The sequence below is a fragment of the Eupeodes corollae genome, chromosome 3, assembly GCF_945859685.1.
Source record: "Eupeodes corollae chromosome 3, idEupCoro1.1, whole genome shotgun sequence".
Classification (NCBI taxonomy): Eukaryota; Metazoa; Arthropoda; class Insecta; order Diptera; family Syrphidae; genus Eupeodes; species Eupeodes corollae.
In genome coordinates this window covers 46,131,936-46,276,114 of record NC_079149.1, presented here as the reverse complement: position 1 = coordinate 46,276,114, position 144,179 = coordinate 46,131,936, and the positions used below count along the sequence as shown (strand labels likewise).

At 33.2% G+C, this 144,179-nt stretch overlaps 1 protein-coding gene across 1 annotated transcript; it reads left to right on the top strand.

Moving 5' to 3' along the window:
- Positions 1-74,129: 74,129 nt before the first annotated feature.
- Positions 74,130-135,690, top strand: LOC129950938 (protein espinas). The gene is made up of 6 exons (XM_056062901.1): positions 74,130-75,576; positions 116,946-117,396; positions 123,995-124,108; positions 124,328-124,456; positions 133,546-133,749; positions 133,857-135,690. The coding sequence occupies exons 1-6, from the start codon at positions 74,399-74,401 to the stop codon at positions 135,177-135,179; spliced, it is 3,399 nt and encodes a 1,132-aa protein (XP_055918876.1). The 5' UTR covers positions 74,130-74,398; the 3' UTR covers positions 135,180-135,690.
- Positions 135,691-144,179: the final 8,489 nt, after the last annotated feature.

Here is a 144,179-nt window from a genome sequence, read left to right as displayed (position 1 = left end):
GTCGTTAACCAATTTTTACCAACTTAAGTATCATTTCTTAAAAGTTTTTATTTCTTATATAAACAAACAAAAATTGGATGAATGTAATTAATTTGAAGTCAATACCGAATTTTCGAATTTTCAAATGTCGAAAACAATACTTTATGTGAGATAAAATAAGTTTGAAACCAATATTTTTAATTTTAAAAAAGGATTTGAGTCGAAAATCAATTTTTACCAACTTTTAGAAATGCTTTTTTAGGTTTTTATTTTTTGTTAAGAAAACTTTCAATTCGATTTTTTCAAAAAATGTTATGAAATGTTCAAAACAATATTTTTTATAAGATAAAATTATATTTAAGCCAAAATGTAAAAGTTTTGAAAAGATACTTGAGTCGAAAATCCTACTTTTGTTAATTATTTTTTAGGTTTGTAATTTTTTGTAAGAAACTGTCTATTCGATTTTTCTCAAAATATTACTCAATTTTGACATGAATTTAAAAAATAAAATAAAATTAGTTTAAAGAAAATGTCTCAAAGTTTTGAAAAGTTATTTAAGTTGAAAATCAATGTTTACTAACTTTTATTAATTTTTTTTAGGTTTTGAGTTTTTGTAAAACAAACTGTCAATTCGATCTTTCTCAAAATTTTACCCAATGATGAAAACTATATTTTTTATAAGATAAAATAAGTTTGAAGCCAAAATTTCAAATTTTTAAGAAAGATATTTGAGTTGAAATTCAATTTTTACCAACTTTTAGTAATGTTTTTATTAACTTCCCATAGGAAGTTATTGTAATGGGTCGTACGGCCGTACGTCCGTACGTTCGCGACGTACGTGATAAAATCTTGAGAAAAATCGAATTGACAGTTTTTTTTTATAAAAAATAAAAATCTAAAAAAACATTACTCAAAGTTGGTAAAAATTGATTTTCGACTCAAATATCTTTTCAAAACTTTGAGATATTGACTTTAATTTACTTTAATCTTTCAAAAACATTGGTGTCAACATTCAGTAAAATTTTGAAGAAAATCGAATTGACAGTTTTTTTACCAAAAATAAAAACCTAAAAAAAAATTAACAAAAGTTGGTAAAAATGAATTTTCGACTCAAATATCTTTTCAAAAATTTGAAATATTGGCTTCAAATTTATTTAATTTTACAGAAAATATTTTTTTCGATATTCAGTAATTTTTATATAAAAATTAAACAGTCCGTTTTTTCATAAAAAATAAAATCTACAAAAAATAGTACGCATATTTCGTAAAAATTGATACGAGTACATATAGACAAACTTTTAAGCAAGACAAATCAATAGACGGGATTGGAAGTTATCAGTGTGGGTCGCATCCCAGCCTCTTTTTTTTATAAAAATAACTGTCAATTCGATTTTTTTTATTCAAAATTTCCAATCGTTTTTAGTAACATGTTTGATTCTTGTACTTTTACGAGATGTTAAAAACGTTATTTTTTGTTGCACAAAATTGTTTTGGAGATAAAATCATTTTTTATTCGTAAAATCTTCGAATTGACAATTTTTTTTCCGTTTTTTTTATTTATAAAAAAAGCGTTTATTTTTTTTAAAAATATACTTATTTTGTATCATGATACAATATATTATATAAATTTTAATTCAAGGCTTTAGTGTTTTTGGTTCGTGAGATATTTAGGGCTAACCAAAAGGTTCACCTTTTTTTAAACTGCTATGGTAAAAAAACACCCACTCAATTTTGTTGAAAGCCCATTCTGCATCTTTCTGCATTATTATCTGTAAAACCAAATTTATTTGAAGTCGTTATGTGTTCTAGTTCTTGAGTTATGAACGACGAAAAAAAAACGTCACGAACTTACGGACGTATACGTAAATACAAGCATTTATATTCATGTAGAAATATATTTTAAATAAACATATGTTACTTATCACATTCTTAACAATTTCAAACACAAATTTTCAATTTTAAACGTTATTTATATATTTTTTTAAAGTACTTGAGAAATATAAAATATTGAGTCAACTTTTGATTAAATCTGAATAAAATATATTGAATAATCGTTAAAAGAATAAAAAACAAAATACTGCTTCATAATTTTAATTTAATTTTTTTAATACTTAAATCTTACGATTATATTATATTATTATTGATTATAGACATCACTGAATATCCTGTATTTTAAACCCTCATACTTAACATTTTATGTAGCCCATACACTCCCCATTTTATTTGAAAAGACCCGTGACATTTCCTTTGAACGTCTTTGTCAATGCCATCATCATCGTCATCAAGGAGTGGTGATGGTGGTGGTGGTAGCAATGAATAGGTACCGATTTTCCGAGTAATTAGTGTCAAGTGCAAATACTTCTGCTTCATTCCCATTATTGTTGTTGTTTATGGTAACTGAGTTGATTATGCTGCTCTAGCACTTCATTGCAAATCCAATGTACCCAACAACGCAACGGTTCGTTAAGATTTCTGGCTTCTTCAAAGGTTGGGTTTGGCTTACCTTTAAAAACAACACCAGCAACAGCAACAACAGAAAACCCCATGTTGTTACAAGTAAAAGACTTCCTTTTAGCTCATCAGCAACCTTTAAGAGCGAGACTGAGACCAAGACCAAGACCGGGACCAGTGGCGGCAGGCAGGTAACTCCTAGTTGCTCATCCTGTATATATTATTATGGTGCACGGAAAGATGTGAAAAAGCCTGTGGGCACTCTTTACAAGACCCAGAGGATAAACTGGTTGGTATTATTTTCAAGAAGAGTGTGTTCTTCTAATGTGCGATTCCTTCGTTCCACAAATACCCTTCCTCTTTTCATCAGCTCTCTGTCTCAACTTCATCAGTAAAAGGGTCTAAGAGCGAGAGAGAGAGAACTTACAAATGTTTCCTTTTTGCGCGGACTAGTTGTGTGATGTTTTATCTTTAGGAGTGTATTTTAATTGCAATTAAATGGAATCAAAATGAAAATTACGAGTACCTACACCTGCACCACCGAGACCAAGAAACAAGCCAAGAAGAATAAGAAGAAGAAGAAGCATATGGGTAGAGGGTATTGTATGTAACATATCTCAAGGATGGTGAATGGCGTCAGATTAAGGCTCATATGGCGAGATTGTCGAGATGTTCTTCTTTTATAAAATCTGAAATGGTAAAACGTGGGTGTGATTTCCGCAAATGTAGGTATAGGTATCTATGGGGATTAAAGGCTCATTAAATATGAACATCAGAAGCAATTCTATTTTATCTTTTTAAGAAGTCACAATATTAAAGAAGTTAATGGGTAATTTTTTAAAATAATGTACGTAATGAATATCTTGTCTCCTAGTCCAGGTATAATAGTGACACCGAGATCTATACAAGTTATTAATTCATGAAATTTTATGAATGGTATCGGTTCTGAATTTCACCCTTCATAGTTCATTAAAAGTCTTCTTAGACAATAATTTTAAGGCACATTTGAGAAAATCAATAAGGCTTTCAAAAAATCATAGCCCGACTAAACGACTTGATGTTTTTAAGTGCAATTGTATTGGATGTTCTTCAGGATCAGTAAGCTGTCAATAAATTTGACGTTTACTTCTTACTATAAAAAGAAATCACTATACTGATTTCAAGTAAGAGGTGATATATTGAATAACCTGCTATTGAGAAAGTTGTCGCTTTCAAAGCAGTCATGTTTTGAAAGCGCAGCAAAATAGACACTGGTGATAAATACTACACTAAAGCCTTGTGAGTCGCATGAAAACAATAATGCTGATATAGCTCGTAAAATTGAAGGAAACCCAGGTTTGTCTATTCTTGAAGAAGTCATTCAGCAAAAGAAATTAAAGACTTAGGTCCAAATGCATATAAAATTCAACTAACACCAAGAAGTCAAGCCGGATAATCACCAGCAACTTCGTTAATTGGGTCACTTTGGAGACCAAGTTAATAAATTGAATTGTTAAATTTTGGATTCGGAAAATCTAAGAAAGATTCTTGAAAAAACCTTTTTATTTTAAAAGCTTAAGTATTTGGTGCTCGTGATGTAATTCGAAAAATGAGGCTGATAGTGGTGCAACTTTTACGGTGAATAGATTGCACTACCGAACTTAGCTTAATGTTCTTTTCTGGTAAGAATTGGAACATTTTGGTAAGGGCAACTGTAATTTGTTATATTCGTATCGTGATCGTAAGGGCGTATAACTGGCTGTGTTCAATCCTTACCTGTATTTGTACCAACTGGACTGTTTTTGTACAATAAACGATTCCAGGTCGCGATATTTATTAAAGGAGTGAACAAAATTGGTCACCGAAATTTTCTGATTAAAACAGCATTAGACTTTTTTCTTTGAGTCCATGTCAAAGATAAAGCCAATCAAATACTCTAAAATCGATGAAAGATGAAATTAGCTAAATTTAGGATGATATAACAGCCACAAATACCTGAGTTTGTCATACAGAATTTTGGGAAAAGCATATGGTCCTACAAACGTATAAATAATGGCTGCCGATTTTCTGATACCATTTTCTATTGTTAATGGCATGTCCTATATTTTGCGGGATGCTAACATAATACACAGGTCCAAAGTCTCCAAAAATAAACTCCTTAGGATTCAAATCCTCATGCACATAATACGATAACGGAAATCTCAAATCTAAAATTTTCAAACGCCTCGCCGTCAATGCATCAGGATTTAAGTAATTTTGGTTTTGGGGTTTTGGGTTTGGGAGATTTTTAATTTGGGTATTTTGTTTTGGGCATTTCGAGTTGAATATTGTGTTTTGAGAATTTTTGCTTGAAAACTAGGATAATTAGCCCAATTTTTGCAAGGAAATAAACATAATTCATTCTTTTAAAAATAAATTCTGTTTAATATCAAAATGAAACCTCTTAGTCGAAAAATCTGTACGTTATATAACTTTTATTCATATTACTTTACAACAATGTTAAATATCAATTTTACACTAAATGCGAGAAAAAATTTGGTTAACTTTATTAGATCATGTTAAATGTTGGTCACTATTTTAGAAACAGCAAGGTTTTATTTATATCCTTTCTTGAGTTTGTGATTTGTTTAATAAATAAACGATCCTCAACTATAACTACCAACGTTCTTATAAAAGGTTTTACAATTGGTGCGGATGGATTTTGGCACCCCGTGCCGGCCATTTTATTTTGATGACATCTCTCAAATCATTATATTTCCAAATATAAAACTTTATTATCAAAATTAGTTTTCGTTAACGCAAAAGGTTGCGAGCATTGCGATAGGATTAGGGTAGACGTGGTGGCCCTTCACAGTCGACTCTTCAACGTTTGGTGGCCAATTTGAGACGACTGGTTCAGTAAACAATCAGCCAACACCTGTACGTTCAAGGAACGCAAGATCGGCCGAAAACATCGCCGCGATCAGTGTAAGTGTACATCAGAATGCAAGGAGTTCTATTCAAGAACTCGGCCTGGCACAGGAAACTTGGCGAATTTTTCGTCTTGACTTGGGCCTACACTTAAACTTATTATTAATGATAATGATTAAACTTAGCCTGGAGCTCAAAGTTTATGAGTTTATGACAATGCGCGCCGGCCGTTTGTTCGCTGACTGGGCTTCGAATCGTTTACATGACGACCCTTATTTGGTCTCAAAAAACATCTTAAATGACGATGCGAATTTTTGGATGAATGCCTGTGCTAACAAGCAAAATTGCTGTTTAAAGATGAAAATTATTGAACTTTTATGTCAGTTTTATATTAATCTTAAAAGCTGTAAGTTCTAAAAAATGGATTTATTTTCATATTTAAAATATGTGTATATAATTTTGTAAATGTAAATATGGATAGTAAGAACTGAAATTCCAACAATATTGAATCTATTTATTTAACTTCATCATTATAGGTCAACTCACAAATCTCTTTCTAAACAAAAAAGGTTTCAATGTTAACATTTCATTTAAAATGCTATTTACAATGATTGATGCAAGTGTTTGTAATGTATTATCAAACACAAATTCTTCAACAAAATTGTATATTTGCGGCGCAACTCCTAAAGAGATGAATACGGTACAAAAACCAGGAGCCCACAAAAGAAGAAAACTATCGTTTTGGTTTATACACCCTACACTCTTGGATAAAATCTTTTGAATGTTTGTTGCACATTTCTTACAGGCTTCCTTTCTAAACCTGGCAAGTGCGAAAAAATAAAATTGTATTTGCCCAAAAAAAAAGATATCCAAGAATCATTCAAATCTAGAATGGGTCTTATCGTAAGCCAAGCCAGGATTTGGATCAACAAAAATGAAAAGATTCAGAGACTATCGCACAAATCAATGAACTTGATGAAGGACTTATAAAAAAGCTTCTGGGCTTAGTATTGACGTATTTTCTGCATTGCTCGATGAAACAGGAGATCTTTATCTTCAACTTTATTGTTGGTCTTATATGCCAATCAGTGTTCATAAGCTTTTAATTTATGACCCGGACATAATTTCATTTTTTGATATACACATTAGTCAACTTTCGGAAGAAGCCCTAGAAGCAAGCCCTAAAGAATTTCGAAAGCACCGCCTAGCTCACACTAGAAAATCATCCGGAAAGTTTGCAAACGAAGACTTAATGACTGTATTACTGCTTCGATCTGATCCTAGTCTATCACAATATAGAAAAACACATTCAAAACTTTCGAAAGAAGATGACAAAGAGATACATGAATACACACTGATTCCGCATAATTCAAATTCACTATCGCAAATTCAAAACAACACAGATAGTTACGACTCGGATGGTTTTTCCTTCTAAATAAAGTTCACTACTTTATTATACTCGTATGTTAGTTATTAATTTATTATATAATGTTATTTAATTTAAACATCAAACAAAACTTTTAAACTAAAATAAATTAGGCATAGCAAAATTATTGTTTATATGATCAACTCTATTTTTCTGTTTGGAACTTTACGGTCAACTTGTAAGTATAACATGACCTTCAAATTGTCGTTTTTCATTAAATTTGCCTTTTTTTGAATTTTCAAGACTTATTTTACAATCAAAAAAAATATGTTTCGAAAAACAGATTTTTGTCCACCATCTCCATACATTGGACGCACTGTGCGGCGGCTTAATTGGTCCGTATTTTTTAGAAAACGACTTTAGTGAGGCTTTTACCGCCAACTGCAAGGGCTACATGTGGTTCCAGCAGGACGGCCGGCGCGGCGCTATGTGCCAAACAGCAAACGCCACGATTGACATTTTGCATGAGCGATTTGTGGGTAAGGTTATTTCTTGCAGTGGCAATGTAAATTGGCCACCAAGGTCATGCGATTTGACTCCGCTAGACTTTTTCTGTGGGGTGTCTTGAAGTCGCAGGTCTATGCCCTAAAGGTGAACATAATACATGCCATCGCTCAAATTCAGTCCGATCCACGCGGAAAAATAATTGAAAATTGAATAACTCGAATCCGTGAAACCGTAAGAAGCCGAGGCGGCATTTGAATGATTTCAAATTCAACACTTAATGGCATACATGCGCCATTCAAATAAACATATAATATTGGTAATGCCTCACACACAGCTTATTGGAAAACCCTTTTTTACCTTAACCAAAGAATCACTCTGAATGTGCGTTCAGAGTCCAGTGGCATACAAGGAAATTATAATTCAGTACTCTTGTGGCCAATTTTTTAACAAAGTTCTAAAATAATTTTATTCTTCGAACTAGTAACTTTCGGTTTATTTTTGTAACTTTATTAATAAATAAATAATAAATATATAATAAATAATAATTATAAATAAATAATAAATTAATAAAATTATTCAAAAAAGATTTTGAAATTTTATTAATTGATTCGATTTGGTTTCTTAACTTAATTCAAGTAAATTGTATAAGCAATTCTATGCAAAGATATCTGGGTTAACCCTTTTTGTATAATAACCTAGCTTATGAAGTTAAAGAATCTTTATTTCCAATTGTAAAAAATACAATTCATCATAAAGCGATATGCTTAAGTTCAAGAATGTATAATAATGCTGTTTCTAGTTGAATTAAACAATTCCGTTGTAATGATTTCAATTTTTTAAAAGGAGAATATGTTAACTTGAATGATTACTTTTTATCAATAGTTCATTATATCTTTTTGAAACCAATTTGTATGCTATTTATAAAAAAATTTTAGAATGTCTATTTGATTGATTTAGTCGTTTAGTTTAGTTTAGAGAGATAGATTTTTTATTTTCGTATTTGAATTACATTTGGTAAGCTATCGCATATTTCACATATACAGAGATTTGATATAAGATAGATACATTACATCTTTCTATTGAATCAGTATTTATATTATTAAAATTAAGAATTGTATGGTTTAGTTTAGTTATTCCAAAACATAGGTGTAATTCAAAATTGCCTTGGAGTAACAAAAAATTCAATAGTGTTAAAAACATAAAAAATAAAGCTATTAAAAAGTTTAAGAAAACCAAGTCTGATATCGATAGAGATCGATACTGTCAGATGCGACGACGTGTGACTACGATTTCTTAGATACATTTTTATACAGACAATATATCTTAAATACTCATTTTTTGAGAATGTTTGTGTGGATCATTCACCTGTAATTATTCCAGACAGTTTAAATTATCCTTTATCCGTTTCCAACTTGGATTTAGGGCACCTTTTTTTGTCATTAGAAGATGTTAAGGAAGGGATAATATTAATTCAAGTCTAACTCCAGGTCCGGATTGTATTCCATCCTATTTAATTACACATTTTTTTCTTTAGTTAAACCTCTTCAAATCATTTCCATTTTTTCTCTTTCAAATTGAGTTTTTTTCAAAAACATAAAATTGAGAATTGTCATGCAATCACCAAACTTTCTACGACTGTCAAGTTAGCACTACATTTTACGAAATTTAAAAAACTAAGTAGCAGTTAATTGTACCTTTTTTGCTTTAAATTAGTTGTAAAACAAAAAATTGTAGCTCGACGATTTAAAAAAAAAGCGGTATGTAGGGCTTACTTGACGCCGCCGTCAGTTCAGGCATAAAACAAGGATATTTGAAAATGTAACGATGCAATTAATTGTAGCTTTTTTGTTTAAAATTAGTCGTGGAAGCTACAGTTAATTGCATCGTTACATTTTAGAATATCCTTGTTTCATGCCTGGACTCACGGTGTCAAGTTAGCACTACATACCCCCTTTTAAAAAAAATTAAAGTAAAACAAATTTTAGGATTTTTTTTTCACAACTCTTTGCAACAAATAATTGTCAACTCATTGCGTACTTAATTTTAACAAAATCCAAAAGTGTAGTGCTAACTTGACATCAACCTAGCACTACATACCACTTTTTTTTAAATCGTCGATCTACAATTTTTTTCCCACAACTAATTAACAACAAAAAAGCTACAACTAATTGCACACTCAGTTTTTAGAATTTCGAAAAATGTAGTGCTAACTTAATAGTCGTAAAATTTCTGCTGTACCGAGCCTTTGAGTTGATTGTAAAAAACAAAATTTATTTTAATTTTAAAGAATTTATATCTCAATGACAACATGGATTCGTAAGTTGTAAATCTACTACAACTAATTTGTCGCTTTTTACTCAAAATTTGTCAAATGCCATGAAATCTGGTTTTCCGGTTGATGTAATTTATACTGATTTTCGGAAAGCGTTTGATAGTATTTGCATACCACTTCTTGTTCAAAAACTCAATAGATTTGGTTTTCATTCAACTTTTCTCAAGTGGATTTCAAGCTAATTTGTTAATAGAAAACAAGTTGCGAAAATGTTTAACTAGCTGTCAACAAAAACAATACACATACCATCTGGTATTCCACAAGGGAGCCATCTTGGTCCATTGTTGTTTTTGATTTTCATAAAAGCATTACCATTATACTTGAATTTTACAAGTGGTCTATCAATGATTGTGTATTAATACTGAATGATATTGATACTATAAACGATTGGTGTGAAAGTAACAATCTTTCGCTTAACTTCAATAAATGTAGTTGCATGTCTCTTTATCGATGTCATACTATTATTAATTATAATTAATAATAATAGTATGAAATCGGTGTAATATTCAATGACAAATTAATTTACTTTGGGCAAATGGATTATGTTATTGCTAAAGAGAATTCAATGTTGGGTTTCTTAAAAGTAATTTTGCCGTGTTTTCGAATCTATATGCAATAAAAACAGTCTATATGTCTCTTGTATGTCCTCATTTGGAATATGCCTCAGTTGTATGGGATCCTCATTAAACGTTTCAAAAAATCGTATTGAAAAAGTTCAAAAGTCTTTTACAAAATTTATAGTTCGACAACTTAGATTAAATTTATATTCAATGCCTTGTTATTCTACAAGATGTGCTTTAATTGGTCTGAACTCTTTAGAAAATCAGCGAATTGTAAATTGTGTAATCTTTATTCATGATATATTGTCTTACCACATAAAATGCTCCGATTTACTTAATCAATTAAATTTGTATGTTTATTTACTATAAATTAATTAATTAGAATGTAGTTAAAATCAATCTGCAAGAGTTAACTCGTGGGATGAAGTAAATAAATAAATAAATAAATAAATAAATAAGAACTTGATAATGAAATAACTCAATGCAATTCTGATTTTTTGATAAACAAAGTTTTAGAGATTTGAACTTTTGTCAACAAATTCGGCATTAATTAACGTTTTTAAGGCCAGGCCTTTCAAAAATTATCAACTTTTGTTTCCTATAAAAAAACATCAGAATCTTGTTTTTATATATCTCAATTGGATTTTCATTAAAACCTTAGCGTGTATTTAATATAAATCTTCAGAATAATTTAAAATACCAAGAACTACATTTTTAATATGTGATCAACTTAAAAAAAAAACAATTGTTAGTATTTGTCAAACAAAATCCTTCAATATCTACAAAATTGATCAAAAGTTTCTAATGTTTCAAAAGAAAACAGCTTTAAAGCATCACAACCTTCTTGTTAAGTTCGATTAACATAAAAAAAGTAGTTGCACATGTATGGGAGACATAGCTATTAACAATTTTTTAAAGCCAATTAAAAAAGAGCACTGCAATGTTTCATTAAAAGCATAAGAAAAGTAGGTCAACGCCCATTTCTTTCACCTAAGGGGCAAGAGTAAAACCGGCCCCTTTCAAATTCTGCATTCCTTTTAAACTTACTCTGGACCGTTGCTAAACGATGTCCAAACTTAAGTTTTTACTTCCTTGACTTGGAATAGCAATCGTCTTTAGCTGTAAAGGGTATCATGTTCCCTGTTACTGGTGCACTATGAGAGTTTAATGCTTTAATGGTTTAATGTTTCAACACAACATACTGCTATTAAAATGTATCCAATCCAAACCAACCTTCCGCGACCCTCAAACCTCAGAGCAGACATTCGTTCGGTACAAGCTTGGCTGAAGCCTGGTGTTGTAAGTTTATAACTTGTAAGCTGCTGCGTTATGATTTACTCGTATTACTTGGCCATCAGAGAACACAATTATTATTATATTCGTGAAGTTCACCGATACCGCAAAGAGTGCATTTTCAATTTTTGAAATTGCTATTTAGGTAGAGTGTCAGTCTCAGGTCTTTTCAAATTGAAAAACTCAACGAATTGATTAAGTGCTATCCGGTTGAACAGAAACAATTTTTATTTCAATGGAAGCAGAAGGAAAATTGAGATATACGAGAGTATTGTAGATTTATTTTATTTGTCTGAAGGATATCTCATCGTGGAATGAGATATATTTCATGTCATGACTTTTGAAAGTGATATATTGCAGCAGAAGGTAAAGGGTTATATTTATGTAGAACAAAACAAGTTCGGTCTTTTATTTTTCAAGAAAATTCCGTTGATTTAATTGATATAGGATTGCATTTTCAATTTGGGATAAGGTTTCTTTTGCTGAAGGAAATTCAATTGTAAATTTGTTTCTAGTTTGAAGTTTTAATGGATGATGGTTATATGCCAGCTAAGATAAAAACGGTTATGACAGGTTGTTAAAAGCACAACAGGGTCATGTTCTGTTCGAGCTGAAGAGGATAAATTACACGTTGAAACAAATGAATTGTAAAAATATGAAGTATGTTTCTTAATTGCAACGAGTGTATGTTTTATAGCTTTTGCCACAGTCTCAAGAAAACCTCTGGTGTCTGAGGTCATGTTAAAAACTAATTAAGTAATTTTATCGTTTTCGAGTTATAAGGGGATTTTTATGTTTTTTGCTGACTTTAAATTTATCAAATGGAAACCCATTTTAGGTTTGGTCGTTTTTAAGCTAAGTAGTAGTTCTTTTTAGTAAAGCTAAAATTTTTCTTTGACATGAAATGATTTTCTATAGTTATGGAATCCTTAAGGATGTTTTTCGTACTTCTTTGTAATTTTTTTGTTTTCTGAAAAACATGTTATTAAATATTAATTAAAGTAGCTTTTCCTTCCTTTTTTTAAAGTTAAAAATAATTAAAATTAATAAAGGAACACATGCTTTTTACTTAAATAAGAACTATATTTCAAGTTTTGCAGTCATGCAAAATTTCGAACTCGAGATTTTAATCAAACATGATATTACGATGGTAGAGGAGTCGAAAAAAGTGAGTCCCGCGATTCCGTCGGGTCTGTCCTGTATGTGTCCACGCTCCTACAGCCTAAACTATTATGTCGATTGAGTTCAAACTTGGAAGTTAAGGTTTTAAGCAGATTCGCGTTATGCGTTTTTTTCATTTTTTAAAGATCAAAACTAACAATTTTTTTGGTCAAAAATGAAAATTCGAGTTTTTTCAAAAACTAACCGATAGATTTTTTTAAACTTTCTCTTGTTTTTCTGAACAAGCTCTTATATTGCTTTAACAATATTTGATTCTCAAAAGTGAAATTATTTTTGTTTGGATTTTTATTAATTTTTTTTTCAAAATTCTTATCTCAAAAACGGTTCAACATTTCTTTACGTAGAGCGTATATTTACAATCACTAAACAACTGCATAACAAAAATATTTTTAGAACAAAATTGAATAATTTTGTGTATACAAAATTAATTTAAAAAAAACCGCTCTAACGATTTTCAAAAAAAAAATAAAAATCAAGGTTTTTTGATTTATAAAAAGGCATTTAAATTTTTGAAGAAAAATTTATTTTTCAGGTAAAATTTTGGATCTTAAATTAGTTTTTTTTTTTTAAATTATTTTACTTGTATTAAATGTAACCCCTTACCATCACACTGTGTGTGCCCGAAAGAGCGCATTATTTTGAAAACATTTTAATTACGTTCCTATCTTTTATCGCGTAGTACCCGTGGCATGATGGTAAGTACGTTGGACTATTTCTCAATTAAAAATGGTCTTCAACAGGGAGCGGTGAATTCGCCGATTCTCTTCAGCATTTACACCAGCGATCTGATAGGTAGTCTTACAAAGGCAATTGCGTACGCCGACGATCTAATTGCGTACAGAACGGCCCGAAAGGTTGAGGTTATTAGAATTCTCTTGCAGCGTGATTTCGACAAGATTCAGCGATATTGCGACGACTGGAAACTGAAAATAAATGTCCAGAAGTCAGAGACAATTCTGTTCCGGACTCCGTTGGCTAGGGCCACTAGGGATACGTGCAAGCAGTCGGCTTGACCCCAGAGTGAAGGTAATTTGCTACATGGCCCTCATACGGCCGATGATCGTTTATGGTTGTCCTGTGTGGTTCACCGTTGCCCCTTCCCAGATGGAGAAGTTTCGGGTGTTCGAGCGGCAGTGTTTACGACGCTGGCTGTACCGGCTTATTATTATACTATTACATTACTATTCCAACGAGGTCCTATACAACGGGGCTCGAATCAACAGAATTGACAATTTCGTGATAAAACTCGTTCGAGATCACATTGCAAGAGCTATGTCTTCGACCAAAAATTTAATTTTCGGGGCGTTCTATCCGAACGACGAGTATTTTGAAAGTGCACGCTTGAGCGGGTTCATTCCACCAGAGGCATTCCTCTTTTTAGAAAAATGCGGTCTGATACAGGATAGATTGGCAGTTCCGTTAATCTACCACGTCAGACGAAGAACCGTGGATAGACGACTCCCGTACAGTCGGGACGTCATGGAACAAGGCGGAGCAGAGCTCCTTCGGCTCAGTAGGGCTGTGTTCGAACGGGACCGAACTTATAGGGTGAAGCAAGAGAACCAGTTTTGGTGGCTTCAAACGGCACTTGATAGTGGGTAGCCGGGATGGGGTTTTAAGCCTTGGCCGGCTTACATACTTGTTTAATAGTATTAGGGTTTAGTTTTAAGTAGAATAGGCATGGTGGCACGAAAAAAAACAAATTAAAAAAAAAAAAAAAAACAAGAAATAAAAAAAAAAAAAACATTAGAAAACATTAATAAAAAAAAAAATAAAAAAAAAAAAAAAAAAAGACAACGAAATATAAAAAAACAAAAATGTTAGATAGTTAGATTTGCTGCTGTGGTTGTTCTAGTTTTAAGTAGTTTATAGGTAGAATAGGTAGTTTAAGTTAGTTTTAAGTTTTATTTTAGGACCTAATTTTAAGTAGTTTATAAGTAAAAATAAAAAAGGATATTGATATTAGTTTTTTTTCAACTTTTCTAATAAATACAAAATAAATAAAATTTAAATAAAGTAAAATAGATCTTAGGGCCGAAAGGCATTAGTTTTAAGTGTTATAGTTTAACTTAGAGTGTCCGTATGGGACCATTAAGTTAGTTGTAAGTTATGGATAATTAGGCTAGTTTTATGAATTTTTGTCTAGCTTTAAGATAGGTTTAAGAATGAATTAATAAAAATGAATTTAAAAAAAAAAAAAAAAAAAAGTACGTTGGACTATCGTCCGAGAGGTCTTGGGTTCGATCCCTGCCTGTGCCACCTTAAGTTTGTATTCACGGGTACTGCTTCTTGCCAGGAATTGACAAATCCTCCAAGAGTAATTCTTGTCATGAAAAAGTGCTTTCTCAAATTAGCCGTTCGGATTCTGTAGGTCCCCTCCATCCCTGCAATTACTAGAACACAGGAATGGTTGAGAGTTGTAAGTCACTAGGTCCTAATTCAGCACGGACTGTTGCGCCACCTAATTTATTTATTTATTTATTTATCTTTTATCTAAATGATTGCATTTGGTGCATATTTATGTATTTTTATAACTATAACTATTGTAAATACCAACGATGGCCATGGAGCGCCACGGCATCGGATTAACAATTATGAAACGGGCCAGAAAGAGTATATGTATTTTTTATAAGAAATACTTTTTCAGCGAATACACATTTTAACTACATAAGTATAACGTACAAACTCTGAAACCACTGCTTAAGTGTCACTTCATAACTAAAATCCAAAACGCACAAAAGCCTGACTGTAAAACACATGAATAGCAATTTCTTTTACCTGTTCATATGCTTGCTTTTTTAAACTTTAACGAAAAAAATTAACGTAATAACTCGATGTTTGCGCTGAAAACTTGTAGGAAAGAAGGAATGTGATTGCATTATAGTAAACACCTTCTACCACAGATAATAAATTTATACAGATGTCTCATCCCAGCACGAAAAAATGAAACATTTTTTTCTCTTAACAGACAAGCCTTAACAGACAAGAGCTTTTAAAAATAAAGCTGAGAAAGCTCTTTTTGCCTTGCTATTTTTTTTCGTTTTAGTAACTTTTCTCTTCTCATTTGTCATTTTGTTTGCCAACGAATACAAAAACAAAGTTTGGTCCGTTGCAAACAATAATGTATGTATATCTTTTTTATGCGCGTTTTGGTGCGTAAAAGAATAAAGGGGTGATAATGTTGGATCTTTTTTTTGTTTATTTTTTTGTGAATGTCGATTGTTAGGTGTCCGGTAAGGAGAATAGAAGAAGTTGCTTGTGTATTGCTATATGAAAATATTGTGTGGGCAAGAAGGGGCAAGTGAATGTGCAGATGATTTGGTTTCTGTGTTTTACCTTAGTACGATCGTACGTTCGCGACGTTTTTCTCGTCGTCCATAGCTCAAAATCAGAAGAGATATAGACTTCAAATTAGTTTTGTTATACAGATAAAAATATATTTTTTGAAAAAAATCCAATTAAAGGTTTTTTTTATAAATCAAAAAAAAACTAAACAAAAATTTGTCACTTCGAAAATTTTACGAATACAAAATTATTTTATCTTCAAACCAATTTTGTGCAACGAAAAATAAAGTTTTTAACATCTGGTAAAATTTTGAGAAAAATCTAATTGACATTTTTTTTATAAATAATAATTATCTAAAAAAAACATTACTCAAAATTGGTAAAAATTGAATATCGATTCAAATATCTTTTCAAAAACTTGAAATTTGGGCTTCAATCTTATTTTATCTTATAAGGAATATTGTTTTCAACATTCTGAAAATTGTTGGGAAAAATCGAATTGACGATGTTTGTACCCACAAAAAATTATAAAAACCTAAAAAAATTAACAAAAATTGGTAAAAATCGATTTTCGACTCAAATAACTTTTCAAAACTTTTAGATATTTGCTTTAAACTACTTTTTAATTTAAAAAAAATATTGTTGTCAACATTCAGTAAAATTTTGAGAAAAATCGAATTGACAGTTTTTTTTACAAAAATAAAAAATTAAAAAACAACTCAATAAAAGTTGGTAAAATTAATTTTCGACTCAAATATATTTTCAAAAATTTGAGATCATGGTTTCCAACCAATTTTAATTTATAAGGAATATTGTTTTCAACATTCTGAAAAATTTTGAGAGAAATCAAATTGACAGGTTTTTTTTACAAAAAAAATAAAAACGTAAACAAGAAAATTAATAAAATTTGGTAAAATTTGATTTTCGACTCAATACAATTTTGAGAAAAATAGAAATGAAAGTTTAAAAAAAATGTTAAAACCTAACAAAAAAACAATTTTAAAACTTCGTAAATATTTACTTTCGACTCAAATAGCTTTTCAAAATTAAAAATATTGTCTTCAACTCTTTCTTATTTCAACGAAAATATTATTTTCGATAATTAGCAGTTTTTTTTATTAAAATCTAACAGTCCGTTTTTCATTAAAAAAAATCTGCAAGAAATAGTACGCAAATTTGGTAAAAATGGTGTTCGTTTCTTGATATCTCTCAAATTAATTTCATTCATCCAATTTGTAAAAATTTAAGATATGCTACTAAAATTGATATAAATTTGTTTTCGACTAAAAATCTATTTAACAAAACTAGATTTTCAAACTAAACTATTTCCTTATATTAAATATTGTTGGTTATTTTAAAATTTGTAAAAATAAATAAACTAACGGGATGGGAAGTCTGATTCAAGAATGTCAAGATACTTGAAAAAAAAACTTTGAAAAAACTGGACGAAAAGCAAAACAATTGAAATGCACGACTGGATCGCACGAACCTGCTCATGTATCCAAAGAGTCTGTTTAAATATAAAAAGTAATGAATTTGTTGATCATTAAATATTATTAAGAAAGTATAAAGTCTTGTGCAGAAAAAAAAATCGGTTCATTAGTTCTAGAGAAAACTTAAAAACAAAATAACGGTTCTCTTCTGGAGAAATACAAAAATATGACAAATCAAAAATCTAAAATAATCATGTTATAGAAAATTAGTCGACTTAAAAAGAGTAAAAAAAGGCTTTGGTCTGATGAAAAGAATTCTCTCGAAAGAGAAATCGATTTAATGAAAGGTATAAATCAAAACACCAAGACTTTTGCGAAACTTATTTTATCGCAAACGTTCGTCCTGCGGTTTCAACTTTCTCAGAGATCTACCAGGATTACACTTGCGCCATCCATCTTCCTTATATAGACGTTACAATATATAATACCTATGCAATTTAATTGAAGTCTCTAGCGTTATTGGTTCGTGAGATATTTAGGGTTAACCAAAATTTTCGCCTTTTGTTTTAACTGCTATTGTAAAAAAAAAACACCCACGCAATTTTCTTGAGATTCATTTCAGCATCTTTCTACACTATTATCTGTATAACAAAATTTGCAGTCGATATCTCTTCTGGTTCTTGAGCTATGGACAGCAAAAAAAAAGTCGCGAACGTACGCACAGACATTTTCCCAAAATGCTTTTATTTCCACTATATGGACCTTAAAACGTCGAGAAATGTCAACATTTTCAATTCGACAAATCAGACCCATTACAATAATCAAATAGGAACACGTTTTTTTTATACAGTTATGCCGAGGAAACATACAAATCAGACAATACAAATCTACAGGAAGACCCTTATTTGAACAGAAAACAGTACATATTTTATTTTTTGCTGCACAAAATCTACTTGTCCATTTTTGAAGAAGTTATCTCTTTGAATAAAAAAAAATAAGATCAGTTCTTTTTAAACTAGAAAAAAAATATTATTTTAATTGTTGACACATTATGTACAATGAGGTACATACATGTACATTGGACATATGTAGGTACCTCATCATCCAATTGACACCAGTCAACAACACTTCATTACGTTTAAAAACATATAAAACAGAAAAATGTATTTATGGAGATTTTACAAAACTGAAGAAAAAGAAGAATTTATAAAAAAAAATCCACATGAATGCACGCAACTAGCATTTACAATATATCCGATTATAAGAACTCGAGCTATAAAGACAACCTTATCCTAGCTTTGTTTCTATTTCCAAAGACAACTGTAAATATTTTTTTTCTCGTCGTCGACAAGCGATCAACTCTCCTGCACCTATTTTCAACGCATCACCACCAGCCACACCACAAAAAATCAAAATAAAACAGTTTTGTTTTCATTTGTGAAGAATGATCTTGGTGTATTATGTGTTACCGTGCATTAGGATTATGAGAGGTAAAGAACATACAAAAATGATTTCAGATTTTTCTTTGCCTTAGTTTTCATTCATAGGAAAGAAGACGAGCAACATAGCTTTCGTGTATTCATTTAGTGAATGTGTTGAACTTTTTGAAAAAGCTCTTTTTTTGGTTGATTTCAGTTTCATATATCATTTCTCGCCATAAGGGTGAGACATCTGTATATTTATTATCTGTGCTTCTACCTTATCTATCAATAACATTCCTTCATTACCATCATAATTATATCTTTATCTATCTATCTTCATAAAGCTGAGCACGTCAATGAACTATTCCTTATTCGTTTTAGACACCTACCTACCTACACAACCAATAAGTGATCGCTTTACAATTTAAACATACATGTTCTGCCTCTTTCTTATCTTCAGATAGTTTATTTTCCATCCTGGTTCATCTAATATGAAATTAAAATAAAGCTATCCAAAGGAAAAAGCTTTGAACGAACTAGTTAAATACATAAACAATTGTTTTCGTTAAGTATGCTTTCAAGTATTTTTCATTTCCGGGAAGAGTTGTCCTAAGATGAGTTGTGTCTTGGGATGAAACTAGCTCGCCGAAAAAAAAATGGTGTGTATTCGATAAGTTCGTTCAAGTACACAAACCATTTCCTTAAAAATAACATTTTTCGAGTATTTCATATTTTTATTTTAATACAAAGTTAAGTTTTTTCAACAAATTATAATTAAATATTTAATAAATTTGCATTTCGCATAGTCTACGAAAATTCTCTTTGTTTTGACACCTTATTTGTTAAAATTAGTTGCGTATGAGCGCCGAAAAAGGGAGACATGCTAACGAAAGCTATTTTCAGCCATTTACCAAGCTTAAAATATTTTGTATCTAATTTGAAACCTTACTATCTCTTAACTTTTTGCTAAAGTTAAAATCACAGCCAATGTCTTCTTAAGGCTATTTTTAACAATTTGGTTTATGTATGTTCTGTTTTGTTTCGTTTAAAATAATGTACTTTCTGCATAAAGGTATTCCCAACGCAGATATATTTTCAAAACATTTAAGTGATTATAATAACTTTTATTGAGACCAATAAAACTAGAGTTCCCAACATTTTTGCGGCTGATTATAGATTTTTTAAAATAAGCTGTAAAAAAGTATAATATTTTATAAAAGGAAAAAAACGAATAACTTATTTTCGCTGAACATTATTTTTTTATTAAATCTATATTCTTTTGTATTTCTTGCATTATTTAACAATTGTTTGTTGACAAGGAAAGTTTCAAAGGCCTTATTACATTAAATTTTTAAATAAATTGTAACCAAAAGTTCATTTTTAATTAATGAAAGAGTCGCGCGGTTTCTTTTTTCCCGTCATTTCCAGTTCATGATTGAAAAAATTCTTTTTTTAAACGACGAAGTGGCAGGAATGGAGAGTAGGAGTGAAATTAGCTTAAAAATATTGAATTAATAGTTTTCGGTAGTTTGAAAAATATGCAGCCAGTTTTGGTCTGTAGTTCTGTGGGTGAAATCTCTTGATTCCTTATATTGTCCATGCCGAACGTGACGTTTCAGCTCATGCCATTCACCTTCGACTGCTGTAACAAACTTTTGCAGTTTTGGACGGATTCAAGTCTAAAACTCATAAAATAATTGCTAGGGCTCCTTTTTGTGTCCGACCCTATTCCTCATTTTTATAAATGATCTACTGTCTGCTACTTCTAGTTCAATACATTGTTTCTCTGACTCACTCTTAGCTTTTCTTATTCGTTTCCAGACTCACAACCCTCCTCTTCGGATGTGGAACTGAAACGGAAAAATATGATTAGCTTAATAAATTGCGACCTCCACAGCATTATACAATTGGGAATAAAAAATCGTGTATAATTTAAAACTTGGAAAACGTAATGCTGTCTTGTATCATTAAATCGAGATAAACCCTCTTTGCCACTATCTATGAGTGGCACTTGCATCAACGAAACGAAAAATCTCGACATCCTCAGAATGTGCATCAGCAACCACCTTTTGTGATGTTGCCAAAAATGCCGCAAGATGTCTAGGTTTCTGGTGCTCCAGTAACTTAAGCCTCTCAGACAGTATTCAAAGAAGAACTTTTAAAATGATTGCTGACATTAACGTCATCAATTCGATTTCGTCAATCGAACATCGACGAAAGGTTTCTAATATCACTCTTTTTTCCGATATTTTCAACTTCGGCCATACTCTTAAGTACATAGATTCATTTTTTAGCCGTACTACGCGAATGTCGTCTTGCCACGCTCTATCTTTCCCTATCATTACAATGCCCAGCAATTTAAAATCAATGTACACCGACACCTCCTATCCAACCCTTCCCTCTTTTCCTAATGCTCAAACTGTGTCTTTGGCATATTAAAGGTATACAAAACACTTTTAGAGTTCGCTTATTATTGCGTGACAATTACCCTTCCCCAAATTAGGAACTAGATGGTCTATTTTTTCAAAGAGAGAATGATGAACCCCTAAGCTTGCATTGCAATTGCCGGCGCTCAGAACAGGCACTCTTTTGATTTTGAAAGATTGCCAAAAAGCAAACAACAAGTAATCAAAGTTTAAGGCAACATTTGAAATTCGATTATGAACACGAACAGTTGTAAATAAATTATATTCTCATTACTGTCAGTTTATGACACTGACATAAAGAGTTAGGTGTGTTCAGATTCATGCATGATTAAATAAAACCTTAAGGTGCAATCAAAATGGGGGATATGTTCGCTATTCATTCAACCCATTGAAATATAGTATTTTTGCCTATTGTATATTTCTTCAACAGAATATATATTATAGTACGGTTCGGAACCTTAAATAAAACCTCTTTTCAATAACAATTTCAAGTAAAAATGATTGCATTTAATTTAGATTAAATTAATATTTGACAAAGTAAAAAAACATTATTTTTCGTAACTTTTCGGTTGGGCATTAATAATTATGAAAGAAATGAAAAGTCTTGTTTCTTAGTTGAACTGTTTGACAAAGATGAAAACTGTGAGAAATTTAAAAGTACACTTAAATATTAAGTATGTAGTTTTTAAGGACCAAATACTTTTGAAAGTAAAACCAAAAAATATTTTCTTCATTTCATTTTCTTGTGATTTAAGAAATGTAATTGTCTTTAATGGTTATATTTTCAGTTTACTTATAGTTCTAAAATCTATAAACAAGTCGGACCATACAAATTAGGACAATTTACAATGAATATTTATGGAATGAATTTTCCAGAAATTTTTGAAAACTTGTATTTTGTATGCTTTTTAAGTGCTTTTAGTAAGTAAACGTCCTGAGTTTTTAAATGTTTCGATTTTTGCCCAACATTTTTAAAAATATGTATTTAAAAGTCATGTTTACAGGTTCTTAAAGGTCAACTTATTATATTTCGATTAACATCTTCTACATTTAATAATATATTAAACAACATTCGAAGTTTGAAAGAATCAAGTAAAAAAATACTTGCAGGATTGGATTGAACTCAAAGCCTTTCTATTTAACTCTTAAGAGTGTGATGAATATTTAAAAACAACAAACAGTTATAAGTAATTATAAAAACCATTCTCTAGAAGGTGCTTTAAAATTGACAATTCCTTGGAAGAATTTTCCAAAAAAATTAATTAATTGAACATTTAAGTTCGTTTTTTAAGGTTTTTATTTTTTCAGAATAAAATAATTTTGATGATGGTAATTTTTATTTATTCTTGATATTCGGAAAGAAAATCAATTTTCACAAACTTTAAGAACTATTTAATTGAGGTTTTAATGTTCTTTTAAATAAACTACCATAAGCTTTATTATTTCAAGAGATATTTAGTGTTGTTCATTCTATTACAACAATAATTTAAAGTCCAGATCTCTGTCCGTTCTTGAGATATATCTAACGAAACAAAATATCCCGAATTTTTTTTTATAAAAATCCTTGATTAAGATTTTAGAGACCTTGAAAACGTCGAGAAATATCAACTTTTCAATTCGACAAATCGGACCGATTAAATAAATTTCTATGAAAGGAAATAAAGTTTTTACATTTACTTTTAAACTTTACATGATTCCAAGTTAAATTCTGGAACCTGCAAACAATGTATTCAACTATAATAAAATGAGAAACAGCACAGCAGTAGATTCTTAATTTAATATTATCCATTAGTCTTTAAAGGTGTGGATATTTAATTTGTTGTTTGTTTGTTGTTGTATTAATTACTCTAATTTATGTTCCATTAGGGAACGTCCTGTGTTATTAGAAGCGAACCATTAAATTATTTTATAACAAGCTTCCTAGTGCTGATCTCTTGCAAAAGATTCCAGTTATTGGTTCTATAGGTACAAAGTTCTTAAGGATAGAAAGCATCATCATCCTACTCTGATATTGGTGCAGTTTTTTTTAGTCTAACCAACCAATTTATTTCTGCCGTCAGCTTGTTTTATGCAAATGAATATTTCTGGTTCCATTTAAAATGGTAAAAGTTGTTCTTGGTTTTATAGGAACATTTTTGATTAGAAGCATCTGCACACCGACTGCTCTAAAAATGGGATATGAAGGAAGCCACAATCGAGTATATTTTTGTTTTGTTTTACTCCTTTTAACATTTGTAAATGTTCTCTTAATTATTTTATTACATACGTTAAAAGTCAGAGTCCAGAAATTTCATCTCAAATCAAACTTGTGTCCACTCCCGTCGTCGTCATCGTCTTCGTTAGCCTATGGAATGATATATGTAACTACCTACATTCTATACTATATAAAAGTCCCAGCCCAATGAGGTGGTCTTCTGATGGCTAAAATCGATAAATTTAAATGCAATCACGCTAAACGGAAGAAACGATTTTCCTTCTGTGATGAAGATGATGCTTGCATTCCTGTAACAATATTCAAGTTCTCTGCACCATCATCATCGTCGTCAGACTGCTGTGTTAATCCCGATATGGCGATCATAAAAACGAAGACTGGGCTGATGGTGTCTTCCCATACCTCTGGAATCGGGATCGGAAGAAAACCTGAACAAAATTCATTGCATATATTGCAGGTGATGAACACATTTGAGAAGCAAAGAATATTGCTTTAGGCCACGCGCACTAACCCTGCAAGACATAAAAATGAAGGAAGGAATAGCGAGGAACTTTTATATAAATAAAAATATTACACAACGAACTGAAGTTTGGGAAGATCTTGGGAGGAGAAAGAGTTGATTAGCAAACAAGAAAACCAACAGCCGTTTTAGCCATTAATTTTCATAGTTGTTTCCGATATAAGTTATCTAATTTAATTTAATCTTTGTGTTGGACGATGGGATATGGGAGTTTATATAGGGATCAAGCCGAGTACCGAGGTACCATCATCATGCATTGGCACCTGAAGTTCAGAGATTTAACTGGTTTTAATATTTGGCCAAGACTTTGTCCAATGTCCAATCGAAATCCACGTCCAGTCCAGGTCCAGTGCACTGGATGGATGACTTATAGACGAAGAAGTCTGGAATAATTTATTTCAAGTTTCCTTATGGGATTGTTTTCTTTTTTCCTTCATCTAAGATATAGCGAAACAGGCTAGTTAACAGTAACACAAGATGTTCACACATCACGCTGTGACTTTTAACTGGTTTTAGTTGATCAAATTATGTTTTTATGGGTATGTAACGTGAAGGTAGTTTTGTAGGTGCGAATTGAGGAAGATATGTCTAAAGTTTTGGTGTGAGCCTTGAGCATTAAGCCACAGCTGGTATTAGAAGTTCAAAAGTAATTTATGATCTATTTAAGGTGCTTAATTGAACTTACCAAGTCTTCCTGCTAAAGTTTCGTGTTTAAAACGATTGCAGGTAAATAATATCACTTGTTTGTGTCAACATAAGATCCAATAAAATGTCATACCACAGTAGGCTCAGAACGACTCCCGCCGACGACGACGCATAGCGACTTATGAATAATGGTTTGATATAATGGGAAGGTCTTTGGTCAAAGAATTGTGGTCACTATGAGTTCTTGTTTAAGGTTAAGTTCAAAGATTCTGTCGTAAATAAGTTGTTTGAATTAAGCATTCTCTACGACAAATTGAAAATTCTTATTGCATCAATAAATTTGTATGTTATTGGACCCAACGTCAAAAAATTCTGAAACACTAAAGTTAACTTATACTACTCTTAAGAAACTATCGTACTATCCTATTTTGGAAGCAGGAGCTTATCCGATTATTTTGAATTGGACTGATTCGAGTTGGAACTCAGTTTTTGTTGTGTTCAGCTAGTTTAACTATTTTTACTTCCGACAAATAGGAATTATTTGGGAAGCTTTGCATTCGTCATAAATTTCAAACTCGAGATTGCAATCATTACGATGGCAGAAATGCGTTCGTTTAAATTTGATATCTCATAAAATTATCAACATTTATCAATGAAATAGAAATGAGTTAAGAACATAGGAATATTTTGAGTACAGTAAGTTTAATTTTCTGTATTTTTTGTCCAATAACAATAATGTCCGACAAGTAAATTTTATAGGATCAAAATCTATGACAAGGTTTGTACAACTTGTTGATAGTTTTTAAGTAACATACGAAACACTAAGAAATCTTAAACTCCAACGATCATCTTACATTTATATTCTGTTTTGAATCCTGACATTTTTCAACGAAATTTAAATGAGTTAGAAACATTGAGTGGGGTTAAGAATTATACGTTCATGTTGTGCGGCTAGATAAAAGTTCTCTTTACAATACTCCTGAAATTCGGAGAAATACGGCTTAATTGTTTTAGGAGAATAATTATACTGTATTTTTAAAAAAATGTTAAAATAGAAATGTTTTAGTTAGGAAACGGTCACCTATTATTTCAGGAACTCTCTTTGTATTTTGTCCAAGAAACTAAAGTGGGGTTTTGGGGAACCTATACTCTTATCCAAATATAATAATTGTACTTTATGTTTTAGATCCAGGAAAGTAAAACATCTTTTGAACACTTGGCAGGGTGGTTGGTGAGGTCAAATATATGATCATTCAGCGAAAAATAGTCTGAGATGCACATACCTAGAACTGAAAGATACCCTGTCTGCACGATGCAAGTGCCACCCACAGTATTCATGGGTAATAAGTGCGGAATACGAATTTAATCAGCTTTTCAAATTCTGTTAGAAGTCACAATTCAAAAGAACAAGCATTTGAATCTTAAAACTAATAGTAGAAACAATTTAGTGCATTAGAAGCTTAGGACAAAAGATCATTTGTGAACATATAGCATAGTGTGACAGAAAAAATGAGGTCTTGTGGCCCACAAGCATTTCATTTGGGGATGTCAAAGTGAGACTACTTGCATTGGGAAAACGGGTAATTTCTAAACCGAAGAAGATATGATTCACTGATACCGAATGTATTAATTTTCGACAAGAGAACTTGATGCCAAAAGATTTTAACTGCCTTTAATTTAGATTAAATTAGATAGATTTTATTTACTTGCAATTATTTGTACAATTTTAGTAACAATCTTTAAAGCATGGTTTTGCCGTCTGCTTGATTAACTAAAAATTTTCATTTCTAATTCTGCTTCTATAAATAAGTGCTGTTTTGCAATATATGCCTGTTCTGTGAACACATTTCTAAAATTTTCATCCAGACGCCTTATTATCTGGTACAGTGACGATTTCCATGTAATCTGTTCACTGAGATCTAAATTTACACCTGTATCTTCTGCTAGCCAATCCACTCTTTAAACCATCATGTTTTGTTTTGTATCGATTGTTAAGATGCTTTTTTTGGTTGGGCATATTCTGTACTTTCAGACTGTAATCGACTTGCAGCTTCAACGATTTTAAGAAGAGTGGGTATAAGCCTGTTTCTAACATTATTATGTAGTTTGGTCAGCATGAAGGAAGGAGGGATGTTCGTTTTAAATAAAATCTCAGGAGTTTTTCCACAGTCTCAAATTTCTTTGCTTTGGATTAATTGGGATACAAAATAAATTGAGTGGCGCAACAGTCCGTTGTGAACCAGGGCCTAGTGACTTACAACTCTCAACCATTCCTGTGTGCGAGTACTATTGTCAGGAATGGAAGGGACCTACAAATCCGAACTACTAATTTTGAGAAAGCACTTTTTCATGACAAGATTTACTCTTGAAGGATTTGTCACTTCCTCGCAAGAGGCAGTACCCGCGCAAATTATTATTATTTTTATTTAATTAAGGTGGCACAGGCTGAATTTGAACCCAAGACCCCTTGCAGTCCAACGCAAGTCCAACGCACTAACCATCATGCCAAGGGTACTACAGATTGATTGAGATACTGCTTCGAAAACTTTATATTTACTGCTATGCGCAATGTTTTTGTTGTTGTCATATTCTTTCCATGAAACGTTAATCGCGAATTTAGCTTTAAAAAGTTTTTCGTTGAGGTGTTTTTTAATACTTAAGTTTTGGGTAAAATATACTCCTAAGTATTTGTATTCTTTGTATGTATATTCTCATTTTTGAAGTACCATTGTTCACTTAAGCTTTACCTTCCTCCACCTTTCTTGATAACCATCACTTTCGACTTGTTCAGGATTACAACCAAGCTCCATCGTCTACAGTATTCCGAAAGTCGATTTATCATAAGCTGTAAGGATTGCTGTGTGTTTGCCAGCAAGACTATATCATCTGCGAAGAGTAAGGCTTTAATGACCTCTCCAGCAAATCTAACACCTCCTGGTAATGCGTCAGTGATGTCATTTATAAATAGTGCAATGCCTGTCTTACACCCTATTGCGTCTGAAACCATTCAGATACCTGCTATCCATTCCATACCGCTGCTCTCGTGCCTGCGTACAATTTCTTAATAACTCTTCCAACTGCCATTAAAATATCAAGGTCAATAACATTACTTTCTCCAAAATGAGGTAAAGTCTGGTTTCTATGTTCGCTCAAATCACATTCGGACCCTATTTCTATGAAATGCAGTCTACCGGTCATTAAGAATATTTCGTTCTTTAAGATGTTTCTTCAGCTCATTGTTTTTATGACCTTGGAAAGAAAAGAAGAGATGAAGGAGAGTGGATTGCTCCCTATTTAAGGGACAGACCAGAAAAATGCTATCCCAACTTAGAAAGAGACGCTTATAAAGTTTTGACAGCCTTTAAAAAAAAGAGGGATACTATCCGAGTGTTTTGGTGGATATCAAGATCTTTTTTACTTTAATTTGCACGATTGGGAAAGCAGATTTGTTCTATAAAATGTTTGCGTCAAGAATAGAAGGCTCAATTAGCAGCAAACTGTTAAGCAAATCGACTTTATTTTTCGTACTCCATACAGAAGTTAAATTCAAGACAATCGTTGGTACTGAAGATATCCAAGTGTTTCGTAATTTTCTCAAAAACAAATATCACAAGTTTTTTGATTTTGTAGTTGTTTTAGCCTTAGTTTCTGTTTATGTAAATTTAACTCGTCGGATATTATTCATAAGATATTTTCCATTTTATTTTCACTTGTTCCGAATTTTCACAGTCTAACTTCTAGAGAAGACTAAAACTACAGATGCTAACTTCTCTTACTAAACTCTATTCAAAGTGTTTTTAATTTTTTGTTTCACATTTAATTAGATCTTCAATTTAATAATTTCACATTTTTATTTTTAAGACATGCCCTGATGCTATTTTTATGTTATGAAACTTTATTTCGAAACCAACATCGGAAATTTCATAAACATTTTTTATTTATTGAATCAATATAATAATAAATCTCTCTGAAGTCTCATAAACTTAATATGACATTGTTTTCTGTTTCGTTTCCCCACACAATATAACCAACCAACTAACTCTTCTTATATTCAGTGAATCCGTGTAACATGTGTGTCCTTACATTAAAGAACAATAAACAATAGTCGAGTTAACGTCCTTTTCAGTTGGGAGCATATAAACAACAAAGTTTCATTTATTTTACGACAACAACGACGACAATTGTAATAAAAAAAAAAGACTTTCATGTATAGCTTCTGTCCTGATGGTGTTCGGAGGAAAACTTCCAAGGATGTGTCATTAAATAATTCTTCACAAAGTTGTGTGGTAGTAAAGTTGTTCGTTTTTCGTACAAGTGCAAATCCAACATCAGCGATGCCAATATGGTTTCTGGCTATTTCAATTGATGTCCCTTTCCGCGGCGTAAAACTACAACACAAATCAAACTTTCAATCATCACATATACACAAAGCTTAGTATTTCTCCAACCCCATCGATTCACATCGCATCCCCCCATCGAACATGTGGTGGGAAATCCTTACTCTTGCAACAAAGGATGTTTTCTTGCTACTTTTGCTTTTGCTTGGGTCACCAAAAAAGAAATAGGATGGATTTACCTTTGGATTTTCTTCTTCCCTTAAATACCCTCATTTCCCTCAATCAGTGTGCAGTAAAGTATGACCAATATCCTCTCTCTCTGTAGACGAGGGCACACATTCGTACATACACTTATACAGAGATACATATAACATATCCTTGCATCGTAAAAGTTTTCATCGCCCATAAAGGACGTCGTAAAGTGTCGGCAATGATCGTTTATGGCCGACGAAAATGTGGTATTAAACCGTTTCTTTGACTTAAATGGGGGTTTTTAAAGAATAAAGTTTTTTTTTTCATCTTCAACGTCATTGCAAATTTTTCAGGGGTTGGGTTTTAAAAAGGGGGTGGCTTTGGCTATAGGGAATAAAATAAGTGAGAGTTGATGGGTGCTGGTTTCTTCGTCCTGTGTGTGTCATAGACAATAAAAATCCCTTTGCCAAAAATTTCAATTTGATTTGACAAAGTGCTTACAAAGATGCTAAAGTGGAAGTGCACTGCACTGAACTGACGAAGACGAAGGATTTTGCCTTCGTTCGAGGAGAGTTTCATGGACGATTCATTACTTATGTCGTTCATGAAAATTTATGAGGTTGGTGAGGGAGACTTATACTCGTATAGTACTTATGCTTACAGAAAGGATGGGCAACCATTTATAGATTCATATTAATGAAGCAGACATTATTGGGTAAAGTGGAGTGCAAGTGGCCAACTGGTAGTGGTAGTGGCCAAGTGGGGATGGAGAATTTAATTTTAAGTAATTTATATTGACGTTGTTTAATATAAGTGTTTGTGTTTATATTGAACATGTGTCAGTGCATCATGCAGAAAGATGGTTGAGGAGAATTATGGAAACTTAAATCTACAACTTCAATGCTTATGGAATACATTAAGAGTGATTAAATTATAATTTTTTTTTAGAGTGCAATTCAAACTAAAATGGTTGATTAAGTTTACAGAATTTACTAAAAAGTTTTACACTTAAGGTGTAATGGTGTAATTGCATAAGATTGTGAGTAGTAGTCTAGGATATATCACGGCCTATAATAGGATACCTAAACAAAATTCAGTCACTAGAGTGGATGCCTTATAATATTCTTTGTTTAGTGAATTTTTAAGTTCACGACACTTTTTTAATAACAAAGTAAATTTGATAATTTTTAAATAGAGTTAAGAAATAAAGATTCTCTTTGAAAACATTTTGTAAAATTTCTTATTTTCGCATGACTTTTTATGAAAAGCTTACGCTTTTTTATTGCCAAAAATTTTAATTTCTTGAGGTCGACCAAATAGAAGAAGACTCAATCAATAAAGTCCAACATTGTTTTAAAGGAAACAAATGCAAAACAGTCAAACGTCAGTTTTTGAACATTTTGAAATTTTTAGTATATTTTAAGAAAGGGAGCGCAGTGTTGATTTAACGTAATTTTCACTTTTTTTTAGGGAAAATAACGATTCGGGTGATTTTATCCACTTATGAAATACTATTCGATTAGTTCTGTTTTAAACATGACTACTAAAAGGAAAATTAAAACTTCAATTTTAACAAAAAATTAATTTTTATAATATGAAAACATACACACATATGTATGTGTAACCTCGAATACTTTGAGAGCAACACACACAGTTCGTAAAAACTGATGATGATGATGATGATTCGAGTCGAATAAATTAGGGCAGTGTTTTTCAACGTATCGGTCACGACCCCCTAGGGGGTCACATATTCAATTCCTCCATATAAAATTTTTTTATCAAATTAACAAACAAAAAATTCTTAATGCGAGGGTTGCGTTTGTTTTTCAGAAATAAATTTCTCCCATCGTGGATCCGTTTTTGCTACATTGAGAATCAAATCGTTTTCCAAATTTAAGCGATTTCTTTTCTAACTTTTAATTTGGGCCATTGATGAAAATGTCAACTCACACAGGTACGAGGTGGTAAAACATCAAACACTTCAAATCCTGTAATGCTAATTCAGGGTATTCTAATTTCTTTTTTAACCAAAAGGTATCTAATTTGCAGCATCCCATCGGAAGACAGATCCAGCAGACTTTGCTTGAGCTTGATTGCCAAATTTGCCTCATTTACAGCTGCATTTTAAAACGGATTTAAAATCCACCTTTGCCCAATATTCTTCGATATCTTTTCTATTGAGAAGTAATGACACATTTCGTCTTTCAACTTTTATAACACCAATTTCATATCAGGTATAAATTTCTTGATATTTATCTCACATCCGACTCAATACAAAATTGTGAAGAGGAAAATGAATCAAAACGGTTTTGATTAAAAGACGATGACCAAAATTTAATTTTGTTTGTAAAGCCATGGATTTTGTATTTACCAGCGATGACATTTTCATCCCACCCTTCAAAACTTTTATTCAAGATATTTAAATGCTCAAATAAGTCAGAAAGAAAAGGAATTTACAAATAAGTTTAGAGTTTAGAGACTTGACCTGCTGCAAACATATTGAAAGTTCAGCGGGAAGTTCCAACACTCTGTCTAGTACTTTGCCTCTCGACAAACCACCTTACCTCAGTATGGTAAAGTAAATTTTGGTGGAGCGGTCCTACAGTTTTCGAAACAATCGTGTCTGCAACGCTTTGCCTTTAATACAATTTAGAACTTGAATATATTCATGCGGCAAGGTTTTGACCACAAGAGCTTGGCGATGGAGAAAACAATCACTTCAATAAGCGTTTGGCGTTTCTTCCATTCATTTTTCATTGGATTCAAATCGCACAAAAGCCACAAACTGCGCTCAATCCGTCAAATTGCAAGGACACAAAAATACTTTCTTTTATTTTATCTATGACTTGATTACGAACATCATGCGCCAAATCGATTATCCTGCGTTGAATGGTATTGTCAGAGAGAGGTATAGCTTTGAGTTTTTTTACCTCTCCTTTGCCAAACGCAATCTCCGCAATATCTAAAGCCGCTGCGCTGGCAGAATCAAATTTTCAGCAATAGTTTGAGGTTTTCCTGCCTAAGCCACTCAAGAGCTACTCAATAACTATAGCTAGCAATGCTTTCTCATTTACGTTGGACATCTGTACTATCGTAGTTTTTTTAGGTTAAAGAGCTTTTAATTTTTTCAAAAAATTCCACGGCTTTATTTATTTCATGTGTATGGTTTTGTATTGAGGTGGCGTAATAACTTCGATGGCTTCATGCTTTCTCTTGATATAGTAAATAAAACACTGTGGTTTATTCCCAATCAGAGTAAATCAGAATTTCAAATAACTGTCGTCAAACAGGCATTTTCTTTATTTTTGTTCCATCACTTCCGCTAGAAGTTGACGGTTTAGAAGTTCGAGATGCTAAAATGTATGAAAGAAAAGCTCTTAAGGCTGTTGCCACATTATTTAAACTAAACAAAATTCGAAATATCGAAGTTCGAGCTATCGAGGTTCAAAGGTCCGTGTCATGGAAAAGGTTGAAAAACACTGAATTAGGGTATTGACTTCAAAATTATATCATTTTACTCAAAACTTTATTATCTACATACACAAATTTTCTATGAAAAATCAAATCCGTATTTTATTTAAAAAAAAATTAAAACTTTCAAATAATTCTTCCAAAAATGATTCAATAAATAAAAATTTCGTTAATAAGAAAAGATTTTGAAACCAAACTTATTTAATCATATGCTAAATATTGTTTTCAACTTTAAGTTATTTTTTTTAAAGAAAAATCCAACTAGCACCTTTTTTTACAAAACACGGAAACCTTTAAAAACTAAATATAAAACGAATGTTTTAAGAAATGATTTTTGAGTTAAGTAATAGAAAACAAAGAAAGATATTGACTTTAAACTTTTTATATCTTTTTCAAAATATTGTTACCTACTTACGTATCAATATTTTATTAAGCTTTGAGAAATATCGACAAACGTAGGTTGCATTTTAGTCTCTTTTTTAATATTTTTAATACAATTTGATTTTAGTGGCTTTTCCAAAATTTAAGTGTTGCAGCAACACTCGTGGAAAGTGTCTTTTATACTATTTAAATCCTTAATAAAAACTACCTCTAAATTTGGAGAAAATTTTTTAAAGCGGGGTATGAGCTGTGAAATCCTTATTTAAATTAGTCAACATTTTAAAACCAACATTTAGATCGGTAGGTACTGGGAGCAAAATGAACAGCATCCTTAAATTACCTTAAACAGACTCATTCTTGTAAGGTTGTTTGGTATCTTCCCAGAGGTATATTAACTTCCCATAGAAAGTTATTGTAATGGGTCCGATTTGTCAAATTGGAAATTTTGATACTTCTCGACGTTTCAAGGTTCCTAGAGTCGAATTAAAAGATTTTCTGTGCGTGCGTGTGTACGTCCGTTCGTTCGTCCGTATGTCCGTATGTCCGTACGTTACTACTTCCGTACGTTCCCGACGTTTTTTTCGTCATCCATAGCTCAAGAACCAGAAGAGATATCGACTTTAAATAAATTTTGTTATACAGAAAAAAGGCAAAAAATCCTATTAATGGTTTTTTTATAAATAAAAAAAACGAAGAAAATAAATTTGTCAGCTTGAAAATTTAACGAATGCAAAATGATTTTATCTTCAAAACAATTCTCTTTTTTTATAAAAATAAATAAAAGCATTACTCAAAGTTGGTAATAATTGAATTTCGACTCAAAAAATTTAATAAAAGTTGGTAAAAATTGATTTTTGACTCAGATACATTTTCAAAACTTTGAGATATTGGCTTTGAACTACTTTTATCTTTTAAAAAATATTGTTGTCAACACTCAGTAACATTTTGAGGAAAATCGAGTTGTCAGTTTTTTTTTATAAAAAATAAAAACCTAACAAAAAACCAAAACTAAAACTTGGTAAAAATTTACTTACAACTCGAAAAGCTTTTAAAATTAAAAATATTGTCTACCAACTCTTTTTATTTTACAGAAAATATTGTTTTCGATATTCAGTAGTTTTTTGTTATAAAGATCAAACAGTCCGTTTTTCATAAAAAAATTAAATCTACAAGAAATAGAAGAAACTTTTAAGCAAGACAAATCTACAGACGGGATGGGAAGTTATCAGTGTTGGTCGCATCCCAGCCTCTTTTTCTTTTTCAAATTATCTTGTAACACGTTTGCGAAAGTTTAACCATCTACGAAATATGAAGTTTTTTAATAAAAGGTTCAAATTAAAAATATTAATTTTGACACTTAAAATAAAATTAATTTAGGTGGCGCAAGTATCCGGATACCTGGCGACCTCCGGATTAACTAGCCTTATCTGTACATGCGAATCTCTGTGCAGATGGACATCTTTTCTTCGCATCTCGTGGGACCAAAATGAACAAAACCAACAACAAAAACAAAAACACATGTGAGACCGGTATCACTTCAGGACCGGGCGGCAGCTTGGTGTCAAAGCCTGCTGTCGTATCTCTTGCCTCCTCTGCTGTTGGTAGCAACGAGAATAAAAAGGTAGCGATACCTAATTTCAGTAGTGGCAGGGTTGTGAAAAATGGCCCTACCGCTACTACTGAGAACACTTCCAGAAATGGAAAAATCTCTAAAGGTCTTTATAGACAAAGGCGGCATGCGGCGAGAATCTTGAAGGCCTCTGGTGCATCATCGGGGGCTGAAAAGACACCGCAGCAAACCGCTAGCGTCGAATGGGCCAAAAGCATAATTGCTACAACTAGATCCAATAAGGACTCTACGTCCAAAAGAGAAAGATCTCTTGAGGGGGCCGCACCGACACCAAAACGGCCTCGGGTGCATAACACGAGCACCCCCCTCAATCCCATCAGGAAACAATCTAGTTTCAGTGACGTCGCGAAGGGCAAAGTCGTGGTTGCGGTCATTGACAGGAGCGATGATGATGGCACAATATCGGCTGATCGTTGGCAGTTGGTCAAGGTTAAGCTCTCGGGTGGCTTTTTGAGCATTTTGAGAGAGCTTCCAGGACCACTTCCTTCCATAAGCGATGGGGGTTGGCATCAAGGCCATGTCAAACTCATGGTTTGTGGCGACCAGAGATCTTGTGACCTTTACAAGCTTGCTGTCAGCCGGTTAGGTGAAGTTTGGCCAGGTGCGAAGCTCGAGGTTGTCGCTGTGGAAGACATTCCCAGCAGACCTAGAGCCCGTATCTGGATACCGATTGAACCTGCTGGTATCGAGGACATTCTCGAGATGGTCAAAGTGTGTAACCCGTCCCTTCCGACGCATAACTGGAAAATAGCCAAGCTAGAGGAGGTGAAGGGTCTTTATAGGAGCGCCATTGTGGTACTCAATAAAGAATCCTTGGCTCCTCTAGCCCTAAACGAGGGCTCCATAAACTATGGTTTCGAAACCATTAAAATTCGAATATATAAAAAAGATGAGGTTAACGCGGAAAGCGGGCCTCCAAAAACTACCGAAGGTGAACTAGCGGTTGGTGAACCTGGGACGTCGTCTTCTCTCCTAACAGAGGGTGACGATGCACTCTTGTCCTCTCCAATCGCGAATGCACCCTCTACAAAAGTCGTGGACAGTCCATCCTTAATGGAGACTGAGGACGACCTTAACATGATCCTTCTGAGCGAGGACGAACTCTTGGGTTCATCCTCAGACACAGAGGATCAAAACAAAACCGTGGTGGAGGTTGATCTGCCTAATTGTAGCCAAAATGCTGCAGTTAGTACAGATTAATCTCCAACACTCCATAAAGGCCTCGGCCTCACTTCTTCTCCGTCTGGCGACTAACGGGGAAGATATTGTCCTGATCCAAGAGCCATGGGTTGCAGGATCCGTTGTTCGAGGACTCAGGACTCCTGGATACTACACACTTTGTGTGACAGATAAAGGTGAACCTAGATCTTGCATACTAGTGAAACGTAGCATTAATGTATTTTTACTCCATCGTTTCAGTGACAAAGATACCACCGTAGCTAGGCTAGAAACAACCAAAGGAAGTTTCTGGCTGGTATCGGCGTATCTTGGGCATGACCACCTTGGCCCTCTCCCTGGAAAAACCCTGGAGAAAGTCGTCGCTGAAGCGGAAAGGCAAAGGATCCGCCTAATTATTGGGAGCGATGCTAACGCTCATCATACTGTATGGGGCAGTACGAATATCAACGACAGAGGTGAGTCTCTTTTTGATTATATTCTTGGTACTAACCTCTTAGTAAGTAATGTTGGTAATGAACCAACCTTCATAACTAAAACTCGACAAGAAGTCTTAGACATAACTCTTGTCTCAGATAGTATACACCATATGATCTTGGACTGGAAAGTATCCAAAGAACACTCGTTCTCTGATCATAGATATATCCAGTTCAATATAAATGTGGATGATAACCCGAGTCCATTGACTTTTCGAAACTATCGGAAAACTGACTGGGCTTTATACAGGAACTTATTACAGAGTTTACTAGAACCTGGACTATCTAGTCCTTCCTCTAACGCTAACGAACTTGACAACAAAGTCAATGACCTTACCTCAGCTATGAACAGATCGCTAGAAATTTCTTGTCCACTTATACACATAAGAGGAAAGAGGAAACCACAATGGTGGGCCTCAGACCTTGACTCGCTCAGGAAGGAATGCAGGAAACTTTTCAACCGAGCCAAAGCTGCAAGACTAGCCTCTCATTGGGACTCCTACAAAGAATCCCTAAGAATCTACAAGAAGGCACTAAGGAAATCCAAGCGATCTTCTTGGCGATCCTTCTGTGGCATGATAGAAGAAACTTCTGAAGCCTCTAGGTTACGGAAAATTCTTTCAACTAATCCAGCTATGCCAAGCTGCTTGAAAAATGCAGACGGCTCCTGGACTAATTCAAGTAATGAATCACTGAACCTACTATTGGACACTCACTTTCCTGGTAGTTCTCTTACCGAAACTTGCAACAGCTTTGCACGTTCAAGTTCAAATACAACATATCCACAAGGTCTGATCACAAAGGATAAGGTACAATGGGCTCTCAACAGCTTCAAACCATTTAAAGCTGCAGGACCAGATGGAATAATACCAGCAGAATTACAAAAAACCTCTGATATAATTGCACCAATCCTTGAGGCAATTTTTACCAGCTGTCTTTACCTGGTCCAAGTTCCCTCGGCATGGAGAGAAGTTAAAGTTGTCTTTATACCTAAAGCAGGTAAATGCTCCCAAGTTAATCCTAAAGATTTACGACCTATAAGTCTATCATCATTCCTTCTTAAGACCCTGGAAAGATTGATCGATATCCATTTAAGGGCACGTATCGATACAAGACTTCTGTCTTCGTCTCAACATGCCTACTGTAAGGGTAAATCGGTGGAAACAGCGTTACACACTTTAGTACGCACCATCGAATATTCCCTCCATCATAAAGAGTTCACTATGGTTGTTTTCCTTGACATCGAAGGTGCCTTTAACAACGTGGACACATCTGCAATCACTTCTGCACTGACATCTCTAAATGTAGAGAGTTCGCTTCGGGAGTTAATTCATTTAATGCTTACTAGCAGAATAATTAATTCAAAACTGGGCAACTCTTCTAGTAGACGATTCGTTAGTAGAGGGACACCGCAAGGTGGTGTTCTATCCCCTCTCCTCTGGAACCTAGTGGTGAATGAAATCCTAACTAGTCTGGATGCGGAGGGTTTCAGAGTGATAGCCTATGCGGACGACGTTGCTATAGCAGTTTCAGGAAAGCATCTTAATATCCTAAAAGAACTCTTACAAAATGCCTTGGACAGACTAATACTCTGGGCTGATCGGTGTGGACTGGGTGTTAACCCACACAAAACCGATCTGGTCTTATTTTCGAGGAGATACAAAATTCCATTTGTCAACCCTCCTTACATGAAAGGAATCCAATTAAAATTCTCAGACGAGGCCAAATACCTAGGTCTTGTCTTAGACAAAAAACTAAATTGGAAACGCAACATACAGGAAAGAGTCAAAAAAGCTACTGTAGCTCTCTTTTCTTGCAAAAAAGCTATTGGTAATAAATGGGGTTTACAACCCAGAATCACGCATTGGCTATACACATCGGTAATCAGACCGATTTTAACGTACGGTGTGGCAGTATGGTGGACTGCTTTAGAGAAAGGTATAAACAGGGATAAGTTGAATAAAGTTCAACGTTCAGCCTGCCTATGTATAAGCGGATCGCTTCGCACGACCCCGTCTGCGGCACTGGACACCTTGCTCTACCTTACACCTCTTGACATATTTAGTAAACAAATAGCTGCAAGCTCTGCTATCCGCCTCAATGCTTCGTCGCAGTGGACTAACAACAACATTGGCCACTCCGTAATTCTAAGGTACTTAGAATCAATTCCAAAGCACACAGACTACACCATCCCCCAACTACAATTCGATAGGAATTTCCAGATTTCTATACCTACCAGATCTTTTTGGGAGGATAGGACATTCTTAGAGGATGAGTCAATCCACTTTTACACAGATGGCTCAAAGACCAAAGAAGGGGTTGGTGGTGGTGTGTACTCTGAACGACTGAAATTAAGTCTCTCATTCCGCCTTCCCAATCATTGTAGCGTGTTCCAGGCGGAACTTTTGGCGATTAAGGAAGTCTTGTCTTGGCTCAAAGAAAACGTGATATCAACATCTGATATCCGTATTTTCTCCGACAGCCAGGCCGCTATCAAATCTCTGGACTCAGTCTCTACAAACTCTATAACAGTCCATAACTGTCGATCATCTCTAATGGAGATGGCGCAACAGTTTAATATTCACCTTTGCTGGGTGCCGGGCCATAGAGACATTCCAGGTAACTGTAAGGCAGATGAACTCGCCAGGAACGGTACAGTACAACCCATCCTACCACGTTTGGCAAGTACTGGCATACCAATCGCTACTTGTAAACTGCTACTAATGCAAGACGCTGTGAGGAGGGCAGGCACCAGGTGGACCAACATCACCACGTGTCAAGCCACAAAAAACATCTGGCCAACACTGGATTTAAAACGTTCAAGGTGCTTGCTCTCTCTAAGCAGATCGCATATAAGCTCGATAATAGGTGTCATAACTGGACACTGTCTATTAGGAAAGCACGCCTTGAGACTAGGCGTATTCTCAAATGACTTTTGCAGAAGCTGTATGGACGAGGAAGAGGAAGAAACGGTTCTTCATCTTCTCTGCACATGCCCTGCTCTAGCTCGAAAACGCAAGAATTACCTAGGAGAATTCTTCTTTAACGATCTAAACGATCTAAATCATATCGGGATAATCAGCCTCTCACGTTTCGTAAGAGACTCTAACTGGTTCCATTGAGCTTAGGAGGAAGCCTCAAGATTCATGTGGTATCACAATGGGCCATTAAACTGGCCTAAGTGTGTCCGTTCCATCTTGGACAGCCACTATAACCTAACCTAACCTAGGTGGCGCAACAGTCCGTTGAGAACTAGGGCCTAGTGACTTACCACCATTCCTGTGTGCGTGGACTGATATAAGGCTAACTTGAGAAAGCACTTTTCATGACAAGAATTACTCTTGGAGGATTTGTCAATTCCTCGCAAGAGGCACTACCCGCGAAAAAAAATGTATATGGCACAGGCAGGTTATTAAACCCAAGACCTCTGGAATGACAGTCCAATGCACTAGCCATTATGCCACGGGCACTACATTTTGACACTTGTTAAGTAAAATACCACGCCATTACAAAATACTAGCAATGGATAGGATTCAAAATGGATTCAAATTGTCAATTCAAAATAGATACCATTTTGAGGTCACAGTTCGCAAATCTATGACTCAATTCAAAATATTCTTCAAGAAAAAATTTAACGATATTAGGTTTCATCCAAAACAGCAATGGAAGATCATTAACAAGCTTTTAGGGAAACAAAATGGCGGCAATGAACATAAACTCATAGAGTTATCAGAAAATACGGTTTAAGAGAGCGTTGCTGTTTTTTAAAGATGTATTTAAAAATCATTCACCAATTTAGTCAAACATCGAAAATATTTATAAATCTGGTGCTCTGTTTCTAGATCTCACGAAAGCATTTGACTAAGTCGATCATAAATTTCTTTTAAATAAACTTTACAGATATGGATTCAGAAGTAACATTTTAAATTGGTTCTCATCCTATCTTCAAAAGAGGTCCCAGCATGTGCATGGGTAGGCGTCCCCTAAGGGTCAGTGCTTGGGCCTTTACTTTTTATTATTTATATAAATTCAATTTTTTAGTTGCCTTTGAAAGGAAATGTGATTGCTTTTATACTGATGACTTAACCATTTCGTATGCTCCTCCTTCTGTTGATAGAATAAAAACCTAAAGGAATAACAATCTATCTATTTTGGCAAACTGCTTTAAGTATCATCAGATGGTGCTGAGTAGGAAATCCAAGATTATGTACTTTTCCTCGTCAAATGAAATTTCTTTTAAAAATATTGGTGTTTATGACGCAAGCGGTAATCATTCTAGTTGTAAAGTTTATTGCATGCCACTTGAATGTGTAACAGAATTTAAATACCTTTGCATAATAGAAGACTCAAAACTGAACTGGAAGTCACACATCATGAGTGTTTTGAACAAAATCTTTCTCTTGGGAAAATAGTACCAGCAAACCTACTAACATCTATCTATTATGTATTAGCTAACTTTGGCTTAGAATAAGGTCTAGTGCATTTGTCAGCATTCTACAGCTTTCAATCACAGCCCATCTTTATGTTTATAAGGTACTGAGACTGTTCTATCTGCGGGGTGGTCACAATACAGTAAGAAGAAATGCCATAAATCGCTCGTTGAGATCTTCAGCGTCTACTGTGACTATCCAAAGAACTAGAACAGAGCATCGTAGACGCTTCTGTACTATCATAACTCCATTTATATATAATAAACTTCCAGCAGATATATGCAATGGCCAATACCACAGCTTCTTAAAAAATCTTTTTTAATGCCTTCGTAATCGAATTCATTGTATTTTTTTGAGTTATTATTTTCATTTTGTAACAAATCTAAACTACACCGAAGCTTTATTACTTCAATTTGCTTAGTCATCAATAGAAATTAATAGCAGACGATACCTACTTGGCTATCGTGTAAACGCTATCACTTTGACGATTATCGTCTTACGTGAAGTGAGACTATCTTCGAAACGCTATCCTCCTGATCAATCGGAAATCACACAAAGATTATTTTTGAAAAAAAAATGTAAGTAATTTATTTTCCTCTAGAAATGTATTTTTATATTTTCCGGGCGGAAATTCACTGTGGAATTCAATCAGTACATTTTTTTCAATGACAGACATTTTGAATTATTGCTATAAGCGACCTGTCCAAAAAATTCCAATGTTGGTTTTTAATGATGAAAACCAATGATAGCCATAACTGGCAATTTTAACTTCATTTAATATTTTTAATATCAAAATTAAACCTCTTATTGGAAAAGCCTTTATGGACTTCAAAATCTGAAAAATATATTACGAGAAACCTGTGATCAGTATGTACAAAAAATTGTGGCGATCGTAACAACCTTTAACTCTTTACAAAAAAACAAGATCAAAGCAAACCAAAAATCATAAAAAAAAAACAAAAAAAACAAGAAAATGACATCATATACGTTTCGACATTGAATGGCCTTAGAAGCAGCCTTTTATTACAACGGCTTTGATTGCAAACTTCTGAAACGTGTACGTTAAATTATTTTATTAACACTTTGAACTTTGTAATGAAATTTAAATTCTTAACGAACGATAACTTTTGATTTCGATCTTCGCCTTTTTATTACTTTTTTACAACTTAATTAAATGTCCCCTAAAGTTACTTGGTATCAGAAGTTGAATACCATATTTTTCCTATACTCCTATGTAATTTTATGACTTATCAATATAAGTACACACTTTTTTGTTGCAACACTCCTGGGGGTAACACCATCAGCATAAAATAAATGAGTAATAATAAAGGTGTTTTCATTTAAAACAATCCTTTAACAATAAAGTTAATAGGAAAGCAAAAGTTTTCACCTCCGGACGACCATCATGTGTAAACAGATGACTTCTCTTTTCGTTACAAACTCAGATACCTAAATATACTCACACATTGTTGTATTTCTTTCACACATCGTTTATAACTATAGTATGGTAGGTAATATAAAGAAGAACTTTATACGAGGAGCTAAGTACCACAAAAACCGTATAATCAGTTTGTGGTATAATAACTCCACATCCATAAACATATCATTTAGTTAAAACCCAGCCTAATTCCTTAAAGGCATGACAGTATATGTATGGGTATACGGTATGTGGGGATGTAAGGCTCTGCCTACATCCTCCTTCCTTTAACTGCAACTTCATCTCCATTATCTCTATCGAACCGTTCATTTTTGTATCTAGTACTAATGCTAACTATAGGTACAACTATGGACTAGGATATGGAGCGTTACAAAAGTGTAAGCGTATACAGTGTATACACGCAGTCACTATAGCGTGCATTAGTTTTGTGGTAATCCTTATTCCTTTCAGCCATAGAAACCAACAGAAGAGTCTCTCTCTGTTTCTATGTATTATTTATATTTATAAGCTTGCCAACAAAAATAAGAGGAAACGGGCTGAAAAGGGAGGCCAAAAAGAATGCCAACACAAAACAGGGACTTATCTCTGTAAATCTATGACAGACCATGGTATAGAAGTATGTACTAGTTACATTGCTAAAGATGGGGCTAAGACTTAATGCGTATCTCTTCTATATAAATAGATACAATATAGGTACACAAATCTTTTCTCCCTGCAAGGATGCCTTTGTATGACTTATAGTAATCCGGAATCCCATTTGGAAGAGAATCAAGGTTTCGGATATGTCTACATACCTTAACCATGGTAAACACACATAAATATATTACCTACCTTGAAACTAGTCTCAAATGCCAGTCAAGTCCATTCATTTAGGGAGTTCCTTCATTGAAGGAATATAAACAGCGTTAGAAAAACAGTCGAAAACCATCACTGGGACATACCCTCCATCGCTGCTGCTGCTGCAGACAACCTTAGTTCCACCGTCAGAAGTAATGGTTAACATTGCCAGATCTTGAATCATCTATGAGTGCTCCAATGAATCTGTGCCGATTCATATTTGGGTTTGCATTTAAATTGACGTCTGCAGAATTATCCTTTGGCAACTTGAAATGTCTATACTCGTAGAGTCCTATTCAAAACTTAGTAAAAGCGGCAAACTTTAGAGGAAAAGCGAAAATCTAAACATGGACGTTATCTACAGGTGAAATCTGGAGTGAACTCAACATGAAAGGTAGCGGCAGTCGAGTTGGCTGGCAGCGTAGAGTAGCGCAGCGTGTAGGAATGTCAATGCAGCAGAAAACAGCCAGAATCTAGAAAGCAATTATTATTAGAGTAGCACTCTTTAGATTCGTGAGAGGAAATGGGTAGGTCTTTCTCGTCCTCGTTCTTGTCCTGATCCTCATCATCATCATCATCGTCAGTTATTTAAGTGGAAAGAAGAAAACTTAGCGTTGATTGAATTTGATTATAATTTTTACTGACAGGGAAAGCGTGCATTTTAATTTCATTTAATTAATAAGATTTTATGTGAGATGAAATTAATGTTATGTATATTTATCACTTAGTTAAGTGCTATAAAAAAGGTGTTATGGTTAAGTTTACCTCTATGCTTCTTTTATTACGATATCAGTACAAAGTTTCAATAAGCTTAGAAGTCACTTTTTAAATGATTTGTATGTCTTATCTATTAATTTGATCCATCAAATATAAGTTCAAGATATTGTCAGATAATCAAACGCAGCATAATCTTGTTCTAACTTTGTCATTATTGAAACCATTATCTTTATATTCCTCTTACATCAATATCTAATCAGAAGTCCCTCAGGGAAGTCATTAAAGGCAACATCTTTTTATCATTGAACTGTTTTAGATATTCATGTCTTTCAGAAGTGAAACTTCAACAGCACTCAATAAATTAGGATCCCGACATTACTGTCCAATGAAGAATTATCAACCGTGTTTAATGCTGGAAAAACTCAATGCCGCTCTCCACGAGCGGAACTTACAGATTAGCTTCATTTTCAACCTTTAAAGAAAAGACAAAAATTCAGTTTTAAATACCTTACAATAGAAAACATTTTCAGACGGAAAAAACATAACACAAAAGAAACATTCAAGACTTAAAAAAGAAACAACAAACAAATAACTCAAGCAACTTAATCTGTTTTTTTTTTTGTTGGCAGCACTGGTTTTGACAGCTAACGTGTGTTTTGTTTTTTGTGTCATTGCAAACGATTGATGCTTGCAAACTATTAAATTTTAGTATCAAAATAAGTGCTCTTTTAATAATGTTCATCGCGTCGTTCTTCCATTTTATGGTCAGTTTAATAGACCCTATTAAGACTGCTATTCAGGCTGTTGTGACTAATTTTTGATACAAATTTACATTTCTAGACATTTAACTATTTACAAACATTCTTAAGAGCAGGAAGTGGCAGTACTGTTCGAAGCAGTTAGCCTTCTGTTACTCCACTAGGTACGTGAAAAATTTTGCAGAAGAATTAAGGTATTAAAACCTTTCAAAATACAGCTGGTGTTAGAATTGAAACCAAACGACCTATTATAACGCTTGTTGAAATGTTAAGTAAGGGGGAGATTCATTGTATCGAAAAATTGTGTTACCAGCTGTAAAAGAGCTACCAATGGTATCCCGGAATCATTGGGTCGTATTTCATCAAATATGATAAAATCAAAGCGTTACAATGAATGTTGAGCTATTGTTTAATTATAACACACTTTTTTTTGAGCAAATTGGAAGAGCTGGAATGCTATCACATGTGGTTTCAAGAAGACAGTGCCAAATGTCAAGCAGTAATTGTGACAATGAAACAAAGAATAGTTAATTTTATATTTTACGTTAGTTGCCTATTTTTTGTAGGACCTAATTAAAGGCTCATGTCTATAACGACAAGTTTGTTTCGATTGACGTGCTAGGAGTCAACATTTAAGCTTTTATAAGTGTGTTACCGGCGGAAATGTTAGAAAGCGTAATCCAAAATTGGACCAAGCGATTAATTTTCAAATTCCGATAACTCTTAGAAAATCATTTGTAACAATAATACAAAATAAACTTAAGCAAATAAATATTTCCAACAAAATCGCTTGATCATGTAACAGAAACTTCAATTTGCTATCAACTTAGTTGTATTGTGAGTGAATTGTAATAGTACAGCTTTTTAAGCGTCAGGCTTAAATTACATGATTTTGTATGAAGAAAAAGGATTAACAATAAAAACAAGGTTCAAACAGGGTTTCTACAAGAAAAACACTGTGTAAAAAAGAAACAGAGAAACCGAAATGGGATTCCTTCTAAGAATTGATCACATATTTGAAATTGTCGAAAATATTGATGCAATCCTTAAAAAAAATAAAAATTTTCCAAATTTGAATACAATTGAATTTCATTTGAACAGATTTTCTTGTTATAACCGTAAGGTTAGAGAATTTTAAAAGAAAGAACTATAACCTTAAATATTGCTGTTCAATTCGAACACTACTAATCGCAATTTTTTATGTCTTGCCATCTGCCATATTTTAAGAAGCTTTTTTCTGTCAAAAAAGCCCCTAAAATCTTTCGGGTGTGAAATACAATACCCTCGATATCAGACGTAGAGATTGTTTTTTTAAGCCGCACCTCAAGAATGTTGAATGCTTTACCTAGCAACTTAAAGAACAATGCACAGCGGTGTCGACTTTTAAATGCTTCTCCATTTTCCTCACACTTTTACTGAGTTCGAACTTCTAGGAACACTTGTATCCCTTAAGTGAATATGAAATAAATGGTGGTTTTTTAAAAGCTATTGAAAAGTTTTTCAAAAAAAACACATACAATTCTGAAAAATGCATGAAATCTTTATTTGACTCAATAGTGCTGTCCATATAATTTAATGTTTGAAGATTATTTCATGCAAATGTTGACCTTGACTGAGCCTCAAATGGTCCATTCGCTTAGTTCGATTTTGGCATACTCTTTCCAACATTTCGGGTGGTATCTCACGAAAAAAATGCTTTAATGTTGTCTTCCAATGTGTGAATTGAAGTGGGCATGTCTGTATAGTTATGAGCTTCAACATAGCTCCACAAAAAATAGTCTTAAGGTGTTAAATCACACGATCTAGGCGCCCAATTGACAGATACCCAACGTGAAATAAAATGTTCACCCAACTCGCCTCTCAATAAGTCATGTGGCACCGTCTTGTTGAAACCAAATGTCATGCAACTCAAGATCTTGGAATTTGGTAAAAAAAAAGTAGAATATCATCTCACAGTAGCGCTCACCTTAACAGTTACGTAACGATTCGCATCATCTTTGATGAAGTACGGTGCAATGATGCCACCAGCCCATAAACCGCAACAACCAGCCTTTTTCTAGATCCATTGGTAACTCTTATAATGCTTCTGGCTGATATTCACTCCAAAATCGACAATTCTGCTTATTTACGTACTCATTGAGCCAAAATGAGCTTCGTCGCTTAACACAATTTTTCGGTAAAAAAATGGAATTTCGGCCAACTTTCCAAGAGCCCATTGACCAAAAATTTTACGTTGCGGTAGGTGGTTCGGCTCTAATTCTTGCACCAGCTGTATTTTGAAAGGGATCACACCTACATCCTTCCACAAAATGTTACGCGTTGTTGGGTAACAGAGGCCCAATTTGTTTAATGTCCAACAATATAAATTTGGTGCAAAATTTAGTCACAATAGCCAGAACAGCAGCTTCAGTTTGTTGATTAAACTGACCATAAAATGGAAGAAACGCGCGATAAACTTTCTTAACAGAGCACGCATTTTGATAATAATATTCAATAATTTGCAAGCGTTGTTCCTTTGTAAGAAGAGTCATGGTTTAATTATAGACCAAACTAAAGATGTTTGACAGTGAAAAAAAAAGCACGAAATGTGCCTCAACTGTTAAAACCAGTTGCAGTGTTGCCAAGAAGATAACAGCCACAAAATCACCCTTTATACAAAACAGAAATTACTAAAGCTGATTTTTTTTTTCATTCTAGCTTGTGAGTCAAAACATTGACCTTCTGTTAGTTTATCATTGTTTTTTTCCTGGAGACTCTTAATCAAAATAAAAGAAAACTAATTTACCTACTTTTTAATTTCTGTGTAAAAAACATTCTTTTTTCTATGTGATTTTTCAAAGCACTAAATAACTAGATTCAAATTTATTTGTTTGAAAACTTATTTTTATCAAATAAACAATAATTCAATTAACATCCTTCTTTTTCATTATTATGTAAATTTTCTAAAATCCGATTAAACTAAAAAAGGTATCTTGAATCCTTCAACTAGTTACCATAGAAATTCTATTTCGTTTGAGAAAAGGTTATAGACGTAATCATTATAAATTCATAAAGCCATCAGCCTTATTTAGGCCATCAAAAAAAAAAAACTTTAGTATAATAAAATTTGCACGAAAATCATCCATCAGCAGGAGCAACAGCAACACCCTTCATTTTGTCAATATAAATTTAATTTCGAACCAATTTCGTTGCCATAATAGCAAAAACCACCATTAACCGCAATCAGTCAATTATCAATTTCTCTTTGTAGTCAAAATCGCACAGAGGCACATCCGGGGATGGATGTGTCGTCCTCGGTCGTTCGTCGGGCGGTTCAACGTTGGGTTTTATAAAGTAAGTACAGGTTCGTATATACTTTGAAGTACAATCTCCTGACGTTTTATAACGGCACTATGTAAGTACGAATACGACTACTGTTTATCTGACTGACACACGAAGTTAGGCGTGGAAGTGTTGTTAACCACAAATTGGTTCATCGTTGTCGTTGTAGCTTTAGCTTGTAGTTGGTGAAAATGTCTTCGTGGTACAATGCATTTGGGAATGAAAAAGGGGGAGAACAATGTCAAGAGGTGGTTTGGCTTGGATTGGAAATAATTATTTTTATTCACACCCTCTAATAGGGAAGTGTTTTATATTAGCAATCTAAACAGTATTCGTCGTTTATTTACACCTAGTTTAATTGATTTAATTTTTCGAAATTACGTTTGAAAATATTATAATATTAAATTAATTGAACCACGCTTCATTTATGTAAAAAAAACACCCGATGAGACTCAATCTCTTAGTCAGAATCAAAAAAGGACACTTTAGTCTCAATCTTTATCTCTTACAATTTCACAAGACGAGGCTGGGACTTGTTTAGATTTAATCAGGTAATTTTTATAATTTCAATAAATTGACTAACAAATTGGTCCGACTTCCTCGGTTTATTGAGTGGGGTTCCATTACTTAAATATTTCGGATAATTTTCACTTAATGAAAAATTATTAATGCAATTAACCGGAAGCAACTGTATGTCAGTTAAAACTATTCTTCTTCTATTATATTTCGATGTCCATGTATCGTCGTGCTTATACAAATCTTGATAACATTTTTACCGAATAATGGGAGTTTTGAACCTACAATCGATCACATTGATATATGTATATGTAGATGGATACTTCATTTTAGTTATGAATCTGATTTTGAAATGTAAATAGCTATAAATAAAACAGTACTATAAACGTTAAGGAAAAGAGGATATTTCGATCCTAAATTATTTAAATTAATGTTCAGATTGAATTTTAAACACATATTATCTCTGAACTGTATAATACCCATGCGTCTTTAAAAACAAAAACTGTTAAACAGAACTATAATCCATGGTTTTCTCGTGTCATTGGAGACTTAAATCGTGAAACTCTTCCAGTCGCTTCAGAATCTTGACTTTATTGGAGGATATGCCGACAATATTTACGTTGTTGCTTCTGGAGAACCTATCCAGGTAAAATATACTTTGGAAAAAGCTGATTTAACAATGTTTAATTGTTCTAAAGAAGTCCCAAGAAGAAAATGCACCCCATCCCACTTGTTTTACGGGAAACAACCATTCCTCTTAAAAGAGAAATAAAAATACTAGGAGTAACTTCTTCTGGAAATCTAAAATGGGACACACATGCAAAAAATCGAATTAACCAGCATAAACGACGGAACAGTCTTGAAACTGCACTGCAAATTGTAAAAACTCTAGTCTCGGGTTCCCTCCAACACGGTGTAACTATTTTTATGTGGACCACGTTAAGAAATATTAGCAATATTGACTCAGCCATCAACTATTGTTTTCGAATAGCCTCTGGAGCTTTAAGAGCGACAAAAATAGAAGCCCTAAGATTAGAAGCAGGCTATGAATCTTTTGAACACTTTGGAAAAAAGACAATTAGCCTTATCAGTAAAACACTTACAGATTCAGTCCACCCCCTCTTCAAGGCTGCTGAAGATGTGATTAACGCTACAAACCAATCAAGAAATATTCCAAATCTGTTTTTATAAAAATGAAATTTATAGTTCCCAATCTTAGCTCTTTTTCATTCAATGATACGCAGACATTAGGAGGTAATCTACTACCTTGGAAAAGACATATACTTCCCATTAACCCTAATCTTGCTAAGTACAAAAAGGAAAATACTATTGACGACTTGCTTCACCAAGAAATGATGCCTGCTTATAACGCTGATAGAATCTTCTACACAGACGGTTCGTACAACAAAGACAATTTTGACCAAATTCTGAAACATCTATTATTCACCAAGCTCTTTTATCAGAATCTCCGAACAGCTACATTGCAGAGCTAACAGTAATTTATAAAGGCATATCTGTTACACAAAAATACTGTTACCGATCGCTCATTGTAACCGATTATCTTGGTATCCTCATGGGTCTTAAAAATGAGACAGATAAATGCCCTTCTCTGGAGCTTATAAAAAAGGTGTTTATTCGCCAATATAAATATTATTCTTACATGGATACCTGGGCATTCCGGAATCAAAGGAAATTATGCAGCAAGAACTGCTACAAAATATCCACTCATTGTAGAGTATCCCAAATTGCATAAGATTCTACGCCGAACTTTAATTCAGGATCATAAGAAAGAGCTCGTCGGAAGTTGGCAAAACTCTGAAACTTTTCTAAAAAACCATCGACCTATGTACTTACACGCGGATACCATACAATCGGTCTCTAAACAGAAAAGATAGCATAAAACTCTCCCGAATAAGAGTTGGAATAGCTATTTTTAACACTCAACATTACTGGAGATGCCACATCCGCTCACCAAAAATTTGATGAAATATATTTTTTTTGTTTTCCACTTCTCAATTAAACATAATTAGCCTTTGCTAAATTATTTTTTTTTTACAATTTTTTTACTTAAAGTAACCTGAAATATAGAACTTGATAATTAAATGCAAATATGTTGAGAGACTGCATCATATGGTCTGGCTACCCTGATGCCTTTCTAAAAATAATTTATAATTTAAGTTTGTAAATTATTTCAATAAATAAATAAATAAAATAGAGACTCGATGCAACAGCGAGATGACACCTAAACGAACTGGAAAAGATATCGACTAACCGACTCGTATGTTTTGCTTACTCCGTAACAGACTAGTGCTATGATACGCTAGGCTAAATACCAGCATTTTCTCAACAGCTTAGCACAAGTTCAAGTTCACATGTTCGCCAGCTGTGGAAAAATCTACACAGAGTCTGAATCGGAAAGACAAAATTTGGTGCTCTTGCCGGCATTGATGGCAATAAACTTGATGAAAAATTCATTTCTTCTCCACAGCTACAGGTCCCACAAATTTGGCCTACAATTTTTTCAATTTGTTTTACTGCCCAATTTTAATTTTTTATCTAGTGCAACTAAAGTAATTGTTTCTTATCTAACTGATAGGAAGTAAGGAGTGCAAGTTGGTGACACTCTGTAAATTGTTTGCCGAATGCCACTGGTGTACCACAAGGTTCCATATTGGGTCCTCTCTTGTTTTCTGTTTATGTAAATGTGCTTCCATCTTCATTAGTTAATTGCAGCTCTCACTTGTATGTTGATGACGTTCAGCTATACTTCAGCTGTCCACTTGACTTTATAGAACATTGAGCTTTTTGCGTCAATGACGACCAGAAGATGCAAATTGGTTTTTGTTAAACGGGTTTTGGTAAAACTAAAAATCTAAATCTCTTGACTTTTCTTATTTTCACCGATACGTTTGCTTCTCGCTAAAACCTTGTTAATTCCTATCCTGGTTTATGGTTGTAAAATCTATTGTAACTGCAGTTTCATGAGCAGGCGAAAACTTAATGTTGCTTTTCAACAAACAGATCTCATCAGCTTATTATCCCTCCTTACTCATATTTAACATTGGAACGTCAATTTTTTGTAAATTCGGTTAAGCTTTGGAACACTTCACGTCTTAGTATAAAACAAAATCTGAACGCAACAAGCATTAAAAGAGTGCTTAGATCTTATTTTTCAATATGAACATTATTAATAATCATTAAATTTTTGTATCTTATGAAAGTTTTGATAATTAAACTAATTTTTTTTATCCTGGTTCAGTCTTGTTTGTAAAATAAGCTTGCAGCTACTTTATAAGATGTTAATTCTAACTATTGCTAAACAATTACGATATTTAAAAAAATTTAAAATAAAATTCATGCAAAAAAAAAATTAGACAAAAATAGAGAAAACAATTCCTCAATCAAAAATTGGCCTGTTAATATGTATGGGATTTCGGAGAATTTTCTCAGATGGATTGACAGAGCCGGAGAATGAAATATAAACACAATTTACAATTTTTTCACAACTCGCAATTAATAAACCTTTACATTTCTTTTTATCTTTTTTGAATTGCGCGATAAAGAATTCTTGAGAAATGGAATTATTAAAATTCTGTTCTCAGAAAAGTGGAAAATTTGTATACAAAATTTTGCTTATATTCCTGAGAATATGAAAATCTCTGAAATCATAGAAGTTTAAACTGGCAAAATGAGTTCTTGTGACGTTGTAACACTTTAAAGTCAATTTTTGTATGTTTATTAGAAACATTTCAAACAATCCATTCAATAAGAAAAACCCACGTAAAACGAAGTCTGGAGCCGATCGAAGTTTTTGCCGGTTCTCTTTTAAGTATGTAGAAGAACGAAACCCCAATCATCAAGGGTTCAATTTTTCTCATTGTATAAGAATTCGGATTTTTGTAAACTTTACCTCATTAAAACTTGTGTTAAAAAGAGCACAGTTAAGTTACACTTGTAGGCAGATAAATTTAAAGAGTGCCACTGTATAAAAGACACCCAAACCATTATTAGATCTTTTCCCTTTTTGATTGTCTAAAATTGCAGACTTAGGCCAATCACAAAGTTTTAAGGGGTTATGCCCCTAGAATTTTCGAAAAATCCATTACTTTTCGTTTTTTTTTTTTCAAATTGTTCCCAAGAACTGTGACAAAAAATTATGGCCGGACAAATAATTTTAATACTCGGTTTTAAAATGTATAAAAGGTATTGCAAAATTACTTATGATTTTTTACTATTCAAAACTGAAAACGCTGTTATCTCCTTAATTTGTTTGAGTTATCCGGAAATATAGAATATATCTTTAAAAGTAAATTTTACAAAGAATTAGATTAAATACTGATGCGTAGCTCGTTTGTTACTAACAATTACGTGACGATTCTAAGGCAAATTTAACATATTGCATTTAAGAAGTGCAAAAATATACATCTCAAAAATACTACGTATTTTTCTTTCAGTTAATGTGTACGATCAACAAAATTTACTAAATCTATTAGTCCGGCAGTGGACCCTTTAAAAAAGACCCCATAACAAAAAAGTTGCATAGTCGCCATTTTGAAATAAATAACTTCAAAGAAAATTATTATAAGCAGTCAGTGATATGTTTAATAAAAAGTCATTTTTGTAATAATATATCATGTAGTTCTTGTGAAAAAAAACAACAAAAACAGCCCGTTTTATCAGCCTTTAGGTGTTCTTGATTATTAACCTACGGTCAGACAAAATTGTTTGACTCTGACAATAACTGTCAATGAGCTGACTAAAGTCAAATACGTTTTGATGACAAATTTTCTGTTCACAGTTGACAAAATTCGTCCAAAAACATTTATAATGTCCGATTGTTAATTGATTTCATTTTGCATCCACCCAAAACTTTTATTACATCAAGAACGAATGATCAGAAAATGTTAGATGTCTGAGCAATTCGTCAGGCAATGACGTTTCTGGCATTATTGTCAAACAAAATATTCTAAGTTTACTCGATACTTAGGTAATTTTGTTTACTGACAGATCTATCAATATTATATGGTTTGACAATCATCTGTATTTTTGCAAACAAACAAAAATTGGTCAACTCGTACATCGGGTGCAAATAAAATCATTGACAGGAATTTCGGTGATAAATAAATACATCCGTTTCTTAAGAGATGCTCAACCAGATCCAATTTAAAATTACAAGAGACACAAAATGTTCAAAACATTTCATTGATACTTTTCATACTCATATAATGTGGAGACTTTTTTCCTTGTCAAGTAAATCTCTCCTCATCTAGTACAATCCAAGCTAAGAGTACGTATTTAATCTCGCTACCATCTGCGCCTGTCTCTATAACACACAGAATTCTCTTCAAGTTACAGAGTAACACTTCTCGACGAGAAACCAGAAATGTTTTGCCTTCTCAAATTGCAGCATACTCCTAGGCTGGTGGACTAATTTAATTTTTCGATTCAGTTGCGGTTTGCTCTGTTCGCTCGACGGATGTGTTCGTTGCGTTCGCTTTCCTTTTCGAGTTTCGTTTAAAATTTACCATTTTACCTCAAGAAGATACAAATTCTCAAATTCTCTCCCACCCAAAAAAAACCCAAGGGCCAAAAACCAAGTGTTGCAGTGAAAGTGAAAAGACGTTAAAGAGACAAGACACACAAAAAGGTCGCTAAAGTGAATGTGTCTTCAATTTTTGAATCTTATTTCTTCATACCTTCTGGATACAACAAAATAAATGTAATCACTAATCATCATCTTAATTAAAATTAAAGAATAACGTGACAATAATAATTCATACAATAATTCGAGATACTTCTTATGACAGTTTTGAGATAAATATTCATCCCGCACCCATTCTCTCAAAAAACACGGCGACTTATTTTAAATTTAACCAGCCCCCATTTTACCTCAACCTCTCTTATCATAGTCGGTTTTCCCTGGAATACCTACCTGCCTACACCTACTTACTCCAACTCCTGCACTACTGTAAAGGCAGGTATATATCGTCCCGGATTACCTCAAAGTAAGTATGTGAAAATAGCTTTTGAATTTTTTACGAATACATCTCGAAATGAATGCTAAAGGAATTTTAGTGTGTTACGACCGACGACGACGAGTAAATATATTATGCAAATCATTCTAAACGACCTTCAATGTTTCATTAGTCTCCTTTATAACAAACCCCCACAATCTCCAAAACAACCCCGAACGTGTTTAACCCCCGTTTTCTGGCCCGTTTGGGTTTTAGCACCTTCCCTCTTTGCCTTCGGCCTGAATGTAAGGTGTCACGACTCAACAGTATACACTTTAGAAGCTTTATAATTAAATGCATAGCTACTGATGATAGGCGTCGTCGTCGTAGAAGTGAGAAGGTTAAGTGGAGCGAGAACTTTTGAATGCCATTGCCATATAGCCTTAGCCATATAACCACCCCCTTAAAACCAACCAAACGAACTGTGCGACCGACGAAGGTATGGGAATATGGGGACTTTCACATGAAAGACGGCAGCCACTTTAATAAAAAGGAATTTTGCATATTCATAGAAAGTGAACAACTTTGTGGTACTTTTGGGAGAGGAGTGTGCGAATCACGACAGCCATAGACCCACAGACGTCGTGGCGCGGTGCTACGCGACTCTACCACTGCCATTGCCATAGTGGCATATCCTTTTTTGTGTGGCGGAAAATATAAGTATATGTGTATTTAGGATGTGAAATTTCTGAGACAATTCGGACGCAATTCCCAAGGCTGATTATGACGCTATTTTTCGTCTGGCTCGATGTTTGTCTTTTCACTGTGTCTATCCGAAAGTCTGATGCTCGATGTGCATGATGGGATGAGCGGGAGCATTCGAAGTGCACAAAATAGTCCTGGAAATTTGCATTTTCCTATCTCTCTAAGGTTCACTGCACAATAAAGCCCATCACCGTCGCGTTGTCTATAGGTACATGGGTACCTATGGACCTATAATAAGAATCGAGGATCCTATAGGAGCTTAAGCAAATCTAATTCATTTGGACGGTATTCGATTTGGCAAGCTTTCCATTTCTCGTGGTCTTGGTGGTGATGCCAAAACACATAGCAGTGAGAGATAAACATTGGCGATGTGATGGCATCAAACGTGTTGTTCTTCGATTTAGTTTTTTCTTTTTTTAACCAAAATCCTATTACGGTTTTTGGCTGTCATGGTAGACCACCATCGCTCCATGAAAAGGACCTCGACTGATAAAGTTCTCTTTGTTTTTGTGTTCGTTCCGTTTTTTGGAAAACTTTGTTTAGTGTGTGCTTTTGTGTGGGAATTTATTTCGGAATTTTAGCGAGTTTGTGTCATCCTGGGAAAATATCAACGTGACATAGAAAGATGAAAAGGACGAACTTATGGTTTTTCCGCGGGCGTTTTCTCTTCGAAAACATTCTATCCTTCGAAAGGATTCTTCTTCTTTTTTTTTGGTTTGTTTGATATGCAAATTTTTGGACTTTTAAAAACAATTTTTAAAAGAAGATAAGACTATATAGGTATACCCTATTCTAGTACAGGTTTTGTTGGAATTTCGTGAATTTTGTTCTGCATTAGAAAGTATTTAAATAGAAAAAAAAAAATATTTTGTTCAAAATTTAAGGAAATTCTTATTTTTCAAAAGATAAAGTTTAAATTTTGTTTGAGGTAAATATTTGAGCGTAAGGACATACTTTTAAACCTTATACATATTAAGGTTATGCTATCCTTTATGTTACAAGTCAAATAATTATATTTTTTAGAATTTAAGCTTAAGTTTGAAAGATTCTTTAGAGAGGAGTTTCTGATATTAATATCTTGCTACATCACTGGTGTTGTACATGAAACTTAGATGATTATATTTTAGAAACTTGATTTCTTCAGATTTATTGATCGACCATTCATTTATTGATGTTCTCTTTAAATTCAGTACCATTAAGTGGAAAACGAGATTTTGGAGAAATTATTGGAAATATATTTGATTTTTTAAATAAAAAGTAGTCATAGATTTTTTTAACTTAATTTTATATTTATGTTTTTTCAAACCTGTTTTTTTATGAATGATACTCAACGAGCATAACAGTATCTTTATGTAGATAAAACGTTTTTTTAACTGTTCGTACAAATTGTTATATACTTTCTCAAAAAATATAAAACATAAGTTTTGTATATAAATTTCATTGTAAATTGTTGACTTGTTTCTAAGATATGGAATTTTGAAAAAAATTAAATATTTTTTTACGAATCCAAAAAAAGAGGCTAGGATGCGACCAACACTAATAACTTCCCACCCCGTCTGTCGATTTGTCTTGCCTAAAAATTTTAAGGTTTTCGTGTTGGGTTAAAAAAGTTGTCAGTCGAATTATTCTTAAGAATTTCAAAATTATCTACCAACAAAATTTTTCATATAAAAAAATAGTTTAGTTTAAAAATTTAGTTTTGTTAAATAGATGTTTAGTCGGAAACAAATGTTTACCAGTTTTGGTAGCATTTCTTAAATTTTTACAGATTGGATGAATGAAATTAATTTGAGAGATATCAAGAACCGAACATTAATTTTCACCAAATTCACATACTATTTTTTGTAGATTTTGTTTTTTTATGAAAAAACGGACTGTTGGATTTCTATAAAAAAAATACTACTCAATATCAAAAACAATATTTTCTGTGAAATAAAAAGAGTTTGAAAACAATATTTTTAATTTTTGAAAAGCTATTTAAGTCGAAAATAAATTTGTATCAACTTTTTTGAAATTATTTATTTAGGTTTTTATTTTTTTGTAAGAAAAACTGTCAATTCGATTTCAATTTTACCAGATGTGAAAAGCGTTATTTTTCGTTGTGCAATATTTTTTTACAGATTTTGGAGATTTTTGATTTAAAAAAATATACTTGTTTGGTATCACGTTGCAATATATTACATAGAATTTAATTCAAGTCTCTATTGTTTTTGGTTCGTTAGATATTTAGGTTTAACCAAAATGTTCACCTTTTTTTAAACTGCTATGGTAAAAAAAATCGCCCTCGCAATTTTCTTGAGAGCCCTTTCTGCATCTTTCTACCTTATTGTCTGTATAACAAAATTTATTTGAAGTGGATATTTCTTCTCGTTCTTGAGCTACGGACGACGAAAAAACGTGTCCGTATGGAAAGTTAAAAAAAAATACATTTTTGATCATATTATTTAAACATTATAAGAGTTTGTCCAGAAACAAAAATTAAATTGGTTAGCTGGCGGATACACATAAAGCAATTCATGAATATATCAGAAGAAGTCAAATTAAAAAAAAATATTTAGAGAAAATTTCATAGAAATCTTTTTTGTCGTTTTTGAAAAATTGTATGTATTCGAATTTTGGTTGTTGACTAAGGACTACTTTTAATTTTGGTCTTAACAAAAATAAAAAAAAGTTATTAGGATCTGATCTGATTTAATTTAAACTCAATTGATTAAAGACTGTAGGGCAGAGCAGATGGGCGAAATGGCTGAAAACATTTTTTTAGACATCGTAATAGTTTGTTTAAAATATGGAGTTTGAAATTTTGTACAAACTATTTTAGGATTTTTGTTCCCTGAAATTTTCAGAATTTTATGTGAACATCTTTGAAAAGTGAGATGGGTGACAATGTACGAGAGATGGGTCCTACTTAACAAAACACTTTTCCCTTTGCAACTTTTACATTTTTACTTTCCAAATTACGTTTCACCAAACATAAATTTGGGAGGAGAAAATTATTGAATTAAAAAGGTTTCCTTTTTGCAAAATACGTTTCACCAAAGTACACTGTATTCATACTGGGAATAGTTCTTCGCTATAAGTTGTGATTGAGTTGATTGTATATTGCTCTAAGCAGAGCCCCAGTTGCTTCATTAAGGCATTTTTCCGATAACATATCGAAATCGACTAAGTCTTCGATAAATAGAGCGAATAGGCTTGGACTTATCGTGAAACCTTGTCTAACGCCTTATACAGTTCTAAACCAATCCAACCTTTCTGTACCATTCCTAACTGCTGCATTAGGATCCATATACAGGCTTTGCAGGACTCTTCCAAATTTTAACGACATTCCCATACCAAAGAGCTTATAGAAAAGAACTTGCCTTGTCTAACCGTGTCAAATGCAGACTTAAAATCCATGAAAAACGCGTATAACTTCTTCCATATTCGTATAAATGAATCCGCAATGCTTTTCAGAGCAAAGATATGATCGATTGTTGAGTAACCGGATTCTACCTGAGATTCTTTCAACAGCTTATTGTCTTCAATGCATTCATTGAGCCGTGTTTTATTATTTATTATTTATATTCCTCGATAGTTCGACATCTCAGACCAGCTTCCTTTTTTGTGGATCGGAAAAATGATTGATTTCCTAAATTCTTGAGAAATCATACCTGTTTCCAACACCTCGTTGTAAACTTCAGTAAGCTTACTTATTAACTCAACGGTTCCATACTTAAAAAACTCCGCTGGTATCCCATTGGAGCCTGCCGCTTTTCCATCCTTCATTTTTTTCATTGCTGGATCTACTTCTTCGTTGGTTATATCTGCGTCCAAAACTTCATTATAAATACCCGGATGTACAAAATTAAAGTTGTTTCCCTCAGGAATTGGGTTTGGCAAATATTTAAAATGGTCTGCCAAAAGCATGGGACTTAACTTGGGCTAAGTGTAAAGTGAAAAGTTTTGTTATATTGCAAAGTATTTGTTGCTTTTGTTTTAACAAACAATTATCTTTGCAAAATTATACAAGATAATGGACATAACATTAACGAATTTACCAAATCAACTAACATTTTTTTTCAATGCATATTTAATTTTATTAGACTCAATCAAATGGGGTTTTAAATGAGTAAAATAAATACACGTTAATTTTGATCTAAATCCGTGAAAACCAAAAATTTCCCCTGTTTTGCATTCTATTGGTCAAAATAAATTGATTTATTATGATTTGAGATCAACTCTGTGGATCTGGATTTTTGGACAGAGTAACATCTTTGCAATAATACAGATTTATCCATTATGCGGTTTCAATAGTAAACGTAAATAAAACACATATAACATATTTTTTTCATGGTATTTATATATTATTATGAAGTCTAAACGTTGGCAATATGTTTCATTTAAATGAACACTACGCAAATTGTTGCAAGCATTGACTTTTTAGAGTTAATTTTGGAACAATTTTTGACACATATTGGGTGGTTTCTCAACCATAACTAGTGCTTTAGAATTAAAGGTCTATCTGTATAAACAATATCTTTCACTTAGCCTCACAAAAAAGTCCAGAGCGGTGTCGAATCGAATGATCTTGGTGGCCAGTTGATATCGTCACGACGAAAAATAACTCGGCAAGGAAATGTCTCTTGCAATAAAGCCATAATTGCTCGAGTTGTGTGTTATGTGGCACCGTCTTGTTGAAACCACATATTCTCTTAGTAGTATTCTTGAATAGCAAGCAAAAAAGTCGGTTATCACTTTCATTTACAGCAGCGATATTTTCAGTGGTACAAAAGAAACGTTGATGCACAGGTCTTACAATATCTGGTGCCAATCTAAACTCTTCAAATTTCCTTACAATTTTGCCAATTGCTTGCGTAGTTGGACTTTTATGTAAACAAAGAATCACCTCTTGAGGCACGAGATGTGCTTGTGGCAGGATACCATTTTTGTAGCAGGTTTTAACAATTTGTGCGTTGTGCGATAGTTAAGTGATCCATTTTTATAAATTTCAGACTTTCAAATGAGAAACAAAATATTTTAACAACTTAGTTTGACAGGTTTATAATTCCAGTCCTATTCTTTTGAAACCGCTAAATGGATAATTGTTAATTGTTATTGGAAGTATCCACGTTCTTAGATAATGTTTAAGCCCCATGGTTTATAATTCTGTGTTCGTTTTCAAAAATAATGCTCTTGAACTAAGCTATCTCAAGTGTAGACAATAGGTACACTCAAATTCTTAAATAAATATTAAATAAAACTTCTTTCAAAATGAATCTTTATGCTTTTTTTCACAACTAATGCTAACTTACATCTCAAATATCTCATAGTTCTCAGTAATGATTTTGAAAAAAATTATATATTTTACCTTTTAATTGATAACAAAATTGTATTTGTCAAGACAGCTTCTTAGTAAGATGGATTGGAAATACACTGCAGTATTAAGCCCACTTTTTCCTTAGTTTTAATCAGTTACAGTTATCATTTGGAATTTTGATTTTATTCTACACGAAACTAATAATTTATATATTGAGGAAGAATAAAATACAAACTCAGTTCAAAAAAGGTATTTTATTTCATTGTTCATAAATTTCTAGCAAAACATCCATAGCAATGGTATTTCTCTATTCCTCGCCATACTGTTTTATCTCAATCTTAATTTATATACTACATAGCATATACCTTACCATCTTCAGGATTAACAACTTTCCCATTTCACCTTGGAAAAATGCAGGAACTGACGTTAATCTCTTGAGAGGATTCGCTTTTTTGTAATGAATGTCATAACTCATAACTCATAAGTACAAAAGTTCACTGAACACATCGAAGAATGAATAATTGAAATTACTTCACAGAAGAAAAAAAAATACTTACATTTTCTTAATGCCCACAAGTCGTCGTCTACCCCTCAATGGGGGTGGATACTTTGAACTTTATTTCTTTCTTTTATTTCTAATTTTTTCTACGCTGTAGCTTCCATGATGATGCTGTAAAATAAAAACATACTATACATTGTCCTGGGGTTGACTTTAATTAAAAATTTCTATTTTTATGGATGGGCGATGTGACTGATGAGCTATGATGGTCTTTGTGGGCTTTGGTCTCTCAACTCTCAAGACCCCTTGCGACGTAGTCGTTTGCCGTTTTTTCTGTTATGGCCACATCATACATTTTGAAGTGGTGTATTTTTTTCAACTTCTTCTTTATTTATTTGGTTTCTCAGATCAAGAATTAAGATTACGAATTGCTTTTAATTTTGGGTAAAGCTGAAAAGAAGTAGAAGAAGAAAAAGGCAAGTTGCGGCAGCAGGTTGGGCTTGGGCATGGGCACCATAGGCAGGTTCAAAATAGATTTATGGCTTTTGTCCTTCCCCCAAAATGGCAATGACGCAATTATTCTTTTCAATTTAAGGCAATAATTCATTACTTTTATGACCCAGAACTTTGAGTTTTGTATAGAGATGTCATTATATGGTATGGTACGTACCATCAGAATATTAAGGGGTGGAAGTTTCGCTTATTTTTCGCTTTAGCTACGGTTGAGAGAAACATTTCAATAGGTTTAAGTAATACCTTTTACTATAAAGGTGATATAAGGTTGAGATAGGCAAACGTGCAGACTTTTTTACCTGGGTATATATTTTTCTTCTTTTTGAAAATGAAAAAAAAATGATAAATGTTTGAAAATAATTTGTGTTAAGTAGGTACTTTAGTGACTTCGTGATCCTATATTTTAATATTATTTAAGCTCTTTTGGTTTGTACGATAATTTATTTAGCGAAAAGAAATATATTTTATTTTTTACTTTTTAGAAAACATAAAAGCTTAGTATGTTTATGAAACATTTGAACAGATTAAAAGTTTTAGTGATTTTTAATAAAAAGTTATACTAGAGAAACAATTTATCATTTTAGCCCACCGGTAAATTCAAGAAATGTGACTGAGAAAAGTTATATTTATAAACTTTTAAAGTAACGAGTGAATTTAGTTTAACTTTTTTATTTGAGTAAATATTTTATTTTCTCATGGGAGAGACAAGTTACTCTATATATTTAAAATCTCGGCGGTTTTGACAATTTATACTTCCCATAGACATTCTATGAAAACGTTCCGATTAGTGAACTTGGAACTTTTCTTGAAGTTTCAAGGTCCCTAGATTAGTTAAGGTAAAAGTGACTGTCCGTGATGGAGTGGGACACACTTAGGCCAGTTTAATGGCCCATTATGATAACACATCAATCTAGAAGCTTTGTTCTAAGCTCAATGAAACCAGTTGAAGTCCCTTACAAAACGTGAGAGGCTGATTATGTTAATAGGGTTGAGATCGTTTAGATCGTTATAGAAGAATTATCCTAGGTAATTCTTGCGTATTCGAGCTAAAGCAGGGCATGTACAGAAGATGTTAAGAACTGTTTCCTCCTCTTCCTCATCCATAAAGGTTTTGCAAAAGTTATTTGAGAATACGCCTAGCCCCGTATTAGACATTACCCGGTTATGACTCATATCGAGCTTATATGCGATCTACTTAGAGATAGAAGCACTTGTAAAGAGTTTATAGAGACAGAGTCCAGAGATTTCATAGCGGCCTGAGAAGATACGGATATCAGATGTTGATATCAAGTTTTCCTTAAGCCTGGATAAGACTTCTTTTATCGCCAAAAGTTCCGCCTGGAACACGATTTAATGATTGGGAAGAAGTTATGAGAGACTTAATTTCAGTCGTTCAGAGTACACACCTCCACCAACCCCTTCTTTTGTTTTTGAACCATCTGTATAAAAATGATCTTGGAGGTATAGAAATTTGTAGTAGTGTAGTGTAGTCTTTGTGCTTTGGAATTGATTGTAAATATCTAAGAATCACGGAGTGGCCAATGCTGTTGTTTGTCCACTGCGACAAAGCTCTGAGGCGAATAGCAAAACTTGCAGCTATTTGTTTGCTTAATATGTCAAGAGGTGTTAGGTAGATAAAAGTGTCCAGTGCCGCAGATGAGGTCGGCCAAGCGATCCGCTTATACATAGGCAAGCTGAACGTTGGGCTTTATTTAGTTTTTCGCGGCTTATAGCTTCTTCTAAAGCAGTCCACCATACTACCATCGGCCTGATTACCGATATGTATAGCTAATGCGTGATTCTGGGTATGTAAGCCCCATTTTGTACCAATAGCTTTTTTACAAGAAAACAGAGCTACTATAGTTTTTTTTGTTGACTCTTTATATTGCGCCTCGTGTGAAAACTTAAATTGGATTCCTTAAACATTAGGTAGGTTAACAAATGGAATTTTGTATTTCCTCGTAAATAGGACTCATTCGGTTTTGTGTGGGTTAACATCCAGTCCACACCGATCAGCCCGAAGTATTAGTCTGTCTGAGGCGTTCTGTAAGAGTTCTTTTAGGGTGTTGAGATGTTTTCCTAAAGTACGAGTAGCTATAGCATCTAGATTCCAGCGGTGAGTGTATGGAACACCATCTTGCGATATCCCTCTACTAACAAATCTTGTACCAGAAGAGTCACCAAATTCTAAGTTAATTATTCTGCTCGTCAGCATTTAATGAATTAACTCTTCTAGCGAACTCTCAACGTTCAGAGATGTTAGTGCAAATGTGTCCACGTTGTTAAAAGCACCTTCAATGTCAAGGAAAGCAACCAGAGTGAACTCTCTATGATGGAGCGAATATTCGAAGTTGCGTTATAGTGTATGTAACGTCGTTTCCACTGATTTGCACTTACAGTAGGCATGTTGAGACGTAGACAGAAGTATTCTATCAATACAATACAATACAAAAAAATATCCCTAGAATCTAAATCAAAGATTTTTAGAGAGATGCCTGTATGTGTGTGCTTACGTACTTTCGGACATTTTTTTCGTGATCCATATCTCAAGGACCAGTATTTGTTACCTCGAACAGTTTACCTTATATGAAGAAAAATAACGTTTTCGACATTAGGTCAAATTTTGAAAAAAAAGCAAATTTTTTAAAATAAGAATCTCAGCATTGATTTTTTGTCAAATATCTTTTCATATAATTTGGCCTCAAACTAATTTCATCTTTAAAAAAATGTAAAATATATATAAAAATCAAATCAATCAGCATAGAAATACCTACGCAAACAACAAAAAACTGACAAGTAGTATGAGAACAAAGAAAGACGTTTACTTTAAGTTTTTCAAGGTCTACAGAAAACTGGTGCGGATGGGAAGTTATCAGTGTGGGTCCCTGACTCTTTTTTAACATTTTATCGTACGTAAAGACATCTGAGCTAAACAAACTTAGTTTCTCCGTATATGCAGAATTATCCCAATATTTAACTTTTCGGTCAACTTTATATACAGGTAAAATTGTCAGTATTATGAAAGTGTAATAGTAATCCTTATTCGTTCCTATTAAATCCACCCCAAAACAATATTTTGAAGTTTCAAGTTCTGAAGTAACCTCATTTTTCTTTCCAATTGAGATAGTTTACAAAAAAGTTCAACACGATGTTAGAAAATTAACCATGAGTTACAATCGTTTGTATTATTTATTAAATTTTCCAAATGCCTATAATAAAATGCAAGGACTTTATCACGACAATTTGTTAGAAATGTTGAACGTAAGAACAAAAAAATGTCATAAATACTAGAAACTTAATTAATTAACCACCCCATCATCACCCCATCGCCATTACTCCAAAAATATAAAATCATCTTAAAACTTTCTTCCAAAAATCAACCCTTGATTGAATACGCATTTTCCATCTAAAGGATAGGCATAAGGATTAAACTTTTCCATTCCAACAAGTTTAGAAATTAACAAGTTGAATGCTTCATAATACAAGAATTAGAAAAGAATAAGAATAAGAATGAAAAAGAGGAACAGCAAAAAAATAACGAAGAGATTTTCAAAAACCCACCTCAGTGGAAGGGCTTTTCATTACCACCCTCTATTTTATGCCGTGTTTTATTAAGGTAACAGTTGTTTTTGTTGTAACACTGAAGTTGTATACAGTCGTTACCAATAAAGGACTCCATAAATAACAAGTGTGTGACATATTTTTCCATTCTGATGTAGTTGAAAGGACGATAGTCAACAACAACAAACGAATATGAGAAACAAGAAGAAAATGAAAGAAATCATAATCAGGACATCCCACAGAGAATAAATATAAACCATTCATAGCAAAGTTTTTTTCTTATTCTCTTATTCTTTCGAATAAGGATATTTCTTCAAAGACAAAAGGTATAAACGAAAAAACCAAATCCTTGAATGTGTGATTTGTTGTGTGTCCTGAATCTGGGGTTTTCTTTTATCTAACCCCAAACTCACTTCATTTACCTTTAGCAGGAATAAAAACAAAATTGAGAAAAATATGCTTTACATTATTCATATTCCAAAGGATCACATCTCCCACAGAGAGTGTTCTCTTCTGTCATTGGAATTATGACAGTACATAATGAAAACTGTTGTGTATATCCTTGCTGTTGTTGGGATATGAAGTGTAATGAAAGTGCTTTTGTGGATGACATCGACTTCGGCATGGCCATGGTACCATTAAGTCTAGTTGAGAGCTTAACTCTATCGTCTGTTTCATATATATACATATGTATGTCCCTACATACATACATAACTTGGCTTCAGAAAAAAGTGTGAATTGTTTTTAGACGTCATCGTTTTATGGTGAAATGTCAGTTGAATAGACATTTACTTAACGATGTGGAATTTGAACTTTTTAAGTTTTTGACAGATTATAAAGTGATTTTTTTTCTAACCACAGGATTTGGTCTTTTCTTCAATGGTTTCATAAATGATGTAGGGAAAAGTTGAATGTAGCCAAGATTAGAGACTGCATGTCATCATAGTTCTGGCGGAATTAAATAAGTTTTTGATTATAAGCAGTTTCATTTCATATTTTGACAGTTTAAAACGAGGGTAATACTAAAAATGGAACGATAAACGCATTAAAAACTAATTGAAATTGCTACAAAAATTTGGAGTCATATTTCACTAGGCCAACACAGTTTCGCGCCTCTTCTCGGCCAGAAAAAGCGAAAGAAACTGGTTGAAAAGTTTTTTCTGTCAAGACAAGAAAGTGTCCTAAGGAATCATAATTGTGTGCGTCACTCTAGTAGAATCGATGAAGTTCCAAATGTTGCCTTTAGTGTTGACGAAAGCCCAGGTCTCTTGATTCCTTGTTGATCCTTGGAATAAACTAAAACACTTAGGTCTTCGGCTGTTCAATGAAAATATCAAATGAAGCCATTAGGTTCTTTTCGTCAACAAATTTTCTTTAGTGATTTTGAACCATTTTCATCTCGGAAGCTACGTTAAAAGGTAGAACTTTGGAATTTGGGGCTCAGTTAATCCAAAAAACAATGTAAAGGATTTATAATATAAGCTTTTTACCATCCTCATCGTGTCACTGTTTGGTAAAATTTTTGGGAGAATGACGGTGTGCTTGGACCTTACTTTTTCGAAAGTAACGTTGCTTTTATATAGTTTTAACAGTGTGCTTGAGAGCTATTGTTAGCTTCCCATAGGAAGTTATTTAATGGATCCGATTTGTCGAATTGAGAATTTTGACATTTCTCTACGTTTTATGGTCCCTAGAGCAAAAATAAAATCGTTTTGGAAAGATGTCTGTGCGTGCGTTGGTACGTACGTTCGTAAGTTCGCAACGTTTTTTTAATCATCTATAGCTCAAGAACCAGTAAAGATATAGACTTCAAATAAATTTTGTTATCCAGATAAAAATACAGAAAGATGCAGAAAGGTCTCCCAAGAAAATTGCGTGGGTGTTTTTTTTTTACCAAAGCAGTTGGAAAAACAATTTTGGTTAACCCTAAATATCTCAAGAACCAAAAACGCTAGAGACTGGAATTAAATTTTAGTATATTTTGTGAAAAAAATACGATTAACATTTGATTTATAAATCAAAAAAAATCGAAGCTAAAGTTTTTTTTATAAAAAATAAAAACCTAAAAAAAAACATTACTCAACGTTGGTAAAAATTAAGTTCGACTCAAATATCTTTCCACAAACTTGAGATTATGGCTTCTTATTAAATTTATCTTATAAAAAATATTGTTTTCAATATTCAGTAAAATTTTGAGAAAAATCGAATAGACAGTTTTTTTTACAAACAATAAAAACATAAAAAAAAACAATACTAAAACTTGGTAAAAATTACTTTCGACTCAAATAGCTTTTCAAAAACTTAAAATATAGTTTTCAAACTTTTTTATTTCACTGAAAATATTGTTTTCGATAATCAATATGTTTTTTTTTTTTTAAATTATATATAAATTCTACAAAAAGTAGTACGAAAATTTGGTAAAAATTGATGTTCGGGTTTTGATATCTCTCAAATTAATTTCATTCATCAAATTTGTAAACATTTAAGAAATGCAAATTAGCAAAACTAGATTTTCAAACTATTTCCTTATTAGTAACAACTTTTTTAAGCCAACACGAAAACCTGCAAACTATTAAGCAAGACAAATCGACAAACGGGATGGGAAGTTATTAGTGTGGGTCGCATCCCAGCCTCTTTTTTAGGATTTTTTAGGCCGTAATTGAAAAATATTGATGTGGATGACATTTATTTTCAACAAGTCAGTGTTTCGTACTAGACAAATTACAAACTATAAAAGTTCTCTGACAGCGTTATTTCACGTAGAAGTTAACAGAATTGAATACTGAGCTCTTTTGATTTAACACAAGATATTTTTTTCTTGGTTCCATGTGAAACATAAGGTAAATTAAAATGCCTTAAAGATTCGTTAAAATACGGCAATTTTTGATTAAAAAGACCTAACGTCATATTTTAAAATCTTAGGTTAAAAGTACTATTTTCCAAAACAGACTCTTTTGTGTCCAGTCGTCCATTTCTATACAATGTAAACCTACATATACATTTTATGACTTTTATTGATTACATTCCCTTTTTTCATTACATATATTTTGTTGGATTTTTCAAAAAAAAATGTGATACATGAACCTTCGAGATTTTCAAAAATTGTCAAGAAATTCAATGAAATGAAGCATGAAAATTTAACTACGTTTTATTTCCATTCAAAAGTCACACATAAATTATTGAAACTTAGTTAAAATAAAAGGTAATTAAATTGACAGAAAGACCCAAGTCGACTCAATTAAAATAAACCCAAACCACTCCTAAATTTGGAGACAAGTAGTGGAAGTAGTTTATTATGATTTCTTCAAGAATTAAGTGGCAAACACACTTCATGTGTGACGATTGAGGCGCCAAAATGAATTCGTCTATAAATACATACAAAATCACAGAATTAATTAATTTCCCTTAGGACTTAAAGTTATTTGTGTCCAAAAGTGATTGTCCTGGGAATTTTCGACAGAGAGAAAAAAAAGATTTTATCTCTGATTCAGTTTGTTATCTGAATTGAAAGTTAATAAATTGTGAGTACTGAATGGATTTAAAAACAAACTAACAACGTACCGTACAGGTACAGAAGGCAGCATACGGCTCTGACGGGCGCCGGCCGTCGCCACCGTACCTTCCCCATAACATTTCCATTCACTTTTTAGGCAAATGGTCTACGAAGCTTTTTGAGTCACTTTCTAAATTATTTTAAGGCGGACTCATTTCAAACTTTTAAACAAGAAGTGAAGTTTTAAGTACGTTGTGTATTCATATGTCTGCAAGCTGCATTGTCGCTGCCATCGTCCGTTCGCCGTTCGCGTTTGTTCGGCCATATTCTTCGAATAAAGAGGTGAAGTATCTTCCTACTTGCCTCTTTATTTGCAATCTATATACCTTTGCAAAGCGTAGCAACGCCGTTCAGTAGTCAAGTTGAGTGAGTATTCAAGACTTGGTGTGTTTTAACTTTTTTAGCTTGTTTTTTTTTTGGAAAACTCAACAATCATAGGCTTAAGGTAGTTATGTAGATACTTCTCCTATTCCTATTCCACCCAACCAACATACATAACATACTTTAGCCATCATCAGCGTGAAATCGCGGAAAAGTAAAACAACTTTGCATGAAGTGACCTATGTATAGCAGCAGTTTGAAATTTAATACCACAAATATTGAAATGAGCATAACAGAGCTCAGCGTGTGCGCTGAACGTTGAAAACTGTAGTAATAAGCGGCTACTCGTTTTGAATTCAGATCAACGACCATTGCAAAAATTATGCTATGCATTGCTTACGATTTATAGATATTTAATACCTATGTACGGATTTTACATTGGACCACAATACCAATTTCCCTATTTATTAATGTCTTAATCTTTGTCGGCATCATGCTGGGCAAATTTTCTACTCGAATGTCGCAATTAAATGTGCGAATTTTACGTGTGGACTTAAACAGCAGGATAAGTTGTTATTAATTAGAACAAACTAAAGTGTTGTCAGTAGAATGTATTGGTTTTCATTACCTCTGGCTTAGGTTTCAAAAATAAAGCAGAATTTTTTTCTTTTTTTTTCAGCTTTCAAATTGGAGTTCGTTACGTTGCTTTGCTGCTACCGATAAAAGGAAACAAATGTTAGCATTCACGGGTAAGTTTATCTAAATTATACGAGTGTGAGATAAGAATAAATCAATGTAGTTAATAATAAGTCAAGACATGCATATCAATACTTTAAAATATGAAAAGGCAGATAAAGTCTTTTATCAAAAATTTAAAAAGGTATATGTTAAAATATAATTGTTACATTCTCATTGGAAGTTCAATTTGATATACAAAATATGCTATTAAAGTATTATATTTCAAAATCGTTTTAATCATGTTAAGACTTGGAAAGTCAAACGCTGTTTTGTATAACGTTTATTCGAGAAATATCTTTCTTGATACAATCTATGAGTGCTACTTGTATCAATGAGACTTAATAACTCGATATTCTCCTCTTCAGCTTTTCAACTGCTGTACTCGTGCTTCCATGAAAGCTCATATTAAAATACACTCAAGCCCAACTTCAGTCGTACTGAGAAGTATAAATATTGGTTCTTTATCTGAACTACGCGAATGTGCACAGAAACCATCTTTCAATGCTTCTCTTTCTTTCCTGATGGATAAAGGCTGATAGTGTCAATTAATTCAGTAAACTTAACATTTTTATCATGTAAGTTGTCCAAAACATTGCAAGTGTTAACTTCAAATTTCGGTTGTAATTGTTGAACACGTAGACAAGAAATAGTTTGGTGAACGAATTTGTATCTATATGTTTATTGTGTATTGTTACCGTGTCAAATAATTACTTACAACACCAACAGCTGACAGTTAGCATTAATTTGGTGGAAAGTTCTTACACTTGCTGCCTTAGGGCATTGTTTTTTTGCTTAGTTTTTGAAAATAACCGAAAGGATTTACGCAAAGATTTACCCTCTCTTATTTGGCGAAATACTTCGAGTGAGTTCCTCTTTCTAAGCTACTAAGACATAACAAATTCACTTATTAGTTAAAGTTTGGTATTGGCTTAGCCCATCTATATATTGATTTTTTGAGCAATAAAAACCAATACCCTATGCATATAGGATAAACCACAACCACCACGACACTCTCACAAGGAGGCCATTCCATATATGTTCCTGGAATTAGCCAGAGGGCTACAACTTACCCGTGGTACCACATCTACAGTGGTGTGTTAATCTAATCTTTGATGAAGTGACATCTTGGGAAGATAACCTTAGAAGTGGTCGGCCGGCTTCTTGTAATATGCAATCCGCCGATTTTTATTGACAATTTACATCATTCCTAGAAATGATTTTTAACTTATTTGAAATACCGACGCTTAAAAGTTGTTCGATTTGTATATTTACTGATTTCTATTGTTTTTATAATTTATATCAGTAAGTCACCCTCTAACCCAGAGGAAGGATGACAGTCCTGTGTTAACCATCTTTCGCAAGATTTAATCTTAGGAAGAAAGTTAACCGTAGCTTCTTGCGTTCGCTCACAAGTTGAGAATTTTCTCTGTGCAGTTCTAAGCTGTGCCTTTTTCAATAACTATGAAATTTCATCATCGACCTGCACTGATTTCTCTAACTTGTGCCCAGGGGCCACCACGTGGAGGTACAAGTAAGCGCTTCTTCCTTCCAGACTATAGATAAGCATATAGCTTCCCTACATCTACATTGATGTCAGTTGGACCCCCTGTTACCGTGTCAGTGAGATAATGGGTTGCATGGAAATATCACTGGTTTTCAGGCATATTTTGCATAAAGATTTTGGCTTACGTCCATAAAAGATCAAGCTGACTAAAGAATTGTAGCCGATAAATCATTTGAACCGACCGACGAGACGTACTTCCTTCGAGTTAATTTTTGGGGTAATGGGTAAAAAAAATATGCTTCTTGGTGAGGAGAAAATCCAATGCATATCATGAATCACCTCGTCATTTACAAAAGCTAACTCTCTGGTGCTGATGTCAAAAAAAGTGTCTGAAATATCTCGCACATGGTTTGCTTCTTATTTAATAAAACGAATTGTCAAGTCCTTATTAAAAAACCCTATATTATCTCGGGAAAACTTTAAAAAGACTTATTTTGAATTTGTTGTAAAGGCCAGTTAAATTAGTCTTAATTCCAATTTTTAGTTTTCATGCAATTTTGCGAGTGTATTTCCGATTATACCAAAACTGGTGAATGGGGTTTAAGATGTTTAAAATAGGATACAAGTGTTTAGTACCTTTCCGTTCCCGTTTAGGCGGGAGGCAATTTTCTAAACGTGTACAAGTGTATTCTGAATCAGTTTTGAGTTATGTTCTAAAATAAAACTTGTACGTAGTTTTCCTACTATTTTATTCCATACCTAGGTATACTCAAGAATACAAACGTACAAATGATGAAGTTTGTATTTTTGTAAGTACGTATATCTTTAGTTAAGTAAGTATATCTTTATTAACGTTGGAATACTAACCACAGTCATCATTTTACCAAAAGTGGAACAAATTTGTTCAGAAACAAAACATTTTAGATTGCAAATCAATGTTTCAATCTAACTGGCAACAAAAACAACATTGGTCCTTCGAGCCGGATTTCCCATGGTACGAAGAGAAAACAGACTAATGTTGGACTGAATTTGTTTGCATTTAGGTCAAGGTTGCGATTTCATAAGGGATTCTATTAGTTTCGCCTACAAAATTGCAATGAGATATATTTTGGAACTGAAATATTCATTCACTTGATGTTATCAACCTTTCTTTCAACAAATCCCAGGCTTTTGTGTAACTGTTAGTCTTAGTACTTAGATCTTAATGATGGAAGAGTACAAATGAACTAATTTTTCAAGAAGAGGATTAATTTTGTGTTTATAGATCACTGAAAGAAGAAACCATGAGTACTTAAAAGTCTAGATCCAAATAACGAGCAAGTTCTTAGAAAACGGACTTAAAAACAGTAAAATTTGCCTTCAAATTTCCATGAAATAATTAATTCAAATTTCAAAAACATAAAAACAGATCAATAAAATGTATCCCTTCTGATTTGTCTTACAAAGATTTTTATGTTCTCCCTTTTTAAATATTAATTGCCAGATGAAAAATATTGAATGACACAAATCCTTAATTGTTCAATGAATCATTTTCCTATAAATTTTAAAATACCAAATCTAATTAGATTTTTAATTGGTCAACTATCAATGTTATTTCAATACTCCTATATAGTTCCTATAAATTCTATAAGTTCCATAGTTTCTGGCGCATTGCAAAATGACTTTGTGACATCATAAATGTTTATGCCCTTCCCAAAAGGATCTATTCTGCAGCTTAAAATAATACTCTCCAAGATAATACTTACTTCTCTAGTAAGTTTAGCGACATCAAAAAGTGGCATGTGACAGCCCTTTACCATAAATTTGTATTTTTTACAATTCTACAAAATACATACTTCGACTTCCCTTTTTTTAATTTTATACCCTATTAACAAAAAACTTATAGCAAAAATTCTTATTAACGAAAGATTAAGTAACGATTCAAATATCAGAAATGTAATTAATATGACATTTATAGACCTCATTAATATAAACGTTCATTGGTTGGATTGTATGATTGCCCTAAACGACTTTCATACAGCCAACAATCAAGTTTTCTCGTTAAAATAAATAAAAGAAAAAGTGTTATTTTGTATCCACCTTTATGGATGGTTTGTTATGTTCGGTCTTTCTGATGATGTTGAGTACCTGGAAAGGTACCTATACCTGCATTGAGCTTTTTGACTGAAATTTCTATAAAAAAAATACCTGGGGTAGATATGTCCATTTTAATTAATTATTAAATTAATATGGATTTGTTTATGTTAACTGAAAAAATATAAAATTTTAAGACTTGAGGCAAGAAAAAAAATTCCACCAAAGTGTAATCCTCAACTACGTTTTGTTCACCATCAAGCAGTAAATCGTTCAGATAAAGCTTAAGTTATTTTTAACCTAAGCCCACCACTGTGAAGTGTATACCGTTAATAAACAACATAAAATATGAATGTTCCAATTCTTCATAAGAATTCTCCATGGCGATCGGTTCTTTTTGCACATTCACCTTTTGGTCGCGTCGGCATCATTTTGGCCATAGAGGCTCGAGCACCCAAGCACACACACATATTACTCACAACTTTCACACGACATTAAGTTATCAAAACAGCAAAATAAAACACGACAAATAAAAATACTCGACAAATTCCCTGACATATTTGCATTATTTGTTACCAAAACACACCACGATCACACGCAATCATCCACATCCATATCCAGTCCAGATATTGCATTCTCCTTTTTGTTGTTGTGTCGTATATTACAAAGAGGTAGGTATGAGGTATTATATGGACCCACAACCTGTTAACCCAAGTCAATGATGTACACTTGATCCCGTGCGCTTTCTCGGTCTTATAAGCTGTTCCAACTTTAAAAATCACCACGAGTCCACGAGCAGCGGCAACAAGCAGCGGCAACGAGCAGCCGCAGCAGCAGCAGCGACAGCCACACCGATCGCGCTCTAAAGATCCATGTTTCCATTTCCATGGATGAGGAACCTAAAACCCATCAACCAATTCATTCCCGTTCCCGTCTCTCAATTCTAGCAATTCTCAAGACAAGACAACTCGAATGAATTCCCTCACACAGCCTCTCTGATGGTCTTCCTCATACACAACGAGCAAATGTCGGCAGTTAGCACACGATTATCTTCGTTTTTGTTTTGACTATCTGTTCCTCGGAGTAAAGTAGAGTTTCCACGTTCCTTCCACTTCCACCTGTAGTTTATTTTTTCTCATTTGACAAAAGTATCTTGTATCTGTCTGTCTGTCTCTCTATACTCTATACAAAACTTCAGTTCAGGTGAACGCCATGCTGAAGCCGATGATCAAGCCATGCACTTCTCGTTTGGCTGGGCGCAGCGAAGTCTCTTGGAATTCCTAGCGTTTCAGTCGATACTTAGACGTGGCCGCGTGCGGTGTTTACACACAGTTTTATGATATTCTCTTCAGCGTCGCGTCGGCACTGTTTGTCTTTTAAGATACATATTTTTTGTTTTTGTTTTTATTTAAGATACATGTATCGAGATACAAAATAATGTCGAATGCAATGTTTAATCAAAATAAGCCCGTGGCTCGGAGGGCGACTCTTATGGCGTGCAAGAATTGGTGGAAGGTGTGTTTCTTGCACAACGACCAATTGAAATTCTTTCAGAAAGTGTACGGTAGACCTCTGACCCTATCGATATGTGACAACGATAACAATAACTCGAAAAGTGAAAGTCTCCAATATCAACAGCCGGGCAGTTTAACCCCAACTCCCTCGCTCTTTCCCAAGAACATGCCTAGCATCCGTAGAAAGGGTAAGGCTAGCGCCAAAAATGAAAACCCACAGACGACAGCGGCGTCGGCGGTGGCGGTGCCATCGTCGTCATCTGCATGTAATTCAACGCGAACCTCTCCCAGATCAGTGAAATCCCGGAATCGTCATAAACGATCCCATAGTGCAACAAGTTGCCAACCAGGTAGTCGGCCAAGCAGCCAACCAAATAGTCGCGCCAATAGTCGGTCAAATAGCCGTTCAAATAGTCGGTCTAATAGTCGCTCGAATAGTCGTTCAAATAGCCGTTCGAATAGTCGACCCAACAGCCGCGCCAGCTGTTCAGAGCCAATTGTTGCAAATGCCAAAGTTGCTATTCTCGACGATACATTCCTTTCGTCGGGAGTCTCCTGTTCAGGGGAGACTTATTCCGATCAGAGTGTGTGTAACGAAGATGTGGATGCCCCTTGGCAGTCGCAGCAACCAAATGCTAACGCGAACGCGAATAATGATGATATCAGTCATGATCACCAAAAGGATCATCAAACTTTAATGGCTGCTGAAGTCGAAGTTGAAGTTGAAGTTAAAGCTGAAGTCGAAAAGAACAAGAATAAGAAAAGTGACCAAATCAAAATGGCTGTTAGTCGAATGAAAAGTCGAAATTCTGCTGACATGGATGATGTTGATAAACATAAACAACAACAGCAACAAAAACAACAAAAAACTAATAATATTTTGTGCGCGTGTGACCGAAACATGCGATTCGAAGAACATGACCTGCGAAACTTGTTTGTGCGGCGCAATCGGAGTGCCCTGTGGGTGCAACATTACAATTATTTTAATTTGAACGTGAATGAGGCCGAATTGCAGTTGAGTGATATCGAAGAGCAATTGGCAACGGTTAATAGTTTGCAACAGTGTGGATTAGTTGCAGGCTTGAATGACAATGATTTATGGTATGTTTTATAAAAGTTATAAAGTTGTAAAGGGCTATATAGTTACCGTTGAACTAATTTTATGTATAGAGCTTTGATGAGTTTAATTTGTTGAAATCGAATCATGTGTAGATAGGTTTGGTATTTTTGATTTCTTTTGGTCAATTGTGTAAGAGAAAAGTTCATATTATTCGTAGCTAGGTAAATTTTTGATTATGAGTCATTCGAAGAAAAATGGGCTTGTCGGTAATGATGTATGGCATAGCTGTAGATTTAGAAGAATCAATGTAAATATTGTGCTCAAACTTATTTCAAAAATTTAATTATTAATAAGGGAATTTTAAAATGTATGTTTTCTTTGCAATGTTTGGTTATTTCATAAATACTTCATTCACTGTATTGACATACGTTAATCTTCAAAACACATTAACCATTTGCAATATGTTTGAATGATTAGTCTTATTTGAAAGCCTCGTAAGCCATTGGCTAAAAGTATATAGGTTACATAATTTCTACCAATACTTCAATTGATAATGTTTAAAAATACTAGTTCGTTTATTAAGTTTCTTTTTAAACGTTGTTTCAAGTTATTAATGCGTTTTTATCAGCAACCATTTGATGACAAAGATTTGTATTAGGTCCACGAGACGTGACTCAAGAAGACTCTTGCTAGTCTCGTCAAACCCAAACGTTACCTTGGTTTCGTAGAAATAAAACTAAGTATACACGATTTGGAGATTTTGCAATTTTGGCCGAACTGTCCAAAGTCTTCTAATACAATTCAATTAGGTAACGTCTGTCAAAAGTGACAGAAAAAAGCAAATAGTGACCGTTTGTTAATTTTACCCAAACGTTAGAAATATGAATGGTAGAAAATTTTCAAGTTTGTGTCTTCTAATTAAAAACTGTCTGTTTAAACAATTGGAAAAGTAGATAATTGGAAGACTCATTAGAGGACGATTTAATTAACAGGTGACAGAAATTATTAAAATATATGTTAGAAGTGAGAACAACAGGTCGTGCAAAAAGATTAAAAAAATTCTAAAATCTGATAACATAATCGACTTAAAGAACTTCAAGAAGATTGAGTCATTGTCGCTCGTCCACTGGCTGGATTTATTTGCATTTTGTAAAGGTTTAAATTGAATTTTGTGTGGAGGTTTGACCATTTGATTTCGCATTCGTTGACGGTGGCAATCTCAATAGCGTTGTTAACATCTTGCCAAACCATGTCCTTTAAATTGGATGATTGGCAAAAACATGACCCAATACCCAATCGAATACTTTGAAAATCCAATTATTTAAAAATAAAAAACAATTAATGTTTAGACGTTTTCGAACGATTGCAAGAATTCAAAGAATTTCTGTCACTTTTGACAGAAAAATTAGGTATTCACAAGGTTGATAAAAAATGGTTAACATTTCTTGCAAAAAATCGCCCAATTTATAATTGGAAGATCTTTAAATCGTCTTAGGCTGGTCGCTCAGATCATAGAACGAGAGAAATTCATTCAGCAAAAATGTGGGAATCGAGTTGAAAAACTCTTTTTCGGTTTTTAAAATTTGCGATTTGAGGACAAAATTGTGTCAAATTATCCAATTTAATATTGGTGAATATCGTTTTGATAACTTTTAATAACACTTTAATTTTCTTCTGGTTCTGTGGTCCGATTGGTCAGATTTATAGAACTTGAAGGGAATAAGCAATCCTTTTGATCCTTTCATCAAAAGATTTAAATTATATTTTCCGATCCTCTGCTTTGTCATTAAATTCCGCTTTGGGTATGTTTCGTTAATTGATATTTAAAAAAATATTTGATCAAAGAAACCAATTTCGTTGTAAAAGGACGAAGTTATGCCAGTGGCAATGGTCAGTGATATCGGCGAAATATCAGACATGCTACCATATCCATAAATTCTTTAATTACCAATTTGCACTTTTTCGCTACCACTGTATTTCCTCAATAAATTCACGAATTCTATTTTTGAGGTCTTGAAACCATTGTGGATCAATTATATAGAGTTTATCTTTCACATGGTCTCAAAGTCTGAAGGGCTAAAGATGTAGATGTAGATGTAGATGTAGAAGATGTAGAAACCAACATGACCTCTTGGAGAAATAACACGGAGGAGAACTTTTTTTGCAAAATTACGATTGTTTCCTTGACAGTGATGTCTTCACGTCCCAATCATACAAATTATTAATTAAACCTTGACTTTAAGTAAGGTAGAAATCATACCACTAGCATAACCGTAAGGGCACCAAACAGTGACATTTTAGGAATGGATAGACTTTTCAACAATCATCTATGAATTTTCAAGGCCTCAAATGAGACAATTCTGCTTAATAACGTAGCCTATATAATGTAAAAATATGTATGTAAATGTATTTCAACGATCCAACCATCGAATATACGAAGTTTCTTGAAATTAATTGGCCTTTGTTCTTCTATTTACTGAACTTTAAAACCTTAAGACATAAGTCGTTTGAAAAATTACTATTTGCAAAGCTTTGCGGGGAATCTACAAAACTGGTCTGCAGCTCAAATATTATCAATTATTCTTGAGATACACACAGGGTCCAATTTTGTACATTACTTAATTATCCCAACCTGTCAACTTCTACCAACAGTTTTACCAGCCGAGAAGGTGTTCCATGCATGACCCAAAAGTTCTTTCGTTTTAGGAGCTGTAACTCCAGACAATTTAGCATCTTTGCAGTTAACTTAAGCAATTTCAATACAGTCTTGAATCGTTTATCGTTTCATTTTTAGTAATAACGTAGTTTTATGTTGAACACAAGGAACAGCTGTCCAAAAAGCGGGCTATTCAAAATTATACCTTTTATTGGATAATCTTTAATTAGTACGAACAGTATTTTTAGCGTGTTTTTCTATATTATTTCAAAAGCATGGTTCTTTTCCAAGAAATCCGAAGAATAAAATACAATATCGTATAACAATCATCTCCACCAACGCATTTGCGAAAAATTCCGTTTCGGTCTCCTTCACTTTTCAATCATAACGAATACGAACCAACAATCCATTTCAATTTGAACGGATGACGACGAACAGAGACACTGATGATGACCACAGTTCCTAATTTCCTGCTGCTGCTGTTGCTGTGGCTGATACAGGAATTCACATTCTTCCTCAACCAAATTATACGCCATATTCAATTATTGAATATTTCGTTGGAAACAAAAATTGGCAGAGCATAAGAAACCGCAATACGTGATACTCTCAAAACTCGATGATAATAATGATGATGATGGTCAAACTTTATATAAATCCATAAATCCTCATACATACATACATCTCCTTTCGTGCGCATCAAGAAGCACCGCGCAATCCTAAGAAATCAAAAAAGCCATAATAGAGGTCAGAGAGAAGATACAATGACCATGACCAACAGCAGCAGGAGAAGGCTTTATGTATACCTTTGGTATATTTTGTCCAAAAGTGTGAAAATCGAATATTAAATTTAGGATTCACTAGCAATTATGGAATGAAGAAGGAGAGGGCGGTCTGGGGAGTAAAACATGCGGATACAAGGAGACATTCTATAATGTAGTATAGGGTACCTGCGAACATGCTTCCTCGCAGGTGCTAATAACTATAGCCCATTCGAAGCGACGCGCAGCAACTTGATTCCAAAATGAAAACATAAAACTTACACTATAAGAGCATGATCGTAAATTGCAAGTGTCGCCTTTATAGCATATCGGGCCACTTATGTAGGTACTGGTAGGTAGGTACTTGTATCATACTAGGTATGTTCGGTTTGGAACATGTCGTGTCGATATCCCATGCAAGCCTAAGGGCGCATTTTGTGCGGACTGCGGATGCGGGCTCCACCTTCGATGCCTATTCGAGGGGGTTAATTTGTATCATCTATACATGGAGCCGATGATAATAATTTTGCCCCTCACATTGCTTTGGAATATCGGTAGCAGCAGCACCAGCTCCAGCATCAACATTAGCAGTGCCAGAGTGATGAGGCTTTGTTTTTGCGCCTTACACTCTCTCATTATGATTTATGGTTTTGCGGTTGGGAAATCTCTGCGCCTACAGAAGCTGCTTTTTGCGGTCCTGATGGCAAATGAAGGGGGCCATCGCCATCATAGATATGCCTTCATATAGCATTACCACTAGAGTACCTGGTAAATGCCCCCGGATACCATGCGAAATGACGTCGTCGTAGTCACCGTAGTCGCCGTAGTCGGATGTTGGAAATCATCTGCATGTTATATGTACAACAAGTACAGCAGAGAGTGTGGTTGGTATAGGAGAAGTGGTGATGCCGTGATGCGAAACCGCGGAATTTTCTTATGTCGGCTTTCTTTAGCGTGCAAAATATTATTGTATATATATGTATGCATCTATGTACGTTCCTTGCCACGAATGTAATGATGGTATAAATGTTCAATCTGAGGCATTTAAATGGATATGTCAGGTCGAGAACCGACACCACCGTACGAACGAAGAGGGAAAGATAATAAAACATAGATGACGATAGAGGGACTTTTTTTTGCTGTTGTTGTTATATCCTGATGGGTGGGCTGGTTGTAGAGATTCAGATTCCCTTCTTTATGTCATGTCTGAGACAGTTTGATATAAAATGAACACAACAATTATAACTTGTCAGAATTTTCCATGAGAATGGTTTTTGTATCTTAATATGAAATCAAATGCCAAAGGCTGTTATAGAAAGAAAAAAAACTTCATCGATGCAAAAGATATTCTTAAGAATTTTATTGTTCTTAAATATTTTTCATAAGAATTGTTTTGTTTTTGTTAAAGCAATATTTATAAAAGGACAAATTATAGTAGGTTAAATTCTGTGTCCCAGAATTTCTGATGTATAATTAAAAAAATATACAAAACAATTCGACAGGAAGACGAAAATGCAAATTTAAAACAAAAATTGTGTATGTTCTTTAATTTGATTAGATTTTAGTGAATATGTATTAATTTAATATGTAAAAAAATGGCAGTGTTTTTATATGAAGGATATGTTGGTGTCAAATTTGGATTAAACAGAAATCATCGTGGCATTGAAAATCTATGTTTGTATGCGCTTAGTTGGAAAATGCTTGGTTTGAACTCATCTTAGAAATCTATTTCCCTAGAATAGAAAAAACTATGGATTAAAATTATTAGACAATGAAACATTATTACGCTAGGCCTTTCCTTAACTACGAATTTACGCCAAATTTGTGTTTGAAATTGTATCTAATATTTCTTATTGAAAAAGAAGGTATATTTGTTTCAGACTCTCACATTATTCTCTGAATGAACACACAAATTAATTCTACGCGTATCTCACGACGATTGTTTTGTTCACGTCATCTTGTAACCCTTTCAAAATTTTGGTTAAAAAATTGTTACTAGATAAAATTGAAATCTCGTTATGTAAAATTATTGTTTAATTGTAAAATACTTTCTTAACATTAATTATTTTACGAAGATCTATAAACGTCCTAAAAAATATAAATTACAATTACTTTCCCTGTTAAATTACTTTTCCTGTCACTTTCTTTTAGTGTCATGAAAAACGAGCACTTTTTCTTTTAAAAAGCATCAGAAATTAACTCTAATTTTCGGAACTGCCCATGGATTTTCTGCTGATACATAGTCGATCAAAGAAAAGGTATTTGGTCCATATTATGAGCTTCATTAAAAAGTTGTGTTACAGTCCGTTCCAGAAATCGCATGAAGCATGTTGAACTTTAATTTTCTTTAAAATTATAAAACTAGAAATTCATAGCTTTATTATATTTATGTATGTTTTTCTTTTTAGTTTAAACTCGACATTACAAACTTTCAGAATTTCAAAAAAATCAGTAAAAATTCACAAAATATTTTTTGTACCTTAACTTTACCGGTGTATGTATAAAAAACGTCTCAATTTGCTTATCCATATCTACAGAATGTTTATTTATTCGTTTAAATCTGGATTGAAAGTCAAATTCTAAATTTCTTAAATTTGACCGGAACCTGTGATCTAAAAAATAAAAGAAAATAGAAAAATAACTCTTCATCTAAAGCTAGATAAGAACAGATTAAGAAATTCCAAACGAAAAAGCATTAACCAAAATTCTTTAGTACCTAAATGAAAATTAAAGAAATAAAAATAAATTTTCAAATCAAATCAACCTTCCTCCGGATTGTTATAAGAAATAATTCTGTCATATTATTTTTTGATTCTTCCTTCAGGACATGTTTTTTTTTGCAGTTGACTTTTAAAAAAAATATTCACCTGATTTAGAAGGAACTTTAAATAGTACTCGATTTAAAATTTTCGATTTGTCAAAAAATTGATGATTTTAATATATTTATATTAAACATTGTTTAAAAATTCGCCAATACCCTACTCTCTTACCTATCGTTTACCTGTTCTAAATATTTTTTATTTAATTAACTCTTTCACTCCAGGTCCATTCATTTTATTACTAAGACTTATTTTGAGAAAACAAAAGTAAAGCAAGTCATATAAATTCCTAAATGGCGTGTAGGTTGAATCTGTGATTTCTGATGAAAACTTAATCTCAACCACTCTCTAATCTGACACCTTCTATGGACATCAAAAACATTAACAAGCCTAGAAATTCAATTAAAACCGATCAGAACATTGGAACTAATTTACTTTTAACATTAACCTACTTTTCATTCAAAAAAATATCACCACTTTATTATATATTTTAGAACAATAAAAATACCCTGAGATAGATAAATAAATTATGTGCGTTAGTAAACTTAAGTGAAAAAATCGAAGCAATAACTTTATTAAGCTTAACAAATTAAAACAAATATATATTCAGGTTAGTTAGCAATTTTTTACAAATTAAAGTTCGAACCTCAGCTCTTTTGTTTCTTAAATAACAACAACATAAATTAAATAATATTTTAAAGAAACTGTTGTTGGCGGTATTTCAATAGATCTTCTTGAGCAACATAATCGTCTTCAAAACAAATTCAATTTACCGTAAAAGGAAAAGGCACACCGATACAGTAAACTATAAAATGAATGTAATACTTCAAACGAACGGTAACACATAAATAAGAATGAAAGAATTTACTCGCATCAAGGAAGGAAGTGTTAAATGATTTTAAAACGTGACTCTAAACCAAACAAGAGATTCATAAATTTATGTTTGTTAGGTAGAGTAGATATTTATATTATTTTCCATTTTCTCTGACTGACAAACTAAATAACATAAATCATTAACCAAGCAAACATATCGCACACATAAAACTAGGTGTTTGTCGTATCTGTAAACGAGGATATATAATAGAGAAGCCCAAAGAGTCTATCTTCTTGTGTGATGAACATTGGATCACCTCGGTTTTTCCCGGAACGAAAGATTCTTTAAGTCAAAGCATTCAACAAGTGCAAAGTCACAAAGATTTATCTGCGTACACACTAGCTAACGCTTGTTAAATTAAAGAGACTATAGTCCAGCCTCTTAAAATATGAAACAAAATTAGTATTTTTTTATTTTCATTTTTTTATTTTACACTAAAAATTGTAATTTAGTAGTTTGTGTTTTGAAATTGAAATGGATAAAATCACTTTTTCAACCATGAGCTGTCTTAAAATTTCAATAACTCGTAGGATATTTGAAAACAAATATGTTTTAAAATACAACTCTACCCCTTTAACTATAGAATAGATCGAAAAACAGTTCACCGCATTCGTCGCTGGTCGTCGTCATTGCCATTTAAAGTTGGTGAGTTTTCTGTCACGTCTGACTTATTTTCACCTCTTCTCTGGCTTCTTCTATGAATATAACATTTCAAAATGCGCACCTGATGCCTTAAGTTGTTATCATTTCTACAAGCACAGATACCTGTAGGTTACTTCTTTTCAATCCCAGGTTAGCAGCGTCTTATTCAGTCACCGTTTGGATTTTGTGTATGTTGTGAATAACAAACATTGAATGAGCATGTACACATTTTGATGAGATGTGCTGATGATGACCACGCTTCCCTGACTTGGAACAATCTCACTAGAGACACTGATCAGATTAAAAAGAAGCAGCAACGAGCAGCCCAACGATCTGGAAGAACACCAAACTAAAGCAATGGAAAAATGTTTCTTTTCATAAAAAATAAGAAAAATGAGATAAAAAAATAAAAAAAAAACAAGAACAAAACTTAATCCGATTACAGAAGTGACAACGGATATGTTATGTCATGGTAGTTCCTCTCTGTCATATACAAATAGGTCTTAAGATAGATGATGGTGTTATGTGTTGTGTCATCATCATCATAAACATCGTGAATATAGGATTTCTTACACCTGTGGAATCAGTTATTAATTATAATTTGTGACTTAAGTTTCTTTTATATCATATCTAAGAATGAAATGGAAGGATTATGAAGAATTGAATGATTTCATTTTTATAAGGAATTAAATTAAAATAGAAATATAATTGTGATTCAACTGCTGCTTCCACATATATTAGCTCTTTTAAAGTGAATGGAAGATCAATGCTCCTAATCTATAATTCTCTCTGATAAAATTTATCTTTTGTTGATTATTTTTGTTCACTTCCCTTGTGAACCTTTTTTCTTCATGTTACTTCGTCAAGCGTGTCAAATTTCTTTAATTATCAATCTACGGAATGAATAGCTTTCAATGTTTTTGTTCCATTCGAAAAATTTAAGGGTCCTTTAATTGTGGGAATCAAAAAAATGCTGAAGAAATTCACTTCCTTCATTATTTTTCAAAATAGCCACCTGTTGCTGGATGTGGTTAGTGAGTATGAAGAATAAGGGTGCAAATCTTCTTCTTCCACTTGTTGAAGAGTTTTCTCTTTTATTTTGGACATACAATATTTTTTTTTTAAAGATTCCCACACCCTGGGCAGTAATTTAGTATGTTTCAGTTCGATGATTTTGAGCTCATCTTCAAAAGAAAAGAAACAAAATTCATCATTTATTAAAAAAAAGGTTTTATTAGAAGTGTTTTAAATGCTTATATTTACATAAATTAACATCAGTTGTTAAGGAGAGAAAACTTAAAATGGTTTCTAGGTTTTAATTTTATTTTATATTCCAACCAGAAAAGCATTGGTATTGTCACATGCGAGACGACATAAGACAATGCTATCTAAAAAGGCTTATGAAACTAGACTTGGAGGTGTCAAAAATATTGTTTGTTGGCAATATTTCACGTCGTGTACTATTGTGTCATTTAAAATATCTTCAATCACAACTACTTTTTGCTTACAAAACAATCAGAAATAAAAATGTGGCCTTTACTTCCACAAAAACTGTCTGTTTGGCGTGCTTATTAAGTTGGTTGAGCAATTGATCAAAAACGCTTCTTTGACTTCTGTAAAGCCATGATTATTGACTTTTTTTTTCAATTTTCATCAATTAAACACGAATGATGTGCAGTAGCAGTGGTCTTAACAAGATATTGCGAATTATCAAACACCTCGTGACACAATTAGTTTATTGAAGGACATTTTTGGTAACGGCGTAGTTTAAGGTTACAAGATTTTGCTATTCAATACTGCTTGACTATTTTCAGTGAGGATATGTAGAGTCGCTAGTCGCTAAGTCAAAAATCCGAAACTAATGACCACTTGGATGACAAAATTTTCTTATATACAGCAACAAATGTTGGAAAATAACATCAAACATTTGACATCCAGATTAGACTAACTTATTCCGATCCAGCCATGGTGGTCATATTCCAGAAATCATATTTAAAATATAATGCCACAACATTATCTTTCCAACAATCTACATTTTTTTTTCAATAAGTGTCCTTGTTTTATTCGGTTCCAAAGTTCTACGTAGACTGCAAAACTGGGCATTTTTTTCCTACTTTTTGTCATCAAAAGCGTATTCTCAAATTCGATTTACATATTCGTCACATTAAGTGTATGTCTCCTAGACTGTATGTCTCCGAACGCCGAGATGACTTGCACAAAGGAATAGTTGAGAGTTGTAAGTCATTATGCTTTGTGATCTGAATTGACTGTTGCGCCCCTTTATTTACTTGCTCCAAAATGGTCCTCGTTACTAGAGATGATTTTTGGGCCAAACTGTGGGTCCTCTTCCAAACGATTCGAAGCCTAGTCAGCAAACAAACGGCATTGTCTATGGTCATGAACTTTGAGCTCTTTGGTCAGTTGGATAATGTACGGGTGTCTGATCTTAAAGTCTGCGAAAGGCCGAGTTCTTGTGCACTGCGAGGAATAGACTGCCTCTGGTTCTTCTGTAGACTTTGACGATTGCGGTGATTTTCTTGACAAATCTTCCGTCCCTTTAACGGACGGTTGTTGGCTACTTATTTACTGAACCGGTCGTCTCAAATTTGGCCACCAAACGTTAAAGAGTCGACTGTTGAAGGGCCATCACGTCTACCGTAAAATTGGGGCAATGCGCGCAACGCTTGCGTTAACGAACGCAATCATTTTGATAAATAAGTTTTATCATTTGAACGTGCTGTTCAATAAACAAAATATTTGACAGATGTCACCAAAAGGAAATGGCCGCAACGGGTTGCCGCCAATATCTACCCGCAAATTTAAAAATCCTATATTTCTATATTAATAGTTTAATTTTCGGTTCTGTAAACGATGCCATATATATAACGTTCTTATGAATTAACGTTGATTTAAAAGTTTCTAGAAAAATGTTTTCGTTGCTAATCGATGCTGCCTATGGCTCTTGTAATTCATTCTTCATTTATTTTGATTCAATTTTTAACAGTGAGAACCAATTACTTATGAGTCTAAAAGACCAATTCTTTAAGGGCAACAATCCAATATTCTAATTCTGGGTTACGTTTCAAAAATAATACTCAAGTAGCAAAAAGTAATAATTCATGCTAATATTATAAATGCAAAGTAAATCTGTCTGTCTGTCTGTTACTCAATCACGACTAAACTACTTAACCAATTTTCATGAAATTTGGTGTGGAGATATTTTGATACCCGAGAAAACATATAGGCTACTTTTTACCCCCTAAAAATGACGCATTCCCATGGGAGAATTTAAGTGGGCCGATCTTCTTTACAGCTAAACTACTGGACAGATTTAAATAAAATTTGGTAAGAATATAGTTTGAGACTAAAAAACGAACGGGAAAACGATGGGAAAAACTACTTTCCGGGGAATTTGATCGCATTCACTTCTAAATTACCAAAGATTTTAATAATATTTGTATAAAGTTGGTATTACGGGAAAACAACGCATTCCCAACCCTTATGTTACATGATAAACTTATCATACACGTATATTAGCGTGCGGGCTTTGCAAGCCACGTGCCTCAAGCCCTCAACTTTAGACGCAAACTGTGTCTCCCACCAAGTTCCACAAATAATCATTTTAAAGCTAAATTTTGCGCTTTGCAACCTTTCATCGGCAAACACGAGCCATCACGTTACACAAAATAATTCACTGGGTCTGTCTTCTACTTCTGATATTCTCTTTCCTTTGAAAGCAGCTTTTGCAATAACAATAAATAAAGCTCAGGGGCAAACGCTGAAAGTTGCAGGTGTAACTTTGGAAAAAAAAACAAACCTTAATTAACCTATGACAATCACACCTAGTATGGCCTTATCCCATCTCGGCACAATTCAAACATACGTACAAAAAAGTACAGCTCAGGTTTTTTCATAGTACTATCCAAAACGACTATCTAATACGGATGAAGTCGCGGGTAAAAGCTATAGTAAGTAATATATGTTAGAAATCAATAGAATATTCTAAGTTACCACTGTTAAAATGGTCTTATTGAAATAAATTTGAAATTAATATTTTAAACCAATATATTCCGTGATTGATTTCAGTTCTGACAAAAATTAGACAAAAAGTTGAATTAAAAAAAAAGGTACGCGTATTTAATATCAAGTTTGTTATCTTCAGTATTTTCAGATTAAAAAAAAAAAACTATAACTTAGCGTTATTTAAAAAAACGGACTTAAACAAAACTTCAGGGTGTTCCTTGGTAAGAAAAAGTTGTCGTCAGTCGTTTTAGTACCTTTAAAGCTACCATAGTTAAACTTTTTTTGCCTAATGCAAATGGAAACGAGTACATCTCGTTCTTTATTACCCATTTCAATATAATTACCACAGTTCAAGTTTTTTTTATTCTCAAAACCTACTTAGGTTATCATTTAGATCAAAACTACTTCAACTCAATCTATATGCCAATTAATGGGTAGCACATATAGGTTCTATCCATACGTATACAGTAGGACTATTTCAAAACAAAAAAAGAAGAAAGAAATGGAACAGATAGAAGTAGTGGGTAAGTAGGAATATGGGAACCTATCTATAACCTCCTACCTAGTAGTTAACTTGACATAAATCGGCATAATGCATCGTGTTCTTTTCTTATTGTTAATATAAAAAGTAAGTATCTACGTATCTATCTATGTTCCTATAAGACAAAAAAATTAGAAAAAAAACAGGAATGGTTATCGCTTTTCAATCTTTTTTAGACTAATTGGTGCACTAGATTTCGATTCTACGAGTATATAAACTCAATTGAAAACCAACCAAAGGATTGGATGATACGAGTATCTATCTCTAAATACGATTATTTTACTGCTAACCGGATTTGTTCTCCATTCTTTCTATATATAAATAAATTGAGAGTAATTAAAGAGTATCTATCGATAAGTTGAAATAGCTTTGAACACACATTACCGCACACATAAATATATTCTATCCACCGCCATCGTCGTCGTCGTCGTCAGCAGTCGGTTAAAAAAAGAAAGAGCTCCCTGTTTTCCATTTAGGGAAATAGCTTGATAAATAATGTTATTTGGGATGAAAAGTGACTCTGGATATTGTTGCCCCACCTGGGATAGATAGATAAAGTTAATTTATATGACATGCAGTATCACTTAAGGCATTATAAAGTTGGAGCACTTGAACGCGCGACTTGTCGGTCGAGGACTGATAATTATTGTGCACACTTTAACTTACTAACTTAGTCGGGTAGAGTAGGAAATAAATGATAAGCAACTATGTTAAATATTTTATTGAAAAAAATCAATAAACTAAGAAATAAACTATCAATTAATTGGCATTCAGTGAATTTTTAGTCTAAGTTATGAACTTATTTAAATGCCAAACTAGGTACCAACCAGACACGTCTGACAGTTTTTGCTTTCAAAAAATTCGAATTTGAAATGCTTCCCACTCTCATAAAAACCCCAAAATAAAAAAAAATCTCAAGTAATTTATGCTCACGAAGGTCGATGTAAGATATGTTTTGATTCAATATATCAATACCCTGTCGCGTTTTCTATACATCAACCACGCACCGGTCGCACCACATAGCACTGGATTGCGATGGCGATATGGCGATCGATGGCGGCTGCTGCTGCAAGACATTTTTATATTCATCACCTGTGCCTCAGGTTGTGAATTTAACAACCTTTTCAATTTTTATTCTACCAACGATCGACAGATGAAAATAAATAAAATTACAAACAAACACAAAACAATTCGAAAGTTGTACGCGGCTTGATCGAAAGATAATTCCATGTGTAACAGAATACCTGTCAAAAAATAAAACAACAATAAAATGGTAGTAAAAGACACGAGACGTTAAGTAGAAATTGTTGTTGTTTAAATTAGTTCTATTTAATTGGCATATTTCCTTAGCATTCATTCAACTATTGGTAACAACACGACAGATATCTTTTTTTTATCTGATAGAATTGAACTTTTATAGGTTTTTGTTTATGTTGTTATTGAAAATTCTGTTCCGGTTTTATTACAAAGAAGACGATCGAGATGTTGATTTTGATAGTTTTTTTTTAAATCACTGTGAAAGTGATCACATTCTTGATATTTGCATAATTTAAAAAAAAAAACATTTTTTGGTGGTTCTAATAGGAGAATGTGTAAAAATGAATGTTGAGCTCTATTTCGAACTAGGCATTAAGAGACGACATGAGATTCTTGTAAGTTCCATATTTCAGACTTTATCAAAAAGACACACTTTCGTTTTGTTTTTATCTTTATGATGTATTTATGGCATAGGCCCTGTTTTATTTAAGGCGATAAAAGACTAGACTGGCACCCAAAATATTTATTTACATATTTGTGGTCAATCGTCTCAGCTTAAAGGAATAATTTAACATAAATTGTTATAATTCTTAGGAAGAAATATTTGAACATCTTACTAAGAAAGAAATCGCACATGCCAGTGTTTAGAATAATAAAGGAAAAAGGTCCCATTATTCTTATAATTAGTGCATAGGACTGTCATGCTAGAGGTCTTGGTATAAAAAACCTGTCAAAAGTTTTTTGGCAGGTACTGCCTCTTAGGAGAAATTAACACATGCCCAAGAGTATTTCTTGTGATGAAAAGTGCTTTCTCAGCCGTTCCAATTCGGCTTAAAACTGTAGGTCCCCTTCATTTCTGCCAACATTACTCGAACTCAGGAATGGTTGAGAGAGAGTTGTTACTCACTATAAGCCCTAGTTCTCCATTTAGTGTTGCTCCACCTAATTAATTGTATTTATCCTTAAGAAAAGTTTTTTTTAACAGGGTCTTGACAACTTTGAATTTAATTTGTGAATGCATCCTTTTTACTATTCATTGAAGAGTCTTTGTCAATTTATGCAGTAAACTTAACTTTTTCATCGTGGTCCAGAACACAAACGAGCTACGAAATCCGGAGTCGGTGAGTGCAACTTGAAGAGCTTTAACTTTAATTTTCGGTCTTAACTCTCGCCTTAGTAGGCATGCAATAACAAATTTAATGCAAACATTTGAGCCTTATTATTCGAAATGTGTCGGTCGAAGTGTCAAACATATCTCTGCCGTTTAGGCCTCCGTATAGCAAACGATCCAAATTAATCAATTAGATTAAATTGTTTTTATTATGCACAAAGATCTTGGCTAACATTCATACAATATCAAGATGACTAAAGAATTGAAGCCAATAGATTTTTTGAAGCGACGATGTGCGTTCTCTGATTGGGCAAATTGGCAAGTCCTTATTACTCTAATAAGAGATTTTATAGAACTTTATTAACGTTATTCGAATAGCTTTAACTTCAAAAACTGTAACTGTAAAAAGAAAAACACACCCTTCAAAAAAATTCCCAACAAAAATGGTCGTAATTTTTTAGTCACGATTTGCAAAAGAAAAACGCTTTTGAGCCGTTGTTAAGCCCTGAACAAAATTTGAACTTTTGCGCCAAGTTAGTGTATGACGAATCAATACCGTTTTGTATCGCTCAGAGAATATTGGTGTTGTAGTTCTTACAATAATCCACTTATGTCGATTCCCACTTAATATTAGGTGTGAGGCATTTCACAAACGACTTGGGTTTTAACATCGTATCTTCGTGATAGGGCCCTTGAAATGCATCAAAAACATTTTAGATAGTTCATTAAAACTGTATCTATATTGATTAACTCATTTTCACATCGAAGACTACGTTAAAAAAGCCAATTTTTAAGTTTTGGTTTTGGGATTCGTGAAACCCTTAACGTAATATTTTGTATGGCTTTTTTACAATCAAACCAATTTGATAGCCGAAGTGAATTATCTGCATGTGTTTATTAAGTTAAAAGATGTGGTGTCAAAATTGATCCTTGTGGCATACCACTGTAGTGTATATAAAACCATATAGCTAAGGCTAAAAACAAATACTTGAGTTAAATATAAGGTATACGTTTTGAAACACTATTAATTAAGATTTAATTGAAACTAGTGTTTTTAAAAAACTGATAACTATTAGTTTACGGATTTCAAAAAACTAAATAAAATAAAATTATTATTCCAAAATGTCAAGCCGTTTTAATTTCAGTTAATTTCTTTTTCTTCGTATGAATTTTTTTGCTTTCACACATTTAATTGATTTTTAAAGAAAACTGATTTTCCCACAACAATTTACTATGTTTTTGCTGGTAAAGGTAAAATACTTCAAGGCAATGGTTTTGCTCATATTCAGCCACCTTTTCCACGTTCATTTAAAGGAATTATTTCTTATGTATAGCTCATATGAAATAGAAAATCATTAAGTGTTATCACTGCATAGTTTAAAGTAGTTAATTATATATGTTTTTTTTCTTACTTAAGAAATAAAACATTACCTTACAGTGATGTAAAAAAGAAAGCCCGAAGAATTTTCTGATGTAAAAAAGGTAAAATAACGTGTCTTCAGAACAAGAAGTACCTATAGACATCACCACATATCTTTATACTTTTATCCGCATCTAACTTTGTTGTCTTGTAGGTTGATGTAACAACAAATAAACAAAAACAACAAACATAACATAGCTTCCATGATAAGCATCGTTAAGCTTATAATGTCGAGAAAACAATTTTCTCAACTTAAAACCCTCCTTCCAGTACCTGAGCTCGCATAGCAATATGTGTGTGAAAAACAAATTAGTGATGCCATCCCAATGTCTGCTAAGATGCTCAATTAAATTCAAATATTACGTTAAGATCTCTGTGCTGCGCCCGCCGGCCTCCTCCTCTGCTGCTGCCGGCCGGCCGCCTGGTCTTACACCGGCTGCTGGGCTGCAGCAAGGCCCAGCCGTTAGTGATGGTTATTAACAGGTTTATATGTTAAGCTTCTTAAGATGTCGGCAAATAATTAATTACATCAACTCTTCAAGACTTCTGGGCTGAGGTCATTATTGAAGTCGTCCTTTTAGCTTCATATGTTTTATAATAATAATAATAATCGATTCAGCAAATGGATGGGCGGCTCGGCGACCGACGCACGGTGGCGGTAAACTGACTGCGAGAATAGCATTAAGAATGCATAATGCTCAATACTCATATGGCATTCGGCGGTATACCTATAGAGTACCTTCAATATTGGTAAGATGAAGGGTAATTTATATGTGAATTCCTTAATGGAATGCTATGAAGGTACCTATGTGAATATGAATGTTGGGTATGTAGATGAACCGGAATAGGTTTTTGCCATTAGGGATCATTATTTGGACTTATGTACATTTGTGTAAACTTGAGTTCTTGAATATACAATAAAATATATCGCCGGTACGCGATATAAAATTGATCCCAAAGAAGAGCGCGTTTAAGCAAACTGATTAAAACAAATTGCCTCAGCGGGAGTCTCAACTTATTCGATTTTTTTTTTGAATATGGGTGGCAGATACTCGAGTAGTATACTATTTTTCCCAAGCAGATGGATTTGTTATTTCTTTAATGTTTTAACATCAACTTATTTTGACACATTTATGTTAATTAAAAATATTCTCAAAAACTTATATAACCGCTTTTCAACTTTTCGTTAACTTTACAACTTTATGTTAATTAAAAATATTCTCAAAAACTTATATAACCACTTTTCAACTATTCGAAATTGATAATTTTGTATCAATACTTCTCAAGGCCTAAAACATTCTTTTTCTACAACTGTGAACATGTGCAAAGTAGATTTAAATGTCCCATTAATGTTTCTATTTAGATTTCGTCTAATGAACTAGTAAAAGTTGTAACTAAAAAAAGATTTTACATCTTCTGGATGAATTTATAACACTGGTCAACAAATTAATATTTATTTTTGGTGTACATTCAACAAAATATTTTTTAAAGGATTAAGATATCCTGAATTTGAACTTCATGAGATTACTTATGGGCCTTTACATGACTTTTTGGCTAATTTATCTAAGGGTTAATATTTTGTCTTGATTCCGAACTCGAACTCCGATTTCAGCTATGTATATATACCACAGAAGTACACGTTTTCAACATTATGTGTTTATTTTTGATTATATTCAAAAAAAACTTGCTTTTATAACCTTAAGACTACGCATGAATAACCCCTTCAAGTAATTAGGATTTTTTATAAAAATATGTAAGAAATTCAAAATTTACGAACTGAATATTGAGGTAAGGGATGAAATATTTGGAAAACGATTTCGAATTTTAATGAAAAAAAACGAGTTTACATAGCCTCAAAGAATAATATTAGGTATTTTTCGAATAAGAAAAGATTGTATCTCAAAAACTTGGCGAACTTGTTTTTGAAGAAGTTCGTAATATAATAATATTCTGTTTACCTGTCTGATTTTCTGATGACTTTTTAAGTTTTGAGTCAAAATTTCACTGGATTTTTAGTTCAGTTTTTTTAGTTCGGACTTTTTTAATGTAAACGAATTCTGCATTTTTCCATTGAAAATATCGACTTCATTAAAAATTTTTTGATGTGTGTTTTTTGTTACAACAGCAATTGAAAAAAATATACAATTTACAGAATTTCTTGATTTTCAAACGACAATATTTATTATTTCACACAGAATAACGTTGGTCAACGATAATGATGTGAAATGTCGATAAAATAAGTTTGATTTCAATATCTGTTTTCGTTCCCTTGATGGAAAACCAATTTTTACCAATTTAACTAGTATTTTTTCTTAAAATTGTATTCAATTAAATAAAAAAGTATTGATTTAATTGTTCTAGGAATATTTTATAAGGTTTAAAATAAAATACTGCAAAGAATGAAATAACTTTAAAGTCAATACCTGCGTTTCCTTTTTTTTCTAGAATAATAACATTCTTAGGTTCTTAATTTGTATAAATGTAAAAATACGTTCTATAAATTAAAATTAGTTTGAAGCCAACATCTTTAACTGTTATTAGGACATTAAAGCCGGACATTAATTTTAAGAAGCTTTTAAAAGTATGTTTTTTCAATGTTTTAATTTTTTAAGAAACATTGTCACTTCGACTTTCTAAAAATGTTGTCAAAAACTTTATTTTTCGAAACATACAATTATTTTGGGAGTTACATAATTTTTGTTCGAAAATATTCGAGGTGACACAATTATTTTAATTTGAAAGAAACATTGCTGAAGTTTTGTTTCGAATTCAAATCAATTCGGTATCGGGTCATACATACGTCAGGAATAAAATAAAATTTTTAATTGAAGTTGCTACTGCTATTTGTTCCAGAGATGTTTCGGGTCAAAAAAAATTTCATTTTTTAAAGTTGCTAGAGTAAAAAAAAACACTCATTTAATTTTTTTAAAGTCCTTTCTTGTATCTTTTCACACTATAATCTAAGAAATATATTTTTTTCAAGTTGACATCTTTTCTGGTTCTTGAGATGTCCCTAACGTAAGAACACAGACATGTCTCTAAAAAGCTTTGACTTAAATTCCAGGTAACTTGAAACATCAAGAAATGTCCAGGCTTTTAATTTGACAATTCGCACCAATTACAATATCTTCAAACTACGAGTTAATGAGTACAAATTTAGTTTCAATCAAAAAATGTGTAACAAACATTTTTCAGCTTTAAAATGTTTCAAAAAAGAGGCTGGGATGCGACCCACACTGATAACTTCCCATCCCGTCTATCGATTTGTCTTGCTTAAAAGTTTGTCTATATGTACTCGTATTAATTTTTACCAAATTTACGTACTATTTCTTGTAGATTTTATTTTTTATGAAAAAACGGACTGTTGGAATTGTATATAAAAATTACTGAGTATCGAAAACAATATTTTCTGAGAAATAAAATAAATTTGAAGACAATTTTTTTAATTTTTGAAAAGCTATTTGAGTCGAAAGTAAACTTTTATAAAGTTTTAGTATTGTTTTTTTTTAGAGTTTTGTTTTTTGTAAAAAAAAACGTTCTATTCGATTTTTTTAAAAATTTAATCGAATGTTGAAAACAATATTTCTTATAAGATAAATTTAGTTTGAAGCCAATATTTCGAATTTTTGAAAAGATATTTGAGTCGAAAATCAATCTTTACCAACTTTTGTTAATTTTTTTCGGTTTTTATTTGTTTGTAAACAAACTGTTGAAAGTTTATTTGAAATCGACAAGCTCGCACAGATATCTTTGTAAAAATCTTTTAATTCGGCTCTACGGACCTTGAAACGTCGAGAAATGTAAAAATTTTCAATTCGACAAATCGGACCCATTACAATAACTTCCTATGGGAATGTAGAAACAATTATGATATGTACTTTAAAATAATTTAATTTCAGTCACACTAAATTTGTTATCATTGGATTACATAACAGTTTCAAAAAATTAACTGATAAATTATTTTTAAAAAAATCAAAACAAATAAAGGGTGATTTTTTTGAGGTTAGGATTTTCATGCATTACTATTTGACAGATCACGCGGGATTTCAGACATGGTGTCAAAGAGAAAGATGCTCAGTATGCTTTGACATTTCATCATGAATAGACTTACTAACGAGCAACGCTTGCAAATCATTGAATTTTATTACCAAAATCAGTGTTCGGTTCGAAATGTGTTTCGCGCTTTACGTCCGATTTATGGTCTACATAATCGACCAAGTGAGCAAACAATTAATGCGATTGTGACCAAGTTTCGCACTTAGTTTACTTTATTGGACATTAAACCAACCACACGAATGCGTACAGTGCGTACAGAAGAGAATATTGCGTCTGTTTCTGAGAGTGTTGTTGAAGACCGTGAAATGTCGATTCGTCGCCGTTCGCAGCAATTGGGTTTGTGTTATTCGACCACATGGAAGATTTTCGCAAAGATCTTAGTGTAAAACCGTATAAAATACAGCTCGTGGAAGAACTAAAGCCGAAAGATCTGCCACAACGTCGAATTTTCAGTGAATGGGCCCTAGAAAAGTTGGCAGAAAATCCGCTTTTTTATCGACAAATTTTGTTCAGCGATGAGGCTCATTTCTGGTTGAATGGCTACTTAAATAAGCAAAATTGCCGCATTTGGAGTGAAGAGCAATCAGAAGCCGTTCAAGAACTGCCCATGCATCCCGAAAAATGCACTGTTTGGTGTGGTTTGTACGCTGGTGGAATCATTGGACCGTATTTTTTCAAAGATGCTGTTGGACGTAACGTTACGGTGAATGGCGATCGCTATCGTTCAATGCTAACAAACTTTTTGTTGCCAAAAATGGAAGAACTGAACTTGGTTGACATGTGGTTTCAACAAGATGGCGCTACATGCCACACAGCTCGCGATTCTATGGCCATTTTGAGGGAAAACTTTGGAGAACAATTCATCTCAAGGAATGGACCGGTAAGTTGGCCACCAAGATCATGCGATTTGACGCCTTTAGACTATTTTTTGTGGGGCTACGTCAAGTCTAAAGTCTACACAAATAAGCCGGCAACTATTCCAGCTTTGGAAGACAACATTTCCGAAGAAATTCGGGCTATTCCGGCCGAAATGCTCGAAAAAGTTACCCAAAATTGGACTTTCCGAATGGACCACCTAAGACGCAGCCGCGGTCAACATTTAAATGAAATTATCTTCAAAAAGTAAATGTCATGGACCAATCTAACGTTTCAAATAAAGAATCGATGAGAAAAGTTCTCAAGCTCTTAAAAAATCACCGTTTTTTTAGAGAAGAAATAAAAGCATTTACTTCAATCTTGTTTTATCCTATAAAAATGCTATTGTTCAGATTATTTTAAACATGTTATAAAATCTCATAAAAAATGCTATTAAAAGTGTAACTTCACTTTTTTAAATGACAATTTGGATTATTAAAAAAAACTAATTTTAAAATTTCTGAGGGAACCAATAATTAGATAAGAATTACTTGATGAACACATTTCATATTAAATCGCTGCTTTCATCGTTATAATTTGTCTTAATTCATCAGACAAGCCTTTCTCAATTTCTGTAATTGGATAGCACATAACTCATACCCAACTGGGCAATTATTCAATGAAGATAAAAATAATAATAATTTACTTGAAATCTTAGTCAAGCAAAGCAAAAATAATTGCATAATTGCTTTAAGATTTTACATTGATTGATTTCATGTCCCTTCATCATCAGCATCATCGGTATATAAAAATTACTTCAGAAATAAATCGATATTATCGTGTCAAAATTCCAACTCATCAAGTTGTCAATAATAAATTTTTGCTTTCGCTGCGATAAATTTATCAATCTACTTTCAATATAAACAGAAAAGGAGAATTTGCTTTTATATTTTTAAAGCAATCATTTTTCACAGATGTCGCGATTGGTATTTCTTTTAAATTTGTATTTTTCTTAAAGAATTTAAAAGTCTATTTATAAAAAGATTCATTTTTTATCCATTCACATATTTTATGTGTTATTTATTCATAAATAAGGTTCGAATTTTATGTATGATAAAACTTGTTTCACAATGGAACACAATTTAGATGAGTTCAAATTATTGAAGTGAAGATTCCAAATGGGATTCATTCTTATTGGAATCCGACATTCTAAGTTTTATGTCAGAGAAAAAACACTAAAGTGACGTAATTTAATAGTTTTTGTGTGTAATTTTATGGTGATGAACTTGTATATGTTTTACTAAATATTCATGTTTCCTTAAAAATATTGTAGTTTTTCTCATAAAAAATCGATGCTTTAGAAATTATCTTACAATTATTGAATCTGGTTTGAAAATAATTTGGTTCCAATGGGATTAAAACCGATAGTTTGAAGTATTTAGAAAATTTAGAAAATGTACAAATGTACGCGATTTTTTTGAAATTTACACATCAAAAGGCCACGAATATTAATGAGAGAATTAAAAGGTTCCTCTTACTTTATTGACCACAACTAATTGGTTCCCAAAAATTTGATTAAAGAAGTCATTTAGTTGTCATTTAATAGCAAATATTTGTTGTTGTTAAAGATTGCTTCGATATCACTTAAATGATATTTGGCGTTTGATTTCGAGGTCCCATTGCTTTATTTTTTAATGTCTGATTTTTTACTCGGAGAGCGGTACAAATTCTGTTGAAACATTTAGCGAACATTTTGTAGTACCAGAAACAAGTTTAGGTCGTCGTGAAGACTTGAGCGTTTAACTCACTACTTACTTTACTCAGGTCCTCAGACCTGTTAAGTTCGTTATGAACCCCTCAAGGGGCATAGGGCTTCTACTACGATTATACGCGACATCGAGTACGGTTTCCGGAGATGTGTATCAGCTCCCTCCAACTTTTGCCTAGTCACGCTGATTCCGCCTCGCAGTTCTGCGCCATGCGCTTCTCGGTCGTCCAGCTCTTTTTCCTTCTTCTGTGAGCGGACCTTTTCGGAATCGTTTGTCCAATCCATTGCCACTTACGTCTTCGTATTATAGAGTCTATAGGTTCCTGGCCTGTCCTTCTATAAACGACCTCATTTGAAATACGGTTTAGCTAAAAAATCCTTGGGATGTTACGAAGACATCTATTTACAAAAGCTTTCTTGTGATGGCTGAAGTAACCTTCCAAGTGCTGCACCCATAAAGAAACACAGATTCGACATTTGTGCGAAACAGTCGTAGCTTTGTCCTTAAGCTGGTAGAGTTATTCCTCCAAATTTTCGACTGCATACTGAACGCTGCTTTTGCTTTGTCTATGCGGCAGATCACGTCTTGTTCGGTCCCTTCTTCAATGGAGACGATACTTCCAAGGTACTAAAAGTTCCCACCTTGTTCCACTAGTTGCGACGAAATATTTATTTGAGAGGATGATCGCAGGGTATTGATATGATCAATACAGGAGGATCTAACGCGGAATCCTGCTTGTTCGGCATTGAGTTTGGCCTCAAGTTGTTCTCTGATACGTTCTAGTATGACTTTTGCTGCTATTTTGGCAACGGCAGTTAGAAAGCAAATTCCTCTTCAATTTGTGCACTTTGTTAGATCTCCTTTTTTTGGAGCTTGACGATAATTCCCATCCTCCACTCATCGGGGAAGCTTTCGGTGGTCCAGGCTTGAAGCAGTTCGCTTGATGACGTTGGTGCTGCTTATAAAAGCTCTGCGGGAATTCCATCAAGTCCTACCGCTTTGTTGTTCTTAAGTGCTTTAATTTACTGGGAGGTGCGGTGCGGATTCGGGGATTAGTTTGTTCAGGTGCTTCAGAAAGCATCGACTGCACGTGCCAAGTGTTGTTGCTTCCTTCTTTCCGACCAACTATTCTATCAGCACCTGAAATGAAAACATTTTCACAGCATTGCAATGGTGTTCGTTGTCGTCATGTACTGTGCTGCTGATTGTTTTTACTTCGTGTGACAGGTGGTCCCTGAATTGTTGACTGGTCGTGGAATGCTTTGGTCTGACGATGTTGAATTTGGTGGCTCGTGTTATTCCGTTGGATCTTCGAACTGTAGCTGCAATCTTAGGGTAGCTATAATTAAGTGGTGGTCACGGGCAAGTCCCATGTCGGCGCCTCTCATGTTTCGGACATCCAAGAGACTGCTTCTAAAACGTTGATTAATCACGAAGTGGTCAATTTGGTTCGAAGATGCTTGCCTGTCCGTCGACACCCAGCTAATTTTATGACACAGTTTGTGCCATCAATCACAAGGCCATTGGTGTTGCAAAAGTCAATGAACTACCAAATTGGGAGCTTAAAACATTGATATTGGGAAGGAGTCAAAGACATAAAGCCACAAATGTAGATATTGTCCAGTGTAAATTTCATGATGCAACCGTAGTTTATGGCTGCCATTTGACTGATATCATTTTCTCTTATTAATAACATAATTTTTCGTTTGCAGAAAAACAAACATTGATTGACTTCTCTTAAAAAAACTACTGGAAATAAACTTGTTTTCAAAATATTGAATTTTAAGTGTTTTATTTAAATGAAAACAATTTCAGAAAAAGTGGGTGGATACCACACCCCTAGGTCTATGATTTTGTACATTTTCTTTATTTTCTTACAAGTCCCTTCTACCCTAATTTCACTTTTCTACAACACATTTAAAGAGGTCATGTTATTTCATAAAAATTAATTGAGAAAGTGGGTGGATAAACGCCCTTTTAAAAGAAAACCTCTATTTTTTGACGACCCCCAATTGACGACAAGACGTCGGTATTAATTTAAAAGGTCGCCATAGGTCAGTAGGCCTGTTACAATTTTCAATGTTTTTAAAGTTCTTGTATATTGAAAGTTTTAAGCTTTTAACATGATTTACTTTAAAAGTCAGAACCTTTGTCAATGTCTCTTCCTTAACTTTGTTGAAAGCTACATAGGCTACGTTTCCATATTTGTATTCAATCATTTGGTTATAGACACTTTAAGTATTTGCCATACACTGTTTGACTTGCAACCGCACCTGTCTATTTTTTCAGAGATTTACAGCTTGAAAAGGATACGCGCAGCTTAAGTCTCTCCTTTAGCTAATGTAATTAAAAGAGAATCTGAAAAACATAATCCAATATTCATTAGGATTTCAACCAGATGCTTTTTTCCTGATAATTGTTAAACTTAATAGTTCAAATAACTTTAAACAAATTCCATTAAAAATAATACAATCTCCTATCCTCAAACCATCTCAGACTATACAAGTTTCAATAGATAGTTATTTTAAAGGTATTACAATTACGTACGTGTATTTTAAATAATATTAGCATCATAAATACTCATTGGTATTGGGTGGTTAAAAGTTTAAATATATTTAAAAAAAGAATGTGATAACATTTCGACACGCCCTTCAACATTTTAAGAACAATTTATTTTCCGAATTAAAAAAGAAAAATGAAATGAAAACATCGAACATAATAAGATTGGTTTAGACTTTATGAACCATACAACTACCAACACCATATAACCTATAGTTTAAAGGAACATCCTAATCACCAAACCAAATTACACACATTCCCGTTCAAATTAAAGACTTCCATCATCATCATCATTTTCAAGCCCAACCGCATCCAAGAATGAAGTCGAAATAGGTATAGTGGTAGGTATATGCTTGAAGGAATTCGCCCTGCGCTGGATATGGATTGCGGCTCAAACGACCATCGCCATAGCCATCGATCGATCGTCCAGTTTTAAACCGTAGATGAACTGGTAAATTGTAGATGCTTCTATTTTTAATCACGACATGGAGCAATTTATAAACCGATCGTTATCCTGCACTTCTAGGCATTACCTGAAATTAAACATGATCAATGATCTGTGCAGATTGCAAATTGTTCCCTCATTCACCGCACTTTCAGATAAAGATGAAGATGAAGATGGCGTCCACGTGATATAATTTCCACCCAAAGAAGTTGGTAGCATAGGTACTTTTTTATGATCATCACCCAACCGATTTACCGTCAGACTCATTCTATCTCTAGTACAACAGCCACAAGATCATGCCACATGATGAGTTTGAACCAGAAAGCAGAAAACTTAAGAATATATTTATTTCCCGACTTCCATATTTATTCCAGGTGGTGGAAGTCTGTATATAATGGACAGTTAGTTGAACAAACTTCCTAACAGTTGTTGTTGTTGTTTGTTCTTTGGATTTCTTATCCAGATTTTTTCAATTTCATAAGGGGCATAACCTAGCCAAACCATCTAAGCCCATCAATGCGTCTCGTCTGTAAGCCTTTCTGTAGCTAAGGTTGATGCACAAGGTAAACTATCGCAACGTAATTAATGGTGAATGCATTCAAGTCGGTCTTAAAATATTCAACTTCACTACTCTCCTCCACCACTGCTACGCAATTCTGCAATCTATGAAGACGACGACGACGAAGAAGTTGTTATTAGAGCTCTTTCATTAGAATGGCGCGAGAGGTAATGGTTTTTTTGGTTCTAATGAATTGGAAGCGTTTCAATATTTTATATGGAGACATAGCTTTAAAGCAAGGTGGTGATGACGGCTGAAGGCTTGAACAATACAACACCATTGAGCGTCTATAGTCTAAACAATATAGTGAAGACGAGGAAGAGAGCTCACTAACACTCCCATGGGTTTGATTTGATACCACCTTTTTTTACATTCCACAAGACATCTTTTTTGTACTCGCTTCCCTGCGTCTTTGTTTTTGTTTATTTATTCTGTTTATGAATATAAAGATGCTTTTGCATCATTGCAGATGGCGTTGGTGTCTGTGGGTCGTTATCAAATATTTGTGCAGACAGAATATTTATATTCCAAGGCTTCTTCTATCTTGTCTTATAGGATTTGTCACACTCCTTGCTAAGTGTCATCCATCCTTAAATGCAAATCTACAAAAACCTAACAAGAAAATGATTAGGTAAGAATAGTTTGGGAGCAATAGTTGAATTTCGGAAGTTCCTAAAGAAGTCTTCTAACAACAGTTCTGGAAGGTATTTGTGGCCGAAATATGATTAATAGTTCACATGGCTTCAAACAAATGCTTAGGAAAATGTATTTAAATATTTGTCCGTGAGATTATCAGAACGTTGTCAACCTCGTATCAAAATCCTCAAAATCGAAAAATTGTAGTCTCGTTTCATAAATTGCAAAGTTCTTAGTTCTATCTTAAGTCTAATGATATTGCTTTAAAACCTTGAAAAATAGAAAACAGATATGTGGAAACATTTGCAGTGATTTGTGTGGCTTTTTTAAAATAGCTTTTTCTCACTGAAATTGGAATATGGACAAAAACCCATGTTTTGACATTCCGAAATAAAATTAAAATACTGAAATTTTAAGTTGTTATAAAACCCGAGAGAGCTTAGGAGACCAAGGACAAGGACAAAGTACTGGACAAATGTAAGTTCCAAAATAAATAATCTGTATCGTGTGGGTTTTAATAGATTAGGTCAATACATTTCTTATTTATTGATCATCCGTAATCATCTAAAATTCCAAAGCATCTCCCTAGAAGTGTCAAATATTTTGACCATTTTTTTAAGACTGTAGTTTACACTCTTTGGTGATGACACCTTGGAAAAAAATTGCATTGTCACTGAGAAATATATATGACTCCTCTTTTTTTTGTTTTATCACTTTGCTGAAAACCAATCCGTGTTTAAAAATACCAAACTTTCTTGACTGTTTTTGCAATATCTATGATGCCTTTACTTCAGAAATTAAAAAGCAACACTGTCTTCTAGACTATAAAGTAGTAAGAAGAACAAACTAAGATGAAGGGAATTTCTGTTTTTATATTATGACAAGAAACCCAGGAGAATTTAACTGCCTTGCGTACTCATAATAAATTGTTACTAGTCGTATTTACGATTTTGTTAACTGAAAATTTTCTTAATTAGATATGTGTCCCTAATGACCATTAGCTACTTATTTCTTGAATTAAAAAAGAAACTTTATTTTTGTTGCTCATTATGTATGTAATTTATGGTTTTATAGGGCTTGTGAAACTACTTTTGCAATTTTTGTTGGTATGTCTCTTTTACTGGTAGATCATTAAATTGTTTATTAAGAGATTTAAATTGGTGAGAAAATAATTCACAACTTACGTTATTCAGTTAGTCACGGGATATAATTAATTTATTTTGTATGAATTCAACTTTTTTTTCAAGTCAGAATGCTTTTAATTACGTGTTTTTTTTGTTCTTTAAATATTCAAAAGGTTTTAAGTTAACTTTCTACTAATTGACTTAATTAAAACGAAGCTGGAATTCGATCCAATTTTATAAAGTCATATTTGTGCCTTTACAAAGTTGGACCTTAAAAAAATAATAAATAAGGTGGCACAACAGAGCGAACCAGAGTCTAGTGACTTGCAACCCACAACCATTCCTATTTAAGAGTAATTGCAGCGATGGAGGGGACCTACAGTTTATATGCCGAATCCGAACGGATAATTTGAGAAAGCACTTATCATGATAAGAATTACTCTTGGAGAACGTGTAAATTCCTCGCTAGAGGCAGAACCGGTGAAAATACTTTAGATCTGCATAGGCAGGGATCGAACCCAAGACTAACCATCATGCCACGAAGAATAAGCTGCTTTTAATAGAGATATCTAGTAAAAACATTAAGTCAAAAATTAAGAATTTATTGAACTGTCATTTCAAAGCTGGTGCAGTTAATTGGAACTAGATTGGTGCTTGGAGTTCTAAGAGTGTTTTGGGGTAGCCAATCTAGCACCCTGTAAAATGAGTTGCCATTTGCTCTTCCACGGACTCAGCTGGAGGGGTTCCCTACAATCCATTAGGTTTTTTCCGAAAACATGGACTACAATGTTATTTTAATAAGACTTTACTAAGTGTAGCGAAATATTTTAAGTCTTCAAATGATGGCAGTATTCTCTTCAGCCTTATTTTTAGGAAGATTCTATGACTCACTTAGAAACTTCAAGACAATCTTTATAGGATTGGTAAAAATCTTGCTTGTTTTAAGATCTTAAAGGTAGTTTCAAATAATTCTTTAAAGATATTAAACCTGGATTCCAAAACTTCTACAGATCCTATGCTCTTATTCGGAATGTTGCATAGTTTGGAATTAACTATTTGATTAGTTAGTCAGTTCTTTTAAGATTTTTGTAAGGAGAAGGAATTTCAGACTCAAAACATACATTAAAAAGAATTCATTAGTGGTTTCTGCAATTCGCTGAGAAACTCCTCTACGCCTTGATTACGGTAGGGACCCTCGCTTTTAGGCAAGATATAGGAAAGTACCATACATTTATGTACCTCGATGTGTATCCAATGTACTGTCAGCGGACTTTTTCTGTTGGTGGAGAGCCCATTCACAATTGATACTTGGAGGGCGTCGCTGTTGACAACCTCACTAAGAGTATGCGATTACGCTGCTGTAGGAGATGGCATACTTCGCCTTTTTCCCGATAGTCAAGTTAACTCTTTTTTGTTTCTGTTTTTTGAAGGGGCCTTTTATGGAGATCTATTACGCTCGAAGGCCATTTCTTGAGAAGCTACTTTATTTTGTCGTCAGCATCCTTGACATGAATTATCCCAGCCGCCTCATTTTTACATTTTTGTCAAGAATGAAGGTGGCTCTGGTGAACTAGTGCCTGCTGGTATCCCTAATAGTATCACAACACCAAAAGTTCCAGTGCTGTAAATACTTTTCGTTATTGCCTCCTGGCTGAATCCTAGTCATCCTTAAAGTCGGTGGATGGTTCAAACTGATTAATGTTCATATGAGAAAAACACAAATAAAAGTTCCATGAGTATGTCATAAGGGAAAGTTCAGTCCCAGCACACCCGATTACTGAGGTGAGGCAAGAAAATAAGAAGGACCTTCGTTCGAATGAGCTCGTTAGAGGCTGCTTTACACATCAGCATTTCATTATTTGGCAAGAATTATTAAAACGCTCACACCACTTTTTTTTCGCACGACGGAATAAAGGTAGTTAGTCAAGTTCACAAGCGCTTTCGGTCGTACGATAAGCTTTTAAAAACAAAAATCATGGAATCATCACATTGAGTCAACAGAGCACATGTAACCAAGAAATCGCTTTGGCTACTAACTTTTTTTACTACAATGACAAGAAATCGCATGCGATTTCCTCTTCAAAAATTTATATTTTTTTAACCCTAAATCACTGGGCTCCCAATGCTTCATTATTTTTGGTCATGTTGATTTATCGTTTGAAAGAGTTCCCATCTAAACCAAACTCCACACTTAGAAGACCGGTTGCATTAATTCGAAAATCAATGTATAACATTACAGTTACACTCGTAAACCCACGTATTAAAATAAATTGAATAAATTTATATCCATGCCTAGTAAATAATATTTCATTCATTGTGCCCACCAAGCCAACACTTAATCATCATGTCCAAGTCTAGTTCTAGTTTTATACGCGTAACGCGTCCAAATTGATACTTATCTATCACGAATAGTACGGTGAAAGTGTGAAATCCATTGAATTGAACGCAGCCACCAACACCACTCACTATCAATAATAATTGAACTTTAATCAAAGTTAATTAAATTTTGTTTTCATCATCATACAAACGTAGTATATTCGTATGGGAATGGGAATGGGATGGTCGAACTAAATTTCATAGTAGGTTCGTGCTCCAGCTCTCACGATATATGTATCTATACGACTTGAGGTATCTTTATTTTGAAAAACGAAACAAGTTAAACTAAACTTCCATTCCGTGAAAATTGGTCTTGTGCTATGTGCATTTGCAAGGCATAATCTAAATGAATGGAAGAAAAAAAAAGAAGGCGCGCCCAAACCAATTGAAATCATATACCCCTCGACTCTCTCCTTATAATCATCAGCATTGTTGCATATTGCAGGAAATATATTACCAGTTTAAATCATCTCTGATGTAAAATCATGAATTTTTCTTCATCATCTATTAACTGTCTGCTGCTGCCTTTATAGTTGAAGTAAAGTACCTTGGTACTTAGTGAAGTCAAGCTATAGCAAAATTTCAGCAGGTGGTTAAGTCTTCGTCGAACAACAACAGCAATAAGAAGAAAAAGAACGACGCACTACGACGCGACTGTTGGATGGTCTGAAACTCAAATTTCGTGTACTCGACTTAGTGCGAGAAAATATATAATAATTCTCATTCCTAAATGAATCTTGTTTTTAAAGTTAAGTATGTTGGTATATAGATTTGTATATTACTGTGGGGCATCTTCTAAGTTCGCAAAGATACAACAAAAATCAACGATCTGCTTCTTTGCTCTCAATAGGAAAATGAAAACGGGTCCATTTGATGGAATATCTGTTCTTTTGCTTACTTATGGAACGAAAATTTATCTATATGAAGCCATCATCATCGACCGGCGTTGAGGCGGATACACAATCTGTTAAAGCCACTATAAAAATGCGTAAGGCAACTTAGGAATGTTAGTTAACAAGAGTCGGTTTAACGTCTTTGACAAACTAAGCAACAATTTAGGGCGTCCAGGAACTAAGGGCGTCCAGGAACTAAGAGCACCTATATTATCTTGTAAACAAAATACTGTGAAAAATAAGTATGCTAAAATAAAAATATAGTCTTTTTTTAAACTTATCTTGCTTTAAGATACGAGAAATAATTGAAATGTTTAATTTCTTTGATTTAGCAGAAATCAATTTAAACTTTCATTATTGATAGCATGTTTTTCAAAGTTCCCTAGGGTTTAAAGCATCAGCTCTAATAAAAATGATAAAAACATATGGTTTTATGGCCCGGATGACAACCCCGCAGTTTTTGTGAAGACGTGTTTTCAAAGCTGGCAAAATCACTCCGTATATGGCTTTAATCTAGCAATACCATCTCCAAAAAATTGGAACCCTCCTCCTTTTCGAATTATTGACCAATACCTTTTTCCTTTATTTCCAAGGTCATGGATACGTTGATTTACTATCAGGTGAGAAAAATCTCAAAGACTGAAAGCTTCTTAATGGCCAACCGTACTACTTTCGTAAAGGTCCACTTGTGATCTGATAGTTTATCTCATGGAGTACTCAAACAAATTCCTTCATCGTTCTGGAGAAAGTAAGATTATTGCACTTGATATTTTTAAAACATGTGATAGAGCTTGGCATTAGTCTCTCTTATGGAAAATGCGTGCCTTCCGTTTCGTTAAATCCCTTCTTCGTTTAATAAAAATTACATTTCGTACCGTTCATTACAAGCAGAATAGGAATAATTCAAGCCATACAAAAACAATTAAATGCTGGAGTTCCTCAGGGCTCTGTTCTCTTTCCGATACTTTTTCTCATTTTGTATTAATGAACTCCTATCTGAAATATTAAATCCACTTTCCAGCCTCGCTCACGATAGTAGTCTCATCTTTTTACATTCTTTTTAAGTTTCACAACCTTGCTCTTCAAATGTGAATTTTCAACACCAATGTTAAATTTTGGAATCAAGAATCGAATAGAATTTAATGCGTGGAAAACGCTATACTGTCTAAAATCGTTAAAATATAATTGACCACCTTTGTCACGAACCACCTCTTGTGGAAGTTGTTTGGGTTCAAAACTTTCTTATGTTTTTTCTACAATATGAACGTATTTTTATTGTCGAATCATTAACGTCGCTTGAAAACCTTCATAGAATTTCTTGTCCCAACTCTTTTTTATCGTTATTTTAACGGATTGCGTTCTATAGAAATAGGCAGTTGCACTCCTCAAAAAAAAAGTAATTACATCGTAATACGTGCGCCTCCAGAAATGCTTATCAGTATAATTTTGAGCCCAGCTTCGGTCGTATTTAAAAATACAGAGATTCCTTCCTTAGCCATACAATACGAATGTGAAATTCATTGCCATACTAGAATATATCTAGAAATTCAGAAAACTCATTTCTCCCTTCCCTAAGTATCTTGACTAAAGCTATCAAAAACCCCTTAAATGTGTGCTTATCATGAAAAAAATATCGGTTTACTTCAATACATATCAGTTTCAATTTTGAAGGTCAGCAGTAGTGAGATATTATCTTCTCTTTTTTATTCCAATTTCAAGGCCAACAATCATTAAACTTTATGCAATATTCATAGGCCCAGAGTACTTATAAAATCCAACCCAGAACCAATCCGCGCTCAGTTAAGATTCTCGTGCCATTACAAGATACAGAGACTCTACACATTGCACAAGTAGCAATATCATCCCAAGTTTTGCTTCCTAATGCAACCAGTTATTCCCGATCGTCCAACAAAATAGAAAAAAAAAAACAAAAATCGATTTATAATAATTTAAATGGGAGTCCGTTTGGCAGGTTGTATTATAAGAAATATCTATTTTTTGATTTGCGACCAATTTCTATGAAAAAGAAAATCATTACAGGTATCGTTTGATTGCGAATCACTACCATACCACCCCTTAAAATCAATTGATTACAACATTGTAACCAAAAGGATAGGTTGAAGGTAGGTTGGGTACGGCTAGCTACAAAATATATGAAACGTAATTGGGACATAACAGCATGGTTTTTAATTTAATTTTCCAAGAGGAAAAGTTTTTGCACAACTCTATGTGTTCAACAGTTTTGTTTTGGTTGCCATGGTTGTTCCAGATGTGCAAATGAGTGTGTTTAAAATGTGAAAGTATCTATAGAATAAATGGTACCTACTTTCGAGAATGTTTCCACTTTGTGCATTCTCCCCAAAAAATAAAAATTTCTCACTGAAATAAAAAATACACATATTTCATTTTGGAACTTTCCATTTTTTTTAGTTTCATACAACTCCACATTAAAATAGATTCGAATTGAGTTCTGCAGCTACTGAATTATTCATTGATAAAAATCGGACCATCCAAGTTTTAGTTTAAAAATCTATATCTCCACTACTTCCCGGGAGCCCAACAACGACCAATTCAAAAGCTATTTGAATGAAAAGTGAAATTCTTTTTATAGATAGTTTTGTGTCTAGTTTCGGGGAATGTCTCATATGCAAATTTCAATGTTAGATGCTTGGGAATTATATGTTTTCATTGGGATTAAAATAGATACAGATACATTTACCAGCATATGCATCTATGCGAAAGTTAAATATCTAAAACGAAATTGAAAGTACGATGATTTCTTTATTGTTTTATTTGTTTTTATTGTTATTTTGGAAAAAACATACAGTAACTCACATATTCGATCGAATGAGTTTCACTATTTCGATTTTTGTCATATTAAGATTAATACTATGTTTGCATACTTTAAAAAAAACAATATTTTATTAGTTCAAAACTTAAGAAATAACATGAAATGGGTTTTGATGTAAATAAAACATTTAAAATAAAAAAAATTAAACAAAATGAAGAAATTGGAATTCGATCAGTTTTGTGAGTTTATACTATATTGAAAATCTAATGCAATTCAATATTTTGTATGCCCTCCTTTTGCAGCTAAAACAGCTTTTATCCGGTTTGGCATACTGTGAATTAGTTTTTGGCATTCTTCTATGCTAATATTTTTCCACTCAGTTTCCACTCTTTGCCATACTTCATCCTTAGATCTAGCGCAATGATCCCAAGATGAAATCCTGCGTTTAAGGATCCCCCAAAGATGTTCAATGGGGTTCAGATCCGGGGACTGGGGTGGCCAGTCTAAAACATTGACTCCTTGAGTTTGAAGCCAATCGCGAGTGATTCTTGCAGTATGTTTCGGATCATTGTCTTGTTGAAAGACAATGTCCGAAAGCCCCTTACCCCATTTTCTGACCGATGAGACAAGGCTATCATTCAATATTTGAATGTAGGATTGTGCTGTCATACGACCATCTACCTTAGAGCACACCCCAACCCCGGAAGAATGCATACATCCCCATATCATAATGTTACCGCCCCCAAATTTCACCGTTTCTTTTACCAAACGTTTGGATAGAGGCTCTTTGGGCTTTTTCCAAACCCATTCTCTGCCATCGGAACCCAGACGATTGATTTTAGTTTCGTCGGACCACACGACATTTTCCCAGTCCGTTATGGTGTAGTTTTTATATTTTTTTGCGAACTGCAAACGCAGCTTTCGGTGGCGATTCGTCAGTAAGGGTTTTCTTATTTTTGCTCGTCCTTTCATTCCGGCTTGTCTTAGGACTCTTCTGACCGTTTCTGGGCTGACATCAACTCCCTGAGTAGCTGATAAGTTCCGTTTTATTTGTACAGCATTGTCAAATGTTCCAGTGATGACAGATCTAACGATGTTCCGTTTTGTAACAGGATTCAATTTGGGTTTTCTTCCTGACGGTCGACTTTTTGTTGTTATATTCAGCATCTTTCTATACTTGCTGACAGTACTTAATGAACATTTTAGTTTATTCGAGATTTCTCTATGCGTATTATGTTCCTCCAATAGTTTTTTTATACTTTCCTTTAAAAACCGGCTTATTTCTTTCATTTTTTAACCTTTTTTATTTTTTATAAAAAAAATTAAATATTTCAAAAAAGATCCAAAGGAAAAATGAACATGGGATAAAAATACTACAGCTTACTTACTTACCTTTAATTTTGTATCAGTTTCACAAATTTTTTTTTTATTAATTAGGGTTTTTCTCTGTACAACTTCACTGCAATAAACAACTCACAAAACTGATCGAATGTACCTATTCCTCAATGACCTTGCATTTGGTAACGGTATTTACGATTAGCTGTAATTCTTATTGGTAAATCATTAAGCTTGTTTACCTCTAGCAAATCATGTGTAAAATATTTCTGCAGTGTCATATAGTAACTTTTTGTGAAACATTTTAAGAGAATGTGGCTTACATTCGATCGAAAATGTGAGTTACTGTATATTATTATGATTTAAAGCTTAGATGGTAAAGATATAAACTGGATTTTTGTATTTATGGAATAGGTAAGCAAAAATCAAGGAGAATATGTTTTAGTTCATATAAGTTAACGACCTAAACATAAGGTTTTTTCTTTGTTTAAAAGTTAATAATAATTTGCATAGTCTTTTGGATTGTTTGTTTATAAAGTTTTGATTTGTTATCAGGTTATGTTAATAAAATTGTTCAAAAATTAAATCTCACATCATTATGTTGAAAATGCCAACTTTTATACATTTATTTTTAATTCAGTAACTTAAATGAAAATCTGATGATTTAAGTTAATTAATTTGATATCAGAAGCCCAACCAGAGAGACTAAGTCGTTTTTAAATCATAGTTTATATTTCTAAAATGTGTTATTTATTGAATGTTTGCAGAAAATTTATGTTCCATTTATAAATGTTTTCTATTGTCAACATATTTGGATAATTTTGTTTTTAAGTTTTTAAACAGTTTAAAGAAATATACATTTTTAATTTATTCATTGTATTCACTTAAACGTGCTAATTATTTATCAATAAACATTGGTGTCATTGCTATTTTTATGATCATCCAATGGTAATGATTTTGAAATTTTGAATCGAAGGTTGTTTTTTTTTATTTTGTTTTAACTGATATTGTACTTTTGATATATAAAAGAATTGCAAAAAAGAAAGTGAACAGTATATGATTTCATTTTAAATTAATAACAATAAACAAGTAGGATATTTAAATTTAATTATCAATAATTCATTCTTGACTGAGCTATTTTTGACTTTTGGGTTGGAAAAAGATGCTTTAAGTTAAGAAAAAAGAAAGATCTTGAATCTTAAAGAGATATGCTTTTTACTTTCTCTCAAGTTATACATTAATAAACAATAAAAATAGAATTAAAAGTTTGATTGAAATGGAGTTATTTCGTTAATCCCATTTTTGTTCTATGTATTTGCGTTAAATAAATAAATTGATAAGAATAATTAAAAAATCGTAGTAAAATATAATTAAATTCAACTTTACAAAAATATAATGGCAACAAACTTGAAAGCTATTTTAGTAATGTTTGTATTTTACTACTTTATAGTTCTTAAAAAAAATGTATCCGTTATCATATTTTCTTTTCAAAACATAATATAAAAAAAACTAGAATAAAACATAAAATATAAAATTGAAATGAAGCCTCAAATTGACGAATTTCATTTTGTAGTGATCCAAAATTCTTTTCCTTTTATTAAGACATGAAAGTTTACATTAACCTTAATATTGAGCACCAATCTTCATAACTTTGAAAAAATGTTAATTTTTTTACACAAAATTTAATAAATCTAAGTTCACTCCTTAAAATGATCAAAACCCAAACATGTAAAATTGAGATCGCACAACAAAAATTATGTTTGTTTATTTAATAGTTTTATACAGCCCTAGCTATTTCTAGCGGCTAAAACTGGTCAGTTCGAGCTTAAGCTTTGTTTTCCGCCACTAAAAAAAATTACACTAAATAGATTTAGCTATAGAGTCCGCCAAATAACTTTTTTGTTTTGAAAATGGGCGCAAAACATCGAGAGTAGCTTCGCCTGTGTGGCACTTAGAGCCGTCACCGTCCTGTTAAAACCAAGTGTTGCCAATATCCTCCTCTTCAATTTTCGTGAGCAAAAATTCGTTCAACAATTCAATATCGATCGCAATTGACTGCAGCGGCCACTCCTTGCCCATTTTCAAAGAAAATTTACCCAATTATACTTCTGGACCAACATTCGCACCATCGACTTTTCAATATCTGTGCTGCTATAAAAAGCGTTATTCGCAAGCGTATACACAACCATATTCGTTCAGCGGAAGGATAAAACTAATTTTCTGCCAAATCAAGCATAACCTAGTATTAAGATTATCGAAATTAATTTAAAAAAAAAGAGTCTGGGATTTGCCCCACACTGATAACTTCCCATCCCGTCTGTCGATTTGTCTTGCTTAAAAGTTTGTAGGTTTTTGTTTTAAATTTTTAAAAGTTTAAAATTATGAACAATATTTGTCATATAAAGAAATAGTTTAGTTTGAAAATCTAGTTTTGTTAAATAGATTTTTAGTCGAAAACAAATTTTTACCAATTTTATTAAAATTTGTTAAGTTTTTACAAATTGGATGAGTGAAATTATATTGAAAGATATGAAGAACCAAACATCAATTTTTTACCAAATTTGCGTACTAGTTTTTTTATGAAAAAAGGACTGTTAAATTTTTGTAAAAAAAAACTACTGAATATTGAAAAAAATATTTTCTGTGATATAAAAAAAGTTTGAAAACAATTTTTTTTAAATTTTGAAAAGAAAGTAAATTTGTATCAAGTTTTAATATTGGTTTTTGTTAGGTTTATATTTTTTGCGAAAAACCTGTCAGTTCGATTTATTTCAAAATTTTAATGAATGTTGAAAACAATATAAAGATAAAAGTAGTCAAAGTTTTGAAAAGATATTTGAGTCAAAAATCGATTTTTACCAACTTTTACTATTTTTTTTGTTTAGGTTTTTATTTTTTTTATACAAAACCTGTCAATTCCATTTTTCTCAAAACATTTTCGAATATTGAAAAAAATATTTGTTGTAAGGTAAAATTAGTTGGAAGCAATACTCCTAAATTTTTGAAAAGATATTTAAGTCCAAAATAAATTTTTGTTTTTTTTTAACTTCCCATAGGAAGTTATTGTAATGGGTATGATTTGTCAAATTGAAATTTTTTACATTTCTCGACGTTTCAAGGTCCCTACAGCCGAAATAAAAGATTTTAGAAAGATGTCTGTGCGTGGGTGTGTACGTACGTCCGCGATGATTTTTTCGTCCTCCATAGCTAAAGAACCAGAAGAGATATCAATTTTAAATAAATTTTGTTATACAGATAATAAGGCAGAAAGATGCAAAAAGGGCTCTCAAGAAAATTGCGTGGGTGGTCTTTTTACCATAGCAGTTTGAAAAAAAGGTGAACATTTTGGTTAAACCTAAATATCTTTCGAACCAAAAGCGCTAGAGACTTGAATTAAATTTTATATAATATATTGTAACGTGATACCAAACAGGTATATTTTTTGAAAAAAATCAATTTAACATTTTTTTTATAGATCAATAAAACTGAAAAAAAAATGTGTCACCTCCAAAATTTTACGACTGCAATAAGATTTCATCTCCAAAACAATTTTGTGCAACGAAGAATAAAGTTTTTGGCATCTGATAAATTTTTGAGAAAAATCTAACTGACAGTTTTTTTTATAAAAAATAAAAATCTAAAAAAACATTACTCAAAGTTCGTAAAAATTGAATATGGATTCAAATATCTTTTCAAAAACTTGAAATTTGGGCTTCAAGCTTATTTTATCTTATAAGAATTATTGTTTTAAACATTCAGTAAAATTTTGAGAAAAATCGAATTGACAGTTTTTGTACAAAAAATAAAAACCTAAAAAAAATTAATAAAAGTTGTTAAAAATTGATTTTCGACTCAAATATCTCTTCAAAACTTTGAGGCATTGGCTTTAATTTACTTTTATCTTACAAAAAATCTTGTTGTCAACATTCAGTTAAAGATTAAAAAAAAGCGAATTGATAGTTTTTTTACAAAAAAATAAAAACCTAAAAAAAATTAACAAAAGTTGGTAAAAATTGATTTTCGACTCAAGTATCTCTTTAAAAATTTTAAATATTGGCTTCAAACTAATTGTATCTTATAAGAAATATTGTTTTCAACATTCGATAACATTTTGAAAAAAAAATCGAATTTACAGTTTTTTAAAAAAATTAAACACCGAAAAAAATTAATAAAACTTGGTAAAAATTTACTTTCGACTCAAATAGCTTTTCAAAAATTAAAAATATTTTCTTCAAACTTATTTTATTTCACATAAAATATTTTGTTCGACATTCAGTAATTTTTATATAAAAATCCAACAGTCTGTTTTTTCATAAAAAATAAAATCTACGTAAAATAGTACGCAAATTTGGTAAAAATTGATACGAGTACATAATACATATAGACAAACTTTTAAGCAACACAAATTGACATACGGGATTGGAAGTTATCAGTGTGGGTTGCATCCCAGACTCTTTTTAGGTGAACCAAGCGTTGGTTGGTGTCGGACCATATACAGCAATTTTCTTGTTAACACAGTCATTCCTTTTAAAAATGCGGCTCGTCACTTAAGGTAATCTTTAGGCCAAAATTTGGGTCCACTTCCAAACTATTCGAAGCCCACTAAGCGAACAAACTGCGTTGTCCATATGGTCATGAACTTTGAGCTCCTTAGTCAGTTCGACCTTTTACGGATGTAGGCTCAAGTCCCGACGCAAAATGTTCCAAATTGAAGTTTGCTAAGGGCCTAGTTCTTGTGCACGATATCAAGAAAACAAAATTGCCACCATGGGGCGCAAAAATCTACCCGCGCCAATCCTTTATATTGTTGTTATTTTAAAAGTCATGTTGCTTATTCATCAATGCTGAAGAAAATCCCCCGGTTCATGTATTCATCAGAAAATCCTTATGTTTTGAAGAATGCAGAAAGAATTAAATAAACGTTTGCTTTTCTGCTTCGATTTCCCCACGGTTGGATGGAAATCTTAAATATCCTGAAATCCAGGTTCCCTCAGATATCTCAGTGCCCTTCAACCCGCTTTATTAATTACCTTAAAAGTTAGCTGTTTTCACGTTAAAAATTGAAATAAACTATGAAAGTTACCACCAAAAATTTCCAACCGTTTTCCATAAATAGGAACTATAGTCAAAGCTTTCTAAAAAAAGGTCCCGGAATCTTGACATTTTTGTAGATTTAACTATTATATTCCAGTTTAAGCTTTTATTAGTCACACAATTTTAAATGGAGCTAGGAAAATAAGCTTAAGCTTCATAAATCTAACACTACCCATTAAAAATAACTATTATTAGAAGCCTTTTTATTAGTTTTTAAACATTGTTTCTAATCACATAAAACCTTACCTATTAACTTTTTTTCTTAATTCGCAAAAAAATGTCAGTAATATTTTTAAAAGTGTTTTTAATAAATAAATTAAATTTAATCCTTCTTAAGTTCTTCCTGTTCGTCTTAATGTTGTTATCTGTAAATAACGTGCCTAGTTCTGTTTGTCAATGCAGAAGACCTTTTTAATTTTCCATTGTTTATCTCCCATTGATTGTAATTATTCCCTGAAATCTAAATTAATACTTGTTTTTATTACTTATGTACTTCATAAACTCATAAATAAGTCCATGAGATATTTTATGTGGCCTTAAGAACTCAGCGGTTCAAATTAACGTCGATTTGACTTTGAATCTTTTTTTAGAAATCAAATTTAAATATTTCTTTCTATAAAATGCAAATATTTATTTTACGGACCTAAAAATAATCTACTTTTTACAATTTATATTCTAGACTTATTAATGTAAACTTACGTTACCCTTACTTTATTTCTCTCTTAGAAATTGCATTTATAAATAAATTACAACCTAAATTGCATTAATTATAAAAGTGATTCTAATTTCTCTGATTTTATTTTATTTTTAATTTCAGTTCTAACCAAGCCAAAGTAAATGCCATGGAATCAACAGTCTTCTTCACACAAACTCAAAGCGAACAAGATCTTCATCGACTTAATGAAACACCATCTTCACTACTTGTCGACCATCAACTTCAACTACAACTTCAACCAGAATCCCAACAATGTTCCGACAATAACCCTGAACTACTTTTACGATCTCTGGATAGTAGTAGTTTCAGCAGTAGTGCAAATAATAGCACGACAACGTCTGTGTCGGGACATTTTTTGCCACCACTCCAAAGAAGATGCTTGCCGCCACCAAATCTGCCCCTAAGTGCAACCTCGTCGCCACTTAGAGGTAATTACAAAAGTTATCATCACAATCATCAGATAGACTTCCAGAGGAATTCACAGTCGGACGATGATAGTGGTTGTGCCCTCGAGGAGTATACATGGGTGCCGCCAGGATTGAGACCAGATCAGGTAAGACGGCGAAGAAAAATAAAACTTTAGAGTGTTTACTCACTCATAGCATTCTTTGATGAGCTTTAAAATATTTATCTTTTTACTTCTCATAAAATGACCTTGTCTTTTGGTAACCCTAAAAAGTTTTCTTTAACTATTTTGCAAACAAACAAATTAAATCAAGTTTGTCGAATTAAGATCTAAGACTACTGGGTTTACATATCACTTGAGGTTAATTTATTGATTACCATCGTGTTAGGCCTTTTATAAATATCCAAATCAGTTTCGCTTACCTTTTTGTTTTAAGTTTTTGAATTTTAAATAAATAATTCCACAATTTGTATTTGTTTGAATAAAATTCAGGTTTAAGTAATTTAGCTAAAATGTGTTGTGCAAATTTTATGACAAAAGTTACTTTAAAATTAAAATACATAAAAGATTATCAGGTAATGATATAATAATTCATGATTAATGAATTGATTTTCAACGAGACTTTCTAATTTAGTCTCATGTAAAATAAATGAGATGGGAAATACACAAAAATGTGTAGCGACAATAAATTCTAACTTTGACTTTTTTGTCAGAATAAAAGAACAATTAAATAAACTTCTATTGATTTATAGTTCGAGAAATTGTTTTTTTTTTCAGGGTTGGAATAACTTAGAAAATATTAATGACAGATGCGTGTTGACTTTTTTAAAAACCGTCTTAATTAAAATATAATCTATGAAAAGGGAAATTTGAACAGTCTTGCTCGAAGTACTAGCGTACGATTTTACGGCAACACTATTTTGCTGATACTACTACTTTATTTTCGAAAAATAAAGGCTGATTTTTTAGCTTTTATCTTTTTGGCATCATTGGTTTAAACAGCTGACGCAAGTTTCGTGTTCTTTTTTCATTGTCAAACATCTTTAATTTGGTCTCTAATGTAACCAAAAATCGTCTTATCAACGAATAATTCTTGCAATGTATTGAATTTCATTATCAAAATGAGTACTCTGTTAAGAAAGTTCACCGCGCGCTTCTTCCATTTGATTGTGTTCAGCGACGAAACTCAATGGGTTCGTAAATAAGCGGAACTATCGAATTTGGAGTAAATATCAGCAAAAAGCTATTGCCAAAGCTACCAATGCATCCAGAAAAGTCACATTTTGGTGCTGTTTATGAGCTGGTGGCATCATTGGACCGTACTTCTTTAAAGGTGATGCGAATCGTAACGTAACTGTCAATGGTGAAGCAACTGTGAGATTATATCCAACTTTTTCTTGCCCAAAATGCAAGAGCTTGTTTTGCATGACATGTGGTTTCAATAAGACGATGGCACACAGCACGCTCAACAATTAACTTATTGAGGGGCCAGTTCGGTGAACATTTTATTTCACGTTGGCCACCTAGATCGTGCGGTTTAACGCCTTAAACCTATTTTTGTGGGGCTCATGTATATACAGACAAGCCTGCTTCAATTGAAGCATTGGAAGACAACATTGAAGCATTTATTTGTTAGATACCGGCTAAAATGCTGGAAAGAGTATGCCAAAATTGGACTTAGCGGATAGACCATTTTATTTAAAAATTTCATAAATTTTTCTGAATTGTATGTGTTTTTTTTAAACTTTTCTATGACCTTTAAAAAATCGCCCTATAGAACCCTGAAAACTAGATGAATTCACTTTCAGTTTTAAGCTCTTTTCATTAAACATTTTCAGAATTAAATAACTTGGAATTTTCAAAGCCTTACTGAAAAACTGGTTTTTAAACAGATGCCTAATAGTTTCCTATTATATTTCACTATGGGGTGTGTTCGACATTTTGCAGGTATGAAATAAAAAACAATCTTATTGAACTAAACTGAAAAATATGCTTTTTCAAGTTTGTTTTGGATTTAGCCATTAAACTAAGATAATATTTTTCTAATGAGAAAATGTTTAAAATAAAAATAATTCAACTCTACAGACTTTTCCAATAAGAAGTTTTATTTTGATAATAGAAAAAAACGGTATGTTTTTAAGAAAAATCAATGAATTTTTACTTCATTGTTAGAAGAACATTTCCGCAACATTTTCCATTACTTATTCGCTCATTTGCAGCTGTATCTGTATGCATGCCGTCGCATCGATAACTTTACTAATTTCAACTTGAAGGACGTGGAAAAGTATAAGGTTGCTTAATGGCTAAAGCCACATTTGTAGTTAATTTTTATAAATTAAAAGTGTCGTTGGAACGTTGGACGTTCCAGTTCTCTAAACGGCGTAGTTTTTACTTATCAAATTAATGTCAGAAAAAGTCAAATTCGAAACTTACTGGCTGTTCAAACTGAAAATTCTCATTGGAATAACATAGATAAAAGGTTGGAAAATATCTCCATTCTGCCTTTGTGTTTTTTGAATTTCACGGCTATGTACAAAGCGCTGAAAAGCTCGTATCTGGAAACACTATACATCAATTGAAAGGTCTTTACATAATCTACAAACTTACTCTATGCATGCTTCGTTTGGATATTGCGTTCAATAGTTATGGACGTGTAAACATAGAGTTTACTAAAGCCGAAATTCGCGTTATTTAAAAAAAAATCCGCTAGAGAAACGTTCCATGATGTAAATTGTGTTTTGGGGGATGTTACTCTATTACTTCGAACCGTAGAGGAATGATTTCGACGATTCAGAGGAGGTGGAAGCGACATACACCATGGATAAGCCAGCCGTCCATGCGACTTTTGTGCCGATTTGACGCAAAACAACCTTCTGGACCGAATCAACGCCTGAGATATGCTGCTGAAACGGAATGAACTCGACCTATTTTTGAAGCGGGTAGTGACTGTCGACATAAATTGGATCACATAGATAGTGAATCGTCCCAAACAATGGCCAAACCGGGATTGGTCAGGAAGGTTTTGCTGTGTGTTTGATGGGATTGGAAATTAATCATCCACTATGAGCTGCATATGCCCAGACGCTTAATTAATAATCTACTGCGAACAACTGGACCGCTTGAAGCATACGATCAACCAGATGCTTCAAGAATTGCCCAACAGGAAGGGTGTAGTGTTCCTCCATGACAACGCAACACGACACACTTCGATGATGACTCGGCAGAAGCTACAGGAGCTCAGATGGGAGGTTTTATGGCCAATTGATTATATCCTGTTCATGGCAAACGCCCATGGTGGTGCAAGTTGAACTCAAAAGACGCTTCTGAAAAGTGGCTGTCCCAGTTCTTCTCAGATAAGGAGGAACTTCATAATACCACGAGGTATTATGAAGTTGGAGTCCAGATGGAAACAGATTATCGAACAAAAAAGCGAATATTTGAACTAAATCCAACCACTGTAACACTTTTTATAAAGCATTGAATTAAAAACCAAAAAGCGGAATGGAGATATTTTCCAAATTTGTACAAATAATGAATTAATTGTTAAATTAACAACCATTTAACACTACAAACACACTCTGGAGTAAATAAAAATGACATAAATGACAGATGTGTGTTGATAAAACAGCGACATCTAGGTGCCATTTAAATATCTACAGATTTATGACTTAGCAGAGTCACAAAGCGGTTGAAACCTGAAAAATTGATAGGGAGTTGAAAAAGCCTGTAAAAAGAGAGTAGAGTCTAAGAATTTGGGTGTGCACTATAGTGCCATTTGATAAGGATACATGTTTTGATACCTCATACATATGTCAAAGCGGTTTTGAGTAGTTATAGTTTATTAATAACTGTAGTTGTAAACATTTTTTATGAGTTATTTTAAACACCTATTTAATTGTAAGTTAGACTAGGTCCACGATTCGAGGAAGTTAACTCTTCAAATAAATTAAGATATTGAAGGAATCACACTTTTTTTTCGAAAAGTTAGATTTAAAGCATTTCATAATCATCAAAATCATTGCTTTATTAGTTTTTTAAATTTCTTCACTTTCATGACATCTAATGTTTAAAAGAATGCCTATCCTCCTCAATACTTTTATGAACGCTGCATAACTGCAATATTTTGGCATTCATTTTTAGAGCCTACCCAGAGTTGTTTCATCAAAAGTGCATTAAATGTTAGTGTATTAGCTAGACCAAAGACAGTCTAATTATACACGGTGGTCCATTAACCTAACGTTTGTCTCATCAAAATTATATTTGATCTATGTATGATACATAGCATTATAATTGTGCTCTCTCAAAAACAATAGTTCTGTTTATTTACAAAGCTACTTAGTCAAAAAAGAAAGTCGTCACTCACTTGAAGTTCCCTAAGTTTGGGGAAATGAGCTAGAATTTTGGAAATTAATTCGCATGACTGGTGTTAGTTTTTGCACTCCAGAACTTTACTGAAAAAATTCAAACAAACTTAATTGGTAAGGAAGCTGTACCGCTTTTAACGTGTTTTCCAATAGAGATTTGACAACCTATTAATAATAATCGAATTGTCATTGTCAATTATTCACTAAAATCAACAATTTGTTAATGGTTAAGAGAACATACAATGTCTGAAAAGCATACAATTTTTCTACCGAATTTCGAAGTCGGTGACCGCAACCTCAGAAGCGTTAATTCCAATTGCCGGCAGCTTATAACATCCTAGTAGACAGACAATAGTAACTTAAGTACACAAATTTGAGTATACTGCTGTGTCAGAAAGACAACAGGTTCTCCAAAGTGACGAAAATATTGGTAGCACATAATCCAACACAACCAATTTAGGCTCAAAGTGTTCGTCAATCACTGCTGACCGAGTGAAAATTAACATTTGCTCCATGGATCACAACTTCATAAAAAAGAAGCGATTTGCATGCTGGTGGTATTTTTTTTGTCGATGATAACAATCGTGACGTTATCGCCCCATGATTACGGAACATCTTTGGTCGGAATTGGAAGGTATAGCCGTGTAGTATGTGGTCCCACAAGCTACACAGCACACCTTACAATTGATAATTGAAGATTAAGTTTATTAAGCGTGTTATCTCAAAAAATGGGCCTGTTTATTGGTCATCTTGCTGGTGCGACTATTTTCTCTAAAGTTTTGTTAAGTCATTGTTTTTTTGCTCGTGAAATAACGTGAAATGAGTGACCGAGTCATCGAAAATTTGGTCCAACGTTTCGACCGTTGTAAACTTGTCCGCAGTCGAACGTCGAAAGTCGAGTTCCACTAATTTATGTTTTTATTTAACTTCAAGTCGATAATTAAGTTTTTTAAAGACCTCAAATGGTTTCCGTTTTATTAAAAAAAAAGAAGATTTGTACTCCTTGGAAACAAACCTTTATTAAGGATATCTTGGCTCTTACGTAATCTACTGAATTCAGTGACCTTATACATATTTCTCAACAACGGGCAAGTATTAAACCACGCTTTTCCTATTAGTCTTAAGGATATTATGTTGCCGAAACATTCAAAATGATTCACTGACACAAATTTGCTCAACAGTAGATAAGGAAACAGTATGTTCATTGTAAAAACACCAAATTTTCCTCCAAATTTACTACTGTTTAACCTTTGAACCTAACCAAAAAAAGGAAACCAGAATTTAAACTTATTAAGGTGTATTTGAAGTCCTGCCTTATAAAATTTTAAACAGTCACGAGTTGGAGTTTTTCCATTCTGCTTATGTGTCATAATGAACTCGACTTGCAAAAAAGTTTAAACCAAAGTGCATCGGATTAGCTTTCAATGAAAGTTCAACAAGATACTAGTATAACCCATCGACGAGCTATGGCTGGCGTGGCGGGGCCATTAAACTGTTTACATACTCTATACACGTATGGTTGGCCATTTTTTTACATTCGACACAACACGATACATGATGTGATCAACCAACCAGCCAACCAACCAAACCAACGAACCTGTGTGTGCCAACGGGCATTAAATATATTTTTATTTTGGTCAGAGAAATCAAAATCCTCCACATGGCTGCATTCAGTGCGCTATTAACTTTCTTTCGATGGGCGTGAGGCCAAACAAACTGCCTCAGGCTGTCATAGTCTCATGTCGTCTACATATGTATATCTGCTATATACACATTCAACATGTCAACTTTAAGTGGAAGCCACATTTGAAATAGCAGCAAATGTATTGCAAGTACTCAGTCAAATTGTGTATATACTGCTTTGAAACCATATCCTCTGTCCAATCCACCCCATATCGTAGTCGTATCACTCCATCGGCATGAGTTGAGTACTTGATTAAGCGCCTCACATTAAAGTCGGATTTCTTCATCATGCCTACAGACTCAGACCATGCGACCAAAGCAATGCCCCCTACTGATAATGGTGGCGGTACTCCGCCGCGGTCGCCACTTACCGTCTACCGCTGTTAACCGTTTGATCAGCGATGGTAGAAAAAGTACCTTAATATACGAGTACTATTTCAAGTCGAGGAAAATTAATTGCTCTACTTTAAGTCCTCCTCTTTCTTATGAACATTCGATTCATCCTCCGCCCGCTGCGCTGCTGTGTTGTTTTGGGTGCGGAGAAAGTTTTCGCGTCATTAAACGTCCGATAAAGGCAACTTTTACTAATTTGGACCATTTCTAACTTTCGTCTTCAACCCCTTTTTGTATACCTCCCCCTGAACTTATAGATAAACATTGCAATAATTTTTCTTCTTCTGTTTTTTCTTTCTTTGCAGGTTCGATTGTATTTCTCGCAACTTCCGGACGATAAAGTTCCTTACGTTAATAGCGCTGGCGAAAAGTATCGGGTGAAGCAATTGTTGCATCAACTTCCGCCGCAAGATAACGAAGTGAGTATACTCTTTTTTTGTAGAGTGCATAAATGTATGTTGGCAGTCTCGAAAAACTTGCCCTTCTATTTCTAAGTATTCAGATTTTTCCTTAAAAAGGAAAAAATAAGAACGGTCTAACGCCGCGTCTCGTGGCGTCTCTCGTCGCACATAGAATTGTTAATCCTTAAAATCCTTTAAAGTATTTTATTTTTCTTTTTTTTTTCATTTTTACAAAAGGTTCGATATTGCCATTCGTTGAGCGATGAAGAACGAAAGGAATTGCGGATATTTTCAGCACAAAGGAAACGCGAAGCTCTTGGTCGTGGAGCAGTGCGATTACTTTCAGATGAAAGACCATGCAAAGGGGTAAGAGAATCTACTAAATTCTTAACTTATATGTATAAAATTTTACTTCCTTTTGTTTGTTAGTTGTTGTTGTTTTCATTTTTAAGTCAAAGCGAAGGAAGAACTTTTAATAACTTTTTCTTTAGCAAGGACTGCGTCTGGTACTTTTAACAATGCAAATTTGATTAAAAAGGAAAACTTTAATATATTGAGAGAGCTGCCTTTTTGTTGTTTTTTGAAAGTTCTATGGAATTTTATGCAGTAAGTTGGCTATTTTATGCTTCATTGTTATAGGTAGATGGGTTTTACATAGTTCTTCGAAAAAAACAGGAGTTCTTAAAAGAAATCTTTTGTTAACAACAATTTTGTAAAGATTTGGTTACTTCAAATCAGCGAAAAATTATTCAGAACTGTTTTTTGTTGTTGTTGTTGTTCATAAAGAAGGAAAATGTGATTATTTAAATAGGGAGAAAGCAATGACATTGTAATAAGCATAAGAATTGCCAGTACAAACAAATATGTTTAGTGAAAATTAGTTTGGAGTCAGACAACATTTTTACTGTTTTTTTAATTTCTTAGATTTTTTCCAATTACAGGTTTCAATTTGAGCTATCCACTTTGTGGGCAGCTGTCATTTTTAAAATGTTGACAACTCAAAACTCTGCTATTTCCAAAAGCACGATCCACGCTTCAGAAACACACGCGCAACAAACAATCGATCTTGAAAAAATTGTTTCCTGGCGACCAAAATCTTGTGATTTGAGACCTTTAAACTTTTTTCTTTAGGGCACGTGAAAAATAAGGTCTATGTTAATGATCAACAACATATTTAAGACATTAAAAATGAAATGCATGATTTCAATAATAATTTTAATTCTAAAAAGAAACCTCCTGTTGAAAAACCCTTTATAATTAAAAGAGCACTTACTGAAAGCCTTATTTGCACATCTAGATGTTATTAAATTTCATAACACGATCTTTTTGAAAAAAAGGAGAAAAGGGACTATAAAAAGTACATTATTTTAACTGCAATTACAACAAAGTGGCACCCCTGAAAATCTGCACCTTTCAAAATCTTGAGAGCTAAGTCCGCGATATAGGCAAAAAATAGGTGTATTGGAATTACTTTTCAGAGATACTCAAAAACAAATTAAGACTACTGCATCTTGCTTGCAATAATTTTTCTTTGAAGCGGTTTATTTTAATATAGTGACTGTGAAGCGTTTTTGAGATGACATTTTTTTTTAAAGGATCAACGTACGGACTTACAGCTTCTAATTAAATTTTTTGATTACGTATAGTAACTGCTTTGTGGGATTTTTGAAAAACATATATTTTTATAGAAATTTAGTACTTCTTAAGTGAAAAGTAAAAATTTGTTAGTAACAGATGAGCTACATCCTTAAATATGCTATCTACTTAATAAAGAAGTTCAAAAAAAGAAAATTTATTCAAAAATGCCGCAGTTCTGAGTCTTGCCAACTTTGTAAAATCAGTATTGAGATAAGAGGATTTAAAGTTTAAGGTAATTAAAAAGCAAGAGTAATTTTGTAATATCTTCAATTATAAAATGGAACACATAAACGTTTTTACCGGTCATAATTTTTATGATACCGTGCTGAAGGTCTTAAGGGCCTTGCACATGAGAGCAAACAACGAATGGACGAACAAACGTGATTTTACACATTTCAAAAAGTCAAATTCAAACAAAAACACATTTAAATTATAAGAAACAATTGACACTTATTAACATAAGTTGTTTTGTTCTCTAAAACAAGACAATTTTGTAAAAACAATTTGGAAGTAAAGAATTGCAGTTTGGTTGCTACGAACTGTCATACCGTCCACACTGCAACGAATAAATTGTTTGCGCTCAACTTAACCTCAAAATTATACCACTCTTGTTTAGTTTGTTGAAAAGTTTAATTAAAAATTGACGATTCGTCGCTGTCTCCGAATCGAAATAAAGTCCATGTGAAAGAAAAGTCAAAATTTGCGAACATCCCCAGTTCGCAGTTCGTAGTTCTTAGCTATTGTGTAAGATGCTTTAATAGACCATTGACATTTGAAGAAATGGATTTTTCGAAGAAGAAATGGATTTTTCGAAAACCCTAGGCCAGCCAAACAATAAACACAGAATTAGTTTTTAAGCAAAATTCGGATCTCCATCCAGCATTTTGATAGACCAATTATGAAAATTGTGTGCTTGTCAAAGGCCACATGGCTTCGATACTTGGAAAGCTCAATCACGCAAAATAAATCGGCTGGGTTCTACTTTATGGGTCGGAGCATTGTTTTCCATGCGCTCTACGTGACCCAGCCATCTTAGTCGCTGGTTTTTAAAACTTCTGGCTAAATTTACGTCACTGTACAGCCCGTACAACTTGTCGTTATTGATTGTTAAGGTAGCTTTGTTTCATAACAGGCTTTTTAAAGATTGCAATCTTTGGGAATTTAATCTTAATGGTTTCAATTTAAAGATTACATATGTTGAATTCACTTTGAGACTTTATCTGAGAATTGTAAAATCATACATCATTCGATATCACGAAAAAGGGTAACAATGCAAAACAATGTAATGCCTTCAAAAGAATGCAAGCGAATGCATGAAGACTCAAGTAATTGCAATCAATAGATTGCATTCAAATGATTTGAAAGAAAAGTGATTTCATGTTTTTGAGTCAAATGATTGCTGGTTGAAAAATTAAGTAAAAGTTTCAATTGAGTACAATGAATGTTATCATTAAATTGAATTTTAAAGGTCCAAAAGAGTGTATGTATATCCATTTTAAATTGTGTTTACGGTGTGAGAGTTTTTTCAACGTCCACTGGTACTTACATATTTTAATTTGAAAACTATTAACTTTTTCTTAAGAATTCAAATAAGCACCCAGTGGTATTCAGTTTTTATTCGTTTTCTTCATTACACCAAAATCTCTGCCCTTAACTGTTTTGGTTGGAACTTCGAAACTGCTTTTTTTTTAAGACTAAATTATCTTCTTAGGAATGAGCAATAAAAATCGAAGAATTCAAAGGAAAAAAGGGACAGCGACCAACGAGCAACAATAACAACAATAACAACAATCGATCGCCTTGTTAAATACATTTTTCTTTCTTTCATTCTTCAAAAAATATTGTGCACTCATGTGAATTGAAGTGAAGACGCTGTCATTTGGAACAATGAAGATAAGAATGGTTTTTACCCACGAATCAACTGATGAAGAATCCATAAAGAAAATGAAGAGAACGCAATGACAAAAGTATAAGAAGAAGAAAAAGAAGAAAATGAACAAAAAAAAAAGAAAAGAAAAACACACAAGTCCCTGAAGGTGGGATTAAGTAGCCCTTTAGCAATGTCATCGGGCCAAGGGTGTGTACCAAAAGATTTTTTGTATTCTCATTTTTGGGAACCAAAACTTTATGTACCGAAAGGCACGATAACGAGTCTCATTAATAATTCGGCCGAATTTTGGGGATTGAAAATGGAAACAAGAAAACGTGCAGAAATTTTGTGTTGTGCGCTGCGCAGATACCCTGGTAGAAGGGTATGAAGGAGGGTCTGGTGATTTTGGTTAGAACAAAGTGTCGATGCTATTTTAACCAGGTTAAAAGGATAGTTGAGTGGAGATTGCAGGACCTTCTATTTTAAATCGATTGTTTATTGAAATTAGGGGAAGTGAGTTCGTTTTTTCATTCAATTGTTTGTCCTTTTGTAGACGATAAAAGCTATTGAGATAAATACTTTGCAATTTTGAACACACTAATAATTCGAGTCATTAGTGTCATCTTCTAATGAAATCTCATTTTTTTATTGTTGGAAAAGGTTGATAGGTTGTTCAGGTTGATATTTATTTAATAATGGAATGAGTGTCATTTATCAATTGAAAAGTGGTTGGGTAGTTGATTTTCTGAAACATGTTTAGAGAATGTCTAAGATATGGTTGAAAACTCGAAATATGGTCGCAATATTAATCTTATTTTTGTATTACAAATGTTGATTAAAAACTAAGATGTTTTTGAGAGTGATGGTAGAATTATAAGAACTTTCATACCGATTGAAATATTATTACGACACTGTAAGCTGTCATGATACTTTGTTTTCTTGCGATATATAGTTTTGCTTTCGTAAAAATATTTAACTCGAAATTTTAATCAGACATGACATTACGATATTGATAAAGCCGAAAATGGGTAACCCGATTCCGTCCGTTTTTATAATGAGTCTGTCCACACCCCTACAGCACAAATCACTGCGTTGATTGACTTCAAATTTGGAAGTTACGGTTATAAGCCGATTCGAGTTAGGCCTTTTTTTAATTTTTTCAATTTTCTTAAAAACGTTTTGTTTTTTCTCTAAAAATGTTGTCTTAATTTGGCTTCTTTCAAAAAGGGTGCGCCTCCACGTTTTTTTTGTTCTCAAGTTCTCTCAAAAATTAGTCAACCGATTTCTATTATTTTTGGTTTGTTAAAACAAAATTTGGAGTTTAAAAATGTCAGTTTTTATTTTTGATTAAAAAAAAAGTTTTAAACATTTTTTTCGAAATTCGAGAACTCGAAAATTGGTCACTATTTTCTTACGAAAGTGAAATCATATTTATAAGCTCTAAATAACTACGTCAAAACTCAAATTAAATAAAAAATAATTTTAAAAAAACGCTCTAACAATTTTGTATATCTAAATTTAAAAAAAAATTGAGGCTTTTATAATTAAATTTTGTAGATACATTTTTAAATTTTAAAATACAGGAAATATTTTTCAAAAGCGACTTTTAAAATATATCAACATACTGTACGCAATTAACAGTTTATTACTACCTTTCACAGTTTTAAAGTTTGAATACAGCATTCTTGATGTTTGGTAGCAAAAGAATTTCAATACTATAATGAAGATTTCCGTGATTACACAGCAGAATTTTTGATAAGGGATCGCAACAATTTTTTTTTGTTAAGAATAGAGGCAACTAATATAATTGTACTCATGTTATGGGTTAATTAGTCTCTTATGTGTTACAAAAGTAGAAAAGTAGAAAACTTATCAGCATTTTTTTGCAACGTCGAATATGTGTTCATTCCATTAATGGTGATATGTGATAAATAAATTATTACACCATGTAAATGATAAGTTTTCCCTGTTCAAGTATCACTCGTGGAAAGAGACATTGAGTGTAGAGTAATGTTTTAACTAAAAGTGTTATCATTTAATGTAGGTTAAACATTCCTCATTGAACGCCGCTGATTAACTTTTATTCCCGCTTAAGAAGAGCGTAAATCTAGAAACGAATGTAACTATGAATATTAAAAAGTGTTTCAAAGACAAAACGGAACCATGTGAAATACCAGCGCTTTGTTTTTAATATCGGATTTGAAAACGTGCAAAAATACTGGTATGAAATTTTATTTCAGCTCCAATAATGCAGAGTTTCTGTGTAACCAATTGCACACATTTTCGATAAGCAAATTTGATGCTAAACTGCTTTAGAAATATCAAGTAAAATAATCTAACTTTCCCTTGATCTTTAAAGTAGTTCTTAAAAAAAAAGCTATATCCATTATCCGCGTTATAAATTTGATAGTTTATACTTTCAACTGCAACTTGCAACTTGGATAATTTTTAAATTGCAACATTCTAAAGAGCTCCAGATCGGCAGCAGCGGGATGAAAACGATTTCCTAGCAGTTTCAATATTTACCGATAATTCATATAGTATATTCTAAAAATGATGGATGTATTGGTCATAACAGATTAGCAAATCGTATGGTAAAAACAATATTAATCTAGCAAAAATCGACGACTCTTTAAACCCTTTTTTCTTGACACAACATTTTTCAAAGTTGCTGGCATCATAACTCAACGAAAAATTGAATGATCGACTTCGAATTGAAACTAAGTATTCTTAAGTATATTTACTATACAATGGTTTGAATTGCGTTAAAAAACGACCTCAAAAACTACTTTTTTTCAAAACTACGCCACCATTTTGTTAGTTTGTAGTATTTTGGGTTGGCGGGAATTATGTCAGTAGTTTTTGAACTTTTTTATGGGCACTTTCGAAGGCACATCGCTATTTTTGAAAAAAAAAATCTTAAAATATAGCTGAGAATACACCTTATTATTTCCTGCTAAAAAATTCTCGAAAATGTAATAATTTTTTCAGGGCATAGTGCCTTAAGTTGATAATCAGACAGTGTTGTCAAAATTTGCATTATTTTATTATACACTGCCTGACAATAGAATAGGTGCACAGCTTTTACAAGGGAAAAGGCTTTTTTATCCAGAATAGAGCTTTGCGAAAAGCTTTTTTCTTTTGTATTCTGAAATCCTGTCTCATAATCGATCTATTTACAAGAAAGAGACGAATAAAAATATGTCCTAACAGTAAATTGCAAGCACACAATGAACTGCAATTAAAAAAAAAAACATTTCCCATCGGTCAATAGAATAGGTTCATCTGCTTTAAAGTTAGTTAGTTCTGGTTCAGAATTTGTAAAGATCAGTGCATAAAATTTTTACAAAGTGAAGTTAAATTATTCAAAATACAATTTTAAGAAAAAATGGCACGAGCACAGTGCCTTAATATGGAAGAAAAAATTAAAATGAAACTGTACGTAGAGTTTAATTGCGCGTTTAATTGCAAAAAAAATTAGAAGATCGCAAAATGTTGTGATCAATTTTTTGAAAAATAAAGAAAATTATGAAAAGAATATGAAAGGACGCCCAAAAGTTACGTCACCTTCTGAAAGGAGATTGATTGCTCGACTGGCATGTTGTTCTTGTCAATCAGCTCCTCAAATAAAGACATCATCTGGAACAAAAACAAGCATTTTCACGGTTAAGAGAGTGATTAGGAGTGCCCTAAACATGTAGTGCATGAAACTGAAGAAGAAGGCTGCACCTAACCCACAAAGAAAGGAAAAGCAGCTTGAATTCTGTAGGTGCCACATGTCATGGAGAAAGGAGTGGCAGTTTTACGTGTTCACGGATGCAAAAAAAATTTAATTTCGATGACCCGGACGGATTTAATTATTATTACCATGATCTACAAAAAGAATGCTGCAATATCGTATTTTAGAACTTTTGAGCTGGAATTTCCATCATGACGAATGACTTCAAATTCATATAAAAGCATTCTTGAAAGAGCTTTTCCGAAATTCAGTGAAATGTTTGGACCCCTTAAATGGACTTTTCCGCAGGATAACGCCCCATTCATACCGCCAGAGTTGTAAAAGCCTGATGGATAAACCAATAAAATGTTGGATTTTTGACTTGACCTCCATACTCACCAGACCAAAATATTATTGAGAATGTTTGGGGATGGTTCGTCTGTGAAGTCTACAAGTCTGGGCAACAATTTGAAGACACAAAATCACTAAATTTCTTTAAATTATTTTAAAAAATGTAAGATTTCATACCAAACAGAATTTTTAAGGTAATACTAAATGGAGGAGGCTCGACTCATTACTTAATGAATACAAAAATGGCTAGATTTAAAAAGAATTATTTTTGTTTATATTTTCTCAAGGAATACAGGTGAACGTATTCTATTGACCGTTCAAAATGTCAATTTATTTGAATACATTGCAGGAAACGTTTCAACTTCAACGTAATTATTGTTTTTCGCTTAACACTTTCTTATAAATAGATAAGTAGATATCCATGCTTTGGAAATTCACCGACAAAAATTTTAATGCAAAACTATTTTGAAGAAAAAATAACTCCTTTCTCTCAAATTTCTTGGACAAAAAATATTTATCGCATACAATTTATATAAGATTTTTTCAATGACCTAAATTGGTTTCATTGATTTTTCGACCTAAAACTGTAATTTCTCTAAAATATTTTCTCTCAATTTCATCAGCGTTAAGAAAAGTAATGTTCAACGTCTATTTAACCTCAATTTTAAAACCCTAATCAATGACTTATCAAGCGTGCTTTATCGGGGATATACACCGCATAAATTCAACTTCCAGAAAAAAAAAAAAACGATTTAAAATGAAATCAACTTAATAGCAAAACATTTACTTTAACTTCCTTTTGTTTAAGAACAACTCTCCCAGCTCTTTATGTGTAGGTATTCAAAAAAGAAATCCTTTACAGCTTTGTTCTTCCCTTAAACCTCTGCATCACATAAAAACAATTCTTCTTCTTCTTTTTTTTTGTCTTATCACGAAATAAAATCGTTTTCCCTGAGAAAAAGTTAATAGCGGATACGGAAGCCTCGAAAGCGGTTTCCGCCTTTCATCCCAAAGCTTTTTCCTTCGATCCCGTATAGTCATTTTTTATTTACATGCACATCCCTGCAGCGTATTACACGAGCCACCATCAGCTTCAGCACATAAAGGGAAAAAGGACTAAACTTAAACAAAAGGAAAAGGATGAGTAAAGAAAACACTAAGTAGTTTGCCATTCAAACCCTCGTGTCGTTGGTTGGTCTCAGTCTCGGCCTCTATTAAAGTTTAAGGAGTAAATTACTTTCGTAAGGCGGGTATAGGGTTCATTTAGATAGAAAGATGTAAGAGTATAGTTAAGTTTAGTGTGCCTACAGCCTAAATGACTTAGGTTAAATAGTCTGGAAATCTTTGAGGCTATTTAGGTTTTCATATATATTGCGAAAACCTCTCTCTAACCAAGGTAAGAGGTCATTCAATAATGAAGCTATTCGCAGGTTAAGGGTAATCGCACCCATTCCTTATATTCTACAAAGCAAAGTTGAGACTCGTGGGGGCTAGAGACTCAATTAACTTTTGTTTGTTAACTCTGCGAACTTTTCTGTATAGGTTTTGTTAATTAGCAGCTATTAGCCATTATTCACTTTCTCACTGGATTTTTTCAAGTTGTGAGTTTAAATAAAGGACAAACAAAATATCATCTAGGTTAAGGAGAATTGCACTTCTGTGAGAGCAGAAAAACTCTTGAATACATAACTCATTCATTGCCGCATAGAAAATAACCTTTAGCTTAATTTTGAATGGTTTTATGATTCTGGCACAGTTAACGAGCTTGGGGACTGTGCTGATATTCCTTTGGGGCTTTATTTTTAAGGACTTATTTTTTCTTCTGTTTTTTAAATGATTTTATAAAGTGGATTTTTTCTGTTTGTTTTTATTTTACAGTGTGAAGACCAACTCTCACCCGGTGATATTGTTGTATTTGCCCAGAGGCTCGGAGCAAATGTTTGTTGGCATCCAGGATGCTTTGTGTGTTCGGTATGCAAGGAAATCCTTGTGGATTTGATATATTTCTATAAGGATGGAAGCTTATTTTGTGGCAGACATCATGCTGAAACCATGAAACCACGATGTTCAGCTTGTGATGAGGTGAGTGTCAAAGTTGATGTTGGTTACTTGCGAAATATGCATAAGACCCTTAACTTCATACCTTTTTAGCCTAAAAATATGCAAATAATGTATCCTCTTCTTTTTAGATTATCTTCTCCGATGAATGCACTGAAGCTGAAGGAAACACATGGCATATGAAGCATTTTGCCTGCTTCGAATGTGACCACCAGCTTGGGGGGCAGCGTTACATAATGCGTGATGGGAAACCTTTCTGTTTGACCTGTTTCGACACCATGTTTGCGGAGTACTGCGATTATTGTGGGGAAGTTATTGGAGTGGATCAGGGTCAAATGAGTCACGATGGCCAGCACTGGCATGCTACGGACCAGTGTTTCTCGTGTTGTACGTGTCGCTGCTCGCTGCTTGGAAGGCCTTTTTTGCCGCGAAGAGGAACAATTTACTGTTCAATTGCGTGTAGTAAAGGTGAGCCACCAACGCCCTCGGACAGTTCTGGTCCAGGACCCAGACTGACGAAACGCTCTTCATCGCATACTGAAGGACAAGGAGCAAAGTCTCCTCGAGCATGCAAACGATCCAACGCAAACCAAAAAGACTCCGTTAATAGGAATCTCGATAGACTGATACTCGAACGGAACATGGAAAAAGCAGTCCTCGACCATGATTCTCCACTCAAAGATCACCGGAGAGAACCCATCGATCTATCCGAGTTAGGAGTGAGTCTGGATAATTTGCGATCAAGTGAACGAACTGATTTTCCCGATCAAAACCTAACCTCATCCCTTCCCGAATTGTTGCTTTCAAAGGCAGAAGACTCCCACAGCTACCAAAGTATAGATAAGATAATCATCAACTCTCCCAGTGCCTCTGAGCTGACGCAGAGCACTCAGGAGCTTACACAAAATGACAACGAAGATGTCGACAACGAAAATGCCAACAACGAAATTCCACACGATCCCCGTGGGAGTCCTGGAGATAACGACGACGACGATGAAGGCGATGACGAAAATAACTACCACCCCCATCACCACAACCATCACCAACATTCACACAACCTTGCCAAAGAAGTGCGATTCCATAGCGGACACGACACCATGTCCCGTTCCAAGAGCTACACTGACAACTCCACTTCCCGTCGACGCAGACGCCGAAGGAACCAAAACCGGAGTTCTTCTGAAATGCAGATAAATCAAAAGAACCTTACTCATCACAACGCCCAGCCAAAGCACGAACGGCCGGTCTATGAGAATGCAACTGATGCCTCGAGCGTTTGTTCAACTTGTTCCTCCAGTTCGTCGAGTTTGGACGAATATGTCTATAGAATTCCTGCCCGGAAGCACTATGGCGGAGTTCGAGTATCGTATGTGCCGAATGATGCGATCGCATATGAACGCAAGCGTAAACAGAATTCAACGAGTGACGTTGACAACAAAAACTGCATCATATCATGACAACCTATGTCTGTATCGGATGAAATACCTCTTGAGCAACCCTGTTCATGTCGCACAGGGTGTTTCAAGGGAATTCTGAAACTTTTTCAAAAACCCTGCGATCCAATAAATTCCGTTTAGAAAAAAAAAAAAAGTAGTCATCATATCATTTTGGTTTTTCTTGTAAATATTTTCTAAGCATTAAAAATAAAAATAATTTAAAATTGTTTAAAAACACAAAACTGTTAAATTTAGTGATTTAAGTTGGACTTTTATTTTTTTATTATTATTATTTAAAATATGTAATGTACAAATAAAAATTACAAAATAGATATATAGTGTATTTGTGTATGTCATTTAGTAAACCGTTATATAGGTCCTTGTAATTAATGTTTTAGATTTAAGATGAATTTCGATTTATTTTAAAAAACCAAATCAAACGAAATAAGAATGCTTCCAATATTTTTTATCATTGTTAAACTCATATCGCACAAGAATCGAGCATTATCAAAATAAATAAATAAAAATAGAAACATATCTACAAAGGATATGGTTGTAAAATAATAAAATATAACGAAACTAAGGGTTTTTGTTCTTAAAGTAATCTTAACAGTAAAGTTGATTTAATATGAAGAAAGAATCCATATCGCAGTTATACACATTATATATTCATTATTTTAATTTTATTGTAATTTATAAGTGAAGGTAATAATTTGTATAGGAATTGTCACAACGCGTACAAGTATTTAAGAAAAATAAAAAAACATCATTTTTGATAAGAAAATAATAAAATATAAATATAAAATAAATGTTTAAATTTTAAATTTGTTGTTTTATTGTAAAAAAAATCACTAAAACATTGCACGGTAGTGGTAAGTAAAGCCTATAAATGGTCTATAGACTTTAACTGGAATAGAACATTTCATTGCAGATCACTAATGTCCCAGCAAAAAATTAAAGTAGTACGTACTTGACCTCAAAAAAATCAAAAATTGTATGTCTACTACATTTTTGACAACTTAACAGTTGTTTGAAAAATTAACTGTTACTTTCTGCAATAAATCTTCCTATGGTCGAGGAAAGCTTAAGTAGTTGTGGTTTTTTCAAACCCGAATGAAAATAAAAAAAAATTCAATCACAAATAATTTGAGACAGAAATTCATTTCTAGTCTCTTCTAGATTTTACCTCAATTTCTTTAGAGCTGTACATTGGGCCGATGTTTATCACATATTAACTGTAATACAGTTTGTTTCAAAAATGATATAATCCATTGTTTTTACCACTGGGGAGATATTAAAAATACTACATAACTGCGAGACGGACAAATTATTTCTTTTACGTTTGGCGCACGGATAGAATTAGCCATAAAGACATTGTAGCCAATTGCGCCAGACTAAATTACGATAAAAACTTGTTCATATACAATTTTGACTTGATCATCTGTCAAAACTTCTTACTTAAGCAGTTTATATTTCCAATATTTTTGGAATATTTGCAGTCAGATTGATAAAGCACCCTATTCATTCTCAAATTGCTGGCCAATTTTTTAGTTTAGCTTACAGAGTTATAAAAAGGCATTTCGAAACTTTAGAAAAACTTTAAGATGTCATTTTAACATTTGGCAAGAAAAAAAAAAACTAAAAAAAACTAAAGTCATAGTAAAGCACTTTCTTGGCCGGTGAACATAGTTGATAAATTTCGCTTGAGAACAACTGAAAAATGTTGCGGTCCTAGCCCGTAGTGGTAATACAAATTCAAGTTCATCGTCTCCTCTTCCGATGAATGGAATCTCAGCATTTTTTTTGCCCGATCCTGAAAAAAGAAGACCTTCTAAACTGCACCAACTATAGAGGAATCAGTTTACTTAACATCGCCTATAAAATCTTCCCTGCCGTAAAATGCGAACGTCTAAAGCCCATCGTCAACAACCTGATAGGTCCTTATCAGTGTGGTTTTAGACCAGGAAAGTCCACAGTTGATCAAATATTCACAATACGGCAGATCCTGGAAAAAACCCAAGAACACCAAATCGAGACCCACCATCTTTTCATCGATTTCAAGGCCGCATATGACAGCATTTACAGGGACGAGCTGTCGTCTGTTTGTGCAGGATGACCATAGAGAATTCACGTTCCTCCATAAAGGTTGGAAACAACTTAACAGAACCATTCGATGTCATAAAAGGTTTTAGACAAGGTGATGCGCTGTCATGCGATTTTTTTAACATCGTGCTTGAAAGAATAGTGCAGAGCTCACACGTCAACACTAGAGGCACTATCTTTCAAAAGTCTGTCCAATTACTGGCATATGCTGATGACATTGACATAATCGGAAGAACTCAGCGTAATGTCAATGGGGCTTTTGTGAGTATTGAGGCAGAGGCGGCAAAAATGGGTTTAACGGTTAATGAGGGCAAAACAAAGTACATGCTGTCGTCAAGAAAGGATATACAACACCGACGTCTTGTTCAAAACGTCACCATCGACAGACGTAACTTTGAAGTAGTCAACGACTTCGTCTACCTAGGCTCCGCTGTAAACGCAGAAAACAACACCAGCGCTGAGATCAAACGCAGAATAACTCTTGCTAACCGATGTTTCTTTGGACTAAGAAAGCAATTGAGTGGTAAAGTCCTCTCTCCAGGGACCAAAGTGTTGCTATATAAGACCCTTATCATCCCCGTCCTGCTATACGGTGCAGAAGCATGGACTATGACAAAAGCGGACGAAAGCACCTAGGGACGTTTCGAGAGAAAAGTTCTTCGCGTGCTCTACGGTCCCGTATGCATCGATGGGGAGTGGAGGAGAAGATGGAACGACAAGCTGTACGGGCTGTACAGCGACGTAGACTTAGCCAGAAAGGCTAATGTGCCATATGACCGCAGATCAGGTGACGCGTACAAGTGGAAAGTGACCTCACCCAACTTGGAGCGCGAATCTGGAGACATCTAGCTAAGGACAGAGCTAGATGTAGAAGTTTGTTGGGTGAGGCCCTAGTTCACACAGGACTGTAGCGCCACCTTAAATAACAAAGTCATCGTCTCCTCGTAAAATTTTAAAAGTAGGCAATCCAAAAACACATACAATTCAACAGCTCCAGAACAATTTTTCAAAATCTTCGTGGAGAAATCGGTGACAAACAGATACAAATATTAAAATTGACCATGTAAAATTTCACGGAAAAGAGGACAGAATTTCGTTTACCCCAAATATCTTACGACTTAAATTTAATTTTATACTAACTCATTGTGGTGTCATACCCAAATTGTTATTCCAATGAGTGGTACAAAACTGACTGACAGACATATAATGTACATATTTAAAACTTAAAATTGTATACATACATATATTTGAGAAAACTTTAATTGACATTAAACACCGCACTCGATTAGTTTGACGTTCCGAATATTTAAAAAAAGCAGCCTTAACTTTAATTATTGATTGCATACTTTTCAATGTTTCAAGTTATTAAACAAAAAATACCATTTTAAATGGCGAAATGTCTCGTTATCAACCACTTTTGTTTAATTTCAAAGGAATTTCATTTTGTTTTTACTAAAACTTTGTTTATTTTGTAAACTTGAAAAATATATGTTTAATGGAAGTCCTTACGATTTAATCTTTGTGTATAACACTTATCATAACTGTCACTCTAGTTGTTATGGTGACATTAGCTGAAGGTTACTTTCTTTTTCTTAATATTGGTGTATGCAGGGTTTTCCTAATTTAAGGTTTCAGTAAACGTAGGTAAAACATTTTATAAAATATTTTTTTTCATGCTATTTCTTTTTTATTATAAGTTTTGCACGTTGACATTATGTGTGAAACACTACATGACTTAAATAACCACCACTTTTTATAATATATTGAAATGTTGATTTCAAACAGTCCAAGAGTTAAAGGTTTATCTGCATACTGCATCAACACGGTCTTTCGCGTAGCCCCCAAAAAAAAGTCCAGGGGTGTCAAATTGCATTATCTTGCTGGCCAGTTGATATGGCCACAACGAAAAATTACGCAGCTAGGAAATGTCTCTTACAACAAAGCCATACCTATTCGCTCAAGTTGTGTGGCATGTGGTACCGTCTTGCTAAAGCCACATATTCTCGAAACCGTATTCTTCAATAACAGGCATAAAATAGTCGGTTATCATATGACCATAACGCTCCGAATTAACGGTGACAGTCATTTCATCGTTGTTTTAGAAGAACTAAGGTCGAATCAAACACCTGGACCAAAGACCACACCAAACAGTGACTTTTTGTTTATGTAATGGCTTCTCTTCAATTACTTGAGGATTCTCAGAACCTCAAATACGACAATTTTGTTTATTAACATAGCCACCAAAATGTGCTTTGTAGCTGAAAAAAAATTTGTTCTATTCCCATTAGACGTACGTATATACGACAACGTTGTGAATGGTCAGCTGGCTTGTGTTGTTGAGTTGTAGATCCAAATGCAAAATACGCCATAATGTGCCGTATGACAGTCCTAATTCCTGATAACGACGAGGAATTGACACTTTCGGGTCTTCGGTAACATTTTCACTTACAAGTGGTATGATCGAAACGATGTTGCACAAGCCTTACAATATCTGTAACCAATCAAGTCTCTTGATATTTCTTCACAATTTTATCAATTACTTGCGTAGACCATTATCTCCTCTTAAAGTACGATATGTGTTTTGAACAATATTTTTGCGTTGCGCATTTCCGTAAATGTCAGACTTTCAACTGAAAAAAAAAGTAGTTAACCAACTTAGCTTGACAAATGCTGAATTCCAGGCTTTTAAATCCGGAAAATGAATTACCCTTTACAACATTCAACGCATCTACAACAACAGCTAAAGGTTTAATATATTAACAAAGATTCCATTCGAATTCAATCTTTCATTCGTCTTTTAATAAAACACAGCAATTTAACCAACATCGAAATCTGAATTAGGATTCTATTCGATTTCTCAATCCACTCTTGTAATCGGGGTATTAGTTGAACATACTTCTCATCCATGCATTTCAATTCAACCCAAAAATAAAGTATGCTGAACGCGGCCATTAATTTATTATTTACTACATCTTCTTTACCATTGCTCTTTGGTGAGTACAGTTGCAGTTTTTAAATTTCTTGTGTTCGCGATCGTCTCGAATTAAAAAATTAAAAATAAATAATTAAAGTATTTATTTTCAATGTGCGGTAAAATAAATTCAAACAAAATGTTAATCAAGTTGTGAAGTTTATTTTTATGTAAAAAAATGTGACTTAATTCCAATGCTAAGTGCTTTTTTTTGGTAAAATGTAAATTGCATTTCAATTCAATTTTCTTTTTACTCATCACGGAGCTCGGTGCAGCGGATGCACCTCCGCCGCCGGAAGGTTGGTCGGTTCGGTAGTGTAATGTTGGTTGCTAGTGTTAATTGGCGGTTCAATTTGAAAATTTGAATTTGTGGGTTTTTAGTAATAAGTTCGTCTCAAAGAGAAAAAAAAAATGAAGGTGTCTTTTTTAAATGAGTAATAAAAAAAGTGAAAATCATAAGTGCGTATAAAAGCTAAATTAGTTTAATAAAAAAAATCGAGATGTTAAGTTTTAAGTGTTTTTTTTTTTGTAAATTTATTTAAATTTTGGTTTAGTTGAATTAGTTTCAAATATTGATTTGAAAAAGTGCATTTTCGGTGTCAGATGGTCAAAAATTATACAATTGAAAATGTTTTTAAAACTGAAGTGGGTAAGTAACATTATTTTATGTTTAAAAATTGCAGTTAAGAACTTCAATATTTCTTCTAAATTGTGGTAATATAAAAATACCAACGACGGTGAGAAGTGGTACTGTGTTTTTTGGGACTCTTACCGCACTAAAAGTAGATAAGTGATTTTTCTTACTTTATTTGTTATTCAATTTAGAAGAAGCTTAAAAAAACCTCTAGTTCGATGACTTACACTTCGTGTCACATGAATATGGATACACACAGAAAAATAATCCAATGTAAAATCAACACGACAAATTATTGTTTTTACAATGGTGTACAGTTTTTAAATCAACTTTTTTTTTCATTTAGATTTAAAATGGTTTCGTTTTAAATTGATATTTTTAGTGATTATTTCAACATGAATGCTTTTTGAACTGTCATTATTATTAATTTAGTGTTGATTTTAAAGTATTTCGTTTAAAATTAACTTTAAATCAGATTAAAAAATTAAATCGTCTTGAAATAAAATTGAATCGTGTTAATAATCGGATTAAAACAGAAAATGTAAAATCAAAACGATGCATTATTGTTGCTTTTGTATTCAATCAACAGGAAATCGTTTTAAAAAAAAGTAAATCGTGTGGAAATAAAACGGAGTCGAGTTGAAATACGCTGAAATTTGCCCACAGACGAAAAAGATCCGTTATCATTTCAGCACCTTTGCTCTGGTTGCATTAGCATTTTTGTTTTTCTTTGAGTTTATTTGATTGCGCGTCTCAGCTCAAAAACTGTTTAGTAGCCAATCAACATTTAAACGTTTTAAAACAAAAAGGAATCGTGTTGAAGTAAGAGGGATTAGTGTTCTTACTGCATCAAATCGTGTTGATTTTTGATTAAGATTTGCCAAACGAGACAAAAAGGTCCGTTATTTTTTCGACCACACCTTGCATGTGTGGTGGCAGTGGCATTCGCATTTCAGCTTTCGGTCGGAAGAGTTCGTTTTAATAAAGTGAAGTGTTTAAAAGATTATTTGTAATCGATGTACAAAGTAATGATTTTGTGTTAAGTGAGTCAGTAACGTACCAAGGAAATATTATTCTTAATTTGCCATCAGTACCAGTGTTGGACCAAAGTCAAACAAAGTTGGACGAGCTGCTGGATAACTTTAACTTGCCGGAGGCAAACTATTATTTAATACGTAAGTACATACCTACAATAAGTACAATATAATCGGTTAAGATTTATTTTTTATTAATGTCAATACAAAATATTTTATCGTCATCGTTCAATTAATACTCCCTTTTGTTTTTCTCAGGGGCGTAAATAACCTATGAGAGTTTGCAGTTTTTTGTTTTACGTGCAACTTTCAGAGAGAAGTTGTTTAGCTGGAGGAAAACTGAGGTACATAATAATAAATCCTTCTTGAGTTTAAAAAAAAGTGTTATCTAATAAGAACTATAATATTCCTTTCTTTGCAGTTTGGGATTGCCGATGAAAGTTTGTCGGATTCGATTGCTAATAATATGTATATATGTATATATATTATATACAAATATATTTTTGAAATTAATGTATTTTAATATATTTTTAAAGAATAAAATAAAGAATGAATAATTTATAACATAAAAATAATGCATTATGTATTTTTGTATGTATGTTTGTTCACAGGATCATCAACTCATCAGAACCCTTCATGTTAATTTAACATGAGCGTCATTTTAATTCAAAGTTAATTCTCATCTTACTTTAAAATGAAAACATATTGATTTTTCGAGGAAAATTCAAGTTGTTTTAATACGACAAGGAATTATTTTGAAAGGAACTATCATGTTATTTTGACATGAGAGCCATGTTCATTCAATTCGAATTCTGATTTTGTTTTAAGGTGAATATCATTTTGTTTTAACAGGGATCATCGCGTTATTTCAATTTTAAAATCGATATGATTCAAGAGGATATGCGTATTATTTTAAAATGGTAGTCATTTTGATTCAACAGGAATCAACGAGTTATATCAATACGATAATCTTTTCAAATTAAGCTGATATCACGTTATTTCAAAACGAAAATAATTTACGCTTGTCTTACAGAAAATCATTTTAAATCAACACGAAACGCCATTAGAGCAAAATCATAGCAAAAAAATGTTAAATCATTATTATTATTTTTGATTTTACACGATTTTTTTTCTGTGTGTAGTGACAAGCTATTTTCGCTTTTTATTTGCTAAAACTTCTGAAACCCTTTCCAAATATGAAATGAGTGGGGTATGTATTAAGTTTATATTGCAAACAAAAAACTGGATTAAGTTAAGTTGGCGGGTTTTCCGAAGAAGGTTAAAAAAAGTACCGGGTTTTTTTGTGTCGCTCGAAAAGGGACAAGATCTAAATTTATCTGTAAGTACCTTTAAAGTAAAGAAAATAACAAAAATCTCATAGTTTGGGGAAAAGCTGGTTTTATGGAATAGATTAAAATAATTTTTAGTCATGTGTGCTGCCTCCTGATTTCTGAATTACTTCAAGTAACTTGTGGTGTATGAGTTCATAGAGTGCTGTCAGATAATTGAGTGAAATTCGGGCCCAGATCCGTTTAATGGCTTTAATAATCTCTTCCGTTTTTTGGTATTACCGTTCTCCTTTGAAGAATTTTCTTAAAAGCCATGCCCTCACGTTTTCCATGATGTTCAGGTTAGAAGAGTATTAGGGACAATGATAATAAGTTCAAATTTTGCCCCTTATTCCAGGCTTTTATGCTCAGTGCGGTTTGTATTGGTGCAATATCTTGTTGGAAAGTCCATTATTGCCAAATGATTCAGAAAAACTCGTTCCAGAATCGATTTTTAAGTGATTGCCGTAATTTAAGAGCTTTGAAAATCCGACCCTTTTCTGTGCTGTTTTTCAAGATAGATCTCTTCCTTTCTAAAATCCGTCCAAATAATTTTTTGTCATTGGAAAAGGCTAGGCGACGCGACGGTATGCCCAGGTCGATTCCACCTACGGTGAATTTACTAATGCAAAGCATTGAATATAAAGCAGATCTCACTATCTGAAAAGATGTGGCTTTCTTGACCCTTCCTTCGTGGTTTTTACCATACCTGTCTGGGTACTTGAGGTAGTTGTATACAAAATTTGAACTTTTTCTATTTTTGCTGGCTATAAAACGGACTGGTTGTCAAGATCCTATTAAGCTCGAATTTGGCATATTTTCTCCTTGGTAAGACCTTTACCTTTTACCCATACTAAATCATTCAAATTAATACTCGTACAAGCTCCTATTCAATCAGAGTATCCTTTTATCTGATTCAAAACACGTTAATAGGTAAATTTAGATCTTGTT

What these genes read in the sequence shown, in the direction of transcription:
- LOC129950938 (XM_056062901.1), top strand. Translation starts at nt 74,399, where the DNA reads ATGTCGAATGCAATGTTTAATCAAAATAAGCCCGTGGCTCGGAGGGCG. An exon ending in CAGGATTGAGACCAGATCAG is followed by an intron (nt 117,397 to 123,994) that starts GTAAGACGGCGA and finishes CTTTCTTTGCAG; the next exon opens with GTTCGATTGTATTTCTCGCA. An exon ending in GATGTTCAGCTTGTGATGAG is followed by an intron (nt 133,750 to 133,856) that starts GTGAGTGTCAAA and finishes TCTTCTTTTTAG; the next exon opens with ATTATCTTCTCCGATGAATG.